This window comes from Brachyistius frenatus, unplaced genomic scaffold (assembly GCF_029030835.1).
Source record: "Brachyistius frenatus isolate BFR_SWC_R1_liver_20210118 unplaced genomic scaffold, ASM2903083v1 Contig_76, whole genome shotgun sequence".
NCBI lineage: Eukaryota > Metazoa > Chordata > Actinopteri > Embiotocidae > Brachyistius > Brachyistius frenatus.
In genome coordinates, this window is record NW_027210675.1 from 372 (window position 1) to 144,550 (window position 144,179).

The window sequence follows — 144,179 nt, forward strand, 5'->3', positions numbered from 1 at the left end:
TTTTCATATTTTGGACGACATGCTATAGTATGACTTTTTTTCATATTTTGGACGACATGCTATAGTATGACTTTTTTTCATATTTTGGACGACATGCTATAGTATGACTTTTTTTCATATTTTGACGACATGCTATAGTATGACTTTTTTTCATATTTTGGACGACATGCTATAGTATGACTTTTTTTTCATATTTTGGACGACATGCTATAGTATGACTTTTTTTCATATTTTGGACAACATGCTATAGTATGACTTTTTTTCATATTTTGGACGACATGCTATAGTATGACTTTTTTCATATTTTGGACGACATGCTATAGTATGACTTTTTTTTCATATTTTGGACGACATGCTATAGTATGACTTTTTTTCATATTTTGGACGACATGCTATAGTATGACTTTTTTTCATATTTTGGACGACATGCTATAGTATGACTTTTTTTCATATTTTGGACGACATGCTATAGTATGACTTTTTTCATATTTTGGACGACATGCTATAGTATGACTTTTTTTTCATATTTTGGACGACATGCTATAGTATGACTTTTTTTTCATATTTTGGACGACATGCTATAGTCTGACTTTTTTTCATATTTTGGACGACATGCTATAGTATGACTTTTTTTTCATATTTTGGACGACATGCTATAGTATGACTTTTTTTTCATATTTTGGACGACATGCTATAGTATGACTTTTTTTCATATTTTGGACGACATGCTATAGTATGACTTTTTTTTCATATTTTGGACGACATGCTATAGTATGACTTTTTTTTCATATTTTGGACGACATGCTATAGTATGACTTTTTTTTCATATTTTGGACGACATGCTATAGTATGACTTTTTTTTCATATTTTGGACGACATGCTATAGTATGACTTTTTTTTCATATTTTGGACGACATGCTATAGTATGACTTTTTTTCATATTTTGGACGACATGCTATAGTATGACTTTTTTTCATATTTTGGACGACATGCTATAGTATGACTTTTTTTTCATATTTTGGACGACATGCTATAGTATGAATTTTTTTCATATTTTGGACGACATGCTATAGTATGACTTTTTTTTCATATTTTGGACGGCATGCTATAGGAAGAAATTTTGTTCATATTTTGGACGATATAAGAAAGCCATACTATCACAGGTGCTGTGTGGTTATAGTGGTTAGCGCTCGTGTCTCTCAGTGAGAAGGTAATTAGTTTGATTCCCGCTGGAGAAATATGAAAAAAAAAGTTATACCATAACATGTCCGAAATATAATAGTTATACTTTAGCATGTCTTCCGAAATATGAAAAAAAAAAAGTCATACTATAGTATGTCATCCCAATTATGAAGATAATTTTAGATATAATTTATCTAACATAATTTTAAGACTAGCTGTGTAAACGCTAATCCCAGCAGGTTACCAGACTGCGTTCAAAGCTAAGAAAAGTGAAGCTGTGAGCGGGTGTTGGTGCAGCCAGCTACTATTATACAGCTGCCTCTTATCATTTCCTCCATTCAGTTTCTCATCCCATGAAAATGTCTTCCACTTGTTGCAGAAAGCTGCTGCCAATCCTGTTGAAACCCCTGAGAATGGAACAGAGAAAGCAGAGTGAGTGAAGTGAGATGAAAGCTAATTCTCATCACACAGAATGAAATCAACCGCAAATTAAAAACATGTATGGTTGATACAGCACAGAGAACCAGGAGAAGGAGGATAAGCCAAAGCAGGAGGAGGTGAAGGAGCCTGTGGTGGAGGAGAAGCCCAAGGCCAGATTGAGTCAGCCTAAAGAGCATGCACCTACCTTCATGTCCAACGTCTTTGCTGTCCTGGACGTCTATAAGAACAAGATGCTGGTGAGCCGTCAAAGTCACTCATTTAGTTACATAACGTCTTCACTTTACTGGTGTCCAACCCTGTGCTCAGGGCTGATGTCCTTATTTAATCACTTGGATGTGGTTATAAACAGTTATAAAGCACTGCTGATCAACCTTTTTCCTTCCAGAACTACCTGGCTCGTAACTTCTACAACCTCCGTTTCCTGGCTCTGTTCATGTGCTTCTCCATCAACTTCATTCTGCTCTTCTACAAGGTAACTCAAGTCGAGTTTCGCTGCACAAAATTTCCAGATAACGTGAAAGCAACGTCCATTTCCTTCCTTTGTCCTTTCCCCGCTGCTGGTGCCGGCTCGGCTCGACAACATTTTCTTTTAGCCACCAACGGAACAAAATATTCCTTCCCCACGTGGTTTATTCTGTACATTTTGCTCTTCAGGTCACTGGTGAAACCGATGAGGAAACCGACGCGGGTAACAGCTGGGACGGCGCCGAGGAGGACGAGGAGGACGAGGACACGTTCTTCGACATGGACGAGTTTGTGCTTCAGGAGAGCAGCGGCTACATGTTGCCGACCCTGAGGTTCTTGGCCATTTTCCACACCGTCATCTCCATGCTCTGCCTGGTCGGCTACTACTGCCTGAAGGTGGGGGTGGTTACTCAGCAGTCTGTCCTCGCCCGGCTGGGCGCGTCTTCGTCGCCTGTCTTAACGTTGTGCTTTTAGGTTCCTCTGGTGATTTTCAAGAGAGAGAAGGAGATCGCCAGGAAGCTTGAATTTGATGGCCTCTACATCACTGAGCAGCCGACTGACGAGGACATCAAAGGCCAGTGGGATCGACTCGTCATCAACACCCCGTGAGTCGCTGGTCTTGTTGACACTGTTAGCGTGGGTCTCAAATTTCGATTGTGCCTCAACGTGATTTATATGTTTCGTTTTTTTTTTTTTCCCTCAAACATAACTTTTGCTTAAGTGAAGGGATGAAAGCAGTGATGATGTGCTGAACCAGTTTTCTCCTGACTGAAATTTCTATACAAATTAAAACATACGTTGCCATAAAATGACAATAACAGTTTTTAAATCGAGGCTTTGTTAAAAACATAAAGATAAATTCACCGGTTGGAAACCTATTGAACCTGTTGAAAATGTCTATAATTTATAGTCCTGCTGCTGTCAGTGTGAAATTTAAATTTGAACAATTTACATTCATTCTTGAATGATGATCGTTACAGCTGCTCCATGTTATAGCAAGAAAACTCGATGCATGAATATTAGATATATTTCTATTTAACTCAATTTATTACCACAATTCTTCCCATTTTAGGTCCTTCCCAAACAACTACTGGGACAAGTTCATCAAGCGCAAGGTGAGCGTGAGAGGAGACACAAGTTTAACCTTTTATGATATAATTGCCACGATTAGATTGTTAGCCCTGTGCAGCGAATAAAAAATAAATAAATTAAAAAAATTAAATGAAAAAAAGTGAACCGTCTAATTTTTTTAAAAAAAGAAAAAAATGCCAAACACGATAAACTAAACATAAGGAAACATTGTATGTGTTCATCTCAGTTGATATTGTGTCCAGACGAGCTAATTTGATATTATCCCAGGAATCATTATTAGAGTTGTGGTAATCTCTTAATAATAATTAACGATGAACATGTGTACGTGTAGGTGATTAACAAATACGGTGACATGTACGGGGCTGAACGCATCGCTGAGCTGTTGGGCCTGGATAAGAGTGCTCTGGACTTTGACCCCACGGTGGAGACGGTCGAGAAGGAAGCGTCCCTGCTGTCCTGGTGAGAACTCAGTCCCTGTTTCCTCACTCCTCCTCTACTGCTGGGTTTACACCAAACACAGTTGTGTTTAAAAAAAAAAAAAAAAAATCATCATACTGTAGTACGACTTTTTGGACGAATACAAACATTGTTTCAGGCTGGAATCGAACCCATGGCCTTCTCACTGCCAGGCAACCGTACTAACCGCTGTGCCTGTGCTAGAATGTTTTTTGTTTTTTTTCTGTTTTATTTAACGACATGCCATAGTATAACGGACTTTTCAACGACAAAAAAGTCCTACTATAGTATTAGTTTGGATGACATACTGTGGTATGACCTTGTCTTCATGATTTAGACGACATACTATAGTCTTAAGTGTTTAAAAAAAAATTGGGATGAAAAAAAAATGTAACATTATGGCTTTTTAAGTTTTTTGGAGGGATTCAGGCTGGAATCGAACCCATGGCCTTCTCACTGCCGTACTATTGTGCCTGTGCTGGTATAAATGTTTTTTTTTCTGTTTTATTTAATGACATGCCATAGTATAACCAATTTTTCAACAACAAAAAAGTCCTACTATAGCATGACGTTTTGGACGGCATACTATGGTATGACCTTGTTTTCATATTTTAGACAACAAACTAGTCTTAAGTTTTCTAAAAAAAATTTGTTCGAAAAAAAAACCATGCTATATAGTATGACTTTTTTATGATTTTTTTGGAAAAAAAAAAAAAGTCATACTATGGTATGACTTAGTCTTCATATTTTAGACAACATACTATAGCCCGACGATTTCATGACGTTTGCGACAAAAAAATGGTCATACTATTTTTTGGACCAAAAAAAAAAAAAAAAGCCTTACTATAGTCTGCAGTTTTTTTTCCTATTTTTACGGACATGTCTGTTCTGTTAGGAGCAGACTCCTATTAATAATAATCAACATTACAAGCTTGTGCATTCATATACTTCGTACCGTTCCTGAAACTAAACATTTCATTTCCCCGTTGACAGGTTGAGCTCCATTGATACAAAGTACCACATCTGGAAACTGGGCGTGGTTTTGACTGACAACGTAAGCTCATTGCACGTTTACCAAAAGCGGTTTGTATTCACGTCACTGCGTGCGGGAAGCTGAAGGAAAAATGAAGAGTGGTTATAAAGAGTTGTCATCAGGATTTTGGTTAATAAATTACAATATTAAAAGCATAATTTGTCCATCCCCCCCCCCCCCCCCCCCTCCTCCAGTCCTTCCTGTATCTGATCTGGTACACCACCATGTCCATCTTTGGACACTTCAACAACTTCTTCTTCGCTGCTCATCTGCTCGACATCGCCATGTGCTTCAAGACCCTCCGCACCATCCTGTCGTCCGTCACTCACAACGGCAAGCAGGCAAGTCCTTCCACCAGCAGAGGGAGCCAGAGCACAAATCAGAAAAGCAACGACCATTCAACACTGATCGTCCGATAGCTTGCACTTCACCTCGTTGCACACCAGGGGTCGCCTTTTCCTTCCATTTTCGGCTTAGATTTTTGAGAGCCTTAAAACGATATGAATGTTTCTGCGGTCTTGAATCATTTACGAGTTATTACAAGTGTGGTGAATTATGGTCCTGCTGTCCGGAGACACTGTGATTCCAGACCCCCGTTTCACACGTAGATACTTGTTTCCGCAAATAATCTGCATCAACATGTGGTCTCTGATAGATAATAGAGGCCAAACAATAAGCATCGTGATTCCTATTTAACGCCAACATAATCAAATCAAGAAATTTAAATCTGGAAAAAAGAAAAGAAAAAAGGAAAGGAAATAGAATTAAACAAGACGTGGCTTGAACGATTCTCAGAAGTTATGGGGTCTCGAGGAAAAAAAACAGTCATGAGAAATGAATCTGTAGAATTGAATATAAACTTGTAGGGAGAAGAGGGTTTGGTGTTTAAATTTCTGGATGTTGCATCACTTGTTCAAGAGGATTTGTCATTATTACAGTCATTCCCACTGTCATGCCAGCCAGAGAAACTGAAGGGAAATCATTTTATGCGTGCATAAATAACTTCCACAGTCGAGGAGGTACTTGGAAAGATTGTGGAGTAGCTCGATGAAATTGAAAAAAAATAAAAAATAACACCATTTCGTTTGAGTAAAACAAATCCACATGTTATCCACATATCGAGTCAACACCTGAAACGCAAGGTGTAAAAACCGTCCGGCAAACAAGGAAAAGTTTTGCATAAAGGTCGTTCAAATAGTTGACTTAAAGCGACCGATGAATTGTTTGAATGGTTTCCTTCGAGTTGTAAATATGCGGTTAAAAATCACTAAAAGTAATATATAAACACTCGAGATAGAAAGTTTTAAGTTTGGAAGAAATGCGCAAAAAAAAAAAAAAAAAAGAGGTCAAAGTAGCAAATCAATTTTAAATTGATGTAAAAATACTGAAGTGGCTAAAAGAAACATGATAATTCGCTAAAATGTCCAGTTTTTCAGAGGCAGGCCTCGTAGTATGAATCAAGCCAGAACAAACCAATTTGTTTGTATAAAAAAAAAAAAAAATACAATGCCCACATTAATGTTGTGTTAATAACATCCAGTCTACTCAAGTGAACCCATTTGTAAATGGGGGGGGGGGTGTTTAGAGCATTTATAACAGCAAATGCAACATGTAGCATCCATGTAAAAACGCAGGATAACAAGGAAGTAAATTCCAGGGCTTTGTTAGAGAAGGAAGTGCTGCAATGGTGTGGATTTTTTTTTTTTTTTTAAATTTCCTGCACAGCTGAAGGTCTTAAAAAGTCTGAATACTGATGAAAAGCTGTCCTACAATCTTCAGTTCAGCTGGAGTGGCCTCCAAAGTACTGCAGTTCTTTGGTGCTCCGCTCTCCCTGGTAAAAAAAATAAATAAATAAATAAATGACACCGACATGTTGATCCAGTTCTGACAGAATCTACAACAAAAAAAAAAAATGACCCTGAGAATCTGCATTTAAAGAAGAAAAGGCACAAACGGCCGAGGAATCCGCCGTCTCCTCTTGTTCTCGGCTCGACTCGACACCGCGAATAAACAAAGGTCAAATCAAATGTTTCCGTGCGCTCGGTGATGAATTCTCTCTCCTTCCAGCTCGTGCTGACGGTGGGTCTGCTGGCCGTGGTCGTCTATCTCTACACCGTGGTGGCCTTCAACTTCTTCAGGAAGTTCTACAATAAGAGCGAGGACGAGGACGAGCCCGACATGAAGTGTGACGATATGATGACGGTACGTCCGGGGGGGGGGCGCCTTCGGCATCCGTTCGCGTCTGGAAAAAAAAAAAAAAAAAAATGACTGAACGCTGGGGAATCGTTTCCATTCGTCGAGCCGAAAACTATTCTCCGGTCCCCGGCGGAGGTTGAACGTTTCGGGCTGAAAAACATTCGGGACGCTTTTATTGCGAGCCGTTTACGTCCGTCCTCCCAGCCTTGATCGGCTGAGTGTGAAGTATTTTTCATTAGTGAGTTTTCTTCATATTTAACCTTTGTTAAAGTATCTATTGCTTCCGAATAGAGGACATTTTTGTTTAATTCCAAGGATCGGTTCAAATGATTTTCTCCCTTTTGAAGCGACAGCCTAACGTTTTCAAAGTAGTCATTTTTCTTCGCATTTTATACAACGCATATTTTTGCTTTTCTTTTTATTTCTTTTTTTTTTAAATGTTCTAACTCACAAAACCTGCAGCTCCAGTCACACTCCAGCTTTCAGCAGCATGGTGGACTGAATTACATTTTTAGTTTTAATGAGGCATGAAAGTGAAATTGAAATGATCAAGATCCAGCAGCCTTTAATACACTTCTCCCTTTCGGCTCCCGGCAGTGCTACCTGTTCCACATGTACGTGGGCGTGAGAGCCGGAGGAGGCATCGGAGACGAGCTGGAGGACCCAGCCGGAGATCCCTACGAGCTCTACCGCATCCTGTTTGACATCACCTTCTTCTTCTTCGTCATCGTCATCCTGCTGGCCATCATTCAGGGTACGCACGTCCTCGCGCCCGCCTTCCGTCTCCGAGCCCAAAACGCAGCGTGTCCTCCGCAGAAGCCCGTTTGGTGGCGTTGGGTACAGTATGCCGCGCTCAGTGCTCCTCTCGTCCTTCTCCCTTCAAAGGTTTGATCATCGACGCCTTCGGAGAGCTGAGAGACCAGCAGGAGCAGGTGAAGGAGGACATGGAGGTGAGGCTCAGCTGCCGCGAGCGTCCGGGAGATGTTTTAAAGCAAACCAGGAGAGACGTGGAGGGAAAAAAACAAACAAAAAAAAAACGCTAAAGAAACATAAACAGACTAATAACGGCCATCGATTCCTACTTGGCGTTTACGCCTGCAGAGACGAGGGAGCGATCTGTAAGAAAACTACAAAAGTTATCTCGTAACTTGAATCCGCTTTTTACAATTCATTATTTACTTCTTTTTTTTTTTTTTTAAACTCTTTTGGAAAAAATAAATAAATGCAGCAGCTTCTCAGACACGAGTTTTGTAAATTGTGCGGCCACGGGCCCCTAAATCCAAATAACTACTGAAGACTGTTTGATGACGACGTGAAGCAGGACGGGATCAGGGGGAGCTGTTTGGTTAAACAAGTTGGAAAATGGATCTTTAGGTTTGCAGTTCGACACAAACGTTTTGAGACAAAGTTGATGCGGCGCTTTCTCCTCAAGTCCGTGGAAAAGCCCTGAATGTGCGCATCGCCAGTGCTGAAAGACCCCCGGCGCGGGACCCCGTAGCGTTTGTGTTTTGGACCGCGCGTTCGGCGACGTTTCTCTCGTTGTTTTCAAAGAATTTACCGACCAAACGGACCAACAACAGTCAACAGTCGCTCATCAGTCAGTTGCGGCCCTCAATCCGCTCTCCTTCCTCTTTCAGACCAAATGCTTCATCTGTGGAATCGGGAACGACTACTTCGACCGGACGCCTCACGGGTTCGAAACCCACACCTTACAAGAACACAACCTCGCCAACTACCTGTGAGTGCAGCAACAGACGCCAGAAAGAAAGAAAACAAAACATTTCCAGACGTAACGAGTTTGAAGTATTTCTGATTTATGAGTGAACGTGTTTTTTTGTTTTTTTTTAACGTTCGTGTGCTCCTCAGGTTCTTCCTGATGTACCTGATCAACAAGGATGAGACTGAACACACGGGTCAGGTACGTGGCACGTCACAAATCTGACCTCCAGCTCACTTCTTTGTTGTATTAACTGCTCAATAGTCTTGAGACCGGTCACAGACAGCAAAGGAAAAACAAGGAAGGTTACAGACTTCAGTAGGTTTTACTTATGCAACATATCAAGTGGGTTGAAATGTTGCACAAGTGCGGCTTCGCAGGAGGAAGAAGCAACGCGTGGGTTTTCTTTTGACTTTTTTTTTTTTTTTTTTTTTTACATCGACCCGTTATCGTTGAGCACCTGCGATCCAAGTTTTTTTTATTTTTTTTTTATTTGATGCACATGTACAGTTATTATGTCACAAATTTAGCAAAAGATAAGTGAACTCACATCGTTGTTAGTTCCTGCGAGCTGCGGAGACATTCAGCTACTTCTAGAGAATAAGTCACCAAAAAAAAAAAAAGATACAAGCCGAGAAATGCCGCACGGGTGGGAAACGAGCGCAACATAAAACGCCAAGTCTGCAAAGTGAGTTTAGCGACAGCATCGTGTTATCTGCAGTCACGCTTCAAATTCTATTTCTGCATAAATATGATCTCAAATTTGATTTTCACACAACTCCTGTAAGTAGATAAAGACGTTTAAATTAAACAAATTAGATACCAAAAAAACCCCACTTGGTCATTAACCTATTGTGGAAAATGATCCAATTATTACATAATAACAATAATTTTTTTTAACTGCTCATTTGTTTAATTTAAAAAAAAAAATGTTTTATCTACTTTTAGCAAATAAAGAAAATCCTAAATGGTTGTTTTACATCATATTAATGCAGAATTATAGAAAATTCGAAAGGGTTCACAAACTCCCGAGCAGCACTGTGACGTCTAATTCCAATTGGTAGCTGGAAGAGTTCATGAGCAGCGTTGTTGTGTTTGTTAAATCTTTCGGGGTAGACTCCTCAAAAACTCGAGCAAACGAAAGAGAAAAAAAAAAAAAACTATTTGCAGGGGTTTCAACATCGAGGGGCTGAGGAATAAACCGTTTTGTCAGTTGGGTAAAAACGATCCTTTCGACCTTTCCCAGGAGTCCTTCGTGTGGAAGATGTACCAGGAGAGATGCTGGGACTTCTTCCCGACCGGAGACTGCTTCCGTAAGCAATACGAGGACCAGCTGGGTTAGAGCGGGCCGCCTCGTCCGGCGGGCCCCCCGAACGCCCCTCTCCGCTTTTTACTTTCCTTTTTCCCTGAAAGAAAACACTGAACTCGACTTCGCCCTGTTAACGGACCCAGAGCGCCCGCTGTCACTTTGAAATCTGATCAAAACAAAAACAACGATTCTTAAGGAGGTACGACTGACGATTGGACGTTTCGGTGTTTGTGAGTTCGAGTCTTCTCCCCCCCCCCCCCCCCCCCCCCCACACCGAAAACGGTCGCCCCCGCCACGACGCCTCTTTTTATGCAAATTCTTCCTTTCGATTCTGACTCACATTGCCTTTTTCACCCGCTTAACCCCAAACCTGCTGCACAGTTTTGTTGTGTGTAGACTGTCCGATAACGTGCGAAGGGTTACAGCATGACAACTGAATGTCTGAATATGCACAATTTCTAGATTAACGCCGGGGTTGTTAAGTGTCACTGAAGCAACCGAATGGACGGCGCGCCGCCGGTATTGATCCGGTTAACATCAGATGAAATGAGTCGAGACCCGATCTGCCTTTCAAAACCTGTCTTGACGAAATGAAGGTGGTTCTCCCAGGACCAGACACGACTTCGCTTTTAGGTGTTTATCAAGTGCCGACGTGCCTTACGACAATCTATGCAAAAAAAAAAAAAGAAGGAAAAAAAAAAAAGAATCAAAACAAAATACTACGAATCATTTTTGTCCCTCCTGACACAAGCAGTGCTCTAGTTCTGGATTAGTTACAAGCAGATTTAGGTGCGGCTAGTTTTGTGGCTTTTAAATTTGAAAAAAAAAAACAACAAAAAAAGAAGAAGAAAAAAAAACAAAAAAAACGAGAGTAACATTTGTTGTATAAACTCTAGACGATCTTTGTGTAAATGTTGCGTCGTTTTGGTTTTGTTCCTGAAACTGTGGTGTCCTGCCCACCTGCACTTCTCTCCACAGTCGAAGAACCCCACAACAAGGAGAATACAAACAAAATACAAAACAAAAAACTTGGTTCAAAGATTTATTGACGACAAAAACGGCTAACTGCTATTGTACGGCCGTTTGTTTGTTTGTTTGTTTGTTTGTTTGTTTGTATGTAGTAGCTTTGTTAAACCGCTTTTGTTTTGACGAGGGGGAAGAAATGAATAAAGTAATTGACGCAATAAACCAAACGTGTCGTGTGTGACCTGTCTCGGTGTCTGTCTCTCGGACGGCGGCGCGAAAACGTCCGGCCTCGCGAGGGACAGAGACTCACTTTCTCCGCAAAGTCACGCGCTGACGAAACACCCCCGGCACGTCCTCGGGTAATGTTTCGGGACGTACCGTCCCGTCTCCGCACCTCCGAGGCCGGCGCGAAACGAGGAAGCGTCAAACCGGGTTTTACGAGAAAAAAACAAACCCACAAAAAAAGTCTGCGCAGCACGTCGACGATTTCAAACTGGAAAAGTCCCGTTGTCCTTTTCGTACCTCTTTCCACGGTGGTCAGGAGATCATACTGTCCAGCCAGTCCTCCAGGTCGTCCTCCGTCATTTCCTGTTTGACGGACTTCGGAGGTGTGACATCTTTCACCTCCTCCTCCTCCTGCTCCTCCTCCTCTTCTATGGCCTCCTCCTCCTCCTCCTCCTCCTCCTTCACTTCCTCACGCGCTGGAGATGAAAAGAACACGTAACAATCACCAGACCGGAAACTCTCCTCCCGTCACGTTTCACCCCTGCCGACCGACGCCTCCCGACTCCGACGCGCTCGGACCTTCTGACGTCGGGAGGCGTCGTCCTGGAAACGCTCGTGGGCGCGCGGAGCGGACCGATCCCGAATGTACTCGCCTTCCTCTGGAGCGGCGCTCTCCTCGCCCGCGCCGCCGGCGGACCGGTTTCCCGAGGCCGGCTTCTGTAAACCGAGCAGCCGGTCCAGCTCGTCATCGGCGTCGCCGTCCGGCGGCTCGGCGGCACCGGGGGGAGCCCGAGGGTCCGAGCCCGGTTCGGCGGCGGCGGCCTCCCGGTCGAGGTTTTTAAAAGCTGCGGACGGAGGCGTGAATTTGGACGTTTTCGGCACTTCCTGTTTGGCTGCGAGGGTCGTGGCTGGCATCACCGCAGGCGTCGAGACCTGGAACATCAGCGCGGGGGAGGAGGGGGGAGGGGGGGGGGTCAAAGACTTGTTAGTGTTACAGATATCTGCAGGTTGTTTGTTTTTGTCTCATTTTCAGTTTTTCAGCTCTCGAGTGTGAAAACAGGACAGCAAAAATAACGATAAGGCCCAAATCTAAATTTCATGAGATTTTTGTTTCTACTTTCAGACTCGGCTTCCCCATCAGCGAATCTATTCTCTTTAACGATCCCTAGATTCTCCAACAGGGAAAAGCGTCACTTATTTATTGATATGAGAAATGTGTGAGACTTATTTAGCAGAGAAGAAATTCTCAGTTTACTTCTCTTGGTTTTTACCGGCCGCGACAAGAAGCTTGAACACACGGGGAAAGCCTGGAGCGCTTTCTCTGAAACCAAAACGAGAGCTGAAGACCGCTCGGGGTGGGTGGGGGGGGGGGGGGGAGGAGTGGTGGTGGGGGGGGGGTCGCACCTGAACAAGCTCCGCCTCCAGGTCGAGTCTCCGGCGAAGAGGCACCTGTTGAAGAATCTGAGCGAGAGCCGGGAGGTCCACAAACACCGCCGACATCTGGAGAGGAAACAGCGGAAACGGAGTCGAGAAGCGGCGGGGTTTTTTTTTTTTTCCGCAGATGTTCGCGTCCGCGGAGTTGATGACGAGCGAAAGAATCGTGCAGCGACGAAAGGAACCGAGGATTATAAAACACCAACGTTCAAAGTCCCCAGAGGAGTGGAAACCTCGGTTATAAATACTCTTCCGTGAGTGTAAAACCCACTCGAGCGGGTCAGATGTCCTCGGCGGCTCTTATGTAACGTCGGGTGCTTCATATCCACAGACGCCGCCGCGGGACGAGTGCCGGTCGACCCGATCCGGACGAATTCACACAAAAAAAAGTAACGGCGATATCACGACCTGCCGACCTCGAACCGTTACGCAGCGCGGCAGGTTGAGGGAAGCGATGTGAAACACTTCAGCGCGACAACAAGCGCGGCCGAAAGCGGCGCTCCGAGTTACTGTCGTCGTTATTGAACGAAAGAACTGAGATCTTTTTTTTTTTTTTTTTTTTTTTTGTCAAATCTTCTTTTTTTGTGTATTTAAAGTCCAAATTTTACATTTACGGTGACACATAAAAGTATACAAATGAATTTTGGTTGCAACCGTATGTTCTAGAAAATCATACCAGAACATTTTTCAGTATTTTTAATCACAAAAATACGGTGAAACATTCTGATATTACTTCATGGCTGTGACCCCCCAAAATGTCCTCCTGGGTGTACAGATACCGAGCGTGAGCAGAGATGTTGAGGCGGAGAACTAACTGAAGCCTGCACGAGGCTCAATGCTACGACCAGCTCGTCCGTGCCCCGTTCACCACGTTCACCACATTCACCCCGTTCATGTTCACCACGTTCACCCCATTCATGTTCACCCCGTTCACCCCGTTCATGTTCACCCCGTTCACCCCGTTCATGTTCACCACGTTCACCCCGTTCATGTTCACCACGTTCACCCCGTTCATGTTCACCACGTTCACCCCGTTCATGTTCACCACGTTCACCACGTTCACCCCGTTCATGTTCACCACGTTCACCCCATTCATGTTCACCCCGTTCACCCCGTTCATGTTCACCCCGTTCACCCCGTTCATGTTCACCACGTTCACCACGTTCACCCCGTTCATGTTCACCACGTTCACCCTGTTCATGTTCACCCCGTTCACCACGTTCACCCCGTTCATGTTCACCCCGTTCATGTTCACCACGTTCACCACGTTCACCCAGTTCATGTTCACCCCGTTCACCCCGTTCACCACGTTCACCACGTTCACCCCGTTCATGTTCACCCCGTTCACCACGTTCACCCCGTTCACCACGTTCACCCCGTTCACCACGTTCATGTTCACCCCGTTCACCACGTTCACCCCGTTCATGTTCACCCCGTTCACCACGTTCACCCCGTTCATGTTCACCCCGTTCACCCCGTTCATGTTCACCCCGTTCACCGCGTTCACCACGTTCACGTTCGTTCATGTTCACCACGTTCACCCCGTTCACCCCGTTCATGTTCACCACGTTCACCACGTTCACCACGTTCATGTTCGCCACGTTCACCCCGTTTACCTGACCGGCTGTGAGCGGGTCCGTCTCCCAGTCCTTCTCTTCTGAAAACCGGAACTGAGTGAACGAATCGCCTGAGACAGAAACACAGAAACACAGAGACGTTAAAGACGGTTGAGGGAGACGACAGCCGCGGTTCTATTTGAAACCGCGGCGCCGCTCGTCGCGCTCCACCTCCACACGGAAGGAGGCAGGCGGTAAGTTTGTGTGGACGGTCGATGAGTTTTGAGAACCGAAAGCGGCGCCGACGCGTGACGCCCGGGGCTCTCGCGCCAGCTGAAGATTCTTCAACGCTACAAAACGCCGAACCGACAGTTTTTCTTTTGAGGTAAAAGAAAGTGGAGACACCGAAAAGGGAATAATTGGACGTTTGAGAAAATGAAGCTAAAAAAAAAAAAAATGCATTCAACACAACTGGGACACGTTTGATAAGTGGAAGCAAAAGAGATCTAATGATAAAGTTTTAAAAACTCCCGAGGAGTGTAGGTTTGAAAGTTTATTCCATTTAAAAGTTGAACTGCACATAAAACCAGCTCACAAGAAACATCCGAGGCACGCAGCTGCTGGATCGTGTTCAGCGGTTACAAGGTTTAAATGCGTTCAGATGTCAGGAAGGAGCCGCATGATAATATAAAAGCCCGCCGACTCCACGAGGTCTTTTTGATATCTCATTCATTCAGAGAGGTGATCGAGGACACGCCGAGTGTGTGGAAGGCAGAAAATGGGTGTTTTTTTTTGTCCAATACCATTTTTCACATTTTCTGTCGTCTCGGACCGACGGACGAACTAATCAAAACAACCGAGCCTGGAGTCTGGAATTCGCGGAGAAATGTTATTGACTGAGGGATTTGATGAGAGACGTTGAACGGGAGAGTCCGCGGAGCCGGAGGTTTTTTTTGGAGCCGCCCTCTAGTGGCGCCCGGCGGCGTTACAGTTTAAGGCAGCTTCCGCGTCGGCCTCATTTTTCAGAAGCCGCTTTTACACACAGTCTGTTGTTCTGGGCTGCGGGAAGGTCGGCGAGGTTTTTGCTGCTTTTTTGACATTTCGTGGACAAAAAAAAACAAGAGAGAGAAAAAAAAAAAAAAAAAAAAGAACAAGTAGTTTTGGAAAATAGCCGTCAGCTGCAGACCTAAACGCCCCGATGTTAAACACGGATCAAAAGCGAGGCAGCTTTGACTTGTCGGGTCTGCCACGCACAGATGGACGGTCAGTGGGAGACCCGCGGTCGGTCGCCGCCTCTCGCTCTGGAGTACAATGCAGGCGGGGCCGAGGAACAGACCCTCTCGCTGCAGGCGCGACCGTCAGCATCAGCTGCAGTTGTCCTTGACCGCTCGGCCGTACGAGAAGTGAAGGATGGGGGGAGGGGGGTCGAAAAGGAGAAACCGCAGGAGGGATTTTTTTTGTTTTGTTTTGTTTTTGTCTCTGGGCCGAGTGCCCCGCTGTCAGACGGGCAGGAGAAGGATGATCTACGAATAGGAGCGTCATCGAGGTTACAGCGACTGCGAGGCGGACGGATCAGAGAGGGCAGTGGGACCGTCGGCTTTATTTGACAGCTGAGGGAGCGGATGCTTTTATGTCGGGCCACGCCGGGTTTCCGCCGTCGGTTTGATCGACTGATTTTTCGCCCCCCTCCGCCGCCGCCGGGAAAGATCCGAGCGTGCGGAAGCTCGGTTTGGCGGACGCGAAATCGACTCACGTCACCGCCGGTGTCTTAAGCGGATCAAACGTCATTCGCAAACAATATTGTGGGAAACCGGGGTTCCCGTCGACCGACCCAACATCCAGAAACGTGATCCATACCCGACCGCCAGAACTTCAGCAACAAGCCGAGGCCAGTTGGATGAAAAGAAACTCAAACGAGCTCCGTCATCGTTTGTCTATCCAGATGTTCAATTTCCGATCTCCCGAGTTCTTTCTACAGACATTTAATAAAAAAAAATAAAAAAATCCTGTCCTTGATGTAGGTATACAGTTAAAAACCTTTTTTTTGTCGACTCCTTTTCTCGGCTTCCGACTGGTAACTTTTCTCTTTTTTTTTTTTTTTTTCTAACCCTGATCTCAACGACCGCCCGTGCGGTCACTAAGCGAGATTACACGATAAATTTAAAGTTCGGTTTAAAACCAAAGATTTGTGCAGCTCCCCACAATTTGGCAGCCTGTAACATCCTGAAACGTGGCCGGATGTCGCTCGTCGCGTCGCGAGACACGAATGGGGGAAGTCATCGCGAGCTACTTGCAAAAACGGTCCCACGTCGATTGAGGTGTTCCTCTTTTTTCCTTCCACCCAAAACTCGCATATTTCAATCGTCCGACAGCCTGTGACCGACTTGACCGTCCGACGTGCACGAGGCAAACTTCTTTTAACACTGTAAAGTACTGGTAGATGCAGAGACGTGGTCAAATACAGCGGTAAATGTTTCACAGGCTGCTTTCCAGGAATATCCCCCCCCCCCCTGAGTTTTGTTTGTTTTTAAGAGTCGTAACATAAAATTGAAGTTGACATACTGTTTTCAGATTATTATTAAAAAAAAATTTTTTTTAAAAAGCGAGTGTGTAAACCACAGCCTAAAACAGATCCGGTGCTTTCCTCGACTCTGATGGGAACACAACGATGCACTAAAAACTCACTTTCTCATTTGGGCTGTAATTTGTGATTCATCATGAAGTGCAGGAACACCTGCGTTATTATGTCATTCAGATGTTATTATGTCCACTTCAGCGTTAATGGAACGGCTGCAGGAAGCGCCGAGTGCCTCCTCCCCCCCCCGGTGCTCCTCGCTTCATCGCTCTCACGGATCCAAATTACACGACTTTGCGTTGGAAGGTGAAGTCTGCGTCGAGGCGAAATTGACCCTGGAAAGTGGCTGCGGTGAAAACACTCTCACCCTCGCGTTCACTCCGTTTCCGGCTCCCGCTCCTCTCCGTTTAATATCTTCCCAAACCCTAATTCTCCTCTTCCTCTTCCTCCTCCTCCTCCTCCTCCTCCTCCTTCAGTCCAGCACGCAGAACTGCTGACGGCGGTGAACTGCTTCCCTCCTACACCTCGCAGCCCGGCGTTCTCCCGGTCGGCGTCCGTGCAAGTTCCATCGCAGGTAGTTCGGAGGTTGCCGACGCAACCATGGCAACGGCTGCCGGCGAGGACGAGAGGAACTTCTGTCGAACCTCCGGGAGACACGGGGCGAGAGAGAGAGCGAGAGAGAGAGAGAGAGAGAGAGAGAGCCCGGGGGAGGAGGAGGGGTGCACAGAGACAACGTCGAAGCGAGCGAGAGGGAGATGAAAGACGAAGTGAAGCGAACTCTTCGTTCGAGCTCTGAAACGCATCCGAGACTCGAATCCTCCGACGGCGTCTCGAGAGCGGAGTTTAACATCTCCAGAGGATCTTCGGCCTCAGATGTGTCACCCAGCAGCGTGAACAACACCCCTGAAATGGATTTTTTTAATAAATACTAGTTAGTTTATACAAGAGACCAGAATATCTTGGGCGGATTTGAAGATTAGAGCTGGTGCTAGAGCTCCCACAGTGAATCCATTCCTTTTAATAATCAATTCTTTCTTCTTTTTTTTTTTTTTAAGCAAAAACATCAAACCTGAACTTGCAGCCGATTCCATTTCTGGATGTTTGTAAGGCTGAGTCAGACACTACCGAGACGGCGACGGCCGGAAACACCCAGAACTGAGATTCAGAAGCACTCTTCTGTAAACTTACAGGCGACGTCGAGGTCACTTCCACGTTTCAGATCCAGCCTGGGATCTTTACACGCCGACGACCCCCCGCTGATTTTGAGTGAATAAATCTCTGATTTAGCCTTTCTGAAACTCTGGCGGAGGTTTTGGAGGTTTTCTGTCAAAGGATTTTTCATTTCCCTTCTAATGAAAAGGGAGGTTTTTCTTTCCCGGTTTCATGTTTTCTTCCGGTTAAAAAGAAAAACATTTCCTACCCACCGTCTGAGGTTTTCTTCCTGATGAAAGTCAGTTTTTCCTCCCAGTTACCGTCAGCTGAGTTTGGTCTCTATAATGTCCCCCCCCCCCACCATGTAAGGACTTCACCGTGTAAAGTGCACCGGGGGCGACGGAGGTTGCGATTTGGCGCAGCGGTACGTGAATAATATCGAAACACGTTAACGTCTGCTGCTGAGTACAGCTCCGGCAGGAGTCGCGACCCTTTCTGCAACCGGTTAAAAGATCAGTTTCACAGGTGAAACGATCGTCCCAGGCGGCGGTCGGGCCGGTGAACCGCCGCGAGCCGCTCCGCGGTGAATAAACACCGCGGAGCGGCTCGGCTGGCGTTGTATAACTCCTGCATATCGTGGCGCCGCGGTCTCTCGACATCTTGCGGCCTGAACCCCGTGTCGACAAACGAGGCTTTCTGCCGAGCTATCTGCGGCCCGCCGGTGCAGAGTCCCACTCTCGTCTATTAGATTCGGGACGCGTCGGCCGCTCTTCTCTGATTTCGCCGCCGCCTTTCCCCGCTCCACTCAGCTCCACTCTGCTTTTACCTCTCCTCCGTCCGCCTTCGCCCCTCTCCTCCGTCCTCCTTCGCCCCTCTCCTCCGTCCGCCTTCGCTCCTCTCCTCCGTCCACCTTCCCCCCTCTCCTCCTTCGCCCCTCTCCTCCTTCACCCCTCTCCTCCGTTCACCTTCACCCCTCTCCTCCTTCGCCCCTCTCCTCCTTCACCCCTCTCCTCCTTCACCCCTCTCCTCCTTCGCCCCTCTCCTCCGTCCATCTTCACCCCTCTCCTCCGTCCACCTTCGCCCCTCTCCATCTTCACCCCTCTCCTCCGTCCACCTTCGCCCCTCTCCTCCTTCACCCCTCTCCTCCGTCCGCCTTCACCCCTCTCCTCCTTCACCCCTCTCCTCCGTCCGCCTTCACCCCTCTCCTCCTTCACCCCTCTCCTCCGTCCGCCTTCACCCCTCTCCTCCTTCGCCCCTCTCCTCCTTCACCCCTCTCCTCCGTCCACCTTCACCCCTCTCCTCCGTCCGCCTTCACCCCTCTCCTCCTTCGCCCCTCTCCTCCTTCACCCCTCTCCTCCGTCCACCTTCACCCCTCTCCTCCTCCCTCTCCTCCTTCGCCCCTCTCCTCCTTCACCCCTCTCCTCCGTCCACCTTCACCCCTCTCCTCCTTCACCCCTCTCCTCCTTCACCCCTCTCCTCCGTCCTCCTTCGCCCCTCTCCTCCTCCTTCGCCCCTCTCCTCCGTCCACCTTCACCCCTCTCCTCCTTCGCCCCTCTCCTCCGTCCATCTTCACCCCTCTCCTCCGTCCACCCCTCTCCTCCGTCCATCTTCACCCCTCTCCTCCGTCCACCTTCACCCTCTCCTCCGTCCTCCTTCGCCCCTCTCCTCCATCCACCTTCGCCCCTCTCCTCCGTTGTATGAACTGTGAAACCTTTCCAACTTGTCTTCTTCTTAATGGCAAACACGGCCTAATGAGGCCGTGGAGTCTTTGTTTGGTCCCGGCTACGAGTCTGGTGTTACGCCTTAGTTGCGAGCTAAATGTCAAACATTTTCTGCTTCCGTCTTTCTCCCGTCGAGAGAATTTGTTTGTTTTTCCTCTCTTTGTGCCATTTTACGACGGAGTATCTTCGGGATTTGGACAGCCGGTCGCAACCAGCAATTTGAAAACATTTCTGTGACCTCTGTGAAACTGTAGTGTGAATTTTTTTTCGCAACTTTTTGACATTTTGCAGACAAAAATGAACCATTGGTTGCCACCCGAAGACATGGCTCAAACCTCAAACAAACCCTTCGACTCATTCGTTAAACTACACGCAAGAGCTTTCGGGGAAGTTTCAACCGCCAACCGTGATAACAAATACAGAAATGTGGAAATAAAAGAAAAAGCCTCAATAAAAGTTGATATGTAGAAATGTGAAACTAAATCAAAGAGATTTGTTTAATTTGTGTTAATTTCCATTATCAAAGCAGATGTATTTTTTCTATTATTTCTCCATTTATGTATTTATAATTAAGACATTTGTCATCCTCCACGGTCTTATCGTCCAAGTGATTAGTCATTTAGTGAAGAAAACAATCAGCAGATTAATCAAAAGAAAATAATGAAGCGAGAGCTCTTCTTTAATTTTTCTTTTGCCTCTGTGATTTGCGTGTACTCTTCCTGGGTTGTGTTGCTCTTAGGGAGCGTCCACCAATTTCCAATAGTTGTTCTAATTTAGAAAATCGATTAGTATACGCGACTACTGTCCTTTCTTATTTCCCCCGTTTGTACCGGCGGCACTCCCGTCAGACGGTGGCGGTAATGCGCCTGAATGCGAATATTCAATTAAAAAAAAAAATCGAGAAGTTCAGAGCAATTTTCCAAGAGTAGTTTGGCTCGAGCTCGCCCCGCCGCGGTCGCCGCGGTCGTTGCAGATGCTTTCTCCTGCGTTTCGTCACGGCCGCGAGCCGCCGCCGCCGGGCCGACACCTTCTGCGCGGGCTCCATCCGCGGGCCGCCTTAACCGTGATCAGCCGTCTTTCCTGGAGCGCTGACCGGCCGAACGGAAACGGGAGAAAACACAAGGCTTCAGGGGGGAAAAAAAAAAAAAAAAAACGCGCGGGAACGAGCGTTCAGAGAAACTTCCTGTCGCGATCCGTGGAGCTGATCGTCTTCGCGAGAGCCGCGGTGCTCCCTGTCACGCCTTTTTAACCAAACCAATTAGCCTAACGGGACATGGTGCCGAAACCCACCACGCGTCGATAAATCACTGTCTGCGCTAATTGCAATTAAAATCCCGAGCGAACCAGGCGAGACAATAAAGAGGGGCCGAAGCTATTTACTCTTAACTTTTAATGGTGATTGCGTGAGGCTGTGTTTATGTCAAACTCGTATCAGGAGAGCTCCAATCCACTCGAGGCCTGCATCTCGTTAGGCGCGGGTTTTTTGGGGCGTGCAGCTTGTTTGGAGGTAAGCGGCGGAGGCTCGGCCGCTTCCTGCCTCACAGCTCATCAATCATATTCAGCATCTTTGCTGGATGTTATCAGGTGACGACGGTAGGTGCTGTTCTCTAATGTTTAGAGGAAATAAAGGGCTGCGGGGTCAAAAAGAAATGTGTGGTGCACTTAATCATCCTGGTGGAGCACACACAGGATTATTCTAGTGTAATGTCCATTCACATCCTTATAACATGATAGAAAGGTTTTTTTTTGTTTTGGTCTGGGTATTGTTAAAAAAAAAAAAATGTGTACCAGTACTGTTCCTGAACAGTGAATCTTATAAAAAAAATAAAAAAATAAATGAATCTTATTTCAAGAAAACACAATTACATTTCACATTAAGGTACAAATCTTTAGTTTCCATGCGGTTTAGAGGGGGGAGAGTGTAACCTGGATTGTTTTCTGGAGCTACAATTAACATGTTTTCTATATGCAGCACATGTAAGTTATCGCTGGATGCTACAATTTACCGATGGTCCCTAAACGTCTCACACGGAAGCAGACGATAGATGCTACAATTTACAGATGATCCTTGAATGCCTCAAATGCTTACAGCAGATGCTCGCTGACTGCACACAAAGACTCCAGTTTCTGCAGAGCACACAATTCAGAAAGACATTCGGCCAAAAATGTGTTTGAAAAGAGTGAACTAAGGCGTTCGAATGTAAGATTTACTTAAAGAAGTTTAAACCAATTTTTTTCTTTGTGGGAAAGACGCCCAAGTAGAGGCTACGTATGGTAAATCCAGCAACCTGCTGACGTTCATGAGATTAACTCGAACATAACTGTAGCAAACGTTCTGCATTTTAAAACAAAAAAGTGTGTTAATGTTAACGTGGATGCAGCCTAAGTATAGAAATTTGGTACCAAATGGCAAAGAGATAGTGTTCGAGCAACGTGTTCGGTGCCATGAAGGTATCAAAGTTTAGCAACCAGACCTAATTGTAATTGAGGACGGAGTTATTTCAAAAAAAGGAAAACACAATATAATGAATTTTCTAAAAAAAAAAACAAAAAAAAACCCATCATAGACATATGGTGCAGAAGAAAATATCAACATAGAAATAGTTAATAGAAATAGTTACTACAATGTGAAGCTTCAGGCTGTGAAATGTTCGAGCCTTCTTTTAGTTCGTCAATTTTGTTTTTGTTTACACAGCTGAATAAGTGTTGACTTTCTTTTTTTTTTTAGTTGAGCGACTGAATCTCATGTTGCCACTTCGTTTGCTACATCTTTTACAGATGAACACAACAGTCCTGCAATAAAAGATCCTTCGTGACGGTTTAAAATGTTTCCGCTTTTCGGTCATTTTGGCAGATGTTTCTATCATTTTACTACCAGCAACGGCAGGTTTAAATAAAATAAACTCTCTGAATAATACAACACAATTTCGACACCTTCAAAAATCATCACGCCTCTCGAAACCTGCATCGTTCGACGGCATTAGTTGGAGCCGGGTGCTCTGATGCAACAGCTTCCCGAGGCTGACGTCAGGATCGGTCTGAGAGGGCGGTGACATCTGGGTCCTGAGACTAATAAAAAGCTCATGCCGATCAACACTGTGGTGAAATGGGTCAATAATGTTAAACAAGCACATGCAGGATGTTCAGCCGTCACGCCGCGATTCGACTTCAAAGTCGGAATAAAACTCGACAGAAATGTGAGAAATCCTCGTTTTACATGCACCAGTTTGTGAACCGGTGCATTTTCCTTGACAAGTGGACGGGAAGTGAAGATTTCTTTTTCTCACAGGCATCACTGGTGTTTGTTCTGTCTTTGCAAGAAGGCGCTCGAAAGGTCAGCGGAAGATAAGAACAACGCACCCACTGGCAGCTAAATAAAGAGCCGCGCATCGTCTTAAATAAGCACCAAACTGCCAGGGAGCAAGAATGTTTCAATCTTTTGAAAGCTCGAGAGGATGAAATGCGACAGCCACCGCAGCACTTGAATCCGAACAACATATCCGGAGCAGCCGCCCCCCCCCCGGCTCATCTGTTCACTTCGGGAGTCCCGAGTTCCTCCGTTCGTGCGGTAAAAGTCGTCAAAACGCGCTCAAAACTGTCCCGACTGAAACCGGGAGGCTGCGGTCTCACGGACACAAAGCGCACACCGCCACCCCGCACTCTGCAAAGATACGCTTGCCACAACAGCGTGGGATCAGTCGTCGAGCTCGTGCCTTCAATTTGAAAGTTGGGCCAGAAAAACGCAACAAAAATGTGAATATATGGGATTTATGGTCACATGAAACAGAAAATCAGCAAATCCCTGAAAAATCTGTAAAACTCAAACCTATTGATCATTTTTTTTCGGGGGCTTGAATATCTGCCAATTATTTATTATTATCAAATTTGCCACCTAATTTTTTTTTCTCTTGTCACTTCATTTTATTCCTCTACGAAGAAGAAATTCCAGATACGCGATAAAAACTTCTTTTTTTTTTTTTTTTGTCTAATGCTGATATTTCAAAGATCTGATTTTACTTAAATACACGAACAACTATTTCAAATAACTACTCATTTAACTTAAATTATTACAGGACGGCACTAAATTACCTTTTTGTTCCACCAGGACAAAAAAAAAAAAAGCATTTGTGCCCAATTTACTCGACGCTTCTAATCAACAATGCTGACAGACGTTTTAACTCATTTCATTAACATGCATATTTATGCACAATGACAGACCAAAATCAAATCAGATCATCTCCTCCACATGAAGTTTCAGAAAAGGCCAATTTGCTCAATGAGGTAATTATGTCATTAATTACCAAATATATTTTACACTAAAACGCTTGTCTTTGTATGCTATGTATTCAATTCAATGCAATTTTATGTTAAGAGTAGCATCGCGAGGAAAAAAATTTTGCATCAAACTTTTGAAAGAAAGTGAAAGAAGTCACAGGGAGCCACGTTGAGCGAACAGGGCTGGTGGGGAGCAAAGACTGCGTCGCGGGGTTTGAAACTCGTCCATTTTCAACGTGGCGGGCACACGGTCACGTCGGAGAATCCGATTGCCATCGCTCCAAAGTTCATGTCGTTTGCTTCGAATATTTCCTCTCAAACACTTTCAACACGTCGCAGTGGGACTTGGTGCAGACGTTTTGTTTTTTTTCCTCTACGCAGAGCGGGACGAGTGTGATGTCACCTCAGCGGCCTCGCTTGCTTCAACGCCGCAGGCTTTCTGAAAGCGCTTCAAAAGGTCCCCCGTTGCCGAATTTCCCCGAGTTTGACCCAAACTTTGGTGCGCGCTCTGGGCTCAAGTCCATGTCGAAATCACAAATATGCACGTACCGGTTGTCATGGTTGACGTCAATCCAGCAAACGTGACTTGGGATACGTACGAAGGCGGTGGCCTCCGTGTGCATCTCCGTGTTGTGCTCCGTTCGTGCGCGACAACAAGAGTCCCAAAAGGTTTTGATCACACCTCGTAGATTATCCCCATGAATAAACTGGAAGTAGTTACAGCTCATTCGATAAAGCTAATCTTGGTTTGCTGATGTCAGCGGTGGCTATTTACAGAGAATCGGGCGCTCACTGATGCTCGCTGGAGTAAAAGACCATTTGACTGATGACAAATGTTACGTTTGGTTAATCACAGCTAATTAGAAACCGGGGCTAAATAAAAAATAAATAAATAAAATGCTCAGGCAGAGATTGCTGACAACCAAACACTTTTGGAAACCATGCGTCTGGTGGAAAGCTTTATGTGCGATTATTATCAGCGCCGCTATTGTTATTTACCACAAGGCAAGCATCGCAGCGTGGGAGGTGTGAAGCACACAAAGCAATTATCTTTAATTGAGGCAGAGAATCACACCATTAAATGACTAATTTGTTTTTTCTTTCTAAACCACACTCTTTTTGAAATAACTGGCTCGGCTTTGGGGAATTTAAGGTTATTTCACAATGTTGCTCGGACACAATTATATAGCATCTGTGGGCAAAAATATATAGTCGACCCCGGTATCGATATTTTGACAGTCTTAGAGACTGTGCACAGATAACAAGGGTAACCTAGACTCCATCGATGCATTAGCTGACCGGCTTTTCTTCCTTTCGCCACAAATACTGCCATGTCAAGTGACATAAAATCTACTTCTCTAAAAAAAAAAACTCCAGCTTTCCTGGTGTGGTATTCCAAGTTCAACAGGCGTATTCTCCCACTTCCCAGTCTCATAGACACACCGTTTGGCAGATATTTCCAGTTTCCGGGGTACACTTTAGGCAGCCCGTAACTAGAACAAAGATACAACACCACACCCTCACATGGTTCCCGATTAGAAAGGCTCCTCGTCCCAGTCAACTCAATCCAAGGCCCCGCCCTGAAACGCCGAGAGAAAATTTAGGACCTCCTTTTTTTGGGAGAAAAACCCCGACAAAGAGAACCTCAGAAGGGGGACATGAAAAGCCATAAGAATTAAAAAAAAAAACAATTTTGCAATTAGAAGTGAACTAAAATCTCAAACCGGATCTGAACATGAGAGAATAAGGCGCTGAGACAAACGCTTGGCCAGTGCCAGTTTATCCAGACCAGTAAGCGCATCAAATTAACTTCACCTCTCAAATTCAATGTGCACGTAAAGGAATATGATCCCTGCATTGATGCAGTTACTGAAATCCAAATGATGCTTCTTAATAATCTCAACAAGGAACTAAGTATTTACTCTTCACGTAATGTCAATATACCAGCTCATAAGTCCATTAATCACTTAGGCCTTCAATAGGCTCCATTCGTGGTAATAGTGGTGGTTAACAGCACCATGTCACAGAGCTGGTGTCACAGCGACCAACTGTGTAGTTGGAAGCCTGCGATGCGTCCGGAAATCAAGCAATCACCAGGTATCCGTTGGGCCTCGTTACATGAACTCCCCAAAGGACAGAGTACTCAATGCCTCGTACTGAATTGTCTTGATAATCAGTAGCTTGGCGGTGGATAAGCGATCCACGGGAACATGCGTGATATATTCGTATGAAAGGAAAACTCGTTCAAAGAAAAGCTTGAAGCCGCTCTGGTCACGCAGTTCGATCACATGCAGGGAGTGAAAATGAATCGGCTGATGCCCTTTCGGATGTTCATGCGGGACGGGATTTCTGAGGGAGCCAAGACAAACGGTGGCCCTTCAGTGGGTGGCCGTGCAGGCCGATGGGGGGGCTGAGAGGGTGATGAACAATGGTAAAAAAAAACCAAAAAAAACAAACTCTTAAGTTTATTTTTTTAGGGAGTAAAAACACAAGGGCTGTATTTTTACCATTGATATATGTTTAATTTAATTTTCTACAAAGACTAGTGTCCATAAATGTTATTTAATTGAACTAGTATCATGCATACACTAAGTAAAAACACAAACCGGTGCATTTGTTCTGGCGGGACCAAGTGGCAACCCTTTGTGATGTCACCCGTTGGTGAGCTGACGAGGAGCGAGGGTAGATCTGACCGAGAGCCCCAACACATGATGCTCGCCCACCTATACGAGCAACCTGACTGATTAAAACCAAACACACCTCTGTCAGGCCTAGTATTTATTTAATTATCAATTATTTTCAGAAGGACCACCAGACCGCTGATCAGAAGGAGTGAATTTAGATAATAACACCATAAAGCCTTGCGAAAAGTTTTGTATCGACTTTCACGAGAGGATTTGATGCTTTTTGAGTCTATGGGAGCCGGATGTTTTTAGCTACCTTGAAGGGTATCGCACTTTAAGGCCCTTCCGCACCTGTTTGGGTTCAACATGCCACCCATATTTGAACAATCTACACTCCTAAAGTCAACAGCATAAACCCAAAAGCATTAAGCATTGCGATATTTTCCACGTCGTACATTGCCAGATTAAAATGAGCAGAAGGTTTCCACACGTGGGTTAAGAAACAACTCTTTACTGTATACCTCTGTCCAAAATGTGTGGGTTTTTAGTTTGAATCAAGTTTGATAAATATCCTTTCTACGTGCTCAATTTGGGGCTCCTCCACGCTGCTGAAAACACCATACAACAACAACTTACCAATGTTTTTATAACTGGGGTCAAGAGAATTCAGTGGCTTATTTTTCGATTTATACTGGACGCACTCTAGTGAAGAGTGGATACAGTTATCTAAGGTAACTGTTTTGTTGTTTCACAATCTGTTGTTTTCACTATCACTATCACTTCCACCATCACAAACAGCCCAAGCTGCAGAATTTTTTTTTTTTTTTTAGGCCACCGATTATTTTTCCGTTTCCGTTGCTCCCATATTCTGTGTACATATTTATTGTAGATGTGAGGCAACGCCTTCTCACAAAAGAAGAAATTCAGGTTCGGCAGGCAGATGATGAACCAGGAAATGCTTTAAAAAAAAATAATAATAATAATGCAAAGCTTGTGAGGTTTATAAATAACCGACACTGAATGAGAGGGGGAAAAAAATGACACCCGGTATCACAAACGTCTTCATCGCCGTTGCTCCCTCGGACGTTGCTTCTTCATGCCATGACGTGCACAGTGTGTGCTGACAGCGCGTTTCACAACGCGTGACAACGCGTTAGTTTCGTCGCGTCAACAGCAGTCACCGAGGTGTTCTCTGCTGGAGTGGACGCTGCTTGCTGACATAAGCAGCTGCTCATGACTCCAACGACGAGCACCAGACAGGTGCCGTAAGATCCTGTCACTCCGATCGGGAATGAAAGTCTTTGCCTGACGACACTAGCGGGTGCTTCTCAGGAACAAAACAAACAGCCAAAGGCATTGATTCAAAGCACAATGAGAATTTGTGGGGAATATTAGAGGGCAATTATCCTTGACTGGCCTCCTGTCAAGAGTGGATTAGTCGCTTGCTATTGACATGTTCCATTTTCCACCTCATCCTCATAATGACTCACAGTTCATGACTAATGCCACATGGCTCTAAGGAAGCTGAAGTCAAAGATGAACAGCATTTTGATCATTTGAGTAAGGCTTAGCAATTCATCATTATTCCTGTCTAATTGACCTATTTTTAATCAAATATTTAGTCAATTTATTCCTTTATGCAGATAGATAAAACAATATGAATGATATGAAACATGCAGCTTTTGGATGCAAACGAGAAGGAACTGGTACACAATACGTACGTCAAATCAAAGAAGTGCCATTCAGATCTATTTATAATACTCTTCGTTTTGATGCTGGCTGTTGCTTAAATGTGAAATATAGCATATTTTAGTTTTAGCAAGCACATACTTACTACGTGTTAAAATATTTGATAAACTAATATAAGTTTTAGTACAAGAATCTTTTTCGTCAGTGCAAATAGTCAATAAGAGCTCCATTGTAAAAACAGTCTGGGTGGATTTAAGAATAAATCCTTTATTAATCCTAACAGTTATGAATGTAAAGCTTGGTAACATGCCAAAGCATGTAATACACTGTACATGTTATTCAACGAGATGAAACTGTGTTAGTGTCACGTTTTGCCTCGCAAAGGCATAAAAAGTAATGTGCTTTCGTTTTGGACACCAAAGACCAGTTGGTTAGACTTTAAAAAAAAAAAGAAAAAAAGGTCATGGTTCGGCTTGAAATGAGTATTTTTACATAAATAACGTTATGTCCATCACGTAAATTACTTAACGTAAGTCAAATATGTTGTGTTGTCTAACTTAATTGTTATACTTAAAAGAAATCCACGTTGACTTTTTGCTTTCTCATGGGATTGAACGCTGCTCATCCGAGTGCGAACTTTATGGGTGTTTGTACTTCGTCACATGACCTCCTTCTTCAACCCTGGTCATGCATGCGTGCGCTTTTCACGCTTAGACGAGGCAAAACGTGACACTGAAACGCTGTCCTCTGGTGGAGCGACGAGTGTATTACACGCTAACGGGCTGAACTGTGTTGGTTGGCTCCTTTAATTGGAGCGGCTGTGGCTCAGATGGTAGAGTCGGTTGCCCACTAATCAGAAGGTTGGTGGTTATATGCAAATATATTCTATTTGTCAATGAAAGAGTTCGATAAAGGTCATTTTTCAACTGTTATTCTGAACATCTTACTTCCTATGAAACTTTGTCACGACAAAAATATTCCCAAAAAATCCACATCACGATTTTCTAGTCACTTTATCAGAAAATATATCGTTACCAGAGTATGTTTGTTTATTCAACAGCCCCATATTAATATCACCATCAGCCTCAAAAATCCAATATCTGTCAGGTTATGCCAAAGATACGCTCAAACTATTCTGACCTCGGTGTCTGTTTTCCACTGAATGAATTTTCCATTTCAGCGCTGAACGACTCCATGTTTTACCTCAGAAACCCTCATAATTTCTCACACTGAAGTTGTAACTCGAGCGAGAAGCTTATCTGCACAGCGAAGGTCATACCAGAAAAAAAAAGAAGAAAAAAAAAGACACAACGCACACACTGAGGAGGACTTACGGTGAGGCTGACAGAGGCAGCAGAGATCGTGTGGTAAAATGAAAGCGGTTTAAAAACTTGCCGCCACACTGACTGTCGACTCGCCCTGCTTTAGACGAGGGTGCACGGTCACATTCATTTGGGATGACCAACCCAGTTACCATGAAGTGGGACGTGTGTGCGTGTGTGTGTGTGTGTGTGTGTGTGTGTGTGTGTGTGTGTGTGTGTGTGTGCCCCAGACTGAGGAGCCAGCAGTTGTGTGAATGCACTTCCTCTCTGATGAAGACATACAGCTCTCATGCACTGCCATCGCAAAGGCAAACACTCAGCTGCTGCTGACATCCACATCAGCTCCTCCTCCGGCTCTCCCCCCCCTCCTCTGCCTCATCCTACTCCTCCGCCTCCTCCTCACCTCTTCCTCCCTCCTCTTACATGTTGCTCAGTGCTCGGATACAGCGTGTGGCTTCCACCTATGTGGGAATTTTCTCCTAACGGTGGCTCACGAGCGAATGTTGCTGAGGATGAAAGTGCGGCGCGCGTTTAAGCAGCTTTTCCGGCGGCAGCGGGCAGAAGCCTGGTAGGAGACAAAAAGTCTTTCAGCGTGTGCAGCCTTGAGGATCAACGAAGCTTTACCCTCCTTCCTTGCCAGTGGAGTTGCCCAAACTTTTGCACAAAGAGTGAGAAGCTGAGACTTTTTCTGCTGCTTTCTTTGATTTCTCAGAAGATTTTGAGCTCGCTGGTTCATCTTTGGCGACAAAGGGGGGAAAAAAAAAAAGCTTTGACGACGCCGTCAGTTGATCGTCGCTGCTGCGGAGAACGAGGAGCTCATTCCTAGAAATTCACCCTTCTGTGAAAAAAGGTCTGAACAGCATCATCGAGGCACCTCGGCCGCTTTGCCACGTGGACGTTGACACTGAACAGCTGTTGCGTTTACCATCTCGTCTCAGAAAGAAGCCGAAGCATTCAGGAGCTGCGGGTGTGCTGCACGACGATGCTGCCCAACTTGTTTGCCCTCAGAGTGCCTCGTACTTAGCAACTGGTGAGGATGAGCGACGGTGTGATGACCTACCTGTATTTGACAAGTGTGTTTTTCACCTCGTTGGAGAGGAAAAAAGTCAGCGAGAGGGAACAGGGGAGGGGAAGAGAGAGCCGGCGAGGGAAGGTGTGAAGTAGTGAGAGAGCCGGAGAAGACTTGCAGAGCTGGGAGAAGAAAACGGAGTTCAACACTGGGGGGAAGTAAAGGAAAAACAGTGTATCAAAGACTTGGCAGAGCGGCCGCCTACTACTGGAGCATCGCGTTTTGCCGTACAGGGTGAGTATGTATTCTGTTTGATGTGGCTATTATGGCAGGAAATTAAAGAATTCACGGGAGCAGCTGTCAGCTGACCCTACTTACCGTTCACCAACATCATATTAGATATTCTAACATGATAACATTTGTATTACTCTATAGTAAATCCAGCCGGAGTCGCATTATGAACTAATCATGGGACAAGTACTGGGGTTCATCAGCTGTCAGCAGAGCTTTTATAGTTCAGACTCCGAGCTCTGCGGTGTGCATGTCAAATCGTAGATTTTCTACACCACACAAGGGTTGTTGAACTGATCTTAAATAGGTTTCAGTGTGGGTTTGTAGCGCTGTTGTGTGTTTAATTAAAGTAGGACGTATGAAGAGGGAATTGATCTGATTTAAGGCATCATTAAAAACCATGATCAGTCACATTTCAAACGTTCACCTGTTCTAGCTTGTTAAATGTTAAGAATTGCTGCTTTTCTGCAATAAAAATTATTTTACTAGGCCACCAAATATTTAGTATTTATTGACAAAAAGTTCAAAATATTCCATTTAAAACGATGTTTTAACAGCAGCAGAATGCACGGTTGAGAACCTAAAATTGTCAACTGTTCTGCATTTCTGCTTGAAAATGACTCAAACAATGAATCAATAACAACAACAAAAATGCATTAATTCATTGTGAATTGTTAATGGGAAAAACTGGCAACTCGAGTGATCATTTTGATGACTGTGGCAGATCATTTCTTAAGCAAAAATGTAAAATATTAAATAGGTCCGTCTTCTTTAATGTGAAGATTTGCTGCTATCGTCTGAATGTGAATTGAAATTTTGCAGTTTTGGTCCGGAAAAAAAAAAAATGACTGGAGATTTTCTATTAACGTCAACATTTTATAAACTAATACGTCTAACAGACGATAATCCACTAAAATGAAACCACATGGTAACGTAGCGGCACATAAAAGATGGCTCAGGTATGCAAGGATGAAAGTGGGCAGACTGCTCAGTGGGATGATCTCGCTGAAGTGTCTATGATCCACCTGCGGCTTTATTTAGCCCCACGCCATCTTCCACTGGCCTGTACTCCATCAGCAGGAACAGGGAAACAAACCAACCACCTGTAATGCTTCAGTTTCCTATTTCTGCCACACAGACAGTACATGACTGGCTTCATTCCTCCGCTTTGACGCCAGTTTCCTCCACTCGACATGGCTAATCAAATATCCATAACGACACCGGAACATATAAATTAATGCCATGATTGGGACTATTCATCTCGGTTAGGAAAACGTCCTTGTGTTTGTCAATCTAGTTAGCCGAATCACCGAAGCGCTAATGTGATTTCCTTTTGTCTCATTATGATAGAGCCTTGATAGGTGCCCATTAGCGGCCTTGGTAAACTACGGCTGCGGGGGAGGAGGATTGATCCCCCCTTTAATGTGTACAGATAGATGACCGTGTTAGGATGTAAATAACTGGTCGGCAATTTCCACCGCCCCGTCATACAGGCACATGGACACGTGGAGACACACACACACACACAACACACACACTCAGAATAAGGGGATTGCACCATGTGTGCATTGGCCCCTAGCAACAGCACAATCAACCCCCAACAAAGACTAAGACGAACCTGACGGAAAGAAAAAAAAAAAGGAAAAAAAGGTAGAGAGCAATTTGTTTCTCGAGGCAAGAAGGCAACTTGATTGTGTTTTAATTCAATCAATACATCTGCTATTCAGCAAAACACCCCTCTGTTTCACGACAACTGAAACTCTCAAGGTTATGAAAACCTTCTCTGCACAATGGTGCTTTGAAAATGAACTGGTCGGGAAATATTTTTAATATCACAAAGTACCAAGGTTTCATCCTTGAAAAGCCTCCTGAGTCTGGAAGCCACAGTCGTGAAAAAAAAAAAGAGTTTGCTGCATCCTCACGCACTGAAACGTCAGAGGTCAACGAAGACACATGAATGCTAAGAGAACTTGGGATGCTTCAATCTAAATCAAACGGTTTGTTTATATAATTTTCCATTCTTCCTAATCACGCCGAGTACAGTCGAGATTTCAAAAGAGCCTTTGCGACACAAACTGAGACACTTTGTTCCCTAACAACTTAATTGTGTATTATTTGTTTTGACCAGATTGGCAACGAAAATCTACTGAAAAGCTTCAAGTCTTTGTGAATGCTGTGTCCATTCATCTATTCATAGATGAGGTGAAACTTTAAGGCTCTTTGGGGGGAAAAGTGTGTTGCTCACTGCAGCAGCAAATACATCTGGACACATTAAACGGAAGAAAGAGTCCAAATGAAATATAAACAGCCTGAAGTGAGATAAATGGGTGCTGTATAAACATCAGCAGTGACAAATTCTGCAGGAGAACACCTAATGCAGAATGTATAAGAGAAACAAGCGGGATGTTTGGACCTCAATTCTTCAGCTTAAATTCTACCCGTTTTAGATATATAGGATCATTTTGGGGTGAAAAACAGATTTTATATATATTTAAGGCTGCAAATAACGATTTCGTAATTTTCTAAATTAATCGATTGTCGACGAGTGTTTCCTGAAGCCGAAGGTGCAGTCTTAAATGTCTTGTTTTGTCCTGACCAACAATGAAAAGATATTCAGTTTGTTACCATCCAGGACTGAAGGAAACAGAAAATATTCACAGTAATCAAAAAATTAAATCATTGGCAATTAATTTTCTGTCAACTCACTAATCCATTCACTGACTATATGGGTGAAAATCCCCAAATGCTGAATACGTTTGTATCTACATTTCTCATTTTAAGATTATATAATTTTTTAATGGTGATTAAATAATCCTCAGAGTTCATTTCGTGACTCTTCTAGAGATTTTGATCATACTGCATGAAAACTTATGCACTCAATTTTTTTTTTAATTTTTTTTTTTTTTTTTTTTCAGAGGACTCCTCAGAGGCTCTGTAGGCAAAAATAAGTTTATTCGCATGTCTCATTTTGTCTGGAATCACATTCTTAATCGAGTTAAAATCCCGATTTAAGACGGAAGACGGCTCCTCGTGGAGCTCAGAGAACAAACACAGACTTTTCCTGACACTGAAGGCTTCGACAGCTGCACCTCAGGGAGGAATATAACTGCACAACTGGTTTCAAAGCTTCAGTAACCTTTGGAACCGTTGAGCCATTTTGATGAGACGGTCTCTGCATCTCTATCTAGAAGTGGAAGTCGCTCTCGACATTAAAAGCTTTTTACAAGTATTTGTAGGAGTTAAAGGTGCTGACGGGTGTATTTACACAACTCTAAGCTAATGACGGTACTTTTTTTTTTTTTTTTTTTTTTTACCTCAGACTTTTTTCTTTTACAAAAACTAGTAACCATCAAAACCAGTTCTACTAGAAAGCAGTTAAAGGAGTTGCTTTGCGGCGTCCAGGTACTTCATACTAAATCGGGCCCAGCTGACTCACGATGGATGTCGTCACAGTCGCATGACAAGCTCATCAGTTAGTCCTCTCTGAAATTGTCTCGCTGGACTTATGGTATTAATTAAAAGCAAACTCATTTATCTTTTGACAAATAGTGGCTGCACGTAATCATAAAGTCAACAAACTGACTCAGTAATATCCGTTTAGGGCTTCAACGAATGGTTACTTTCTCTGTAGATTCTTCTCTTAATTAACTGATTATATTTTTGATCAATAAATCATCAAAAAAGAGTCGCAAACTTGCATCCCAGCCTCCAAAAGTGCAACTTGAATTTGGACTTTCCTTGAGCGACAGTCCAAAATGCAAAGATATTCTGTTAAGGAGGTGAAGGAAGTGAATTCTAGGATCATTTTCTGTCATCTAATCAATTAATTAACTAACTGTTGCAGCTTTGAAGATCCTCTTTCCGGGGCTCCACAGCTTTTATTTTACAAAACCTCTGTGCTTTCTTCTCCTAAGTGTCAGGCAGGACAAAAACAATCCCCGCCCACTCAGGTATATATTTGTACTGTTTTGTTTTGTTGAAATGTGCTCAGCTCCGATAACAGTCGCTCGCAACATTATGGGATGAAATGCCCCTGTTATGACAGACTGCATCTCTGCAGCTCTCAGCGTGTGGAGTACGACAGACTGCTGTGCAGCAAAAGCAGAAAACACTGCATCTACTTGATTAAAATGTTGTAAAAATCATCAGCCTACAATCACGCTGCCGTCTAACGCCTCCGCCGCGCTGCAGGTGACGCTCGGCTCTCGACCTCGCCGCCCCGGCTGGGATTTTGAATCTCGGAAGAATTGCAAGATACGTTGCAAAAGGTTGAGAAGCACCGCTGTAGGCCATTTCTCTCCAGAAATACATTAAAATCTCCAAATGCTTTTGTCCAATCTTGCCGATAAAACGAGGAGCGCACTTCAACACCTTGGAAAGACAAAGTGAGGCTGCACAAGAAGTGTTTATGCACCAACTTCAACTGAGAAGGAAAAAGGGAGGTTTCTGCGGTGAATTTCTGATTTCACGGCTACGTTAATTGGCCAGAAAGAGAACAAAAAAAAAAAAAAACAGCTCTTAAAAGCATCACCTCCCACGTACAATTAAGTATACTCTGGAGAGCGGCAGCCTCTTGCTGTGCGGCATGACTAATCTGCCAATGTGGGCAAAACACAGAGACGAGAGATAGGACTCAAACAAATCACAACGAGCACCTTTTGGCATTTACACTACAAGAGAAGGAGAGAGAGCTAACTGAAAACACCAACTTTCTGATGGCGTGAGAAAAAAAAAAAAGACAGAAAAAAAACAGTTCGCTGCTGAAATCACTCATTGAGACTCATGACTTCCTCTAAAAACAAAAGCAAGTTCAAGTCCTGCACGGCTCGTCAGAGGCTGATCGAAGAAATATGCCTATGAAAAATGTGCTCTACTAGTAATGAACAGCAAGTAGGATTCAGCAGATTACAGGTCTGGATTCAAGCTTAAACAGTGCGATCGATGAAGGCTGTCAGGCGTGAGTGTCTAGTTTCTGGTCATCATTAAATTTGTCGATTTTCCTTCCAGAAATAGTGATAATTAGTGTTATTAGGTGTTATTATGCCTCGGTCCCCTGGAGACACCATTTTAAAGCTGCATTAATGGATTCTTTTTTTTTTTTTTTTTCAGGGTTTAACACAACACTGACATGTTATCGGATAGCACCGGCAAAACAGCTGCTTATTTATACATCCATACGCACAAGAGCAGAATTCATTTGAAGTCATGTTTCTGTTTGTGACCACCTGATGGATATAAGCTCGATGTTTACTCTCCTCCCAGCTTTGTCTTGGTTTAAATATCTGACTCAGCGGCTTAATGCTTCACTTTGTTCACCAGCGAGTCACTAACTCTGTCAGTGTGTTGTTTGGCGCTGGGCAGCGAGTGGACCGGGAGGTTTTGGAGCTTTTGTCCTGCTCCTGCTGACGCTGATAAAAAGAGTTGCGGGAAAAAACGCACGCCGTACAACCAAAACAAATGTCTGAAAGACACTAAAACGCTCCTTGGATCTGAGGGGAAACTGCAGAGTCAGGGAATTATTCTCTGATGGTTTGTCACTATGAGCAACCCCGTTCGCAGTAGACAGTCTTTTGACTTGTATTTTCATCCCAAAATATCAATAAGTGCAGCTTTACAGCGCTGTTAAACACTAAAACTTTTTTTCTCTCGTTTCTTGAAAAAGTGCAACCACCTGTTAAATATGTTAAACACCGTGAGATGCGAGAAGCTGTGAAATAATGAATTGAACAAGCACGAAGCATAAACGGGTAATTTGAGTGGGGGGGAAACATAAAATGTGCAAAGGAAGTAAAATCGAATTTAAATGCTTTCCAGTTCATTTATATGCCATTGTTGAAAAAAAAAAAAAAAAAAAAAAGGAAACTCAATCATCACAGCATGTAGGCTGGCTGACTTTAGTTAATTAAACCAAAGGCAATGAGTTGGTGTAACCCTACTTTGAATAATGGCATCTTAATACCCGAATCACATCCTAATGCTTTATAAAATTCAAATGATCTAACACTGGATAACACTTTTACACTTCCACACCAAAACACCTGTTTATCCATGAAAAACACTCAACTACCCGCTGCAGTACATTATGAGATCTACTCAGTCACGCTGACAAGAGGCTGAATGGAAGGGAAGCTATTTAACCCCCCCAAAATTTACTTTTATTATTAGTATTATTATATCAGTCACAACTCGGGCACCTGGAGCTTTCAGAAAATACAGAGATGCGAGGTTGTGAATACCAAAAAAATAGATGTTAGCAGGATGTATTGTTGATTCCCGAAATGCAGGAAGTACTCATGTTTGGATTCTAACATATAGGATGCCTAGAAAAGTAGCCAGAAAACATAAACCCATAAAAATCTAGCGGCTTAAAGTAATCACAGAGTTGAGCATTTAGAATTTACTTCTAATAGTGTTTATAATCTTCCAGCTCGTAGGAAGATTTGACTGGAAATGTTATTTTAGAGGAGGTTCATCAGCTCCATCATTCAGTACCTCTGGTGGAGACAGTAAAAATCCAGCTCGACAGTTAAGATACTGACAGAAAACAGTTTGAAACTTCTAACCAGAGGTGTGTGTCGCCTTAGAAAACAAGCAAGAAGAGCGGATGAAAAGGAGAAGCAGACATGTCATGTCGCGAGATGCTTCGGGTCAACATCGCTGCACTCACTCGCCATCGGTCCAGGAATAATCAGGATGTTGACAAGACGAGAGAAGCTGCTCGCTGGAACTGATCGTAAAAATTGACTGAGCTGCAGAAACGCGGCCGCGTTCAACTCAAACTCACGACGCTGCAAAATCATCACGAATTAATTGCTGGAGACGCGACAGCCACGGAGATTCAAAACAAGCAGGAGCTGTTTTGTGTTTCACGCTTGGTAGCAGCTAAAATGAGACTAAGCAACTAAAATTATAACCTGGCGACACTCCCGACAGATTTAGGGGCTGACCATCTGCCGTATTTACAGAAGCCCGGGACATTGGCTAAATTGGTGTCGAGAATCAGCCCGATGATGAAATCTGGAGCTCCGCTCTAATCAGACCGCACCGAGTTCTGTTACTTGTGATCCTTTGGGGGAAAGGATATCAACAGAATCAAAGAGTGTAAAGATCCCGGGAGCCCAAACACTGACCACTGAGGCTGAAATCAGCAAAGACAAACAAGGATCTGCCATGCAGCCATCTGACAGCAGTGTCCATACAGAGCAATTAAAGTCCCTTAAGGCAACAGGCATTTCCTTTTAACTAATTAGCATACAGAGACAACCTCAGAAAAATGCATCCAGACACAGCGGAGTATTTGACACAGAGTACTTCTACTAAAGGCTAATAAGCTTTTCCTTCAACACAGTGATAATTTGATCATCTTCGGTCAAACTGACCGTCTGCACTTTGCAGAGCAGCCAACGCAAGCGTCCCCTCTCTCTGAAATGATCTGCGATTGGTCTAAAGTCTCCGCCACAAGCTACATTTTCTGACTAAAAAGCCCAGAAAAGGTGCCGACGTCTCCTGTTCTCTCAGACTACTTGCTTGTAGCAAGGTTGGTGCTACCGGGGTCTCTCCTGGACACAGACGACACGCTCAGCCGTACGTTCAGGTGTAAAATGCTTTTATTTGCCCCGGCCCATACACCAATGTACTCGTGCAACCGCTTCCTCTTCCGCCTCCTTCTCCCTGCTCCCCTTTATAGGGGAGAGCTCATCAGTCCACATCCAGCTCAGCTGTGCTCATTACACCAGCCCGGCACCGTTCCCTGAACCACTCCTCCCACTCTCTACCCCCTGCAGCTGAGCTAACCACACCCCGCCACCACAATGCTTAAAGGTAATTATTATGAAGTTTTTCCCAAATGAAGCCACAAAAAAAAAAAAAAACTGCCTACCTCAGCTTTAAATCCTACATGGAATTACGGTACATTCATGAGCAACTGGGAAGTGCTCTTAATACACCTAAATACCAGGTGAACTGTGAGTTTCCTGCTCAGAAAGTAAAAGATTTTTGAGAGCTCTGTGAAGTATTTTTGACGTCGCTTGACACGGCAGCGTTTGTGGTGAAAAGGAGAAATGTAGCCGCTCCAAAATTAAGGTGAAATTACAAAACTCGGTTAACTTGGCCAACCTCGTTCACGTAGCTGCGTTGAACATTCAAAAACAGCAGTACATCAAACCATGTAGAAATGTAGTGTACAAATAATATTGACCTCTGTGACTCTCCACTTCACCTCTTGAGTTTTCTGTATTCTGACTGAACATTTTCTGGGTGCCGCCTGTTTTTGAATGAAGACCCCAAAACTTTTCCACTTCCCGGCTGCCTGAACACACGATTACACATCACCGTCACCAAAAACATCTCCCTGCCACGTTCGGTGTTTACATCTCACCTGCCGACTCCAGCAGCACGTGGTAGTCTGTTCCTCTCTGAGTGGGCGTGTCGTCCGCCGGCTGCTCCTTCTCAGACTCCTGGTAACGGTCCCAGTTGGACTCCAGCTTCCTCCTGGAGAACACCTCCGTCCTGTCATCTTCCTCCTGAACGTCGTCCCTTTCATCTTGATCCTACAGGAGAACATCGCATGGGACACAATGAGCAACATGACATCAAAGAAAATCAATGAGCAGAATCAGATCGCCCAGAGTTACGGCACACAGCACGTCATCAGACCTCGGCTAAAGGCTTCAGTGTTTATACTTATTTCAGATGGCTGAGCTGGAAGGTGGCAAAGAGAAAGACTGGGATACAACTATTAAAAAGCAATAATGGGGTTTCACTCTGTTGTGCACGCACAAAATTGAGCTCGAGGGAGACTTCGAAGCCCACTGTAGCTGAAATGTCTAAACATCTGGATAACTGCAGCATAAAGTGTGCAAAATTTTCAAATTCTCAGCTTCAAAAAGGTACAAACATGTTTAGATGCAGCTTGATTAATCACTTGGTCTGCAAAATGTAACATCTTCCCTCTAATCTTACCGTGACATGTGCATTTCAAATGGTGGATGAAGGGAAGACAAACTTTCAGAAATCTGTCATGGAATTGTTGGCTGGAAAATGTACACGAAGGGACGGTATTTTTATTTTCAATTTAAATCCTGGCTTTTGTTGTATAACTTAACAGGTGTACATTACGACAGAGATTCAGCACATGGTCTAAAAAAAAAAGTGATTTGTTTGTCTCATTTTTCTTCATTTTTAAAAACTCTATAAACTACATGCACTGGGGATTGTGACTAAGATTTTCCTAACCAAAAATACTTTTGCTGACTGTGCTTTTTTGGGTATAAGTCAAAGAGCATTTTGTAAAGCGGTGATTAACGCATAGTTCTTATTCATAATTTAGCAGCTAAGCCTACCAAAAGGGTCGAGCGTATGGCGTATGGCAAAGAATAGACGTCAGGGCCAAAACCAGAAGTCATTCAATTCGTCTGAGTCATACGCTTCTATTCTGTTCTGTCACATAGCTGCACAAATGTTTTGATAATGTTGCCATGGAAATGTGCAGCGCAAGATATGAGTCTGGCGAAGCTGTAGATTTGCTCAGTTTTTAATGTGCCTTAGAAAAAGTCAAACAAGTACCGTGCTCGTTTTTTTTCTCCACCAAAAATATCATTAAAGACCGGATGGTAGCTACAGATGCACAAAAGGAGATTTCTATGATTGCAATCACGGAGCCCCTATGCACCAAAAGGAGATTTCTGTGATTGCAATCACAGAGACCCCATTGTTTTCTCCTATAATTCTGCAGTTGCCATGGCAAGGTCATTAACTGACTGAACATCCCAGTGGAAATTAAGCTGAAGCCTCCAGTGTCGTACCCATGGCCCAGATTGCCCAATGAAAATGTTGAAGAAGAAGGAGATTTTTCAAGTGCTTCATCACAATGATGATTCACCTAAAAAAAAAAAAAAAAAAGGTTCATTCTGATCAATCTAACTCTATATACGTGGTGGTATGGTTTCATACCGTATGTGTACATCCTATGAACAGCAGAAGAGTGTGGATGAATTCATGATGACACTCTCTACTGCAAAGTAATCAGCATAGAAACTGTACTGAAGCCTGCAGCATACATATAAATTATCATTTAGGCAAACTTGGCATTTAGCGTGTCCATGATGCATAACTTTTTTCTCAACAAATTGTCAATGTTTAGAAGTTTTCACAATGCTGTGGACCAGCCTCTGCTGGCATTTTGGTTCAAATTAGCTTTAACCACCACACTGAAATGAGTGCCTGTTCGGCCGAATTGAAGAAGAAGCCCTGTTTGTATTTACATTATCAAGTAAATATGTGTGAGTTTGCTTGAATGGCGAAAGCTCCCAAAATCGCTAGATTTTCAATGAAGTTTGGCGGAGCAAAGGGAACCGGAGTGCCGACAGAACGCACATCCCCGTGCTCTCTCACCCGCTGATGGAAGTTCGCTTCCTGGGCGCCAACCCCGCGTCCACGACCCCGGTAGTGGTCTCGTTTCCCCCGGCCGCGGTGGTGGCCACCTCTCCCTCGACCTCGGTGATCACCGCTAAAGCTGTCGCTGTCGTTTCCACCCCGGCCGCCTCTTCTCCAACTGCCTCCCCGGACTCTGCTCACTCTTGCCTCCATTACTGTCAACAGTGGACGGACAACTAAGCATGCGACACCTTGTGACACCCGATAGAAATGGGTGTTACAAGGAAATGGGTCCCACGAAAAACTCGTATTCGATTTAATGGTTCCAAGGTTTCATTCGGACCAGCCGGGACCAACACGTTGAGAAAATCTTTCTGTACAGAAATGAAGAAAATGGCAACCGTAAAGTAATGAAACGAAACATGATATGAATTGTTTAACCATATTCTAACCGGAGTGTTTGTTCTCGTGGAATACAATTTATATAAGGTAGAAAAGATGTAGAAATGTTCAAATAAAATAAATATATACATACAATTAGAACAATAATTTTAAAATGCACAAGTCTGGATTTACACAACAATAACTATCAATGAAAAATACTTTTTTTTCTAAAACAAAAAAATATTAAATACTAAAATTTGGTATCTGTTAAAATAAATCACACTTCAGTCAAGCTTTCAGGATTTTTAATGAAGAAGATGCTTTGAGAGTATGTATAAAAAAAATGTATTGTTATTTCTATATGGCATGCAGTATTATATCACAAATTTAAGGTTCAAGAAAGCTATTATCAGTTTAATAATTCTGTAAAATGGGTAAATTGATTGGAAAAAAAAACACACCATTTGTGTATAGTTATTTGTAACTGCTCTTTTCTCTTCACTTCAGGAAAGCTGCTCAGTCTGCATGGGGCCACACAGGCACATCTTACAACTGTAACACAGACAGACATCGCTGCACCATGGATCTCCCCAACAGCACTTTTGGCAACACGTCACATGTCCCGGCTGCTCCTCACAGCCTTTGGGAGGTTATAGCCATCGCTACGGTGTCGGCCATCGTCAGCCTGATAACTATAGTTGGCAACGTCCTGGTGATGTTGTCCTTCAAAGTAAACAGCCAACTTAAGACTGTGAACAACTACTACCTGCTGAGCTTGGCCTTTGCCGACCTCATCATTGGAGTGCTGTCCATGAACTTGTACACCACGTATATACTAATGGGTTACTGGTCCTTGGGGAACCTTGCATGTGACCTCTGGCTGGCAGTGGATTATGTAGCCAGCAATGCTTCAGTTATGAACCTACTTGTTATCAGCTTTGACAGATACTTCTCCATTACGCGGCCGCTGACTTACAGGGCAAAGAGGACTCCGAAGAGAGCGGCCATCATGATCGGCCTGGCCTGGCTGGTGTCCTTCGTCCTCTGGGCGCCGCCTATTCTCTGCTGGCAGTACTTTATAGGAGAGAGAACAGTGCCTCTAAACCAATGCCAAATCCAGTTTTTAACAGAGCCTGTGATCACATTTGGGACAGCCATCGCTGCTTTCTACATCCCGGTCTCAGTTATGACCATCCTGTACTGCAGGATCTACAAGGAGACGCAAAAACGGACCAAAGATCTGGCAGAGCTGCAGGGGCTGACAACAGAGAACGCTCCAGAGGGGACTAAACCACAGAAAACCATCATTCATTCCTGTTTTCATTTCACCAGAGAGAGGAGGGACCGAAGTCAGGCCTCCTGGTCCTCATCCAATCAAAGTAATGCCACTAAAACCACCACCAGGTCAGATGAGGCTTGGGTGAAAGCAGACCAGATCACTTCTTTTAACAGCTACACGTCGTCAGAGGAGGAGGAGCATCACGTGTCAATAGACACCCCACAAGGATCTTTCAAAGAGCCAGGGAGTGGACAAAATAATAAGAACGGGCAGGTGACTGATTACACGGAGGATCAGTACTTTTCCACTCCGAAGAAGAAGAACAGTAAAAAGTGCATCTCTTATAAGTTCAAACCGGGCTCGAAGAGTAAAAACAGCAAACCGACAAGTGACACACCGGGTCCACCTGAAGGAGAGCCGCCCGCCAAAAACGCCTCCCCCTCCTCCTCCTCCACCTCCAAGCCCATGGACCCCGTCCTGAAGAACCAGATCACCAAGAGGAAGAGGATGGTGCTGGTGAAGGAGAAGAAGGCGGCCCAGACTCTCAGCGCCATCCTCCTGGCCTTCATCCTCACGTGGACGCCCTACAACATCATGGTGCTCATCTCCACCTTCTGCGCCACCTGCATCCCCGTGTCCCTCTGGCACCTGGGCTACTGGCTGTGCTACGTCAACAGCACCATCAACCCCATGTGCTACGCCCTCTGCAACAAGACCTTCCAGAAGACCTTCCGCATGCTGCTGCTCTGCCAGTGGAGGAGGAAGAGGAGAGGCGAGGACAAGCTCTACTGGGGAGGACAGAACCCAAACGTCAACAACAAGATGACTTGATGTGGCGCCGCAGGATCACAGCAGACGTTTTGTTTTGCCCACATGTTGGATTTACTTTTAAATACACTGTAGTCAGTGGTCAACTTCAGCATGAAGTGCTGCATGTGGTTTTTGTGTGAAGATACATGTTGGTGGAAAAATGCCATCAGCCTAATGCAGCACTTAAACAGCTGTTCCAGATTATTACAGGACACAAACCATGAAGGCGGCTGCACATTCTCACAGGATGAAAAGGTGAAAGAATAGTTTCAGATTTGATCCTAAAAAAGGAACGCCACAAATGTCAGTCCCAGTTTGTGTGTTTTCTGTCTCATTACATTTGCTCATTTCATTGCCAGACATGCTGATGCATTTAGGCTTGCTTTTTCTTTACATTCCCAAGTTGTCTAAATTTCCTCTCACAGAGGTGTGGAAGGATAATTATTTCCCAAAAAAGCCAAATTTGTGCTCAAAAGACTTTATTAAATTACCCACTTAATTTGGTAACTGTCTCTGGCTGAACTTAAAAAAATATATTTTTACACAGAAGCAGGATGTTGATTTTGTCAGTCTCTCTCACATCATAGCAAAGGTTTTTAGAGCATGATTTAGCATCTCCATGGAAACTAGATTGAAAGCCTCCTGTTTTAAAGCTTATATTTCTAAACATCTTGGATATTCTCATCATTAAAAGTATGCCGAACTGGGCTAATCCCGTTTGCAAAGCACTGATGTGGGTAAAGATAACTATCACTGGATTATTTCAAAAGGAGCGAAAAGTCAAAAACGTGCTGATTTACAGGCAGGTTCGGGTGTCATGAGGAGCAACTTTTTATATTTTCAAACAGATTTACAAATTTCACAGATAAAATTCTTGGGATATGTCAGTCTCTTTGAATATAAATCAGGGGGTTAGACTACAGTACAGTAACTTCCGCATCTCACACATCTATCTTTGCCTGATTAAAGGGTTACTAACAACCTGCTTCTAATCAACATGAGCATGAGAGTAAAAACTCTCAATTTATCCTTTAAACCTCATATAATCCTCCTTTATTCTATTGCTCTCTTGCACTGTATATAAAGAACATAATGTACTGTAATATTTCAAGTGATTATAGTATGAAGAACATATTTCACTGATTATGTTGGATTTTACACCCTACAAATGGAAAATGTAAATTGCTTTGTGTGTATCAGTGTTTAGTGAATGTTGTTTTTTCATCTTGGCTCTTGCCAATAATATTTGATCTTGTGTTTAAGGGCTAATCTGTACATTTCTGTGCATTTACAGCTAAATTAGTTTTAACAGTGGTGATATGATATGAGATTATTTATTGATCACACCTCTACACTCAACAATGTTCACATTACTGTAAAAAAAAAAAAAAAAAAAAAAAAAAAAAAGACTTTGTAAACATGGTATTTGAAGTCTCCCCCCCCCCCCCCTCCGCGTCTCTGACGGATGACTGATGCTGTTGTACATTTTAGCAGTTTTGATGTCATATGTATCTCCCTGAACTCTGTGCCTTTTGTGAGGCTCATAGTAGGAAAAGTGCTTCGTGAGTGAATCCGTGCTCTTCGTCTGTCTGTGCAGTTCTTGTGGAAGTGAGTCTGTGTGTACTGATCTGAACAGTGAAATACAAACTCAAAAGGCGGAACTATAATCACCATCAAACGTGTCGAATCTGATCTGGTGCGTCATTTCTTTTTGCACGTGCGCTGACAGCATGACTGTTGTTGCGTAGTGCAGAGCCGACTTCCCAGACGTCACCGGAGGTTTCCGAGACTTCATGTCGGAACAGTTGCTTTGCTCCGACTCAATAACAAATAAATAAAAAAGAAATGTATTGATCCCACTGACGAGAGCCTGCACAGTCACAGACTGTCCGTTGTTGTTCGAACATCAATAAAAACTGTTCCGCTGAACAACGTCCCTTAATTACAAAGAGAACGGGCCCCGTAGCTCCTTTTGAGTCCGTCCCAAGCACACTGTCCCGTTACTGTAAATACTCATTAGAGATGCAAATCCACAGCTGAGCAAAGAGACCGTTTGCCCTAATTTTGGATAATGGTAAATAAAAACTAGTCTCCAGTTTCTTAGTTTGAAATGATTGAATTTGTAACATTCATGTCTTCAGTGGGTATTAAAGTGCTTAGAGTGAGAGCCACAGGCATGCTGGGGATGTCAGAAAGTATTCAGAGAAATACTTGCATTGCGTATTTTAGTATTTTGATGGTATTTGACCTGAAGAAACCCACTTTGCCAGCTTTATATAACAGCTCATTTTTCACCTTGAAAATGGCAACTTGACAAAGCAATCCTAAGTGGAGGTCTACATTTGTCTGCGCTTTCAATCGCATCACACCGGCGTCATCAGCCAGTGGCGTTTGCTCGGTTGTCAAGGAGATGGATCGGATTACATGCGAGCTCAGTGGCGGTTTTCATCTGTAGGACTTTAAGGACTTCTTGTCCACGTTGGCACCCTGTGAAATTTCTTTATAAACAAAGTTAAATATTCATTCACTGCTTCTCACAAAAACACATTCTCCTTGAGGAACAACATATTTATTGAATTCATTCCCTTCCTCATAAAAGCCCTTTTTCAAAGGCTTCTGGTTATTTGTGTTAACAACATTCTTTAAGTTTCTCAGTGAGCCATCTTTTTTTTTTGGTCTATACCGTTGCTTTTCAAATACCACAAAAACTTTTGGAGTCATAAACTGTAAGCATCGTTACATGCATATTTGTGTAGATGCAAAAGATAAACAAACTTAGACCCACTGCTGAAGATCAGTGGTAAAAGAACAACAACACTTCAGTTAACTATGAAGCCAAAAATACAGCAGCTACTGAGCTTGTATGCTAACAGATCAATTTCCATAACAAACAAAATGCTGAAGAGGAACATGCGGTATAGATGAAAGCTCCAGAAAAGCCAGTAACTGGACCTTGAGGTGGGCTTGTTTTGTCAAACTCTATTATTAGAGCTATTCATTATTACTACATTTTTTATTTTGAGATTTCAGTCAAAATCTTGAGAATAAAGTCAACGTTTCAAAGCACTTCAACTTTAATCTCCACATTTTGACTCTAATCTCAAAATGCAGAATACAAAAAATGATCCTCTTAATTTTTTTCCTCAACGTGCCCCTAATACTAGCAATTAAGAGTGACAAAAGGAGGACTTTTTACCACAAACACATTTTAAAATGACTTTAATATGGACTTCACTGTCCGCTTTAATAAAAGTAAAACCTGTTACACTCTGTAGAGATCTTGAAAGCAACCACACAGCTCTTTCACTCTTTGAACTTCCAGTGATTACCATCTTAATTTATACACCTTAGGCACATAATGTACAGTATGAGAGTTCTCACCATACAGTACACCACAATAATTCAAAACTTGAGAAGGTCACGTGTTTACTCTCGAATAAGATGGTCGGAAATAAAAACACAGCTGTCATAAACCATTGCAGTTTATTTATCTAGGCTTTTAAATAAGAATTTATCCGTCTTAAAATTCAATTTATCTTCATTCACAGTCGTATTACCGAAATCGAAAAAGACAAGAAAATCTCTGAATATGTATATATGCTCTCTGTCAGGTAGTAGAATTAGCAGCAGTGGAAAAATGCACAATGCAGGGTTAGCACAGAAAAGATGAATGAGTAGTAAAGTCACATGGGGAAAGTATAGCAATCATCCAAAAAAAAAAAAAAAAAAAAACCTTTTGCAGAAATTTCTATCAGTGCAGTATGGGGAGGGGGGGGGGAAATTAATTTTAGCTCAGTCTCCAATAGCATATTAGAAATCCAGATGTGCTCAAAACATCCCATTCATGAAGAAATCTGTACAATAAACCCAGAGGACCAAAAAAAAAAAAAATTACACTTAAAAATCCTGCTTCCATGGCATTAGTCGAGCTTCTTTAGGCAGATTTTAGGAGACGTGTACAGTACTACCTCCTCTTGGCAGCTGGCCGGGTGCCCTTGCTGCTGCTGCCTGCCTTGCTGGAGCCCTTGGAGCCGGAGAAGAGCTTGGTCATCAGCTCAGAGACGTCTGGCAGCTCAGGGTTGGGGTTCAGCATGTTCATGGACTGCTCCATTTCCTACAAAGACGGGAGTGAATGATCAGCCAAATGTCCTGATTTTACAAATGCGTCACGTAAACGATTTAAGTGGCATTTGTCACAGTTACGATGAGCACATCAGCATAAGGCAAATAAATCCTCATTAAACTGATCAGAATATATCAAATACAATCCAGAGAGACAACATAATGAACTCCTATCGTACTATGTTCTATATAATTCAAATAATCCTTTAAGAGATGAATTACCTTTCTCATCTCGGGGTCGTTGGTGTTGACCACCTTGGGCAGCAACACAATGATCAGCAGGGGTAAAACCATCATCATAACCTGCGAAGGAAACAAAGACACAACATTTAAACAAGAAGTTCAGGTGTAATTAATTCATCTTTGACTCGAGCGAAGGATTAAAATGTCAACGACGACTTATTTCTCTTCATCAATGTAAAAGAACAAACTTGATTTAAAAGAACAAGCGCTGTTTGACTGGTTAGGAACTTGGACAAAATCTTGACGCAATGGAAATGTGATTTTCTGCACAAGAAAGGTTCACACCAATTATTATTATTATTATACATCGTGGTGTTCAGAGCATTTACATTTTTTTTTTTTTAAATAAAGTGTATTTCCTGGTTCTGATGACTCCATCAAACCTCAGCTTATGCTTTGTTTTTAACAAGCTGCACTTTTGTAGCATACCCATCTCTCCAACCCACTTATGATGTAGATGTAAGTCAATCATACAAGTTTGGTGCATTTTCCTACCATTGGGTTCATGAGGAAGTCCGTCCAGCCCCAGGTTTCTCTCTTCATGAAGTAGGTGTGAGGACCGTTGGCTCTGATTTGAAGAGGGTAAGGCTGGCGAATCACCTCTGAAGTCTTGATGTAGTTCACGAGACGCGCCCTGTGAAACGGCACATGGTTGAGTGGGTTAAGTTTGCGTCTAAAAAAAAAAGGTAGACCGAGCAGGATTCAAACGTGATCGTGAGACCTTACCTCATCTTCCCCTTTGATGTGATATCAACGCGCACCGGTTCGAACCTAAAGGTTGGGGTGACGACTTCCACAACGTAAGATCCCGACGGGACGTCATTCACAGCAAAACTCCCATCAGTTCTGTAACAAACGGGAGTCACGTTCCTGTCACGGCTGCACATATTCACAAATTATTAAGTACACATACAGCAGCTAAGCATAATGCAATATAATACAGCAGGCCCGCTGTAAATCTGAACCTCATGATGGACATAATGTTCTTGTTGAAACTATTTTAGAGATGCTGATTCAACTGTTTGGACATGTTTGTCTGCTGTGGTGCTTTAAATAAAGAAATGTTTCTTCTGACCACCTGTGGGTAAACTAAATATTTAAAAAATAACTTCTGAGTAGAACACAATGCAATTACACCAGGTTAAGCGAGGTGTAAATGATAAACTAAGAAGTGAGTGCTTTATCCAGGTCAAGTGTTAAATCATTGGCTCGGGAAAAAAATAAACAAATCTCCAGCGGGACATTGATATGATTACCCAAATAATGTCTGACAGCTCGACTACGATCAGCTTACAATATGAAGCACACACGACATCGTGGTAGATCTACACAAGGATGCAATTCAGTGCACAAATAACAGTTGAAAACCACAAATGATATGAAGATAATGAGACATGATGAAAAGATGCAACAAATCCTGCAATTATAGACGTTAACACGTGTGAATCGGTACATTTGATGACGTTATTTGTTTTTTCCTGAAATACGTCTGAAACGCTGGTATCAAATTAATTGCTGATTATATTTCTGTTGATAAAGAGAAAACATTTAAAAGGAAAAAAAAAACCTGCCCCCCCCCCTCCCTCCAATTAAATCCAGTTCACACTTTATTCCACAACTGTGGAAAACAAACCCACAGAGGATGCGCGTGTTGTTTAGTGGCGAGTATTTGATTAATAATAATAATAATAATAATAATAATAATAATATTAATAATAATAATGAGGACAAGGTCAGCGCCGGTTGGGAGACTTTCAGTAACAGGCGCGCGTCTCGTCGCCACCGTTTGGTTTGTTTTGGTTGCGGCTACAAGGCCGCAGGGGCCCGGCGGGGTTCACGATGTCATCGAACAAGTTCCGCGACGCCGTGACGGGAGTCCACGTCCACAACAACGTCCACAACAATGTCCACAACAATGTCCAGCCGTGAATTTCGCCGCGACGGCCGGGAGCCACCGTCCGCCCCGCCGCAGCTCCCGAGCGCGGTCACCGGCAGCGGTAAGCGCTAACGCTAACGCTCGGTAGCTCAAGAGGCCAGCCGGCACGTGTAGCCGTGGCTTGTTCCTCACCTCACAAACCCGACGTACTCTTCCCCTTCCACCAGGATCCTGGCCGCGGACACCCAGTCTTGCGTCTTCACCCCGGGAACGATCGCCCTTCCCTCGATTTTGAACCGATCTCCGTTCGGCTGCGTCGACGCGCCGGCGCCGGGCCCCGTCTCCAGGTCGGTGAAGCACCGCGCCGCCTGCACGAACACCCACAACAGCGCTATTCTTTCCCCGCGCAACATGTCGCCCGTCTTCACGGGAAAAAAAAAACAAACCCAAAAACGACTTCTAACCGTCTGCGCGTCGACACCGTACTGAAGAACAGTTTACCGACGACGCGGAAGACGGAGCTGGCTCTGCGGAAAATGACGTCACTTTAAAAAAAAAAAAAAAACACACACACACACACAAAAAAAACTTTATTGCTCACCCCGACGATGACACTTCACTGGTTCGTTGGTGTGTGTGTGTGTGTGTGTGTGCGTTTCATACATTATAAACAACTTTTAAAAGCTTCGGTTGAGGCTGTCAAGACTTTCTTGTGAATGTTGAATTAATTGATGGCAATTAGAAATCCACAAAACAACATTTGAACTGTTTTCATTCAAAATTCTAAATATAAATTGTGTAAAAGTTATGGTAAAAAAATAAAAAAATAAATGTGAACGTAGGATTTAATTGTGCCTTCAATTTGACTGTTTCGCACTAACATTTAGAAAACGTATGTTTGTAAAAGTTAATGAAAAAAAAATACTAGAGTACAAATCAACTCGAAAGGACGTTTGGCCCCTTTGGATCACCAAACATTTATGCATGTTTACTTTAGCAATTATTATTGCATAACTGCTTTATTTACCAAAATGTGAAGCACAAAGTACACTAATATTTAAAAAAAATAATAATAATAATCTGATTTTTCTGTTGGACTTTAAGAGGTCCGATTTGTATTTAGAACACACAAAAAAAAGAAAACAAAAGAAGAAAGTTTAGATTTTTAACAAATTTATTTAAAAGAAGATTAAAAGAATCACTTGTTTTTACATTTTACATTATACAGTCAAATGTCATGGAGAGAGGCAAAAAAAACCAACAACAACAAGAACACAAGCTCTAATAACTTAAAGACTGATGGAGATTCAAGTTCCTGATTCTGGAGAAGTCAGGCGCGAAGACATCAAGAGTGGATCATTCATTACATCCGCGGGCGAATTTGCATTCCATGGCGAAGAGCTGTGTAGTGAGAGACAACGAGCTTGGCACTTCATAGAGCGACATTACACCCAGTCTCATGGAGGTCCATTAAACGTGCCCCCTTCACAAGACGGTCCACTTCAATGTGAAGCAGTCATTTGCTGTGCAGGAAGGCTTCTCTCGGCCCTCCTTAAGAGTCTCCAGCTCCAACTGAGGGAGTCGTCTGAATTCTCAAGTTCAGTCCCAGTTAAGAGGTTTGAGTGTGAATAGCAGAGTGAACCAGTCCGTTTCTCTGGCGTCAATATCGGTTGGAAACACAGCCGTGATCGGCAGTAGTGGTCACATCCTCAAGAGTGCTACGTTGGCAACCGTCAGGGCAGCTGCGACAGATAAGCCTCGACGGCCTGCGACACAAAGCAGAGGCGGCACGTTTAGGTGCCGTCACAGTGAAACAGACCGCGTGCTTTACAATAATCTTTGCTTTACTATAGTGTTAACACAATAAATAAATCACATTTTAAACACGTATTTCAACCATTTCTTTTTACGATTTTACCATTCTGACATCACAAAATACTGAATATAAAAAGGGGGCTGTTGATCTGACTTCCTGCAACAACGGCACACTATTTTTTTTAGAACATCTAATGAAAAGGATCTTTTGTGGTTTCGATGTCTTTTCACCATGAAACAGGAAGTGAAGAGAGAAACAACCACAACCACAAAAGCCTATGACGGACCTAGAGTTTTTTTTTTTTTAAGGATGGGCGTGGTTGTCCGTGTCCACCCAAAATCAACAGACAACGGAAAGAACAGCAGGAGCACCTTATCAGACTCGTAAAACAGTTCTGTGATCATCATGTACGTGTCGTTTGCCTTGACCGAAGTGTTCCGTATTTAAAAGTACTTTTCATCTCGTTCCCTTTTAACCTGATACTTTTGAAGGTGCGCAAAATACCGTTTGACAAACATTTTCTGTTAACTTTTCCAACAACCCGCTGCTGCATTATGAAAGAAATTCCTCTGACCTCTGCCAGTTCTCCCGTAGATCCTGGAACCAAACATAATCGGGTTCCTTCCTTCCACAAGTCCTTCAGCCGCTGCTTCATGACCTCAACGTTTCTGTGATGAACATACAAACGTTAACAAAGCAACATGTGTAGGGTGCACCGCAGATGCAGAGGAAAAGGCTGAAGCTTTGGTGCGATTTTAGATTTCCCATTTGAGAACAGACAGCAATTGTGACTACAGGTAAGACTGTAGACTCTGTTCATGCATCTAACACGCAAGTGCACCTGGCGTAAGAGCCATAAACATAAATGTCGAGTAGTAATGGAAGCAGACAACAGGTCGTTTTATCTGTTAACATGCCTGCCGGGTACGTTATATCCAGCATACTGAATTAATAAAAGGATAACATAGGCATAAATAACCAAAAGGAATATTTTTCTAAATACATTTCAAAATTTGCGTGTTAAGCATTAATACAATATTGTGTCGGTGGATAACAGATATTTTTCATGCGAGCCATTTTTTTCTTTTAGTTTAGTCAACAGTCAAAGATTTGATTAGAATCACTCGCAACACAGCTGAAATTATGAAAGATATTCGGGGTTAACAATTTCCGTAACTACCCTTTAAATCTACGGGTCTGTTGGGTTGTATTGAAGTGTGCGCCGCTCACCTGTCTTCTGAACAACTGTCCCGCAGTCTTTTCTCATTTTTAGAAAGTTCTGGCCACCATTTCCTGATGATGGACTGAACCCAGTGTAAACCCACCATGATGTGTCTATTTAAAAAAAAAAACACACACACAAAAATAAACAGTTAAACCAGACCAGCCAGTCAAATTATAATCCATGAAAATGCTCTGTCATCTAGTTCATTCGATATTTACATGTCGAAAGCATCACGGCTCATCCAAGAGCCTTCAACAGTGCTCACTTCAGTTCATGAGTTATTTATTAAAGCAGCTGAAACTTCCTGGGTGACTGGAAGATCATCTTTCAGACTAAAACAGCAATTCCAGTCACTTTGAACTCAGCGCTTCGTAATATAATCTTTAAAATGACTTGTGCAGTTCTTCAGTATCACTTACTCTTCGTATTTACTGCCAAGAATCACTTTGACTTGGGGCAGGAGGTCAACGCAGCAGCCAAGTGACAAACATGGTGCTCCAGTTTGAAGGCTGATGGGGAAAAAGGGAACACAAGATGAAAAAGAAATGAGCTGATCGTCAGTCATGTGGGAGAAAGCAGGGAAAAATAAAAAGGCAAACGGGACTCAAACTGTCATAACTGTTGACTTCAGCCTCACACTTGCTGATTGAAGAACAGCAGCCGAGTCAAATATCAAAACATGCAGTTGGAGAGTCTCGGGGACGAGGACGCATCTGGTAAAAATGAGGTTTTCTACCAACTCAAAGTCTGTTTCCGCTTTTCAGAATTTGTATTAAGGAGAAACAGCTTTCAGTTATATAATCTTTTATTATGGGCAAGCCATGTCGTATTGTTCAGGATAATCCATTCATCATTTTTAATATAATAATAATAATAATAATAAAAAGTATCTTTTGATTGAAATCATGAGACATCATTCTGACTTTGTACAAAATTGATGCCATACTGTTACACTTAGGAACTAAAAGCATGTTTATAAAAGGGCTCCACAGTGGAGCAAGTAGTTCCAGAAAGGGGAGCGACTTCAACAGTGTGGAAGTGAAGATCAGATGTACAACAAACCACAGTAATATGTTCATTTTTTATGACTATTTAATGGAAAACTGTTATATTTATGCTGACATATAACATTATAGCACTTATTTTGCTGCAATTCTATATTCTTGAAGTTCATAATTCAATATTTTTCAGTATTTTGTCAAATTGTCAAGGATGTTGTCATTAGAGAAATATTGTGACATTAGTTTAGGGCCGTATCCCTTATCCCAATAAAAGGACTCCGATTGTATATTTCAGTAAAGTAGAGTTCAATTAATTACTTTACTTTATGTACTTTTCAATTGAATTTCATTTGGCCTACATGTATATTGAGGTATAACAGTGCTGTTTCTTTGTTTTAATGTGAAGATCTCCTGCATTTCATTGTTTGTTATAAGGTTACAAATTCTATATCTACAAGTTTGAGCCCTGGAAAACTACCCAGCTGCTTCTTTAAAAATCCTTTCTGACACTTTACAGACTTGTATTGACACCCTGTTTGTAAAATCTATCCGTTGCAGCCGTAATGATGCTACACGTTTGTTGTATTGTGCGGCTCGGTCACGTGACTCACCTGTTTGTTAAGACAGGTAAGCAGTCGAGCAGCACAGCTGTGTCCTGTATTCTGCAAAACCACAAACATGATTGAGAACGAAGCGCGTTGCGTGCTTGAGCAATAAAAACAAAGTACCGAACAGCAATCGCTGTCTTACCTGATTAGGTAGGCCACTAACTCACTGGCATTTTTTCGCCACAGCGTTTGGGCCACTTTAAGTCTGAGATTTCTTCCAAAAAGGACGTGACTCATAGCTTCGTGGTCCTTTGATAGCTAAACGGAGAGAAACGATGCACAAAAAGCAATTCAGCGTCGCCAGTGTTGCAATGAAAAAGCCTTGAAATTCACTTTCTTGAAATTCGCTGCGCTTCTCACCTCAGTGAAGTCACTGTACTTGGAGCCGGCCCCGGCCATCTTGGAGGCCTCTGCAGAGTTCACCGGGAGCCCACAGTTGTCATTGTAGTGAATGCCCCGCACGTCGTCGGAGCACGTCAGCTCATTTTCTTTGTTGGCCATGCCGGGGTCACGGGAACGGCCTACATTGGATGTTCTGCGGCGTAGCTTTATGCCCACCTCCGCCAACGCACAACCCTTCCTCTTGCAGGACGACAACCGCTTCGCTTTGCCCGTACTGTGTACACTGTAATGCACCTGAAATCTGACAGGAGGAAAGACAAGTTGGACCAGATGGAAAGCTGGAAAGAAAAAAAAGAAACAACACACAAAACAAAAACCCATTTCAAAGCCACAGACGTCGTGATAATGGTTATGGAAAGGTGGCGTGGCGGTCCAGCGACCGAGAGGGATGATCCGCGGGACACGAGAGGCAGCGAGTGAGTGATCACAATTAAATGAATCCCACAGATGTGGATCGGAGACTCACCTGTCTTTATCTAAATCTTCCTTATTAATAAAATCCACCTAAAACAAAAGGATAGGGGATGAGGCCACCGCTGCAGTCTGTACTTCACAGTCACCAGGATTTCACAGACAAATGGAAAAAAAAAAAAAAAAAAAAAAGTATTTACATAATAAAGTCACAGGTGCTCGCTGCTAAATCTTCATACCTGCTTCATGTTCTTTTCAGCAGCAACTCGCAGGCAGGATCACAGAAAGCCATCGGTGGTGGTGGTGGTGGTGGTGGGGGGGGGGTTGTTTGTTTTTGTTTATCCCGGTTGATCTGAAAGACTCTGCGTTGCCAAACATGCTCACCAGCTGCCATAATAAGGGACGCTGTTGGACAAAACAATCGGGACAGTCGTTTTGGTGATCTCCTCCCAAAGTGTCAAAAGAGTCACAATCACTTTTACGTGGCTTCACAGCTAACAGGTTGGCTCAAGTTTGCACAGCAGGGAGGAGGAGGGGGAGGGAGGGGGGGGGGCGATTTAACGGAACATTTAAATAAATAAACAAAAACACAAAATGCTGCATTTAAAAAAAAAAAAAAAAAGCTTTACGAAGGCGTTGGCTGCTTGTTGAGCTCGTTGGGCTGCAAGTAACAGTCACGAGATGTTGATTGAAAGTTACGTCTGTGTTTTATTTATTTATTTTAAATTATTATTATTATTATTATTCGTCTGCCTCGCTATAAAAGAAACGCGCCGATGTTTGCGTTTCGTCACGTCTCTCGGCTGAAAAGCGAACTCGTGTCGCTCCGCACGGTAACGTCGCCGTTAGCATGTAGCTCAGAAAACACCCGTCGAAAGTAACGCGCTTCGGGCCGCTAGCCCCGCTAGCCCCGCTAGCTCCGGCTCGTTAGCCTCCAAAAAAAAAACTTAAGGAGACACAATATGGCTTTCAGCTCCGGATGCTCTTATATTCACCGTTTTCACGCAGGAAAGTTGAATACCAACCGGCTCATGTTGGGAGGTGTCGGTGGAGGTGGAGGTTGCGGGTGGTGTAAATCCTCCCCCCCCTCCCCAAAAAAAACAACAAAACGTGAGAAGCGGGTTAAACACAAGCCCCGCTGTGAGGTTGGACTTTCAACCATTCAAATGAACGCACCGCCGGCGACCGAGGATTGTGGGATTGATTTTTTTTTTTTTTTTTTTTTTTTTGGGCACGAACGAGATTTGAGCGATTTAGCGCCGACTGCTGGACATTTACAAACAAAAATTAAAAAAAAATAAAATTGAAAACAAAACATCTAAAAACCCACTTTCAGTGCGCTGTGGCGCCATCCGGTGTCATCAAGTCTGTCGTGCAGGAAGGAAGTGAGAAGCGCGTTCACGTTGTTTAGTGCGGCTGCGCGGTGGCGGAAAGTAACGAAGTACATTTACGAAGTACTGTACTTGAGTATCATTTTGAAGTAGGCCTACTTGGATTTTACTTATTTCCGTTTTGATGCTACAGTGTCCCCCACATGTCAGAGGTCAATGGTGCTTTCTACTCCTACTTTTCAGATGAATATTGGAGCCTGTGGACATAAAACAAAATTACAACACATTTCTTTCCAACGTGTTTGTTCTTCCTCTGCCCAACAAAAATCAGTGTGTAGTCTGAGTCACATTTCAGGTGTCCAAATTGTTAACAGCTCCACCAAATAACTCAAATTGTATTTCAACAAATGTTAAAATGATCCAATATCAAAAAAAAAAAGAAAAAAAGATAAGACAAAAACTGAAAACAGGTTTGTTTATCAGAACCTGAATCAGAATTTTTTTTTTCCTTCTTTCTCTCCTAATCATCTAATGACCCTTCTGATTTTATCTATCTATCTATCTATCTATCCATCTATCTATCCATCCATCCATCTATCATCCTATCTATCTATCTATCTATCCATCCATCCATCCATCCATCCATCCATCCATCCATCCATCCATCTATCTATCCATCCATCCATCCATCCATCTATCTATCTATCTATCTATCTATCTATCTACCTACCTACCTACCTACCTACCTACCTACCTACCTACCTACCTAGCCACCCAGCCAGCCAGCCAGCCAGCCAGCCAGCCAGCCAGCCAGCCAGCCTTAATGCTCCACGTTTTATTTGAAGATTCCTTTCACAGTGTCTTTCATCTCACCAGGCTGAATGGTTCTGGCTGCTCTGTTACATTGCAGGAACATTTGCTGGCACGTCTGAGGTACACTGAAGCCCCTCAAAGGGCAGCGTGAACGCCAAAAAACACAAAGCAATTTGGAGTGATTGCTGTCATCACTTTATGGCGAAGAATTTGTGTCCTGATGGAGGTGGAAGTACATCGTCTTTACAGGCCGAGAGTGGTCATTGAAAGGGAGGCTGAAAATTAAAATAATGTGACTCATTCACTACGTCTGGCGCCGTCAACCACTCAACCTCCTCTCAACTCATCTTGCAGTGGAAACATCAAGCTCCATGGTTACAAGCAATATGAAAGACAGGATTTTCTCTTGAAGGTATAATGATGAATTGAGTTTGTGAAACGTGGAGAATAAACAGCAGGGCACGTTGAAAGAGCTCACACTGGTCCAAGAGCCCATTCAAAAAAAAAAAAAACTTTATGGTGTTTCCTGTATTCTTTGACCAAAATTCTATCTGTCTCTTTCCCCAGACAGACAGAAAAATGAAAATACCTGATGGCTGTTTCTGTTTATAATCTTCAGGAATACTATTCAGCTGCACGGACCAATTCAAACATAAATCTTGGACTTACTCGGGTTTATTTTCATTTATAAGAGAAATTGAAAAGAATGTTCTGTTGGTGCACATGAACAACATCCAAAGAAAATGTTCTAGTTATTTGACGGAGGCATTTGATTTTGGCAAATTTTTCGGTAGATTTTGTGTACAGAGGTCTAAAGAAGACATTTAGGCTGCAGATATTTAAAACAACACTCCTCTAACAGGTATGTTACAAAATATTTTGAATTCAACAACAAACTCTCATTTCAAAATTTGTTTAGTTATGCTGATTACTGGAGATAACTAAATCATGCATAACTAAACAGTGCTTTTGACAGTTTAAGCAGGTTACTGTTCTGCCTGATGGTGTTGGTCATCTTTTGCAAGCATCCTGTGACCCGCTGTGACCCTTCAATGCTTATAAGTTAAAAAAAAAAAAAAAAAAAGGAAGAGTATTTGGTCCATTGGCAAATCTTTTCGGGTGCTACCAGCCATGAAAAACAATTGAAATCACATAGTACAAGCACAGACACAGTTTCTGTTTGCATTCCTTATTTTTTATCAAGTCATCATAGAGTAAGCTTGAACATCTGTGAGTGCAGTGGACTGTTACTAATAACGTCGAGGAAATCTCACAGACTTAAAAGGGAACTGAAGCCATATTTCACATCAAAGTCTGTTGACAATGAAAAAAGTTGTTTAAAGCAATTTGCTACTCCAGAGGGAGCTCAGTGACATTTAATGAACGGCCTCAAGTGATCAATACATTTCATTCAAGAACTTTAAAGCAATGCAGGCATAAACTAATTACTGCAAGCGCCATAAATGATAATCAGGTGAAGTGAAACCTGAGTGGCGCCCATCAAAATGACAACAGATCAGCAAACACGCAACGATTTTAGGCTTTTAAGCTATTTTCCTGGTTCGCATTAGAATCACAGGTGTTTGTGATATTGTATCATGTATACTTCACAGAGATGGATCTGTGACAGACAGCAGCAGGGCAGTTTCCTAAGCACATGGTAGCCATTTAGGAGTGCATTGGTTTGATTTAAAACAAATTAGCATACAAATGCTTTAGCTCCAAATTTAAGGAGATTAAATTATTGTAACAGAGTAATGTAAGTAATGCAATTTAAGCCTCGGAAGGTTAGGAGGGCATTTGTTCTGTGTGTGAGGGGAACAATATGTGTATGTACAAGCACAAAACAGGGTTTAAAATCCATAGACTGCAGGTAAATCCTAATAAGCCACAGTCAAAACATTGGTCAGACCATTGAAATAGAATATTTATGCATCAATACCAGCTGTAAAGAATAATTCAATACTAAAATATTTACAGCGCCTCATCCTGCAACGGTTGTCTTTGTTGATCGCTACAGAATGTGTTCGTTTTAATACGATTTTTATAATACGCAGTGGGTTTGGTGAGTGGAAATGCATGAGCCCACACAGAGATTTGAGAAGGCACACGCTGTGTTCATTTCAGTCCTCCGGGGTTTATTGTAAATATTATTTCGAAAATAAAATCAAATAATGAGTTAAGAGATAAACATGGAGGTCTAAATCTGATTTTCTCAGACAAAAGCTACCACCCACAGAGGCAGTAAGAGTATTAGGAGATTTACATTAGCAAGGAAGGATTTATATGACAAGGTTTCCTCCACATAAAAACAAGAGTGCTTGTTAGAGTACGCGGGTGTTCGAAATTTAAGCTGGAATTTGGTCTGAGGTGCAAAAAAATGCCCTTCATATTCGTGAAAGGCTAAATCTCTCTTAGCAGGACGTGCTTATAGCTAAGAAGCAGACTTGTAACGGCGTACAATTTGCTCGCGGTGAATGGAGCTGCGTTATTCACGCAAAGCTAGTGGACACAATGAAACCAATCTCAGCCTGTCTAACTCGCAAGGGGTCTGGCATGAAAATCTAAAAGCTCTTGCGAACTGTTCGGCACACAACGTGCTTAATAATCATATAACATTGTCACAGAAGTGAGAAGATGGAAACTTGTTGCAGTGATTGTTCCTGATGCTTCTGAGCCATCCAGATTGTAAATAAACTCAACTGAAACTAGCTAAAAATGATAACTATTAGTTCATTCGCTTTCTAAGTTGGCTAAATTATGTGACAAAACCTGATCAAACTCAACAAAAAGAGAAGTTTATACCCCTTTAAAGTTTCTTGACTGTTTCCTTTCTATGTGGATTTTTGTGAAAATTAATCAAACCAGCTTTCAGGGTGAAGGCCCGGCTTAAATATCAAAGATTTAAAAAAAAAACAACCTTGAAATTGAGGATTTTAGCCACATTTCTGATGTAGCTCCAAGTGTGGCTGTATTGGTTTGTTTAACAGTTAGTCGGTGAGCTCACCATTTGGGCAGAGATTGAAATATTTCAAGAACTACCAAATGGATTTCCACCAAATTTGGTACAGATACAGATATATGTCGCTATGCCGATGAATCCTAATGGCTGACTTTCCCTCGAATAACCCCATGAGGACACAGTTTGAAAAGAACCTTCTGACAAGCTGTTTGGAAAATAAATACTCTACTGGCAGCTTAAATCCACACCTATAACCGCATCTTTGAGGACCTGAAGTCAACATGAAGGAAAGAACAAAGTGTGAAACAGTGGAACTCATTAACAAGTTAAAGCACAGCTCTGTTCCCGTGGGGCCGACAACAAACAAGCAAACTAATCCGTTATTTTCTTTTATCAGAAAACGGAGAGGACACGCTAGTGAATTTACTAAGGCCAATCAACTTTGGTCCGTAATCTGTCTTTTCCTGCCCGCGCTCCTTCAGACGAGCCCTCAGATCAGAGAGGGAAAAAGCTCTGGCCTGTTGCCCTTGAATTTACTCGTAGCCATCAGAGCTTAATGTCGGTAATTGGGCGGACGTTATGTAAGGCTGTTTTGAAAGGTGCTTCACACACAGCATCTCTGTCCTCGGAGCAGCTCACTGCGACGACGAAGGCTTCGGGGCTCCTCGTCTACCAAACCGCAAACTAAATATAATCAAAAGGATGGCAGAGGTCTCAGGAAGGGAGCAGTGGCAGTGATTTCAGCATAAAATTCAGGGACAGATGTCTAGGACAGAGTGGGTGAATCTCTTATATCTCACAGACACTGTGCTGAGATCATCAGTTTTGGACTGAAGTTCCCTGGAGAATCTACTAAACCCTTCCAACCAATAAAACTGAACCTCAGCTGACCCTCTGTACAAACCGTTAGATCTACATCGTACCTCTTCTCATGCGGCGGCACGGAGAGCCAGCAGGAGACATGCTGATGTAATTTTATTGTAAGTAATGATGTCTAACACGCATCAGCTGTATGGCTGAGTGTGGGAATGTTTCCAGTCTTCTTGAAATAGTCGGGAAATAACACAAAGTTTCTCCGATTCAGATTTTATCTCTCACATTTCAATGCTTTCTTTTGAGGTATTATTAAAAGTCATGGCGATGGAGTCCTGCTCGGGAAAAAGAAGACTGTGGCACACGCCAATGTACTTAAACATGTGTATGATTTAAGATTTGTATTTTGGTGGGCAAATTAACTTGGCATTTCTTTGTTTAAAACACTGTTGATCTCCTCACCACCTCAAATCAGCGGCTTCTTCTGCCAAACACACGCATCGAGTGTCTCAGTTTCCAAACATCCACAAAAGGGCAAAAAGCTCCAGCCGCATGTTTATTTCATGGTATAAGAGTGCGTCGTCATCCAGCCTCTCTGGTTCTGTTTTCTGCCAAGTGTGTTTGCAGTTTTCAGGCCGAAGTGCTGATTTATTTGAGCCTCCAGTCTGGCTGGGGAGGTCCGTTCAGATGAGTGGCAGATCTCTTTTGTTGTACTGAGTCAGGACATACAGATCTCCATGTAGGTGGCCCTTTACAGCAAACAGATGCTGAGGGTATGAACTCTGTCCTCCTCTGAGAGCTCCTTCCAGCACTAGATGGCAGTGCGTGTCTGCAGCTGCTGGACTTGTGGCTGGGTGTCTTGATGGTTTGCCACCAGCTGCTGTGAGATCCAGCAGTTCAGTCCACCTTGAATGGTCTCAAAGATTTGTGCACACAGGACTTCCAATGTCACGATCCCACAGAGGGAACCAATCGTATTGAGAAAGTCACAAAGTGTACAGAGTGAAAGTAGAAGCTGACTGCCTCACAAGACGGCAGGGAAAAGGTGGATCTGAAGATGCTTTATCAGGTTTTAACCGTTGACTGTATATAAAAGTGTTCGTAGCTTCTAGGTCTGAAAAATGAGGCCGATGCAGAAGTGGCTTAAGCTGCAATCCCACTCTATGCCACTAGAGGTTGGCTCCAAAAAGCCTCCGGCTCCATAGACTCCCATTCAACTAGTCCCATAAAATTCCAAGTCAAGAAAATTTCTGCATGAGTGGTCTCGCTTTTGTTAACTAAAGTTGCTCCTTTTTTTATTAGTTTTGTGGCGGTCCATCTGAAAATAATCCTGTCAATAATTAGAAAATAAGCCTCAAAAACTCGTATTTGTGGGGGCGTTTCTGTTTGATTGACAGGCCTGTGGTGCAGTCAGGTTATGGCTATCGGTGGTCGGGACGTCAATCAGATTGAATCAAATCCCCAACTTGCTCCTCCCAGGCTCATAAATTTTTTTTTTAAAAAAGGCGAACTGGAGGTTTCATAAAACCAAACCAATGGGTGACGTCACTGCTGGTTGCCACTTGATTTTAACATGTTTAAAACCCAAACCGGTAAAATATTTTCAATATGGAAAATTGTAGCTGCACACTTGCCTTATACTGTGTTCTTAGTGGATGCACATGGATAGACAGAGGTTAGTCAGCTGTCACACTTTTGAACTGTCTGGGTATAAAAACCTTGAACAGAGGAAAGTATTTATTCATGCATTTCACTCCGTATTAGCACCACAGATAGTAAATTACTGTATGTTTACTGTTCCATACAGACAGCACACTGTAATTATCTTGAGTAATTGTTGAATATGATGTCTTTCTTAAGGCGCTGTACAACCACATGTGTGTTGTTTTAGGCGGAGCTCAGTTTCAGGCTGACATTTACTGGAGCTATGTGAGGAATTTAATGATTTTACCAAACACTAATAAGAAGAGCTGTGTGCCATCTGGTATGTGCCACATGTTACAGAGATAAGAGCCGGGAAATCCACTCAGATGAAGAGCAGGTGGCACATGTGGTAGCAGGTATGCGGTTGAATCTTTATCAAATGATTTTCAAACAGCAGCAGATGGCTGTCTGCACCGTGTTCAGATGTGTTAACACTTTCTGTTGAGGATGAGTGTAATCCAATTTATCCTTAGAAAACCTGGACTGTACACCTCTTGGTCCCATCTATATTTTCATATTAACAAAGGAACATATGACTGCATGTAATGAATTGCTTGTAATGATGACACCGCAGATAATTATCACCTGACTTATCACCAGACTGCTTTAGTGTCTTTCAACTCACGTTTTAATTTTAATGGCCTGCAGCTTTACTGTGTTGGTTCACTGTCACTGCTCAGATCGGAGTCATCTCCAGCACCAAATGTAAGCTGATTTAGTGCACAGAAAAAAAAAATCTCTAAAAGCTGCACATAATCAGCTCAACACCAGACAGACCCAGTTTGAACATAGCAGAACATTTAGCTGCACTTATCATGATGTTGTCCTGAGCACTCAGTAGAAACCAAAACAAAGCTAAAAGGAGGGTAATTATTAGACTTAGAGTCATCAGGTGGACAGACACACATCTCCAAATCCTCTAAATCCCACCGCTCCAAATGATGTTTGCTGGATGTAGAAATAGGGAAATGTTTTCTAATATATTCGTCACAGTAATATCAATTAGTGCTGGTTCAAATATATTTTTCAGGTCAGAACAAAGCAGCCATTACGTTCTTGTAAAGCACCAAGTTGTTGTCAGATTTCTCATTTTCTTTTACCAAATGCATGCAAGTCAAACATTCTATATCAAAATCTCAAACGGCAGCAAATCCTCACAATAAGAGGACGAAATGGAGAATGTTTGGCATTAAACACGATTCGGCAGCTGATCAACTAATCGGCTAATTGACTAATCATTTCAGCTCCAGTTCTTTTGAAGACTTGCAAATGTTTGCAAAGACAGTCCAATATAATTCAATGTTGCCCAGTCACACAAAGGGTATATTTACTAGTGGCCCACTCTTTGCTACACTGTTGGATTCCCCATCACATTTTTTACATATTTGGTAATTTCATATGTCATATGTGGGCAAATTCCTGTTGATTTGAGTTGGCACAGTCACTGTGAGCTGTTTGTGGTGACAAGTTGAAACACGGAGAGATCATGACCATTTATCACCCAATAACAAAGATGGAAGACGTCCTGAGAAGAGGTCTAACCAGAGTGACTGGAGCTATAATGGCTTTGCAGCTGTGCAGTTTGTTCAGTTTATAATGATTTCTTCTTCAGTTCAAAGCAACAGAGCGGTGCGGATAGAAATGGGTGTGACTTCTCCGACGGCTACATTTGGTTTTCCCAGAATTTAGGAAGAATGAAAAGCCATTAATGAAGAATGCGTGAAATGTGCTGTAGGCTGCGAATGTCTTTCATTATCATTTACAACCGGGACAAAGGGCAGAGTTTTCAGTAATTCAACTACACCACAGCACAATATCAAAACACGACATGAGAGCCGCTCGAGACAGGCGATAACTCAGGGCCTAACGTCCGTCGGACCATCACAGGTGTGCTAAAGCTCAGCTGCCTCCTTCACATTTGACCTTTGACCCTGGGCTGTCACTCACAACTCTTCTACCTTAACATATTCCATAGTTTTACTTTAGTGTACGCCACTGTATCTGCTTATTGTTCCATGATAATACGTCTCCCTCGGAGCCGTTGCCTGAGTGCTACTGGGGAGTATAACACTGTTAAACGGCCACATTACTCACAATAAGCACTTTAAATTCAGGATGTGAAACTCAGGCCCGGCCAGCAAAAACACACTTGTGTACCTTCATGGCGTGTGCACAGACCAAATGAAGATAAAGTGCCCCCACACTTGAAGGCTGAAAACACATTTCATAGCATGCGTGGAACATATGGCCGCTCTGAGGTTCTCCTCATGTTTATATTTGTTCAGCCAAAGATTTATAGATTGAATTTGTTGGATGTGTGTCTTGGCGTGAGCTCTTCTTCTATACTTCGGTCATTCATAGCACAGAGCGTGAAATCGACAGGAATTAAATGTATCTATGTGCTGCACCTCTCAGAAGGGAAAGTTGAGCCTACATCATGGAAAATGGGCTCGGCAAGGGGATAACGTATATTTAGTATGCTGTATATGTATTCAGAATTAACTACTCTTTATTATTTATTTCCTGAGATGAGGTGCTCCAAAATCTCTAAAGATAGACCGTACAGAGTAAAAAAGCATGAATAGTTAGGTTAGCCCAGTTACAGTAGCTCAGAGAAAGGGAACGTGAACCGAGAAATTATTACCCAACCTGTCAGTTGTAAACATTCAACACAAACTCCAGGTGTGTACACTCAGACTTTCCTTGTGCAATGAAAGGTTATTATCAACATTTCAAGTGCATTCATTCCTGTTTTAACTCCACAGCAAAGTGCTAACTTTCCACAATTTCATCAACTTGTACTATTATTATAATCAATAGAATGAGAAACCAGTCTTACAAAAATATATGTTTTTAGATGCAAGACATCACTTATCTGTATACCTTTCAAATCGCAGTCAAAAAAAAATATATCCATCTTATGACGTGCATAGGTTTGATTAGGTTTGGATGCTCGGTGATTTTGGTGAGTTAAAACAACTTCTTCATCGAGGTTAGGGAACCTTCGCCACCATGGTTACAATAATAACCACGTGGTCAAGGTTATAGTATGATTATGGTCATGCTTTAAAAACAACTTTGGCTGTCGGTTGGAAACTGCCAGTAGTGTTTTTTGTTGAAGACTGATGTTTTGTCAACCCATCGAGAGCTTTGGGCTACTTTTCTGAAACGACTGATGCTTTCATTCATCTTAAGGGAGGACAATCTCAGCTTAGCTGTGAAATGAAACCCAAGTTGAAATAAACTGTATTTGTGTCTTCCTTTGAGAATAATATGGTTTGATTTTTGGTGTACTTCTTACATTCTAGCAATCTCAAAATACATTTTTGAATTTATGAAAGAACACTTTGAGGTTGCAGGCTTTTGCCAATATGCGGGGAAACTCGGTAAACCTTTAAAAGGATTGAAAAATGTCACAAAAGCATTATTATACATGCAAATAATGTGCCCTGCTGGGCGCTGCAGGGCATAAGTGCGTCACACTTCAGGCGGCTCCCAACCACAGGACTGAGACGTCACAGCGTTTAGGTACAGTCCAAGTTGTCAAAACTTCCAAACACAGATGTTGTTTGAGTCAGCAACTTTCTGTGAACTTTCTGTGAGGCTCTGTAATGACAGCAGTGCAGTTTCCATCTTGACCCCTTCCATCACGGCTCCCTCCTCAGCTGCCTGTTTTGGTAATCCCAGCATCCCGACACCTTCACCTACCGGCCAGAAGAAGACATGCAACAGTGGCCGCACACAGGAGGCTAGTTGTCCCATTCCCAGCGTTCAGAAATGAAGTCACTATTCCACAGCTATGTACAGCTGTACGGATGAATAAACATTACTACCATTGAATGACAGAGTTATTTGCACCACTGGCAACATAAAACAGACTTTAATTTTAAAATTAGGACAGGAACACTGTGTTGGTCTGTGTGACACTGGTGGTCATTGTTGCTTTACCAGAATTTTACTTTTTGAAAGTGGGTTTGGATGATAGCGGCACCCTTATATGTGCAATGTATGTATTCGTAGTCTTGCATGCCACTGGAAATATTGCAAATAATTACAGTAAAAGTTAGGAGCAAACCAACCAAAGAAACTTGAGGTATATACAATCAATAGTGTTTATTAATAAAGTTCATGCATAGCACTTGGCCTGCCGAACCCAAAATAAGATAATGTTGTTATCTAAATGTCTTGTTTTGTCTGACAATTAAAAAAAAAAAAAAATCATCAAATAATTATCAAATAATCATCAAATCCTCACATTGGAGAAGCTGGCGCAATATCATTGTTTTTTTTTTTTTTTAAATGACTTTAAAGATAAATCAACATTAAACACCGTTCCTGAGTCATTTCATGTTGATTGACGAATTGATTGATCAACCAAACATTTCAGCTAACAAAAAGATTTAAAAAAAAATACACCCACAGAATTTGTACCATCATTGATTAAAAAGAAAGAAAGAATTCATGTTCATGCATTTGTGTCATGTCTCACCATGTAGACTCATGACACACTGTATGAATTGCCAAAGTTAAACATGATCGTCTTGCACAGCTGGAAGATTTTCTCTGTGGGCCAGGTCTGCAAAAGCCATAAAGAGGATTCATGTTTGAGTGGCTTGAGATGTTTTAAGCGGAGACTGGTACCGAGGTCTCACCTCCATGCAACACTACCCATGAGGTCCATGAGTGCGTGTGTGTGTGTTTGCCTCCCAAAACACTCCAAGCCAGTTGAAGAAAGTTTCCATTTGGCTGTTTTCTGCATGCCTCCCCACTAGTTGTACGTGCCTTGCCTGACAGCTCCACCGGGTCTCTGGAGGGAGCTACCATCTGCACATTGGGGCTGGGTTTATCTTCCAACTGGACAGGTATTTAAAAGGCTGACGAAGAGCCGGGGAAGACTGATATACAGCTCTGTATGTCAGCAATCAATCTGTCAACTCTTCAAGCTGATGGAAAATCACGTCACAGCACAAGAAAAACACACATGCATATATCATATTCTATTCTTGCAGTCCTGATTAGTTTGCTTTGCTGCTAAAGGGGCAAAATCCTCTTCAGTGAATAATGTTTTATACTTTCAAGATGTGTTATGCAATTTTCTTGTGTAACATCTTTATCTAAGGTAAAGACCTATGTTTATGCTATGTTTACAGTGGATGCAGATTGATAGTCAGACATGAAGACATGAGAGAGAGGTCAAATGCATACACCCGATAGTTTCACCTGATATTGAGTGATGCTTATTATAAATTAATACAGTTCCCCTACCTGTATTTGTTTTATAGCAAAAAGGAAAAAAAATGAAAGACAAAAGCTAACAAGAATTTGCAATAAATGCTAATTGGCTAAGACTATTTTATCTAGTACTAGAAGAGACTAATACTGAGGTGCTACAACAAAATATATTTAAGACAGTAAACTACAGCATTTTTCCATAATTAATTAACTGATCACTTATTTTCATTACAGCAATGAATCAATTAAATAAACTAATCCTTTTTATCCTTGGTCTTACCTAAACAACCATCACAAAAAATAAAGCATTATAGATAAGTAGAAAAAAGTTGTTTGTGTTTTAAGAGGAACTGTCCCTTTAAATTTTCATGTAATACAGACAGTCATCTCATAAAAAAAACGACCACGTAGGTCTCAAAAGTAGCATGTTATGACCATCAATTACGAACTGTAAATGCCCCAAAACAACATATAGTTACGTTGAAGGGACGGTGCCTTCTAGTGGACGCTGTAATTATGACGGGAGCAAAACAGGAAGTCAAGCGATGTTACAGAGCCACAAAGTCCATGAAAGGTGAAGGATGGGTCAACAAAATAATGAATAGAAACCACCTTTCATATCTAGTTTTAAAGTTTTAAACCTTTCGTCAGCATTGTCTCTTTTGTTCCATGAATTATAAATATGGCCACATTTATTATTGTCACCGTGACAACAAAGGTCAACTAACAATAATAAAATACTTTTACCGGAAACCACGATTCTTCAAGACATCTAACCAAGATGTTTTTGGGTTTAAACTTAATCAATCTTTACCATAAGCCACATCATCAAAGGTGTAGTTATTTATTATTTCAATTGTAATTTTGACACCGTATCTGCTGCCACCGGTACATCACTGAGTCGTACCAGCAGGTAAGGACAAACAAAGCCCTTTAGGTTGAAGGACTTGTTGCGCCAATAACTTATTCTGTCATTGAACTGAAGTTAACCTGCTGCACATTATCTGTGTGTCATTAGAGGCTACAAATTAACCTGATGGATGACAGCCCACAAACATTCCCTCCGTCGTGCCTCCTCCTCGTCGTTGGTGCTGTGCTCTCAGCTCCGTACCATCCAGCCACAGCTGGACTGTAACAAGATTTCCACTGCTCTCTCACTCACCCTTCAATTCTCAACGAGGAGTAATTGGACACACCTGCAGAAAGCATGAATCACAGACCACTTCACCAGAAAAAAAAAATCTGACTATAATTTGAAGCAAAAGGCAAAGATAAAGTGGAGTAAACAGCTGAGGGGAGAGGGGGCACACTCAGCAAATACAACTATCCGAGCACGCTACAACTTTCCATGCAGAACTAAACAGCTCTGTCAATGAGCCACGAGGAAATATCAGGAACAGGCTGTAGCCCCTTCTGTCAGATGGCGTGTCGAGCCATCAGAGTGTGTGGATGCAAAGTGTTTTCATGTGTGGGCCGACAAGGCCGTCCTCCTCAGCTGACCTGTGTCGCTGTTGCACTGGTCTATCTCCGAGCGCTGTCACCACCAGCTACTGGTCAGACGACGGCCCACCCTCCGACTGGAACCCAACACACAACAACGTGCTGAACACATGCGAGAAACCTGCCCGCGGCTCTCTGTGCTGCTGGAATAACACTCTGCACATCAACACATGCCCATGTGGAGGAGAGGCAAAAAAAACACTGGCCGATCACGTTCTCTTCAGCATGCCGGGCCGTCGGCCCACAGGGCGGAAAGGTCAGCCGAGACAAAGTACGAAGGTGGTGAAGGTATCTGGCTGCTCCTTTAGACTCGGGTGCTTTTTATGCTGGATGCCAAGTTTCTGTTTGGCTGTCCTCTTCGTCAAATGATAGACCTCCTGGACAGTAAAGTGGGTGACAGTCGGATCCATTCACATTTCACACACTGTTGACTCAGAATGTAACTGATGAACATTGTTTATATGTACATTGTTAAAATGACACCGGGCCCCAGTCTACACGAGCCTAAATTATGGTTTGTGGCAAATATTGGAAGTGTTGTGCATCTATGTTATGCTTCGGCTGAGTTTCATGTTGATTTAAACAGGTGTTTCATAAAAGTAGCCACCATAAGAAATAATTGTTTTGACGAAGATGAAAAGACGAGAGGAATAAAACAAAACTCTGTTATAGAGGGTGCGCCTCTCTTTTGCTACCAGCTGGAGGTTTACAGGTGTGTAAGAGGACATCCAAAATGTTTTCAAATCTTTTTATGTTTTCACTTTTGTAATATTTCTTTTGATTGCTTTTAAAAGTACTGTACTTCACCAACTTAGATGTTTTAATTTTTTTTGATTGAACATGACCCATAAATATGGAAGTATTATGAAGCACATTGCTTCATAATGAGGGACCATGAGTCAAAAAAAGGTTGGGAGCCGTTGCTGGCAATGTAAAAATTAAGAAGCATGTATTGAAGCTGATTACTTTCATCGGTTAGTAAATACTGGGCACATACATGTCATACAGAATCCCTGATGGGATGTCATGTTACCTGTGTTTTCACAAATATTGGTCTCTCCAGTGCTCTCGCAAAAATGATCATACGATCAAATGATCGTAGTGCAGCTACCAAGGCCGACACATCAAGTGGATGCATATTCAAATTGGAGTTGCAATAATGGACTGCCGCATTATCAACAGAAAGAAAAAAAAAAATCATACTGATAATGCTGAAGCTAGGAAATTGCTCCCCAAAAAATAGCCATGTTTCCAGAGGAAATGAATGTGCCGGCTAAAAAACACAAACATCAAAATCTCTATTGCTGCAAAAAGTTTCTTTCCTGATGGAAAAAACTCTCTTTGATGATGGCTAAAGACTCTGTCATGTTTCAGTGACTGAGACATGTTTTCACACTGCGAGTGACCGAGTATAGAATAACAAACATCCGACTCTTTTAACTGTAGCAGAAGTTAATCCCTCAGCACCAGAAACCCGAGGAGGAAAACAGAACGCCAGTGTGTGTGTTTGTCAGTGTGTGTGTGGAGGGTTATCTTCGCTGGTTAGTGAGAATATGAAAATGTCAAGATAGTATCATAAACCCTGCCTCAATGCAGTTAGTCTTAACTAGTTCAATTGTGACTGTAGTTAGTTGAGATAACAAAATATGGACTTTTGTAATAATACAACACAGAGTGGAACATTTTTAAGCTGCACTAAGTAATGCGGAAGGGGTCGTGTCTAGTGACAAACCATAACCTATATATAAAAATGGAGGTAGTCTATAGGTCTGAAAAGTGAAGCCAATATTGAGAGGTCTTACAGAGGGCCACTAGGCGACTGGCGCCAAAACATTCTGACTCCCATTCAAAAGCTTCAACTTCTCAAGTCAATAAAAAAAAATTCCACAACTTTTTAAAGTGTTATTAGTTAAATTCACTACTTCTGATGAGTATTCTGGTAGTCCATCTGAAAGTACCTCCATAATTAATTAGATATTAGGGCTAAAAGAGAGGTATGTTTGACCACACGGCTGGTTTGATTGACGAAAAGTCGAGTTTCATCCAGCACTAACAATTACTCTCCCCCTGGTTGTACTGGTGGCTGTGTGTAGTTTCTTGGGGTTCTCAGTCAGATCCATGTTTTGTAATTGTTTTGATTTAATAACCTGCAACTTTTACCATTTTTGATTCATTAAAAAAAAGTAATGCTTTTAGAAAAATGTATAAATTTAAACAGTTGCACGGTCACAAAGAATTTTCTTTTTAATATAATATTGCATTTATTCCAAATGGAAAATAGTGCTTCCTGCTTGTGATGTGTGTAAAAGTCAAATTTCAGCATTAATAAAACATGGTCGTAATACTCGATCTTTGATTTGGATGATGCAAAGAATTGGTTGATACTGTATATCCTCTACATCACCTCTTCCTCCACCTTGAAGTAAAACACATTCAGCTCTTCTCGTATGTGATCGGGCCTGCCCTCCATCTCCCCTTATCTTCACACTATTACATGTAGCTGTCCTACATTCCTGCTGGCCCTGATTAGTCACTAAGCCTTTCACTCTGTTATTATTGCAAGAGTATCTCAGGTCATGAGACTTAAACAGCAGCAAATTCCTGCCCTCTGGACCCTCGGTTCCCCTCATAGGGCTCTGTCCATTAATACTTTGAATTACCAAGCTCTCCCAGGCATGAAAAGAATGGACATCCAAACGTGGGCTTGTTCAAAAGCTACAGTTGCTGTCATGAAATCATGAATAGGTTACAACTTAATGAAGCCCGGTCGGTCGCTTCTGAGAATACATTTTCTTGAACTTACTTGATTTATTTGTGGATCCGCTGAATGTTTTTTACAGTTTTCCTAGCACGTAATAGATGGTTTCTATTTACTTGTCAATCATTTGATTTCAATTTCCCTCGTAGTAAAATGAAAAATTTGGATCAAAGACGGATCTTTTCCAGCAATCATACACCTGCATCAGGTTATTTTTGTCTCTTGAGTCACAAGTAAACAAGTTCAAGAGCTTGTTTACAGGCTTCAAATTCCTCCATGTCTCCTTGTTAGTCCCTTAATTAAAATAATTTGAAGTTTTTTTCCTTAACTGGCCTAATATTTACTGACAGTACAATTGTGAACTCTGACAGCTGCTTATTGTTGCTTCAGCCAGATGTTACAGTCTTGCACACATGCATACGAAAAACACGTGTTTGTGCACACACACTGCAAGGCCTCAGTTGTCACTTAGTAAGTCAGACATGCAGCATTAATAATTACTTTCCTGCTCGTAAAAGATGAGAATGCTCCAACTGATAAACTCCTTAAATACTGGGGAATGGGCTGAGAGTGACTTATCGTAGCACTAATCAAAGAGGCGGATCTCCTGTTACCCCCACCCCCACCCCTCCTTCATGGGTCTCTGGGCTGAAAACACACATGACTTAATCAGTGACATTCATGGAGCTGGGATCTCCAGAGTCCAAGGATCACATTACCCAGGTAAGGCCCGGAGGAATGCAGCGTGGACTGTACATGTTATCAACTCATGACCAGGAGCTGATGAAAGGTTGACCTTTTTGATGATTAAACATGATGTAACTGACAACGGTGGCGCTGCGGAGGCCGCGTGATGCTGGAAATGTGAAGGTGGCAGTCGGAGCCACCGGGAGGCTGAAGCCAGGGATCGGTCAGACGGCTGAGGTCGGCACACTAACAGGAAACCAGACTTCTACCTGACCTCTGCATGGCTGCCTGCATCTCGTGATTCAAACATGTCTGAAATGAACAGTCAGAGATTAGCAGGTAGGATTTAAGGTGCTTTTCTACATCACTACCAAGCAAAAGACATTTATAAAAGTGAAAGAAAAGGCAACAAGCATGACTGAGATCAGTACAGGTGTAAATGTAGCTGCAAGTGAGAACAAACAATCCTTGGGTCAACACGTCTTTTTCATCATTATTAAAGAGGTGTTTCATTTAACTGCAGCAGCAGCTTGAGTTTTGACAGGTGAATAAATCAGACGCTACTGGTCAGAATAAAATAAAACAAAATAAACACAACGCCTGACTACAAATCTGCTGCCATGAATAATATGTCAGGCACTGAATGAAATACACATTTCAGTCTGATTGTGAATCTAACTGGAAGCCAGTTACATGGAGGATTTAGCAAAGCATCACACTTTTCACAGAGCTAATGTCACGAAGTGCTTCAAAATAATAAAAATGTATATAAACAGAGAATAATAATAATAAGATGATATGACAGTAATAAAAACCACAAAAACAAACACACTATGAAACATAAGCAAAAGTCATGCACTTTCAAAATAAATAACTGCATATCCACAGTGCCAAACAGCACAAAAGAATAGAGACACTTTACTTGTACATCACTGGGCCTTTTTTGTTTGTGTTCACGCATCCTCCATAATTTTTCCTCAAAAGAAATGTGGTGTTTTTCTTTCTCTGTGTATGGAGACCATGCTAAATGCTGCTACACTCAAAATAAAATAAATTGAAGATCTTAAAATCACACAAAAAAAACCAAACAATAATAGACAGCATGGAACAAGGCAAAGGCCAATTTGAATAAATCAGTCTTCAGCTGCTTTTAAACACATTAGTCAGAGACCAAAGACTATACATTATATAATTATATAGTAATGATGTAGAAATATAAAAATGGAACAAAACAAAACAAAACAAAAAAAAAAAATCAGTTTTAATATGTGTGTTTATCTTTCTAATTACTTCTAAATTCTCTATATCTTGTTGAACTCAGCCATCAGTCAAATGTTTGCTAGCTTTTGAAAAACATCATCAAGATGCTGAAGACTTTAATTAGGGCTGTTTTTAGTAGAGTTTATCTTCCACACAGCGGCACATTCTGCACTAAAGCCCACCACTAACATTGTGGCTCACTTTGTTTAAAAGTAGCAGGTTACCCACTGAGCCAAAACACAGACTGATCCATACCACTGAGGAGGCCTTTGACAGGACACCTCCCCTCATCTTGTCTGCAGGTCTAATCTTCTCTGTCTGTACCCGAATCAGCTCAAAGCTTTTGCTTATTTGCCAGTTCGGGCTGTTTACCTTCCATCAGATATTCAACCTGCGTTGGCAAAAGTTTGCTCATCAAAGAGTCACTTAAAACTCACAGGATGATCACACAGACATGATGCTTTGAAAGAGTTTTCCCTGAGTAAACATTCTTGTTTGGTGGTTTGCGTAACTCTACAGTGACTGTACCCATTCATAAGGTTAAAAAAGCACGTACAGACGTCAACAAGACTAAAATATTAAAACATTAAAACCACTGCAGGTGAAGCATAAAGTATAATATCACCTCAGCAAAAAAATCCTCCCTTCATATGAATTATAATGTTCTGTTGTTTTTCAATCAGATTTAGAGGTGTTGATTTATTTTAATGTTGTTGTTTTTTTCTCTTTTTTTTTGGAGACTGTAATCACTATTGCTGCTGAATTGCAGGTGTTCCTAATATTTTACCCCTCCAATTTAAATGAATTGGGCTGACAAAATATTAGGAATGCTTCTCAGTATAACATAGTGTAATTCAACAGCACCACAAACTAAAGTCTCTAAAATTACCATTAAAAGGAAGCTTGGTGAATTTTGCTCTACAACATAGATCTTATGGCGATTGGTTAAACGCTGCTGCAACAGTTTCAAAAGTATCCCATGTTTTATGCCCATTCAAATGAAATGACTGGAAACACATGAAGTGAATTTGCATTTGACATAATAGGGCTAAATGTCCCTGATTGATTGATGTTTTTCTTAGTAATGTTTTCGATGTAAACTTGCAGCCTATGAAAAGCTTTGCGTGCTCACTACATGCTATTGCAGATGTTAATCTAACTATTCTACAATAATATCACGGTATACTGTCAATAAAATCTATTGTTGACGCAGGGAAGAGTATCCCCGTATAAAACGACACTTTGACCTCAGATAGAAAGCTTTGTGAGAGACTGTGAACTAAATATAAACTTACAACAGGATAAATCTGTCTAATAAACTCAACACAAGAATCAAATGGGAAGAAGCAGCAAAACGCTCCGTTAACTTAATGATGTTATTTCTGACCAACTGGAATTATAAGCAGCATTCAGCAACAATGATTTTCTTGTTATTCTGCAGCAACATGATTTATTTAAACACATCAATAAAAATTAAAAAAAATCCATCACACCTGCAGTTATTTTTCTTTGCAACCTCATGACCACACATTACATAACCTCCTGCTAAACTGAATTAATGAAAGTGACTTCCTAAAGCCAAGCGCTGTGATAAATTAACAGTGTTGTCGTTGAACGGCCATTCATGCTGAATTAGCATGCATCATTCATATGCTTCAACTGATATTCAAATATTGTTTTATGTAAATTATAAGGGATCAGAGAGACTGCTGGGAAGAACTTGGCATTCCTCCTCACCAGCCTGCTTCAGTCCAGCAGGTTGCCACCCTGAAAACAGCCCAAGGACACACCAGAGTAAACTGTGACAGGGAATATTGTGTAAAATCTGACATATTTTCACCTCTTCTTCTTCACCCAGTTTACAGAAGATGTTCACAGTTTGTCTTTTTATGAGGAAATATGCGCGGTGACTGTCTGTGCTGAGTCATGGTGGTCAGGCCACAGTGTTTAACTCGATAGAAACACCCAACAAGGACCAATATAGATCAGTAGTTGTATGTACAGCCATTCATGTTGGATTATATAACCATTTTATATATTTTGTTGAATTATTTTTCTTTATTTTTTATTTTTATTTCAGATGGTCAACTAAAATTGTTTTTGGATTCTCTCAATCGATGTGGATTTTGCAATCTCACCGCACTAATTATTATTTTTCATGCTCAGAGTTACACCAAACTGAAGACAGACGACCAACACAGACAAGACTTCATCTGTCTCCAAGATTCCTGACTTGAAGATCAAATGTGGTTTCGATCATTTATGTTTTTTGGCAAACTAGATAATGAAACAAAACTAAATAAAAGCAATGTGCGGATTAACGTGTTTGTGTGTGAGAAATAAAAAACATTTTAATTAGATGAAATGAGACTCGAAAAAGGTCATTCAATGGCCTCGGTTGCTGTTGATTCAGATGCATCATGATAAACAAGTCGTCTAATCAATCCTGTCCATCAGAAGCTCACCACGTTTTGGCAGGTTGGAAAATATTTGTCATTTGCATTGGAATGAAAGGAAAAATAAAAAAAATAAAAAAATAAAAAAAATCAACCTTTGTAACTCTGCGCAGATGGTTTATTTATTATTACCGTTTTGTTTTGGATTTTTCTACCCAGACTTCCAGGAGCAAGTGCTTTGTGGAAAACAGACATCAATGGCCAAGTTGATGTGATAATTTAAATACTGGTCAAATTAAACGAGTAATACCAGGAAAGCCGAACTCATGGCTCAGAGCTTTGCAATGAGATTTTAAATAGCCGCTCTTTGAGTCCCTCAGCATCACGAGCTGGTCCGCAGAGTGCCAGGCAATGTGATGTAATCCCTTCGGGAGCCGCCAGACAGTTTTGTCGCTGGCTTGCGGTCACCATCTTGCATCATCTGGCAGGAGAGCTTCAGTATAAATCTGCAGGCAGCGCGCGCTCCATCCAAGTGTTGTAAAGGGCTGCGTAAATTCACAATATTGAATTTCCAAGGATCAAAGTTTAACTGGTCAAATTCAATGATGGCTCCCTGATGGAAATGAACAAATAGGTAAAGTGCTTGGTTCTCTTCCACCGGCTGAGGAGTCTGTCTGAACTGTCGGCCGCTCTCTCATCACACAGGTGCTCCAAAACAGTAGAGGACATTTTTCCAAAACCAATAAAAGTGATTGGTTATAGTTAAATAACAGTGTCACCCACTCCGGTCAGAGGACTAGTTAAATATCTGTTTATCTAAATGGAGGAAAAACGTACAAGTGATATGGACTCAGTGAAGTAGATATGGGTAAAGTTAAAGACCGAATGCTGCCGAGTTTGTCAAAGAGAGAGTTGAATTTGAAGGAAAATCAAGAAGGAAGGTCCTCATTTCCAAGTTTATTTAAAGCTGAATTAATGTTATCTTGGTTAATAAAGAGTAGCCAGACGTTGAGGTGCAGGACGAGGGGGAGCAGGAGGTGTCGGATGGTGTGGGTTTGTGTGAGTCCACTCGGAGCACCTCATACAATGCCCCTCTCTGTCTGGACTGCTCAGCCAGCTATGGTCCGATACTCGCTCGCACACCCCGTCACCACCCCCCTTCACCACCAGATATGCTGCGGGGCTGCAGAAACATGGGGGGGGGGCCCGGGGCCTCTGCATATTTCATTTTTCAGGCTGGACTTGGTCTCCTCAGAGAAAAGGGCTGTCTGGTGACCTTGTGGTCAAATCTACCTTTCCTGCTCTGGAAAACACAGCGTTGTCCTTCCAAGAATGAACATTATCCACCTTTACGGTACTTTGCGCAGGGAATCACAGGCGGTGGTGCAGTGAACTGATCGAGGAGGACTAACTCAACAACACAAAAATATTCATATTACACACTAAATTCACAGACTGAAGATATATGTTACACTTCTCGCCATCATCTTGGAGGCAGAAAACCAAAACTTTTACAAAGGGAAGAAGGCTGAGTGGACATGAGGTGCAATGTGTAATCATTCACTCTGAGTCAGGATCGATAGCCCCGATCCAGGAGGGTCATACAATGAATCACAATCATCACTATCAGAGGGAATCAGAACATATCAGTCTCAGGTATTCATAAAATTTGTTCCAGGAGGAACATTAGATCACAAACTCACAGAAGGAAAATATATTCTCTGACTCAGACAGATCGGGGTAAAGAAACGGAAACATGTCTTACTGCGATGAAAGGAGAAGATTTCAGATCAATATTTTGAATTTGTCAAACATCCTAAATTTCAAATCTCGAAAGGATCCATGACTCAAATGTAAATGTAATCAAATGTAAACAATCAACTTGGCTGACTGTGAGAAACTTGTCTTCTTATATGAATATTTGCAACGTTAGCAGAGGTTATTGGAATATTGGATATGAAGATGTACAATATTTATTTATATATCAATTTATTTAGAGATTAGTCAGGATTTGTACCGGTCTCTCCGGTACAGCCTGTCCTCCTGCCTCCCACTTCCTCTCCTTCACCCACTGCATGTGCTTGTAGCTTCTCTTGTGCCTCTTTACGTGATCCCCTTTTTCTCATTCTCTGTCTTGCTCATCTTGCACTCCAAAATATTCAAAATAAATCATGCTAAACTTATATACCTGAGGCAAAGTCCCTTCCAGTTGAAGTAAAATAAACCAATACCTTGCTTTCAATATTGGGCTTTTTGGAAGAACAGCAGCTTCCACGTTGACTTTTTGACCTCAGCGGAGGTCGAAAGTTGCAGCTTTATCAAATCAGCTGTAGAAAGTGTTTAGGATATCCGAAAAATATTTTGGTTTTGATTTAACAAATGAAGAACCTTCACATTTATTCTAGTTCTGTATTCACACAGGGTTTAAATGATGGTGCTGTGTCAACATCTATTCACCGTTTTTGTGCTTACTAGCCACATTTACAGGTGTCCGAACCTGAAACTAAGTTAACTCCATCCCACCCCACCTGAAGCTGCTGACAGGGATTTTATCTGCAGCTTCAATGGTTAAAAGGCTAATTTCCCTGAATCTGACAGGCAGGAAGACACACCTCTGCTTAGCTCAGTATCAGGTATCTTTTACATCAAGGCTGGACACAGGTGATGCACAACGTTTGGGTGAAATCCCTACATGTGGTTGATCGTGAGAGGATCATGTGATCCAGCTGTTCCAGGGACATCCATCAGTGTCTGTTAGCGAGGCAGCACATGTCGGTCAGAGGACCGTCACAGGGAGCATCTGTTGAGCTGTTATGTAACTTTTAATGAAACTGTGGTTTTGAGAGTTTGGCTTCTGACATAGCAGTGCTGTGCTGAGGATGGAGGAGGAGGAGGAGGATGAAGGGGAGGACGAGTCTGTCACACCAGCCTGAGTGTGTGGAGCTCTGTGTGAGAGATGAGCACAGACACTCACAGCCTGGAGGTGCTGGCTCATTGTCCCGCTGAGAAAACCAATGGTGGTCCCACCGAGCTCAAACCAGATGGGATGGCGTGTCACTGCAGAATTGTTGTGGTGGCCATGCATCTGAATACATCAACAATTTTATCACCAGCAAAGAACCCCCCCCCCCCCCCACACACACACACACACACACACACACTTCCCCCAACACCATCACATCCTTCGTCCATTTACAGCAGGAACCACACATCCTGTCACCTTTTCAAATTCCTGCTGGTTTAATGTCAATTCTTTATGTTTCTCTTCCCATGCAGACCTTTTCCATTTGTCTCCTTCAGTCGTGAGTCTGGGAGGCATTGATGCGGGCTCTAATCTGACGTATGTCAGATGGACAACTCAAAAATATGACTTTAATTTTTCTCTGCTTAATTACATAGTTCTTCCCAAAATATGGATTACTACAGCAGTTGACTAAAGATATTTTCTGTATACTAACACTACCTCACCACAACATGATGATATTCTAAAGCACATCAGGCACATTAGATACTGCCAATAGAGTGCAAAGCTGTCATCCATGCAAGCAGTTGCACCTTTATCTAAAATCTAAAACACATTTTAATTTTATTACTCCTTTTCTTTCACTACATGACATCATGTGTGTTATTTTATGCTCATGACAGCCTCAGTTCTTTTCTACTCTTTCATTAAAAAAAAAATAAAAAAAAATCCTTGAATGAGTAGTTATGTCCAAACTTTTGACTGGTACTGTAAATCAGATGGATGGATTTGTTTTTTCTTTGCTGCTCTCACTGTTTTATTGCCGTTTAATCTTCCTGTGCTCCAGGTTTCTCTTCCTCTCTGAGTGTTGACTGAGCTCCTGTTTGTTTGAGGATGGCTTTATTCAAGTAAAACAGATAACAGTGTGTCTGTCTGGTCCAGCTTTCTGTTTCCTTGGGTGTACTGAGGAAAAGCCTCACATTTAATGGACACCATGACGTGGCTATTAAAGTTGAGTTTTTTGCACAGTGCAGGTTTGGATGTGAGGAACATAATACAGTCAGGGAAAACCATATTGATGGCGTGATTGATATTTTTTTGGCTTGGAAGACAACCAGAAGGGGATGCTTTTAAGTTTGGCTAAAGGTGGAAGTTCTTGCATGTTTCCTGTTATTTTCCTGCAGAAATCATGTGTCCAGCACTGCAACAAGGATAACAGCACATCTCATTGTGTGACGACGGCACAGCTCTCACTGCCATGTGAAATGTAACAGACTTGTAAACAGCTTTGGGCAGCGACATGCCACGCTCAGCACTGTGGTGTGTGCATGAACTTTGTAAACAGAGTGTGTGTGTGTGGTGTATTGACGTGCACATTACTGCGTATGTTCCCGGTAAAAGTCGGAGTAGACGTCTTTACACCGGGGTGCAGGGAGCTGCTGAATAATGTTGAGAAAGGAGAAATGCCCGCTGGTCCCAAACAGACACGCCAAACACCGCTCACCTAATTTACACCTCCAGAAACACACACCCCTCCAGTGTGTGTAAATGTCGCACGTTCGCTTGACCCCTGGGTCTCTGAAAACAGACCCGGGAGGGGGTCAGTTTGGAGGCCGTCTGAGAGTAGAAAAACAAACGTGACAGACCCAAACACGGGACTGGATACAAAGGAGGAGCAGAGCCGGGAAAAGTGAGAAAGTCACAGTCGAATAAAACTGACAGCCCAGAAGTTAGTCTACACTACTTCTTCTCATGTTGAATCCAGGGCATACTGGAAGCTACAGTGACTCACTGTCGCCTGCAGGGGCAAGGGGTGGTACTACATAATAGTACAGGCCTGTGCTATTTGGCTACAATGCTAACTTCAGCAGAAATCTGCACAACATTAGTATTTCCCCTTCCATTATTTCGGGAGAGCGGGCCGCCCCGCCTACGGGACCTCCTGCCCCCCGAAAGAAAAAAAAAAAAAAGAAGAAAAACATACTCGTAGAACTGCAGTTACGTCCAGTAACTACTATTTATTTACTTCATTCCTGCGCACCAGTTTTATTTAGCTCAGTGTGAGAGTCGTTCATGCATTTTACAAATTGCACCTTCAAATAAATATGAGCATCCAGGTTAGGAGGCCTGTTTTGATGGGACAGAGACATCTGGTCGTGCATGTCCCTGTATACATGATAAATACTCATAAATACTTATTATTGAATGTTATTTGCATATGTGATATTTACAACCTCACAATTTTTGTATTTGACATTCCTGTAACCCTTAACCCTTGAATGAATTTGACTGTGATTATCAAACTGACTTGCTTACTTTATATTCAACACAACATACCTAAACAGGTCAACATTTTGATGTTTTCTTCTATCTAAAATATCAAATATTTTTTAACTCTTTGATTACAAAAAGACACAATTCAGTTAATAAATTGCTCCAAAAGTGAGACGCTTTCAATGCCACTATTGGTACGGTTTCTGTCTATCAGTTAAAGCAGCTTTAATAAATTGTGTGTAATGTCACTTTTAAATTTGTACATGAATTAGATTACATTATTTATGCCCCACAACTTTACTGTCACTCACATCAAACCAGTTTCCAGCCACAGTAGGTGTCTGTTTTCAAAGTAGGAGCTCTCATAACACTATTTTTCATTCAGTATCAATCTGCAGACAAAGTTAGCAATTAGCTGGTGAACATATTGATCAATTTTACAGGGAAAGAGCGGCATTTCTCCATCAGGGGCTGGTGGAGAACAAACAAGAGCTAAAAGCCGAATGAAGATTTGGTCTTAGATTCCTTATAGACAGAATTATGACTCCTAATGAGCCGTAGTATTGCTCCATGCTCGTTGAATGTGTACATAAGCCACTGTTTGCTAACACATTCACCATATCAACTTTATAAGGTGCTAATATGTCAAAGTTATGCTTACAGCTTGTTACACTGCAGCAAAGTGGACAAAGAGGATCAGTGAATGCAGGTTTAGCTTGTGAATCGCTGATGAAAAAGCTGCTCTGTTGCAGTCACGGCGTTTGTGTCTGTCACTGGAAAGTCAAATGAACATTTTTTTCCATTAAATTCCTTCTCTTCTCTTTTATCAACTGTCCCTCAGTAGCCTTCCTGTGAGCGGGAGGGTTCGGGGGAACAGAGGCCGGCCTTCAGCCCGCCTCACTGAGGCCGTTGGCTGGGTCTTGCCACTCTCTCAGGAGGCCCCCCCGCCCGCCCCGCTGCTCCCTTATCCTCCTTTCCAAACGAAGTGGGTAAAGTCAACACGTTCGGAGGCGGCGGCTGCTGGGGAGTGCTGCGAGACAGGCCTGCGGTTGTCAGCAGGCACGGAGGTGTTTGCCAAACAGTTGCAGGGTGTGAGTGAGCGAATGAACGAGTCGCTGAATGTATCTGTGTCGACCAGCGAGGGTGTTGTAGCTTCCAGCAGACACAGACGCTGCAGTGATTTGCTGCACCGCTTCGTCCGCTGTGATAATAATAAGACTCACAAATATTTGCGGCGGATGTTTGGAATATAACAAATATCATTTGGTGTAAGCATTGACCCACTGAACCCTAAAAATCATATGTAATATTCAACATGTAGCATATACCTTGGTGATCTTACTACCTTGCTCCACATTTGAGGCTGCAGCACCAGACTCACAGACATGGCTATCAGGACGTCACACTGGCCCGGGCAGAGGCTGAAGGAGAGCATTATGGGTGAATGTTTAAATTCGTGCCCTGGCACTGTACCAGTCAGTAAATACGGCAGGGTTGATATGAGCCACAGTAACGGCGCTGCTGACCCAAATCTGAAACAGAAGTCCTCACAAGTGCAGAATCGAATTCATATTCCATTCACAGCGTCCACAGGAAGTAGACGTGGAGGACTGGGTCGGTGCCACGCCGCAAGGATGAGATCGTCTGCTCTGAACCCGACCAAAATCAAATCAAATGAGTCTCTTCATTTTGGCTCAAGAGGTAAAACAGTGATTGAATTTCACTAATTGCAACAAAAATAAATTCACTTTGATCGAGGAACTTTCTGGGTCAGACTGATACAGATGTTTCCTGGAATACGGTGCTGATTTTCATTTCAGTGGTCTTGGCGTGTTCTGGCCATCTATCAGTGCAATTCACCTCGGGTATGATTGAAATTCCTTTCAGAGTAATGTAATGAAAAGTTCTGGAAAATAAAATTATACTTTTGTTGCACATTTTATTCATTTGATTGTTTATTAATTGTATTAGTTTATATTTGCTGCCTCAGAATGACCCAAGAAAAGAATTTAATGAACATTCGCCTTATTGAAGCTTCTTTTGGAGGCTGTTTTATTCTGAGGAGGTTTTCCAGCAACATTTTGGTAGAAAAACTAGTAAATATTGTCATTCAGTAATATTAACCATGACCATGACCAACCGTGACCATGAAACCCTCTGGAAATTATCAGCAACAAATAATTTAATCTGTCGGCATAACAATTGCTGGTAAAATAGAAGGAGTCCAAAGTAGTTAAATAAACCAAAACAAAATAAATAAGAACAACAGTTTACATTACACAGTATTCCACCAAGAATGTGCACTTACACATTATCAAAAGAGTTGTAGGATAAATTAGATGTAAACATTTGTATTACTCAAACTTTTTGCTTCGCTATTCATTTTTACTTCCTTCCTTTTAAGGGGTTAAAATGAAAATCATAATGCAGGAATGATGGTCCAAAAACGTACTATGAAATACAAATTATATTTGATTGACAGTTATGTAAAATAATTTACAGTCACTTTACGACAGGGTTTCCTTTTTGGAGTTGGTTGTTTCTACTTTTAAGTGTCAATCTGGTTGAAATGTAAAAATGTCAGCACTTCACAGAGTCCACGAGGTGACCAGGAGTCGTTGGTCACCAGCCTATAAACACCTCCACAACGAGACACCTTAACACGTACAAGTAACCAATCAGTACACACTTAGAAAACAAATGAGGGTTGCTAAAAAGGTATGTTTTAAATGTTTACTTCTGTGTAAATTGTGTTGTGTGTCTGTCCTTTAATGCATTTCATTTCAAATATTGTCAAATAAGAACATTGAAATAAACTCATACAGTATTTGTGTGTGTGATTTGGATTTTGGATCGTAACAAACGATCGCCAAAGACATTTATAAGATTCACTAACAGGAGGCGTGCTAATGAGAACAATAAAACAATTACATTCTTAGGGAATGTGATAATTACCTTCCATGTGATGCAGCTATTGTGGATAATGATGTGGCTCCTGTTAACACTAACTAAAATAGTAAACACGGTGATCATGCCCGAACACTCTCCCCTGTGTGAATCCGTAAAGATGTGTGTGAGATGACATCATGAAGCTAAGAGGCCACAACCTGTATGATTCAGCAGTCATTAGCGTCTGGTAGCACTTAGCTGATAATTGCACTGCGAATGGAGGCTGAAGAGTTCAAGTTCTTTAACTGAGGTTAGTGTCAGCTGCATTATGCAACTCTGTGGTGAAGACAGAGGCCTGCGACATGTCAGACCTAAACTTAACTGTAAACTCACTACATGTCAAACAGAGGACTCCTCACGCTCCTCCTCCTCCTCCTCCTCCTTCTCTCTAAGTCGTGTGTGCCCCCCCCACACACCCCTCCTTCTGGGACTCGGCCTCAGCTGACGCTGACATGTCGTGCTGCAAGCAGCTGCTGCTGTTCGACAATTGCTCAGCTTGTCCGGAGGCACTTTGACCTTTCACAGACAGCAGTGAAGTGCTGCGCTACCACACGTCACGCCACCAGCACCTAAACATCTACCTGCAGGCGGCTCCAAAGGAAATAGGCCAAATTTAAATGGCTGGTCTACAAAGCTGCCGTTGATGCACGAGGGACAAACATCACTGGAGAAGACGGATGTTTGGCCTGAAGAGAAAACCAGACTTCTGTCTTCTCCAACACATTGATTGATTTCTAGATTACACTTCCCTGTAGAGGCTGCAGGTGTAAATATACTGCATGTACTCTCCTTTTGCAGCCATCCACAAAGATATCCCGCAGTTTTAAATAAAAGTTCTTTGTATTCATATTACACAGTCCAGGCCTGCCCTCTATCATTTGCATTAATGTGGAAAGTCTTCCTTCAAAGTAATTGCTTGCAATGCATGACTACTTTCCCATTTCCCTGCTGGGTACTGTGAAGGGATTTGCTCTTAAATTATATCGTCTGTTAAAAGCAATTCTGCCCCTCCAGCACATGAATGAATATTGGTGATTATGATGACATAGTAGAAGTATTTTGGCAACATTGGTGTTTTTGGCGCTTTCTCTGGTCTGTGTCTGAACTTGGAGACACAGCAGATCACGCTCCCTCCGTCCTCTGCCTTGTTTAATCTGTGAAGTGAACGTGAGAGCTTTAAACCGCAGCTCCAAACGAGGAGCAGGCCAATTGGTCTCGACACCAGACAAGAGTTATTCGCGATATTAGCTTTATATTAGATATTAACGAAAAATAAATTTGCCATTTCCATAAATGTCTGCCAACGTGTCACAACTCGAGGCTTATAGAAAACTTGGGAGTTCCAACGTCGTGAATAACACAAGAGGAGGCCGTTCATAACACTTTACTTGTGTACACAGTAAATACGAACCCATTTGAAAGCAGCATTTTTTCCAAGTAACACTGGTGCTCATATGTCGGGGGTTTTGGGAAGTCTAAAATTGCTTCTGGCTACTTGCTCGGAGGTTGGAGAGGTTTTCGTTAGCAGTTAGCATTTTGAACCAACTCATTGACACTAGTGTTAGTTTATAGTTAGCTATGCCAGCGAGAGTTACTTCTAAGAAATATCCCGGAAGTAACCGATTTCCAAAACTTTGGAGATTGAAGTCAAACAGACACATGTTGCTGGTCATTCGGGGCCCAACTCAGTTTCAAAGAAGCTAAATTTGTTCATATTTTACTGCAAATTTGAATACTTGGACAAACAGACAAAGTCATTGCAGTCATGGAATAAAATCCAAGGTGAAATTGATTTGTGGTAAGACTTTGCCGATGCAAATTTCACATCCATTCGGCACCGTTTCACCAAATAGGAACGGACTGTTTCAGGTCAGTGTGAGGCTTTCTAGAAATATCACAAGCATCTGTATTTGCTGTCTAAAAAAATAAAACAATAACACTTCCTTTGACGTGAAATAACTCCCCAGCGATCAAAACCCTTCCCATGCAAGTAAGTTCATCTTTACACACATTGAACACAAAGAGTGACTTTATATGTAGAGGCGTTTTAGGCTTATTAGTTGGCAAAATTAATAAACCACCTGAGACAGGTTTTCAGCAGGTCTTATGTGTGGTATTTAAGGATTTCTACCAGCTGGAGCTTAAAAGCATACCTTCTAAAATCCTCAACAGCTAGTTCCTAAATGTTTTTAACTGGGGAACAGAGTCAAAGTTTTTGAGGTACAGAAAAACTCTTGACCTTCATCTCCTTCACCTGCAGAAAGGCTGTTGGAGAGCTAGATTCATGTCTTTTCTGTTGGGCACTTTGTTGTTGAAGTCCACAAAGAAAAAACATCTATATTTTTGTAAAAGGAAAAAAAAAAGTCTGTCTTCACATTAGGTTTTTCAGAGAGTTCTAACAACTCAAACCTCACAGAGTGTACAATTCCTGGCTGAGTTTGGATTAAAGAGCAACAAAATCTGGGTGCAAGATTCAGCATGTTGGTATTTAGTTTTTTTCCCCCAGAACCGTCTGCCTTTTGCTTTAAATCAGTTTATGATGTTTCATGATGCATTTGGTGTTTTTGGAAACAGTTCGTTTAACCATTTATTATCTTTTTTTCCCCTTTGTTTTTTGTTTTGTTTTAGGTCAACACTCACTGTATGAAGTTGTTTCTGTCTCTTTTCCCAAAAAAGACCGAAACCAGCAAAACTGTGAGGGATCATTTGTTTGAATTCCAAGATCATGTGTTTTTACTTACAAAATTACTCTTAAAATTGCTCTTGCTTTGATGATGGCATTCAAAAGACAAAAAAATAACTTCACATGCAGTAAAGTTTCTCCAAATATTTCCTAGTTTAAGCCCCTTAAACATAATAATTTGATGCTCTTCTCTCTTTTTATATATTTTAAGACTGAATATTTTTGGCTGTTAGACTGAAAAAGCAGTTTTCAGATGTTACTTTTGGTTGTCAGAACTTATGATGGTTATTTTTCATTATTTTTACTATTATTTACAGACTAAATGATGAATTGATAATAAAAAAGAATCATTACTTTCGGATCTAATCAAAAGTTATTATTCTTGTGCTTCAATGCACTGTGAAAAAAAAGAGAAATTCATGAATGATCACACGCATGAGGAAGGATACAGATCTGAAAACAGCTAAGCTGAACCTACTTACCAGTGCTGGTCACAGTACCAGGCTCCAGCCACAGACTCGGCGTCTGGATTGCAGAATCACTTGCCTGAGGTTGAACCACAAGCTCGGTGTAAATGATGATGATCGATTTTGACATCCGTGACTCTTTGTTTTAATCGTGGCATGTGCTGGACAAAGAAATAGAAGGAGCGTCTTCGTGTTTGTGGCTGCACTCACATACAGAGGACAAATGGTTGAGGAATGGAACGAATGTCGCTGCCTTTTGGCACTGATATTTACATTCATTTTGTTACGGAATCATAGAATTTCCAGTAAATGTTATGGAAAAAAAAACACCAATTTGCATGGCAATTATCTCACTTTGGATTGTAACTGTTAAACAACACTTTTTTCTAGCAATCTCGCCTGCACACATATTCTGTCGTTGGGTAGTGTGATAGTGTTTGCTGGGAGAATTGAAGGGTAGTCTGCGCTATCTCTGCTCATAGAGAAGAAATGGGGACTAAAAGAGGAGAAAATGAAGACAGAAACAAAGAGGAAACAGAGAGGAGGTGAAGAAGTGGGGCAGAATTGCGACGGCAGGAGCTCCAGTGCAGTACAGTATCAGTCTGTTCTATGTATATGGCTATCACAAAGATACCACTATGCAGACTGTAAAGTCTTGGACCCGTGGGAGACGGGGAGGCCAGACAGCAGACATGGCGTGAACCCGCTGATCCAGACAGCGGAAGAGTCCGGCCGCTGTGCAGACAAGAGTTTACCAGTAATATGGAGATCAGTGTCCGAGTTCAGGTGGTTCTTTATCCTGGAATGTGTTGCATCTGATCGCTAACATAATATTTTTTGAACACATATGAAGGGAAATTGAAATACTGTGGAGTGTGCGGCCACCAGTAATGACACTTTCTGACATTTTCATAGAAATGTTCCCCTTTATTACATAATAGTAATGATACCCAGCAGCTTGTCATTTTTTTACATTTGTTATTTTTAACTTTCAGTGTCTGGTGGTTAAATAATCTGGCACATTAATGAATTACATATGGCAGTTGGCGACTTAAAGGAACAGAGAAGAATCAAGCAGACATGTCAGCATGGAGAGGTTTTATTATTCTAATAAATTGGATTAATTTTTGAAATTGTCCAAGTTGGCTTTATATGTTAACTAATCAGTGGCGGTATTTTCTTTGGCCTTCTCTCCATTCTTAAGAGTTTCAAACAGTAGCATACTAATCATGTCTCCTTATGTTTTTGTTTATATTTGCAACAGCAAAAGTATTTTGGAGAAAGATTATTTCAACCGAAATCATCGACATGGAAGGCAATGTTTCGAATAACATCCTGACAACAGGTCTGACAATGCATTGACTTTTCTGTGATGGAATTTCTATATATTTAAAAGAGAAATTGTTTAAGACAGACAGTGAGACAAGTTGGGATGACTCGTGATTTTTGAATGTTCAAATAGAAAACCCCCCCCCAAAAAACTGTCATGGTTTACGCAACTATCGTTTATTCTTATTTCCCTTGTTCTTACCAGCATCAGGTAGTAATGCGTTACAACCACCAGAAGGTGGCAGTAATGCGCATTAAAGCTGTTTGCCAAAGCTAATACAGATCAAAAGGAGGAGAAGAAGAAGATATTACAAACAGGCTCAAGTAAAACGTGTGTGGAAGACACGGAACAAAAAGGAGAATCATACAAACTATAGTCGTAAAAACATCTGCGTGGAACTCCTTAAAATTTTTTATTAAAATGAGGTGCAGTGCAAACTTTGCCAGGTAAAGCCAGCATATTACAAACCTACCACTGCTATGCACGATCACCGATGCATCCACGGATTGCAATCAATGTCTAGCAACAAACTTGATTTCAAATATGAAGATAAAGGCATGCCTCCCGTTACTTTCTTCAGTCACAAAGTCAAACCACATTGAGAGAAACTCTACAACAATCGACATCATTGTGCTGTTTGACTGACCGGCGGTGAAAAAAAGAAGACGCTATTTCTCTAACAAGCAATACTGAAAACAAAAGTGTAAATCAAGAGCTCTCATACATACTGCTGTACATTAATCAAAGTTGAAGTAACGTTAAACTCCTGCTGCTGATATGAATACAAAGAGCATCCTGATGTGTGATAGTGCTGACAACATAGAACAATTAATCTCCCACAATATTAGCTTTAGTGTTTCCTGTGTGCCTGGAGAGGAGGACTAGCCGGACTCAAGGCCAGATCAGCCTCTTTAGGTTTATCCTGATCCTCCGATGGATCAATCAAATCCCAGCATTCCAGTGGGAGCCGTTTCCCCAGCGCTCAGCAGGAATCCTTGTTCGGGTCCTGGAGGAGGGGGCCCGCCACTCAGGAATGTCCTGGGACATCTTATCTGATGGGCACTGGGTATATAGTACTGGTGCATGGTAGACTGACCTAAGTTGGCCCTGGTCTGAGGGACATTTTGTACCCGCTGAAGGCCCCTGAAGACTCAGCGACTCTGAGGCCCCAGGCCCCGGCATCAGTCAGAGTTTGATTGCTATCTGAGGATCTCGACAACTTTAACGATTCACACAGTGAAATCCCACCTGTGGGTCTCCTCGTTGTGTAACTTGGTGTTTCTCTCCCGGTTTCCACAATTAATAATTATTTTCACCAATAAATGACCAGGATTGTCTCGCTTTTTTGGACTTATGGACCTACAAAGAAATGCCAAGTGTTTCAGCATCTTTCATGTTATTGGTTTGGTTTTACAGTTTTCTAGCTTTCTAGCTTTTAAATTTTTTTTTATTATTATTAATGTTTTTGTTTGTTAATGTTTTAGAACAAATCTCATCGTCTGATGGTTGCTCAATGTCTGCCCCTCATCCTTCCTGCTTTCTTTGCAGTACTGCATCTAAGACAAAATGTATCCCAATATGCTCTGAAAGGAAACCCAAACAGAGCATGGTTATAAGAAACCTCATGACCTCTGCTAAAAGCCCAAAGCAGAAACACTACACAGGGTGAAAATAGATGTAAAACAAAAACATTGCTAAATTTACATTTGTTTTACATTTATATATACCATTTCCAAGAACTGGAAGCAGAACAGAGATGAGAATGGACCCAAAGTGAACCACAGAGCAGTGCAGCCAAAGGCTTGTGACAAAAATACTAAACCCCCTCTGGAACTGCTTGTAACTTCAACCCAATGGATATGATGTGGAAACTATTTTGGCAATGATACATCCTTTTTCCATTTCTAACTATATTTTCACTCCTTCATGTCTTTTAATTATGTAACACGTGAAAGCTGCTCCTGTAAAAAGAAACACCCTGCTTAGTGGGGGCCAAAGCAAATCCGCTCTGAGTGGCTCGAGCAGGTAAATGCAATCGAAATGCACTTCCTCATAATTGAACACAAAAAAAACACACATGAGTGAGGAAGGGGGGGATTAGCATGATTTAAAAACATATTTCCTAAAGGTTTAGGCAAAAATAATTACAGGGATGATTATCAGTGTGGACTTTTGGGGGCCCAGGTGAGAACCATTCCTCTCGTGCCGAGATATGATGAAGCATTTGCTTGAAAGACCGGCCGAGGGGCCAGGAAGGTGCTCCGAGTGCTGAACTCTCACTCACAAAGGCACCATTCTGCAGGCGCTGACAGAGCAACAGCAACACCCAAAGAAAGTATGACACTGGATGTCCAGGTAAACATTTCCACAGCAGCTAAAGTTTACAATTGTATGTAGGCTGCTGTGCACTCTTCCTCGCCTCTCCTATTCATCCCTAATACCTTAAAGCGCGCTATAAATGAGGGAGATTTGAGTGTCGGGCGTTGGTATATGGCGGTTTATTTTCCCTGTGTATAAAAACATTCCAGGCGAGGGCGAAGGCGGACGAAAGATTGGGAATGAGGGAGAATTAAAGGAATTGTAGGGCTGTGGGGAGGCGTGAGAGACAAAAAAAAGAGTGAATGTGCAGTTAGTGGTATGTATAAGGGGGTTGCAAAAGGGGGAGCGCACGGACACGGGGCAACAAGCCAGGCCGGGCGGACCGCGAGCACTCCCTTCGCAAACAGATAGCTGTGTGTTCGACAGGAACTGCGGCGGGGGCCCCCTCGCTCATGAAAGCTGCTTCATAAATTGGTAAACCTAGAAGGCTGGCCGCTTTTTTTCCCCCCACGGCGCTTATTTTCTCATCCCCGATACCTTAATGATGAAACGGGCAGAGGGCAAACATGACGCACACAGACATCTCTTTATGAGGCCGATGCACACCTGCAGAGGAGACGTACTGTCCATCAGGGGAAGTAGGCGGAGGACACCGGGGTCAACATCCCGCCACACTGGACCTGTATTCCCCTCACTGCAGGACACAGGGGCACCTACTGTATGTTTCGTGGCCAGGTGCTGTTCAGGGATGGACAACAGTCAGTCAGTTCACCAGGTAAATTGACTAAAATCCTCGATCGAACGATTGTCCCATCAAGCTTCGATTCTTCCAGATGTTGGAGCAGTGTGAATGTGGCGAATGTAAAAGGATACTCTACATCTAAACAGACTGATTGATGGTACCTCTTTTAACTTTTCCGAAAATAAGTAAAAAGGGCTGTGAAAACTCTGCTGCAGTATTTTGAATAATGTAAAAATAACAAAGCCTTACGATTCAAACTATGTCAAATATTTTCAGATAATTCCACAGCAACAATAGCAGCAGCAGCAGAAATAGTTCCTTTATAATATAAGCGCATAGACAACAAAGCATTCGTTTCTCACCTTTTCTACCATCTGCAGGCGACCGTACTTGTTAAATCACTATTTGCTGCAAACTATTTTCAAGAGTTCAACAAACAAAATTCTCCTTATTTTTCACTCTTTTTTCGATAAAAAAAAAAAATGGGCTGAATGTTAAGAGCTTAAGCTTTTAACCTTTTCAACATTAAGTTAGAAAATACAATGGGGGGGGGGGGGGGGGGGGGGGGGGGGGGGGGGGGGGGGGGGGGGGGGGGGGGGGGGGGGGGGGGGGGGGGGGGGGGGGGGGGGGGTACGTCAGCTAAGCTGTCAGTGCAATGTTAGAATAAAACAGTCTGATCATTTTTCCTTACAATACTTATGATAAAAAGACAAACTAACGCTGCACTGTAGTACAAGAGTGCTCGTTATTTCTTTGTTTTATTTAGAAAACAATCAGTCATCGACTGAAGATGACTAATAACTTTTTGTCTGCCACATTCAACTTTAATCTTTTAGATGGAGTTTGGTACTTGAACAACAAAAATATCTTCTAATGAATATCAATACTGCTAATTAAACACCTGAACACTGTAAAATATGGGATCTTTAAGATAAATTTACAGGCTTCCCACTTCAAAACGAGTCATCTGGAAACATTAACAACAAATGACCACCAACCAACTAATGAACCTTAGCTTCATAAACTACCTTAATAATATAGCTCTTCTGAAACTCTTCTGTCTCAAGGATTTTTCTTTTTTCAAAAGTTGCTATTCGAATTTCAAGTGACACATCTGCCAAAGTTATCGTTATAAGCTACATATGTGCTATGTGAAAAGTGAAAGATTGACAGGTATAGCGACAGTAGCAAATTAACAGTTTGCTTAATCACTAAATGTTCCTCCCCTCCCCCCGCTTTATATTTTTATTTTCATATCGTCAATCTTGGAGAGTGGATGACAAATTCTTATTTGCTGGATCAACTGATGACTCAGGGCTTGTGTTAGCGGCGATGGGACCTGAAGTCGGTCTGAGACTGAGGGAAAGCAGAGCAGTCTGTTGGCTGGGTGAACTCTGATTCTGTCTGCCAGAATGTCATTTATCACTCAAGATGACGAATCTCCCTCCTCCTCTCCAGAATCATTCCCTCTAGAGGTCAATACATCATCATCAGAGCAGCTTCGAATACAGATACTGAAATATTTAGGACTTATTTTCAGCTGGCGAAGTCACACTTGCATGAAGTCATTTTGGTCTGAGCTGTAAATCCTCTTGACTTTGACAGAAAATGAATTTAGTACACACATCTCACAAACATATGGTAATTTGGTTATGATTCAAACTGCTCCTCAGACATGACTTTCAGTGTGTGTGATGACACTGGTTTGTATCAGTTATGGATTATTCTAAGGATAAATAACTCTCACTGCCCCATAACTCAAAACATTTCTGTGAATGTTTATGGGGTTGCTGATCTCAATATCAGGGGCTCAACAAGTACTTTACCAAGTCAGAAGATTTCTGGCTTTCTAAGTGGATTTTCCAGGCTATAGCGGAACAAAAACCTCTGACCCAAGGTGGGTGGGCTTTGAGACTGCGAAATCTTGCTCCAATACTTTGATTCAACAGTTGCGATTGCTCTGCTTCCAACAGAGATGGAGAAATTCCAGGTTCAAACAGAAACTAGAAAGATAAATTCACTGCTGAAATGTGGAGGAGATGGTGGCTTAAGTTGTCAGTATCTCTCATTGTCCTGGCAGCAGTTGTCAGTTTAGTCTTTTTATTTGCAATACAAATGATTCATTTACAGCTGAAGTTACATTGTGATAAGAAAGAAGCGGCTGAAAATCATCAGCAATCAGCCAATCATGTCGTCGCTTGCAAACTTGAAATCTGTTCTTCCCTCTGTGGGAGCTGTCATTTCAGCACGATTAGCTGCGTCCTCCTCCACCCCAGGTCGTTCATTGGAGTCCTCATCACATCCAGATCTTTGCCGTTCATCCCATCACCACCGCTAACAATTCTGCGACCCCAGGCACAACTTCAACCTCTTCAAATATGGTGACATTATGTGTTCTAACCATCGACTGCATAAAAAAGCAGACGTAGCTTCCGGGTTCCGAAAAATTAAGCCAATGCGGAAGTGCTATAAACTGCAATACCACCGGGTGCCACTAGGGGCTGGCTCCAAAAAGGCTCTGGCTCCATAGACTCCTGTTTAACTTCTCTCATGAAATACAGTCAATCAATTTTAAATGTCGTTCAGGAACCGGTATTGAATTCGAGGTATCTGGTACTGAACATTTCTGAACGATGCCCGGCCCAACTCATCAACAAGGCGTTTCTGTCTGCTGAATAAGATGTTTTTTTGCAGCATTAAGAGTAAACTCCTGAAACTGTTATGCATTAAAATCCAACACACAACATAATCAAAGCGTGAGCATTTACTGAAGACCTGTCTCTGCAGGATTGAATTCATTGCACGGCTGCCACATGATTGGCTGCTTGGACAGCTGCATGAATAAGCAGGTGTACAGATGTTCCTCATAAAGTTTGTTTCAATTGAACTGTTTAAGGAAAAGAAAAAAAAAAAAAAAGATACTACAGTACATTAAACGTGTCACAAAACGTGACTCGCTCTTTTTCAGCCCACAGGATCAAATGGTTGCATTGCGCAGCATCATAATATCATCATCTTTTATCCATTTTCCCAACAGGAAAAATACTCAAGTCAATAGCTTCAGCATGCCCCAGCTGTGAAGACAGACCACATCACTTATCTGCGAGCTGACTGCTTCCTTCACAGTAGTGAGAAGTAAATACAAAACAGTAGCCAAAAAAAGGACGGCTGTCCTTGGGGAAAAACAAGGCCTCTATGGGAGACAGGAAATGAAGAGCAAAAAGGTAGAGAGAAAATCCTGCAGCCTCTGAACATGACGGACAGCAACTAGATCTCAGCCCGTGAAAATGCAGGAGAGCTACGATCAGATGAGTTGGAGCCAGTTTGTATTAAATATGTGGGGATGATAACGGGAGGAGACAGGAGAAGAAACACATCTTGTTTACCGCAGCTCGACCTCATGTGGGGCTCAGAAACAGTGAATAAGACGTCCTGTGAGGCCATCACAGGAACCTCACCTCACATATCCATATGGAAATTCAATTTATCCGCTACTTCCGCAGGCAACACCTAGGAAGACCTCCCACAGGTAACTCTGTGGACTCTACCATTACGGGTTCTGACCCGGTTCTGGAGGGAAAATTTAGATTTTTGGCCAAGTTAGAGTTGACGGACGCAGGGCGATTTTTTAGGCCCGAGCCGGAGGTCCGGACCTACAGTACGTTCATGTCTCTGGCTGTTGGCAGATTGTACAGGAACTGCTGCTGGATGTGGGCGCAGAGTTGATGCTGCGAAGCCAAAGAAACCTGAACACAGGAAGGTTGTGTTTAGTTTGGTGTGCTGTAACAGAAAAAAAAAAAAAATGCACACTCACTGTACCTGGAGAGGGAAACAGCCCTGATGTATCATAACAGCGTGAATGTGAAAGAGCATGGAAGATTTATTAGCTGTAGAGAAAAATCTCCGCAAAGTCCGACATACTTTGGTTGGCGGAGGTAAAACTCAGCTAAAAGCTGGATTGACAGATAACAAAAAAAAAAATGTTTTTCTTGGATCTTCCGACACCTCTCTCTGTCTTTCTCATTTTTCTTTTTGGCAAAGCTGACTTCCAGCTCACATTTCTCTCTCTGGCTGCTTCTTTCACTCCTTTTCCACCAAAAGTGACAAAACAGCAGCCTGTGATTGTGCGAGAGGATAAACCCCCCAAAAAACCTTCACTTGTGGTGAGAGGCACTTAGGAGTGTACGTTTCCCCAGGTTCCCTGAACACACACTTATGGTCGATTTCCATGTCAGAACTGTTTCAGGATCTCAAGGACTTTTATCTGAGTTTCTGCCTCTTAATATTTGTGCAAATCTTCTTTCTGAGATGAAGCTAGTTGCTGGTATCAATATTAGAACATGGTACGGATATTTATTGTATTGTTTTCCGATGTTAAAACAAAGCTGTATTGTCAACTTTCTGACTAATCTAAGAAGACCAAGAAGAAGAGAGTGTCCTGCTGTTGCTTGAGGAAATTAGATACAAGTGAATTAGAGGAGAAAATATGATTTTTTTTTTTTTTTATGCACGTGATGGTTTTCAGTCTCATTTTACACCTCTCCGATCCCTCCTGTGCCGTCTACTTATTACGTCCAAACAAACATCAGTCTTACCACAATAAATGCTAAGAACAAATTCAATTTCAAACATCCCAGTCAAAAGTTCATCGCACCGGGATCTGTTGTCAAAAAAGGCTTTTATTAAATACACAAATACAGCGATTGCTGACTCTCCATCTTTGTTCTGACTTTATTGGTTTCTGGGGATTATTATTGTCTCTTGGTCCTGCTGCTCTCCCTCACTGTCCTTTTGCCCTTTTCCCAAAAGCGACAGAACAGCAGCTTATGATTCGGGGAAAGAACAAACCCAGAACCATAAGTACTCTCTACCTTTCCCCCAGGCTGCCCAAACAAAGTTTCCTTTTTCTGCTGATCTGTTAAGTGAAAAGATGCCAAAACGATCCGTATGTCATAGGTAGCTCCTTTGCACTGGTTGATGACGGGGATTAACCAAACAAATACTGTTCAAATGTAAAGCCATGCATGCCATGTACAGTATATGTCCAGTGGATTGAGCTTGATTCTGACTCGCTGGAGGGCATTCATTATTTTCAGATTACTGTTGTAAATTAATACTCATAGTTGGAAGGTTCCTCTTTTCTGCTCCTATTAGGTTTTTGAGTAAATAAATACATGTTTACCGTATGTAAAAAAGACAAGATTTCAATTTAAAGAGCCCAAAAATACAAACAAAATATATAATGTGCACTTATGTTTGATTGCTGGCAGGTGGCCATCTCATATGAGGGATAATCAGGCTGTATTAAATAATGTACTCTCCACAGACAAACTTTGCTCTTGGCCTCCATGTCATGCATTACTTTTCAATAACTGAACGGCTCTTTGTGTATTATCCCCGACATGCAGACATCAGAAGCATCTATGGACAACCTGAGAGCCAGATAAAGGAGGCAGGATTTAATCATTTCTGGATGTTTTTATCTCAAATTAAAAAGCTAATTTTACTCATTGTCCAAAGTTAATTAGTGTATGCAGGAATGTATATAAAAGCCTCATTATTTAAATGGATCCAAGACTGGATGGAGATGTCTGTAAGATGTTATTCAGCAGTAACCTCATTCACACACTGTCATCTCTGTCCTGCACAGGCCTGATGTTGGGCAGGTAAATCCACTCTCACAGACTCCATGTCCGAGTCACAGGCCTCCCTCTTTGCTGCTCACAGAGAGTATTTTTCTAACCTTCAGCAAAATCTTTTAAGTCAACATTTATTTCCAGTCAAGAATCCCAAAACGGGGTTTACACATTTTACAACGATGGTTCTGTCCTTATCGACAGGATGCTAAATACAAAAAAAGCCACATTTCAGACCGCGTAAATTTCACTCAGGTGGTTGGACTGGTAAACTGTAAGTGAGTGAGTCAGCAGAGGAGATACATACATCAAGCGCTCACTGTAAAGCCCCCTGTTTCATTCATAGCCGACTGTAAATATACTGTCTAGGACTGTGATTTATGTCAGTGGTCCCCAATCTTTTTTTAGGATGGCTTTTGGCTTGTGATCCTTAGAGGAAGGCATTACAAACAGCAACTTTGATAATCAATTAGTTGTTTAAGTCATTTTAAAGCAGAAATGAATACAAATTACATATTTTTAGTATCTCAATTGTGAGTATTCACACATTTTCTCAGAATATCTCTGGGTTTAGGACAATACAAATAAAGACGACATCAATCTAATTAAACTGACTGTAAGCGGCCATGACATAACTGATCGACATTAATAACTAAATGTCTTCAGGTTCTTCATTAATCATTATAAAATAAAAACACCATCTGAGTCATTAAAAATGTAGCACTTCATTCAGTTACAGCACATGCCACAGCAATCCCTGTCTTCATGCTGCTTTATACAATATAGGCTACATGCAAATCAGGCTGAACCACAAACATATAAGGGTGTAAGCAAGTAGGAGTGTGCATCTTGAGTCAGTGACAATCTATGTGGGTAACCTTGGCGACAGGAGAGTGTAGAGGGGGTGGGTCAGGGAAACCTTGTGTTAGCGACAGCATGTGCTGTAACTCACTGCAACAGGATTACACCTGCTTTGTATTTAATGTTTACTCAGTCACGCCTCTCGCTGCACTCTGGGCTGCCGGGCCACAGAAAAACTCAACGAGCTTCAAAATGTGTCTTTCAAAGCAAAGAATAGACATAAAGTTGATTGTGATAATCGTCATTTCTAGAACGAACATACCGGTATATATTTACTTTGCCAGCTGCAACAAGTAATAAACTTATGTAATGGCTGCTGTCTGGAATTAATTATACAGATACCATTAAAATGACAGAAAAGAGGGGAATGTGACTGGTTTATTCCATGTTGTAATATATCTATTAACATGATACTATCGGATTTATTTGCAGTCATTACTTGACAAAGTATTCAGTGTGGCTCACTATAACTCAGGGATTTTTCGTTTTGACTCACTTGCTATCAAATTGCAGGAAAATTTGGGAGAAAGAGATCGGTGGCTTTGGATCAGTTCTTCATATCTACAGATTTAAGGTATTCGAATTGGGAGAGAAAAAGGTGGATCGGTGCATCCATCTTCTGACATATTTTGTTATGCTGTTTCCAACTAAGATTAGCTGGAACAGTGTCTATGATTCTTGTACTTTTTTCCTATCTTGTTGATCAGCTCAGATTTAACTTGCGAAATGTCGGAAAGTCCAACTCCGAGGTCGGGAGCCACCTATTTGACTAATTTAGGCTTCATGAGATCCAACCAAAAACCCAAACAATGCAACTGTTTCAGTGTTAAGCCACTTAGTTCAGCCAGTGTGAGATAGCCTGCTGATGTAATGTGCCACTTTTTCACGACAGTTAAAGACATTGCAGCTCACAGCATGATGGTGTTTAACAATGACAACTGGAGATGCCTGCTGTTTCAGCGAACAACTCTCGCAAGGACTCCGCTGTCTTGGACAATCGCACAGAAAATAACAGAGCATGACAGTAAATGCTGCGTTACACTATTAGCCGAGAAAGGTGCGAGCCAGGTGGGAAGATTAACATTTCTCTTCCCTCATCTTCTGCCTCCACCGAGGCAACAAAAAGTTCAATGTGTTGATGTCACCTAATTTCAGCCTCCATGTGTTATTGGTTGAGCTCATGCGGCATCATCTGATCCTCTGTTATGACTAAGCAGGAGCACAGCGGTCCCAGCGGGGAGGAGACGGTGAACAGGGATGACAATGAGAGGCTGCTAAATGGCAAATCCTGCATGTGAATCAAGCACCAAAGGAAGGCTGGGAATGTTTAATTCAACATCTGGAGTCTATTCATCAATTTCTTATGGATGGTAATTATTGCTGTGGGAGGAACAATGGATAACTTCTATCACATGCAGCCAGACTCACAAAGCAGAGCCTTCTTTCACCATTTGTTTTCACTCTCACACTCAGAAGTGTTTCTGGGTGAGCTGAGTTCGATTGTCCTGAAGGCTTTTTTTCTTTTGGAAAACAATTTCAGTCTGTCCTTCGGGGACTTTGTTAACTCAAGATGCATATTACACCGTCCAAATAAAGGGGGAATTTTTTTTCTCTCTCATTTTTCTCTCTCCTGCAAGGGTCCAAGGTGACACTTGAAACTTGAACACAGTTGAGAGGCTGTTTAGAGGCTTTAAGGAGAGAATGCGTTTCAGAAAAGACAAAAAGATTTTCTTTAGCGGCAGATCTACAGAACGTTTTAATTGTGGTTGAACAACTGTCTGAAACTCCAATATGTCATTCAGCATTATTCCACAATTAATAATGACAGAAATACAGCTGTGCCATTAAAATGCATAATTCTGTACTTATAAATTGTTTTTATGTTTTTCCCTCATTTAGCGAATTGTTTTGGTTTTCACCTAATTCTCCTCAACATTGTTTGTTGATAAAACTGTACACAAGCTGCCCAGCACGAAACAGCAGAAAGACAAACTTAGTGACTAGCGGGTAAACATAGTGGAATATTTTAAAATTCTAGATGTTGGTGGAGGCCAAAACAGAGTTAAAAAGTAGAGTGAGGATCAACTCCAAATGAATGTTGCTTGTTGTGTCTGCTGGCGGCGTATTATGAGACAATACCAAGTGGTAACCCACCGAGACATCACCCATCGGTATGTGAACCGCCTTGCTGGCATTTTGGCTGCCGCCTTTTTGGGTTTTTTTGGACACAGAAGTTTCCATATTTGGGCGAACTGGGGAGAATAGAGGGGTGGATCTGACTGAGAATCCGAAGACAAGACGCCCGCCCACCTATACCGGAAACCTGATTGCACCCCAGACCTATCAATCAAACCAGGCATGTCCCCAAACATACAAGGAATTATTTTATGAACAGAACAGCAGACCACCAGAATATTGATAAAAGTATGAATTTAGCTAACAACTAGCAGTTTATGCTTTTTATAAAAAATGGGAGTCTGTTAGAGCCAGTGGTTATTAATGGTGACAGCCTCTAGTGGTATTGCACTTTGAGGCCCTTCCAAAGTAGCTTCCCTTTTCAGACCTGGAGTGTTAAGCTAAGCCAAACAGGCAGTTGCTTCCTATTTACTGTACAAACATTCAAGTGGTATTGATCTTTTTATCTAACTCTATATGTATTTCCCAAAATGTCAAGTTATTTCTTTCAGGTTATGAACAGTAAAACACAATTAAAATGGATTGCATGTATCTCTAATTCGACAGCCTCGGGGCTTGTGAATTGAAATTGGTTTTACACTCACATGTTCTAAGTGTATCTTTTACATGTTTCCTGAAATGTCCACTCACGAGATCCTCCTCAACGGTAATAAGCAATCTGCAGAGATCCTTCCTCTATCTCATAAATTCTTGCCATCCTTTCCCCCACGTCACAGCTCAAACATCTTTAGTCCTGAGGATTTCCATGCATCTGTTCTGTCTCTGCATCTCCTAAATTATACCCCGCTACTCTTTGTCCTCATCTTAAAACAATAGGATGAGGAGCAGGCCCCCTAAAAGTTAAGGGGCTCATCCCCCAACAGTTGATTCCCCCCCAAGTCTTCCTAATGAGAACCCGCTGCACGTTCAAAGACGAGGACAGAGAGCCCCGCTGGGGCGGATTCCTCAGAAAAGCCCAGACTTTACTATCAAACGACAGCAGCAGGGCGGGTAGGTGTCATCACTATTGTCTCATCAACATTGGATCAGGCTGCAGCCACTGAAAAACAAGGAGGAAGGAAGGTCTTAAGCATCCGACTAAAGCATCTTCCTCTCAGGTTTATGAGGCCGGAGGCGAGACATCGGAGGGGAGTGAGAGTCATGTGCCCGCCCACCCGCTTTGATCGCCCTCGCCACCCCCGGCTTTGAAATGTTAACACACGGAAAACACCATTCCTCCCTTGAAATAGGGCTTCAAAGGGTGAGAGAACACAGGAGGCAATGTAGGTGACCCTGCCCTGGCGGAGAGGAAAAAGGCTGACGGAGAGGAGAGGAGCCGGGTGGGGCCAAGTGGGCAAGCTTGCACAGCATAGAGTGCCCCTTTATAACCAAATATACTGACTTTGATTTATAAATGAGCTGAAGGATCACTTAGCAGGGTTGAGGTGCACTTCCCGATGAAGTTGAGAAGGCCAGTTTCAAGTCATGTGAGGACTGTGCACAGAAATGTGGCTCCAAAAATCTCCCCAATAAAATGTACTCAAAAGTTGCCATTAAGTCATTAGGTTGGCGTTCAATTTAACAAATCTGTTGGTTCTTCAGAGCATTTGTCAAATAAAATGGCCTGGCTATTTCTCACACGGTGTTAACTGATGCTCATGGCACCGCAAAACCACTTTTTAAATACGTTTTATTTGAGCTTTTCTCATAAATCATACAAAAGTGGGCCACATACTGAAGATGACATGAACACAATTTCAACTCACAGGCGTATATTATATCTGTATACTGTGGCATGTGCTACCGCGTGTCGCAGCCAACCAGACACACCGACGAACTGTTTGACCTCACAGAAAATCCACAGCAGCATCATCAGGATCACGCTGCAGATCTTCTTGATCTGAATAGACTGGAGGATCTGCTAGAGCAGAGCTCTGTCTGGGGTAACTGTTAAAAGGCTTTGCTGCTAATAAAAAACAATACGGAGCTCATATAGACTCCTGGTTCCTGGAATTTACTTGCATTAGATGGACCTCCGGGCAGCCAGAGATGAGACTGGTGATAACCACAGGGAGGCTGTAAATCAAGCACGTTTTCCCTACACGTACAGTCTGGGAGGAGACGAGCAGCTCATGTGGCTTCCGAACGTGTTTCTTTTCATCCTGTTTTCAACTGCTGACCTTAAACAAAAACCCGTCCTGAAGTCAGTCTGGTGAGGAGTGTACTCTGGACTTCAAGGTCCTTTGTGCTGTTCGTTTTTGTATTTTCTTTTTTTCTGAGCAGACAAAGACAAAGTGATGTCATGCTGAGGTCTATTAACAAAGTGAATTTGGGTCTGTGATTGACCGTTAAGGCTGAAAACGTTGTCAGCAGATTGCTCTCTCTCTCTGACGCTGAGGTGCACTAGGATTTTGTAACAATCATGAACAAGTTTCGCACTTTTTATTTCTTTGAATATGTGGAAAGGTTTTGACATCACAGATGGTCATTAAAACGTACTTCTTTTAGGTAAAATATCAGACTAATGCAAGCTGTTGAACTGTTAGTGCGGCAGGGCTGTGCTTGAACTGCAACTGAGGCGAAGACGACTGAAGAAAAACCATCAGTAATTGTGTTTATGAAAACAAAGATATATCTATAGCTAAGAAAATGAACCACAAGCACAATACAAATCAAAAAGCTAAAGGAACCGAATGGATTGCAAATTTAGATGCAGTTGTAATTTTAATTTCACTCTACTTCAAAGACTCTTAAGTGATTCCTGAGTATTTTATTAATTGAATTTATTTGGACGTGATGTGATGTTTGTATATGACAGAGTGCCTCTTCCCAGAAATGTATAAACATACTATTCCAGGAAACCAATGAATTAATTTGGATTTAGTTCTGATCTAAGTCCAACAATCTCAATATTACAAGAAAATAAAATGATTTAAGTAATTATGTGGACTTGAATATCAAGCTCTCAGATTTATTTTGGATTTGGCCGCACGTTGAATGAGTCTATTCAACCGAGCATGTAAACAAGTAGGCAGATTGTGATACAATCGTTCGTATGAATCATTTGGTTTACAGACCTCCAAAGGCAAATGATTCATTCAGTGTACAACAGCAATAAAAAAGAGACTTCCAGACAGCCATCAGTGTAATCATTTCCAAAGAGTTAAGCTGGTTATATGCCTGAGGTAGCATTGTTTGACTGCTGTCTCCCCGGGAAAATAACGCTCATGCCAAGCATGACATGCTGCATGCCAGTGTCAGAATCAATGTTTTACTATGAGTTTCTGTGTTTGAATCAGCTGCTGGGAATGAGAACCCCTGCTGCCACGGAAAAGGTGACAAGATGGGTGAAAACCGCGTTGTTGTTTTTTTATTACCTGCGATGACGTTTTGTCATTTTTGTCAAACTTTATCTCGGCCGTGTGTTTGCTCATGCCGTCAACACAAACCCACTGACCTGAGCGCATGCTGCCAAATAAGGCACGTAACATTTAATGGGTTTCTAGAGAAGCCGGTTGGTGATTAATATGATTAAACACACTTAGCAACCGGCAGGCAGCTTTCATTTTTTATTCCTGCTGAGTTTGACGTTAATGTGAATATATATGTCCAATATGGCAGAGTAGAGCCTGAACAGTAAATCCATGGGGATTTGTGTTACATCGAATTGGCTCCTGTATGTTTTATGGGCCGAATCATTGGAAAGGGAGAAAAAGTTAAACTGTAACGGAGCTGCAGCGCTCAAGCTTTGGACTAGAAGCTTGATTGAAAGGCTGAAAATGGAAGAAGAGAATAACTTTAAAGAGGAAAAAGGCAGCTGCAGTGGCAAAGGACAGTATTCATCTGGAACACATAAATTAAAGACCCTGTCAGTGATACCAGACAATTTTTTTCAGTGATGATGTTTTTTTTTTTTTTTAAAGTTAAATACCAATGTTTAAAGTAATAATAAAGTCATTTGTTTAACATTACTTTTTAAAAACACTTGGTTTAGTTTAGAGTAAAAAGTTAACACTAATTCCAGGTCTTTCAAATTATGAGCTGCAGCTTTGTGATTTAAATGGTCCAAAAACCAGACCTGACTCATTGGTAAAGTGATTTTTGTTTTTATAACATGGTTAAATTAAGAAGTATACACCTGTCTTTGAAATTACTAGAATTGTACGACTAATGATGTACAGAAATAGGATGAGGACTATTACCGCAGAGTATGAAGAGGATGCAGGAATTATGCCCGAAAATGTGCAAAATTATCATGTAGATTATTTTCTTAACCTTCAGGATTTTAGCTTGTTTTTTCTCTGTTCGTACTTTTAAGAAATAGGTGAGGCTATAACAAACAATTAACTCTTTTTCAAAACCATGACATCCAGCCAGACTGCTGTTAGACAAATTCTCTGCTGGCTGACTAATTCAGAACCAACCGGCTATCACACCAAAGCATGTAATACACCCATCAGTCCAACAGACGAGACCGTGTCAGTGTCACGTTTTGCCTTGCTTAGGCGTGAAAAGTAAGGTTCCTTTGTTTAAGCCAACAAAAAACACATCATTAGGTGAGAAAAAAAAATGATGGTTGTGGTTAAACATAACGGACGTAATTTGGTTGGCTGAAGCTTAACTACTTGGTTACATTTAAGAAATAAACAATACACTGGAGACCAATGCCAAAGTCTTCTCTTTCATCTCTGTCCTTGTCCTTAATCTCTCTCCGAAATTCGAAATGTACTTCACCTGTGAAAGAGGAGGGCAAACAAAATTGTACAGCACAATCATCCTTCCTCTCTGGACAAAGAGGAGATCAGTCTCTGGGTAAATACCGTCTCAGCTGAGCGACTTCCATGGGAAAACGGACTGATCCTTTTTTTGGCGGCCGCCTCTGCCCTTATTTGGACGAGACAGTTTCCCAAACATTCAGTGAGCAGTTCTGAGGAATGACTGAGAGCAGTGTCCTGTGTCATCAAACAAGATGGCAGACTGAGCTGAGAGGAAGACATCAATTCATGTCACAGCTCGGTGAGAGACACGCAGCACAGTGTGATCTGCTTTAAGACGGATGTGCAGTGTCAGGCTGATATTGACCATGTAATTACATGAATCATATCAGTCTCCCTGTCAGATATGATGGACTTCCTGTCTAGCCACAGCTTCATAAAGACAGTATTGTACGAAAATACCATCAGGGGCTCAAAAGCAGCCATATTGCTAGTCCCATAAAGATGACAGAGGTTGTTTAAATGCCTTTTGGTAATTTTGTGGCTCTAATTGAATCCCATCGTGTCACACTGGTTCAGACTTCAGATTTCATCACAAATGCAAGTCAATCAAACAGACTTTCAGTGATATTTTTATCGACAGAAACTTCAGTAGTAACATTATTATTTCAAAAGTGTGAGGTAACATTTGAACTGAACTGCAAAACTGTTCCTGCAAAATGTGTCTTTCCCGTGTTTTATAACTGTGCACTGCATGTAAACACACACACACACATATATATATAAATATGCTATGGTTTTGATGCAGCAAAAAACAACTTTCCCATTCAGTATGCAGAGTGAAACTTATCATTGTAGTCCCCTCAATTCTCTTATGTTTCTTAGCTTGCAAGATGCTTGATTTGCTTTATCAGCAGATTGTTACTTTGAGCTTTCTGCCATTTCACTCTGAGCAGGTAGCAAAACAGAAACTAAAAGCTGCAGACAGCTGCGGAGTGAAGTATTGATTCTCAGTGGGATCAGCAGTGCAGGCAACCACTTCAAATCACTGGAAGAGATTTGATTCAATGCATAAAATGAACCCCAAAAAATCTTGCTTACCTTCTTAACTTGGAGTCACCTTTATTATTGGCAACTGGATGTTTCAAATAAAAGACGATTTCAGGATTATTTTTGTTTTCTCAACTTTATAAGGTTAAATTCAACGTTAAAATAACAAAAATCAATCGACCAAGCTTTTGTGTAATACCAATTTTCTACCAAGTCAATTGCAGACTTGTGGTATGCCAGGAATGCCCACAGACAAGAGCTCCAGGAGGTGACCATAGGGACCCAATGAGGCCGAGCCAGGCTAAACCAGGAACACAAAGTGACTATTGTTCCCCCTGGCAGCCATCCTAGCTGCTGCCGTCCACACTCCCCATGTTGTTTTGGAACAGACTGTTTTTGTTTTGAAGTGAGAGCACCCCGAGTGATGATCCCAATTATTATTAATTATCATGTCAGCACTAATCACCGACATGGCAGAAGACATACAAAATTACCATACGAAAACCGACAATTTACATACATTGTTGGGCACAGAACTTCATGCCGAGTCACAACAAACACGAAGAATCCGCCCGACCTTACCGCACTTTCTTCACCTGTGTCCCCTGTATTCTATTACCGTTATTGTTTGACTGACTTTATTCAAAACCTCAAAAGACACAAAATGTACATTCTCAAAACTGACTGCTGAGCAACAACTCAAACTATTTTAGAAACTTCATTGATATGGAATGTCTTTATTTTATCATTCCTATGCTGATGTCCACAGATTCAATCCTAAACAAAGACAAAAGCATTATATTCCACATGGGATCAACAGAAAACCTCAAACTCAAAGTGTGTGGGAAATTGTTTTGAAAAGGCCCGAAACTAAATACAGGAATTAAACTCTCCGAGTGATACACTCGGGCAGATGGAAAACGCTCATGAGCCATGAATTCAGTCTAATTAACGTTTGCTCGAGCTTGCCTACGTCAGGGACTTTCTCATCTGAAAGCGTTTAGACAAAAACGTGGTGGAAACCTTCGTTTTCCCATCGCTGCTGATGTGCTGGACCTGGTAGCTGCCGTGAGCTGGTTTCACCGGGTCTGATTAGAAGCTGGCGGCGGGTATTCACAGGTCGGTGGGCTTGGAATCCAGCCTTTCCTAATGCCAAAGTAAACAATTATCCTACACCCTTGTTTACTACTAGACAGATTTCGACATTCCTTGACTTGTTTTTGTTTGTACTGTATGTAGCTGCTGGTTTATATACAGCGAGAGTGGTAGATGGGCCACTTCGAGGGCCACACTACAAGACTAAATTGGTATGTGGTTCAAATCAAGCATCTTCTGGCCTACTATCATAACCTGGGACTCATACAGAAAAAGCAAAAAGCAAGAATATGATCACTGAAATAAGGTGCAGGTGACTGTAATAGACAGGTCATGTACACCACATCAAGGTAAAGACTCAAAAGTTGGGCTAAGATTAGGGCTCAGTACCGAACTTCAATTTCGTATTGGAACCGACCAAATTGGTTTGGTAGTGACTGGAATCGAAAATGTCATTCGGTACCAAATTTTTATACCTACGCTACATCCACACTAACACATTTTTGTTTTGAAACACAGCAATTCTGCTCCCTTCAGACATTACTAAATCTCATTGATGTCAGTGAGCAACACCAGTACAGAACCTTTACATCTTTACTAAAGACAACATCCTCGTTATTCTTTATTGGGACTCTCCAATACAAAATGGAACACAACAACTTCCAACGTGGGCGAATCAAGATACATTTATGGGTTCATGAGTCAATTAACTTGATAAGAATGAAGAAAGTAACATACTTCAGCAGGGTAAAAAGATCAGATTTTCTTTTTATCGAACAGTTTTACGTTTGCCTAGATTACCTGTTCAGTCCAGTAAAAATATTCAAACTACAGTAACTGATATAGGAAGCAGGCACCTTTGTAATGTCTTTACCACCTACTGCAAAACAGACACGAGAAACAATAGTGTTCATAATGCATAATAATATAATTTGATATATATAATTACGAGAAACATAAAGCTGAACATCTGCACAGTGGTTCCTGTACAAGCAGTCTGAATTACCAACATATCAGACCCGGTTCTATGAGACGGCACACACCACACTACTGGTTATTATATAGTTGATGACATTTTGAATGTACCATAAGGGGAAAGTATCAGTGTCACTTTTAATTTTGTGTAACAGGGGAGTCAGATTTGTTGATTCGGCAAATGAGCATGTAATAAATGTAGTTGGCTTCCAGTCGGTTCCAATGCCTTCGACAGAGCGGACACATTTTACAGGCTCGTCCACAAAGTCCTCGTTCAGACCTTGCGGTTCCTGTGGCTTTATATTCTCATGATCCCTGACGGGACGCCCGTTAATGTGTTCTCCAAACACCCTGATGTCTCCCTTCATCTCTGTTCTGGTCAGTGGCTGTCACTAAAACAACTGTGTTGGTTTAACACATCAGTGGAGGACGTTCACGCAGGGTTTTACATTGGATTTTTCATTTTGTGTTTAAATTAAAAGAAAAAAAAATCATAATATTGAATTAAGTATACATATATATAAATGAATAAGTCATTTATCAAGCAAAACCAGCCAAACATGTGTTGTTCCACCCCTTCAAATGTGAGAATTTACTCGATTATGTAATATTAGCTGACCAAAACAAGTAATTTGAAGTTGAGCTCAACCAGTCACTTGAAATTTAAATTGCAACTTGTAAACACAGTTTTTTGTGCTCGTCTATAATATTACACACAATATCTGTGCATTTTGGCCTCAGACAAGTAATTTGAAGATGGTCACTTGGACTTTAAAGAGTCAATTAAAATAATATATCCGACAGACTAATCAATACAATAGAATAATAAGAAACCAACCAAATTTTGCTTCTTTGTGTTTCCACATCAGGGATTCGAAGAAAAGTATGAATGACGAAAAAACATGACGCTCCAATCAGCGATATAAACGTCTCGGCCTTGGAAAACCTCACGGGAGGATCAAATGGTCTAAACACAGACTAATCAGACTAATCAGTGACATCACTGCATCTGGGGAATGTTGAGCAGTGCCAGCCATACATACCAGGAAATACTCAGGGGATTTTGGGAATAGACACAACTTCTGTGTTTGGAGGAGCTGGTCGAAACACTAAGTAAACATGGCATTTAAAAAAATAAAAAGAAGCCAAAGATCAATCTGCAAGCACACGCACGAGTATTATATGAGCTTTTATGATTTCCGTGATCTTTAACTAAGCTCATATGACGTATATCTCAGAAGCATCAGTGTTTTATTGTGCCATCCACAACACAAAAGCTTGGCTTCGCAGCCCAGATCTTTGGAAGGTGAACAGAAGGAAACACACATTATAAAAGAGGAAAAAAATGCCATTAGTACCCGAGTCAAATGAAATGACATTTAAACATAACGTAATTAGATTAGAAGTCTTGGAAAAAGATTCCCATTTGACGTATTTGTCTTCACTCATGACAATTTATACAACTTAACCACATAAGTTTAAGAAACACAATTGCATTAGTATTTAGTGCGACATAGAGTATAAAAGAAAAATCCACGTCTTTCTCCAGATCTGACAATAAGTACTGTGGAGCACCACATTTCCAGACAGAACCTCCACGTGCAGCCGCCCTCGTGTAAAACAAATTCCAAGGTCGTCCTTAAAAGGAAAACAACAGATGAGTTCGTCATGATAAATGCAGGCAAAGCTCGTTTTACATTTGGCAGAAGTGTGAATGGTAATCAAATTAATGATGAGACCAAACAAAGCCAGTGAGTTAAATACTCCAGAAAATTACATGATGTCAACTGGTGTATCTTTACTGTTCAGAGAGGAAAAACCTTCAACAATACACTTGTCTTTCTAAATCCTTCTTACTCACAAACTACTCACACATTGTTAGACATTTGGATGATAAATTAATACAGATTATTTTAGTCTAAATGGTATTTCATGAGCATGTGGCAGTTTTTCACTTTACCTGTATCTAATTAAGTGGCCTGAGATGCCACATGGTTTGTTACACAGAATCATCTGAGAAGTCGTACTTGAAAAGCTGTTTGGAAAAAGGTACTTTCACAAAGATACTTGGTAGGTGATTGTATTCATCCTCTGTCTATAACTGTCCATCACAGGCTAACTTCAACTAATCACATTGTTGTTGTTTTCAAACAGAGAGTTGCTTCTCGCTGGTCTCACAGTTAAACCACATTTGTATCCGCCACACAAACTGCCAGTCATAAAAAAAATAAGTTCTACTTTTGTAAGAAACAAATAAACAGTGACAAAACAGCTGTAATAAAGGGTATTAATAGAGAAGATAAAAGATTTATGACAATACTTGGTGGATGTGACAATGTCAGTGAAACTGTAAATGGTTGAAGTGTTTGCTATTTCAACACAGGGTTCAACCAAACTCCGCCGACTTACCATTGACTGTATAAAAAAGTGGACGTAGCTTCCAGGTCTTAAAAATTAGGCCAATGGGAAGGCTGCAATATCACCGAGTGCCATTAGGGGCCGGCTCCCAAAAGGTTCTGGCTCCATACACTCCCATTTAACTTCTTTAATGAAATACAGCAATAAGTCAGAAATTTATTTCCAAGAGTCGTTTTGGTGTCATTTGGTCAAGTCACTTAGTTTTCTGGTGGTGCGTCTAAAAATAATCCCGTCGTTAATTTGATATTAGGCCTCAAAAAGCCATATTTTTGGGGGGTGTTTGTTTGATTGACAGGCCTGTGGGGCAGACAGGTTTCTGGCGGGATGAAGTATTGTTGGGTTTCCAATCAGATTCAGTCAGATACACAGTACACTCCTCCTTATCTTGTCCAAATATTCTGGCTCCAAACCACTCCGAGATACCAAGATGGCGTAAAACTCCAGGCTTCATAATGGCAGTTCACAAACCAATCGGTGATTTCACTGTTGGTTGCTGCTTGGGTTAAACTGAAATCAGCTGCCAGTAACAGAATACAGTGTGTTGATTACTGTCAGCTCTTTCTTTGTTGTTGAGTTTCTATTGCTGATGACTGCACAGTTTTCTTTGTTTAACCACAGCAGCCATCAGTGTTTAATGATAATTAATGAGTTCCTTTCTGTATTTCAAACAAGCGAGAATTGCCAATTACATCCTAATTTGCTGATCAAAACAAAACACTCTATTGTACACAGAGAAATTAATCAAGTGTTAAGCTCAACTATCACAACCACTGCATGAGCTTTACTCGCTTTTTGATTTGTATGTACTGTATTTTGAGCATTTTTCACCTGCACTGCATGGAATCAGTTGTTTGAAACTGTCATGAAAGGGTGATTCTGCCAAAATGTATGCAATAAAGTACAGAAAAGAAACCGCAACACGTGCAGAGGCTTCAGTTCTTGTTCTGATTCTGGTTGTGGCCTGTTGGCTGCACCACTGGCATTTTTATTCACAATGTTTTGTCTCTAACTGAGCATTTAAAAGCTGTATATCTACAAACAGTAAGGAGCTCCTGTCAGATTATGAAGGAGGACTTCCTCTGCCAATCATGTCCATGTGGCAGGAAACCAACATTTCCTGTTTATGCAGTTTTACACTGAAACGTGCCACAAGCACACGTCAAACCTCTAACCTGACTGTCAGGAGATAAAGTCGAGACGATGACTGACAGTTCTGCAGAAGCATTTAGAGGGCAACATGAATGTTTTGGCTTTGCTGGACGGCTGGTGCCAAATTGTTTTCCGGTTCTGACCTAAAATGAAGTTGTATTTTGAGTTATGTACTCAGCAGTAAAATATTGATTGTTGTGGCAGAGTTTGCTGGAAAAGCAGAAGAGGTGATAAATTTTGTTTGATCAACAGCTTTCCCGGATAAACGAGCTGAATTACTGATCTGAATCATATTCCCGGATCTTATTTGATCTTAACAAATGCCCACGCCTGCACAAACATAAACACACACAGAAAGTATTCACACTCATAAAACTAAGCCATAAAAACCGAAGCAAACCATGCAACAACCGTCTGTTTCTTTAAAGCCATCTGATCCTAAGAAGTAAATGTGCAGTGAATGTGCTTCATGCCGTCCAGCAGATATTGTCATGGTGAGTGAAATCACCAAATCTTCTTTCTAAAAAAAAAAAAGATAGACAACTAATTTAGTTAAAAACATTTTTTTATTTCAGCACATAAACGTCTTGAAGAGATTAAAAACTCATGCCAAATTCTCATAATCTTTATACATTATAAACTGGCTCCCACAACTCAGCACTTCATCTTTCTTATTGTCATGCATCATGTTGCTGTTTTTGGTGCTTTTGTTAAACACTCTTTATTTTTATTCTAAGTTTTATGTATAGTACACCTTGATTGGTTTCCAAACTATCTTCTGACAACTTCTGCTTGTACGTTCATTTGCTGAGCTCTGATTTAAAATGAACAGGAGTAAACTTCCCAACTTCAGCAGATGAGTTTGAGAACAGCCTTCCACTGAACTCTGAACATACCGTAAATCATTCTGCAGAGTGATGGTCAAACACTCGAGCCAACAACCGTGGAGTTCAACAAACTGCTTTACGCCTACAACATCTCGATTGTTAAACCCTCAGAAAACCCAACTGATCTCACAAAAACACTTCGGTCTGCAGAGGAGATTCCACACAGGTCGCTATGGTAACCTGTGTTTACTCAGATGACGAGTGCACAATCTAATCGTCCCTTCAGCGAGATAGCGCTCCCTGCATTTACTCAGCGAGCAGGAGGGAAGTGTGCTCCTTCTCTCTGCTCGTGTCTTTGATCTTCCTCTTCCCTGGGTGAGGAAAACTGTTTTGGTAACAGCAGTCAGACGTCCTCCTCTGCCCCTGCGAGTGAATCGACCGGTCCACCTTGATTTCTTCACGTGCGGTGTGGAAATTCTCCTGACAGTAAGTGGAGCCACATTTGGTGCCGGAGACGCATAAAACAGCACTTGTTTCCTTTCTCTTCGACAGTCTCTGACGATGTCAAGGAGTTTGCCAGCGCGGACCTTTCCATCGCCTCGTCACTGAGGGGCAGCCAAGTGCAGTGAGTGGGAACCGGACCAAAAAGGAGAAAGAATTACGGGCCTTGGCAATTACTGCGAGGCTTTGCCGGACATTCGCAAAGAGAAAACAGTCCTCTGCGTTGTCACGCAGCGGAAACGAGGCACTGGACTTCAGCATTGGAGGAGGGAAACCGTTGGAAATCCAGTTTCAGGACACACAGTACAGAGTGCGAAACAGGATAGGAATGTACTGAGAAAATGTAACAGCAGAATAAAAATGAATTTACACGAGCACACGTACAATACGTGTAGAAATATGAGCATACAAAGACACTGTTACCTCATCAATAGCTATGACACAGTATTCATGTTTTTTTGTTTTTTTATGAAAACAATACAAAAGAAAGTACTCTAACATTGAATTAGTTATTTTAACTAAATACAAAATAAAAACTGAACAACCAAAAATCAGGAACTACCAGCCTGAAAAGTGTATTTTGTAGAAGCAAAACGATGTACCAACTTGAAACTAATGTAAATCCAACCTGACTACAAGTGGAAGAAGCCACAAGGTTTTCTGAGGCATCTTTCAGATCTAAAAAGACGCCACTCCTTTCGTCACTGTCACAGAGTTTTCAGTCCCAACTGAGTTTGGTTGAAGGCCCCCCGGACAGATTGCCAGTCCATCACCGGGCCAACACATAGACACAGACAACATGCACGCTCACATTCACAGCTACGGCCAATTAAGAAGCACCAATTAACCGAGCATGTCTCTAGACTGGAGGAGGAAGCCGGAGCACCCGGAGAAAACCCAAGCAGGCATAATGCAACACCTCGCTTGAAGAAATCCCAACATTTTGAAAGACATGTTGTCAGCTGCTTGCTTTTGACTTCCTCATGCTGTTGTTACAAGTGTTATGGCTGCCGGACATAGCATTATACCCACAGCTGACTATGTCACCAAACCAAGCAGATATCTAATATTAATTAAAACCAAAGCACAGACAAAGAAGTTTGATTAAAGTACAGAATGAACACAACGTCAAACACTGATAAACTATAATGTGCCCGAAAAGTTGTATTTTCAGGTTCAGGACGGTCTTTGATTGAACATGCACTCTTCTCTCCAGCCTGTTGGTGCTCTCGTCCACAGACACACACACACACACACACACACACACACACACACACACACACACACACACACACACACACACACACACACACACACACACACACACACACACACATGCTCCAGAAGCTCCGCCCACTCTGCCCGGCCACCCACTGCACCGCCAAACAAACTCCAGTCTGTCAGATGTTGGTAGCAGATGTTGCTTCACACAGAAAACCCACAGCCAATTATCTCAGCATGGGGAAATAGACGTGTTTGCCTGGTTTGGAAAAGTAATGAAGACTTTGTTCTCACAGGATGTAAAAGATACAATGCACCTGAAATACACACAAGTTTACTTTTGGATCAAAATGAAAGAAAAAAAAAACCACAGACAGATTGCAATGATGTTTTTTGAGTTTGATCTATTGTACAGTATCTTTATTTATCTGTCGCACGACCTGTTCCTTTAGAGTCTTTCCGTCATCAGCATTCACATGTATATTTGTGGGATTTACAGCCAAAATTATAATCTAAAAGAGGCTAAAAAGTCTCAATTGAGCTCAGACTACTGCGGAGTTGGGTGATAATAAAGAACATGGTGATTAGTGGAGCTTTTAATGTCCAAACAATTTGATACAACAGGATTCTTTCTCTACATTTCTGCACATAATTAAATTAACATCGACGTTTAACGACTGCAACATTTCTAAGCCATAAATATCAAAGCTTTTAAAGTTGTATTTCATTCATATTTGATCTCAAGCCAGAGATGTTTAATATGACAGAGAATTTATGATGTTTCCTTCATATACCCTCCTCCCCTCCAACCCTCACCCCCTCCTTACCCCCCCCCCCCTTCCTCCCTGCGCTCAGTCCAGATCAGACACTCCCCACTTCCACACAGCAGCTGCCTGTAATCCAAGGCATCCTCGTCTAGCACATGAGCTGTGAGCCATTTCACCTGAGGCTGTCTTTCAGAAGCGGGAAGCCACCAGATGGAGGGCGATGGCATGGAGTGATACTGGACAGCTGTGGAAGACTGGGAGCACTGGGAGTACTGGGAGCACTGGTACCAAGGTCCCAGTCCCAATCCACTCAGCGGGCTTTGACGGGGAAGACACGCAGTGACGTGGCCGATTGTGTATTTTCTCTTCCCAACAGACGTAAATCCGTAATCCTGTTTTGAATTTATGTGTTTCTTCTGGAATGTTTTCTTCTTTTGAACTTAATTTGTCAGCTGTTGCTCTAGATTGTAAAAGACTACCCACTACAACATATCGTTTACATTTAGGTCTGTCATCATGATGTTGGTTGGATTTGTAGGTAACACTTCACTTTAATCCACCTACCACCACCCTGGCGTCGCTCCGCCAAAACTATTGGTCAAAGCTTCAGTCTTCTCTGTGATTATAGTCTGCCAACTGTTCAAACTGAGGTTTGCTCAGTTGATCTGCAGGGCAGACCAATCAGGGACCAGTGAGAGTGGCTAACGATGTCGAAGTAGTTCCAACAGTGGCGGCTGTGGTAGAGTTTGGACGCACAACATGCAGTTTGTGGTGGTCAATGTCGATTGGTTAAAGGCTGTTCCAATAGTCTCAAAATGAAATACATCTATTAGGATGTAACGGCCCCCAATGACTGTCTCCATTCTCCAGAACACTAACCCCACATTTCTCATTTATAGGTTATAAATATAATAGTTTTGAGACACACTATAATGTAATTTATACTGATAGGAACATTCAGGAGTTTTTTTTATGTACATAATTAATAACAAAACACAGTCATAACTTGTCCTATGAAAACATATTTTATGTTATTAAAACTGTGTTTTACTATGTTGTCATTATCTGGTTACATAGCAGCTTCCACTTATGTGTGCCCACAGGAGGAGTTATAGTTGTTCACAAATAAACATGTAATTCCGCGACATTAAACTTTACATGATTTAATTAATATCAAATAATGTAGATAAGTGGGGGTTAATTAGGTGTCACTAATTGTTGCAATCAGTATAATTATGGAGGAAATGAACCCCCATCTCAAAATATTTAACCATCTCATTATCACTTCATAAATGTATAATGGGAAAACTACAGAGCATGCTGGTTGTGGTCATAAAGCAAAAGCTTCAGTCATGCGACCTTCACTGAGCAGAATGACGACATAGATCAGAGCCAGATGTGCAGGCACATCGCATAGGACCAACTCAAACAACAAACAACAAACAAAATACAAATAACACGGTATATGAATCTCAAAATAAAATAAGATTGTTCCTCTTTCCTGAGACTGTTTACGGCATCTTTAAAGGGATATTTCCACACGACAGCTGTTACTGGAGAGAAAATGCGAAAATATTTATATTGTGATATTGAATAATAGATGTAAAAACGTGCGTTTAATAGAGTCATGTCATCCCCGGGCTATTTACAGCAATGGCATGGCAACAATAAACACATAAATCTATTTTAGTACAACTTAATTCCATTCGACAAAACATCCTTCAAGCCTCAATCTAGGTACAACTTTTGCACTTTGCTTTTGAATACCGAGAGTTAAACAAGCAATTTCATATTTTAAACAATAATGTCATGCCTTCCTCTCCGGGGGGGTTTTCTCCAAAGTCCAAAGAAAAGTGTCTTTAACCATACATCGTTAAACATTGCATTGAGAGGGAACAGTTGCTAGAAACTATCAAATTAGGAGCAAATGGTCCAGAACTTTACGAAGGAAAATCACATTAAAGCCATCCAACCTTTGGATCCAGTGGGAAGTGGATTTTTTTTTGTTTTTTGTAAAAAAGGACAAAAAAGCTGATGAACTGCAAATTTGCCAGAAATAAGTTTCCGTATAGAAAAAAAAAAATACATAACATGTCCACCTCACTTCTTTTTTCTATGAAAACAAGAGGAGCCAAGTGTTGCTTCAGGGGCCCGCACGTCCCCTTGTCTGGTCCGACACAAAAAAATGAATAGTCGAAGTGTGAGATCTGACCAGACTCTGACCAAGCTAGAACAGTCAGGAACAATCTACCAGAGAGTCAGATCTCCCTCTTTTACTTCTTCTCTCCAGAGACACATTGGCCTCCAAATCTCCATCAGGCTAAAATCAAATTGATAGACAATGCAATATGAAAAAATGGGAGATGTACCGAAACAGCGAAAAGCAAAGCTGTTGCTTCAGACAGATGAAATGGAAAGAATTACCGCCAGTCCAGATCTTATCTGCTGATGGAGTGAAGACCATAAAAAGGTCTGACTATATTTCCAAAGTAAAACCTTATGGAAACCTGCCTGCTGAATATCATTCAAGGGAATGTGCTGGTCAGAGGGAAACAATCATATGGACGATCATATTGTACATTAACCTACGACATCAGTAGTGACATATGTATACTTTACAGTAATTAAGAACAGAGTACAATTATGGTATAAGTACGTAAAGGATTTTCTATAATTCTGCAGAAATATGACCTATAACATCATCAGATTTTCACATAAGTCCTAAATGTAGATAAAGAGAACACAATTACACAAATGAAATTCTTTATTGAGTAGAATTATCCAATATTATAAATATGTGAGTGGCAGAAGTAGGTGAACCTTTGCTTTCAGTATGTGGTGTGACTCCTTTCTGAACTGCTCGCTTCAGGTCCCTCCACAACATTTCTATTAAATTAAGGTCGAGACTTTGACTTCCAAAATGTTAACTTTACCATGATACTACCACCACCATGCTTCACTGATGAGAAAAGGTTCTCATGCTCAACTGCAGAGTTTTCCTGTTTCTAAACATACCCGATTGACCTCCTAATCCTTTATATACTCAAAGATATGTAATACTGGATCATTTTCCTCAATAAATCAATGACCAATTCTCATTTTATTGTCACATTTGTTTCACTGGGTTCACATCTACTGTAAAACCCGTGATAAAATCTGATAGTTTTAGGGGATATTTATGAAGAAATTCTGAAAGGTTTAAAAACCTTTTAGCACCATTGATGTATAAACATCTGGTTCTTTTCCTGCTTTGACAAGTCATGCTGTTTCCCGTGAATAAGGACTATTTTCCTTCAAGATTCGATCGGTTTATGCATTTCATTTCATTTTAAAAAACAGATAACACAGTGAATGTTTTGATTGAGATAATCTGTGACAGACTAACTTTCCTAAACATGCTGCAAAACATTAAAGATGCTGTAAAGCAAATTCCATGATTTGCTTCTCAGTACATTATACACGTGTGAAATGAGTTGCTGAAAGCATGTGCAAAGCCAGCAAACTTTGTCGCACTGAAATGTGGAGTGAGACCGTTAAACAGTTTCTCACCCGTTTTCAGCTCAGGTTTTTTAAGGCGGAGCTAAAACCTAACCTATCTACGTCACAACAACCTATCTACGTCAGATCACAGCCGGTTTATTTAACCTCCTGCATGGCTCCACCTCTCACACTGTGAAACGCTATAAAAGCCTGGAGCTCATTTGCATAGGAGGTCACCCCACTGGACTTCAGTTCTACTCCTGCCGTAGTCAGATTGTTATTGTACATCAGCTGGCTGCTACAGGACGTCTCCCTCCACCCGCAAGTGCATCTTTCCTGGATGCAAGAACCTCCGCTGCATCGCTATTTAAATTTCCTACTGAGGAGGAAAGGAAAAAGAGGTAGATTGATTTTGTCAAGAGCCACACTGATGGAGAGCTTCGCATCAACAACAACAGCCACCTGTGCATTTCACGGCGGATTGTTTCACCAACTTCCACCGGAGACGAACGGAGTTCACGGACACACAGCTCCTCCCGTAGCGCGGAGCCGAACTGAGCTTCACCCTCACGGCCGTTCATCTCTCGGTCGCACCGGCACCGTCCGCTGCCGCCGCCGACCTTGTCCGCCGCCGCCGGCGACCTTGTCCACCGCCGCCGTCGGCAGAGTCCCCCACTGCCCCCAGCAGTTCACCACTCAGCGTAAGTTCTGTGTGCTTGTTATAATTATACTAGATAACTTTTCCACAGTAACTCTGCTACATTTAGTCCGCGGTGCAAATCCCTAATGTGATTTTACTCGGTGTAGAATAACTTTATTTTCATGAAATGGGAGCTAATGTGCTAATTATCTTCTATTGAGCTCGTAGCAGAGTTCAGAGAAAAATGCTCCAATAACTGCGGATTGTTTTATGCGTCTCAATATAGTTACGATAAGGAACTATAATATATGTAACTCTGTATTTTACATGTCGGGGTGATGGTAAACATGGACCAGAGGAGATCTAGTCCTCCCGATTAATGAGGGTTGTTGTTTTTGTACTCCGGTGTAACGTTACAATCAGCGACCCTCTCGGTTACATGTACCGGTACCGGTCCGGATAAACGAGCCCGACTACATGTGCAGGAGGCTGCAGAGAGGAGGAAGAGGAGGTGGAGGAGGAGGTGGAAGCGGAGGTGGAGGGACATCAAGTGAAAGAGAAAGACTGTCGGCTCAACCTGAGCAGGTTCAAAGTTTGAATTGATGTGATGTAATGAATTGACGTGATGTAGTGCAGCGTTGTTCATGTTGCAGTCGTTACAGAACTAAATCAACTCCTCCGCTCTTATTATCTCCACTATTGAAATGCAGGTGCGTTAGAAGTAGTTGGAGACTCACTGTCTGCTGTCTCTGGTGTCCAGTTTTACTCCTGTGTTACAGCTCAGGGGGTACAAGCTTCATTTATATGCAGCTGTATGTTTCACTCATTGGACAAATAAATTATAATTCTATTTTGTTTTCCTAAAGCAGGCTGCTCCGTCCACCAGAGAGACAGAGTGCCAGTGGGACATCATGTTTTAAGTCACAGAGAGGTTGGATGTCAGACGGACTGCTTAGTGGGGAAAAGAACTGCAGCCACAGGACTGTCCAACAGAACACTGGACATATTCCAGCGAGTGGGCGGAGCTTCAGGCGACACGCCCCCCCCAGTCTCAGCGCAGAGAAGACTGAGGATTTACTCACTATTTTAAAGCCTAATTTAACATACTTGTCTGTGTTATTTTTCATTCAAATGTGGATGGGTAAAACTCATTTTCATTTCTACTTTACAGCATCTTTAAAGTCACTTCATGTGCCACAATTAAGAGTCCATAAATCAGACATAAAAAATCTGAAGCAGATCCAGAGGTCAGGTCATGATCTCTGACCCCCCAGGTTAAAACGCAGATCGATAATCTATCAAAGCAGCCGTCTATCTGCTGGCAGGCTTTCCTGGACCTGTGTTTCATGGTTTCAACAGATGTTAACTGTTGGCTCTGGCTGTCCAGAGAATAAACTGAACACAAAATGATGTTTCCACAGGCTCACGTTGGCCTCTACAAGGTCAGCTATGTGACGAGGAGACACTTTGACACGCGTGGCCTCCCGTCGCAAAGCATGGTGACCCTGACATTTTGGGGCCATGTGGGTTGGGAAAGGATTACATCATCTGAACATAGACACACGTGAGGGAGTGTTTTATTATTGGATAATGAGCTATAGTAAATGAAAGTCCATATCTTGCATGTTGGCTTAAATTGTATGTCTACATATAAAGTAATGTCTGAGTTATTCAATTGATCCACATACAAACAAATTTAAGCTAATTTGAATGCATTATGAGTAATGCTTTGCATCATGCTAAATGCAATTACTATGCTAACAACCCTTTAAACTCCCTGCTGCTATGATCATTAGGAAAAGATGTACAACCTTTTAAAGGCTTGTTTCAATCAAATTTCAATGTATTAGTTATCTTTAACAAGCTAAAAAATATACGGCCCAAAACAAAAACACGTATTTTCAACAAAGTACTGAAAAAGTATATTAAATTAAGTATCAGTTAGACATTTGCAAAAAAATAAAATAGTAATGAAATAATAAACTGCAAGAAACACAGATGTTATCGATAGAAAACAAAACCATAAAAAACATACTGCTGTCTTTGTGTGTGCACGGCTTTAGCGTTTTTGTTTAAACAAGCTTTACGTAACCAGGTACGACTTCGATGTGCTTCCAAATCTCATTTACAAGAGAGACCTGGCCAGCAGGACAGCTGTATCAGGTTTACTTCTCCCTTCCTTCTGTTCTGTGCAGGGAGAAAAAGCAAGTACCACAACAGCTCAGTCTTATACTGCAGGCTTTCTGTCAGCCAGTGCACACGTATGATCTGTGTTTGAGGTCAGTGATGAGGCAGGAAAGAAAAGTATGGTGATTTAGGACAGTGTGTCCACTCCAGTCATCCTGCTGTAACGTGATACACTGTGTCCGGTTTCTGGAGCCAACATCACTTGGTTGAAATTTGAGTTTTTTTCAAGATACCATTTTTCCAAGCACAAATCAGTATTAATTTTGGTTATTTCGTCTGCACATCTGGTTCAAAGCCTTTGTCAACATCTATTTTTGTTCTTTTTTTTTCTGCTTGCCAAACAGCGAGCAAAACATTCCCAAGCTGGAACGCTCTGAAGATTCACTGTCTGAATGCTTAGTTGATCATAGGGATAGCAATTTCAAGCAAAAACAGTTCTCGATAAAGGCTCTAAACCAGGGGTGTCAAACTCATTTTTAGTTAAGGGGCCACATACTGCCCACTTTGATCTCAAGTGGGCCAGACCAGTAAAATCATAGCATAATAACGCATACATAACGACAATATTTCTCTATGTTTAAATCATTGGTGAAGGTTTTTGGATGATAAACCCTGTTTTAAGGTCTTTCTACAATAAACTAGGAACATAAAGACCAAAAACTCAGACATCAGCCCACTGTTTATCTGCCCCGGCTCTCCTCTGCAGATTCCCTCGCTTTGTGACGCGTTTGACGTCAAACACGTCACAAAGCGAGCAGCGAGCGCGGCTGCCTGGGGCAACGAGCGCTTCTTCCTCCGGAGCAGACGTCGCATTTACGCTGTTTTTGAAGCAATTACTGGATCGGTTAAAAAAAAAAAAAAAAAAAAAAAAACGTTTGTACTCATAAACCTCCATATTCTCATAGAAATGCAATTTATGTCTTTCTGTAATTTTCACACTTAGCAAAGTCATCCGGCGGGCCGAGCTGGACCCCCTGGCGGGCCGGATCCGGCCTGCGGGCCGTATGTTTGACACCCCTGCTCTAAACTAATTGATTATTTATCGACTATTCGTCTTGTGCATTGATCGCTGTCTGCTCGGTGCTTCACTCTTATGAATGTACTTAGCTGTGGAACACAGTGGCATTTAATCTCACAGTGCCACACAGGTTCAACTGCAAAGCTTTGGAGCCTGGTAGCAACGTGTTTTTCTTCTTATGTTGTTTAAAGGCAGTCGGCAGTCAGCAGACAGCTTTTAGATGCATTACCGCCACCTTCTGACAAGAGTAATGCTTTACAACTAGGCACAGGTAAAAACAGGGTAAATAAGGAAAGACGAGTCACACACACAAAGCGGTTTTTTTTAATGACTATTCGAATATTCGAAAATCATGACCCATCTCTAGTCGATGAATTCAATTGTTGGCTAACTGGCAGTAATCGATAGATTGTGTAGTACTGAAATAATTTTTGAAGCAAAACTGCCACTAGTATCAGTTCTCAAACGTGAGGATTTTCTTCTCCTTTGTTTACTTTGTCCTTCTTTGATTTAAGAGGCTGAATATCTTTGGCGTTTGAATGGTTTTTGGACAAAGAAATGTAAAATCCAGTTTTTCACTCTTTACAGTTCAAATGCACAATCGAGAAAAAAAACTAGATTGACATGCTAATCAGGTAAATGCACATTCATTTTTTTTAATTTTAATATGAACACTGCCAATGTTGTTTTTAATGAATCAAACAGACCACCTGCACTGACTGCCACGCTACCAAGAAAAAAAGAATGTAAAGGCTCAATTAAAATATAAGAAGGATTTCCAATGGTTTCAATTCCCAGCCTTTAGGTTTACAGGTCAAGACATAATTTATGGTTCTATAGATCACAAAAGCTAAATCCCTTGAGAACAAAAGTAGACTGTTTCAGGATTAATGTTGCACGGCTCTTATTGCTGGGTCACTTCAGAGTTCTCCTCTTGTTACATAATCAAAAAAATGCATTTTTTTTCTTTAAACTGATATCATATTGAGCAGTGCAATCAAATGAATATTACTATTGAAAAGGTACATTCATATCTTAAGTGTTTTGTAATCATGTCCTTTAATTTTCTGACTGTACCTGGAGCCACTGTTTTCCTCAGATGTAGTCTCCCCGGATCAAAGGCGTACTTTTCCAATCTGGGCAGCAACAAAGTGATTTTCTCCAGCCGCTGTGATGCATTAGGTCCATTATGTAATAACACTTTAGACTGTTTTAAGGGAATTTCAGCCGCGGCGTCCTTACTTCCTTGGGAATAGTTTTCCAGCCCATTTTAATCAAAACTGACAGAAGCAGGCTAAGGTGGATTTGGACATCTTAAAGAGCAAATATTACAACCACAGAGGAGATATTCAGGAAGACAAATATGAATTGTAGCATTTTTTTTATGATAGCCAGACATGGAAATTGTACTTCCACTCCTTAAAAACATAAAATAGAGCATACAAATTCACAATTCAAGTATATTTGGCTAATTTTCTTTCACGTCATTGTGCCGTTTGACGTCATTATAGTTTAGCGACAAAAATAAGCAAATAATCTGGGGCAAAGCTGCTCATGTAAATCAGCGACAGTCTTGACAAAGCAGTTGTGCCCTAGACACGATAATAACCACTGGGCAATTAGGCTACATCTGATAGTGAGCAAGTACGTCTTATCAGTCTCTTAAGACTTCTGTACTCTGGCAATGATCAAGAACGAGTGCCTTCGTCTCGACTAAACAGCAGAACTGCCGGACTAAACACCCTGTGGCCTGTGGAAAAAAATGCAAGGAAGCCAGACTCCTCCAGTGTGTATCTAAGATAACAGGTCACCTACACGACCCCTTTTCCTGCCACTGACCCTGACATTGTTGGTACAAGGCTGTGATTGACAGCTTGTAACCCAATGCACAAAATTGCTCAGAAGCACGTGTGTTGGCTGGTGAAAGTTTACTGATGATGTTTACATGCCATCATAACAAAAATGTGCCTTTACAGAATTCTATATGTAGTTTATTCATAGCACACAATATGTAGAAATCATAACTTTCAGGCCTTCTTAAAGGTCAATTTCCAACTTTAGCGTCCTGAAAGCATAGCTCAGCCCTATTTCACCGGCACAGAGTGTATTGACAATAAAGGTGTAAAGTTTGTAGGATTTATGGGGATGTATTAGCAGAGATAGAACATAACATTCATAATTATGTTTTAATAAGTTTACACTCACCTGAATCTAAGAATTATTGTGTTTTTGTGACCTAAGATTGAGCTTTTTATATCATTTATATCCTCTTCCACAGCGTCCCCCATGTTTCTACAGTAGCCCAGAACGGACAAACCAAACAGGAGTTTCATGGCCACCGTAGATTCTCTTACACACTTGGAAGAGGAGATTGAGGTGAGTGGTGTTCGGTTTCAAGCTCACACCGAGATGCCACTAAATTCTACACACTGCTCCTTTAAAGAGGTGGAGCTTAAGTAGCTCAATGCACACATCAGCAATGTGCTCTCAGACTCTGACTCAAAATTCACCATGATCACCAGTCTGTTCCTTTTATTTTATGGGCAACACTGGAGGACTATAAACAGTTTGAATGGCTCTCCTGGTTAGCACGCCTAAATGTAAGCGAGGACATAGAATAGGAGAGCATGTGACCACAATTTTTTTTTTTAATCTTTGGTCCTTTACGATCGTAACTGATATTTGTTTTCATCTCCTTTTCACAGTGTCTTTAACGCAACCCCACTTTCTCTAAAATCTGCAACACCTTCAGTTTGAACACACCTTTAATTTGAAGTGAAATGATCAGCTCCAGGTTCGTCTGCCGTGACCCAACATTCCTGCATTCTTCTGAAGGAGACTTTCTTTTCAAACATCAGATGAATGTGTGAAGCAAGTTTATATAAGTGCGAAAACAAAATCCGTTAATGTTCGGTCTTTCTGATCAATAAAAGCCACCACGAAAATGAAATGCAGGAACAGCAGGAAATACCATTCGATTTTTCATTTCATGGTTTAAAAGGTTGCACTCAATGTAAATATTTAACAATGTGGTCTGATTGATTCTCATTTTACAAAAATAGATTTATTGTCTGTTGTTGATTGACTGAAAGAAGAACTCTGTACCCTTGAAAACAGAAGACAAACTGTGGTCACATGTTCTTCTCCTCGATGTCCTGACTGGGTTCATTGCTTGTGCCAACCTGAAGACATATTTTACACTATGTTCAGTTCTCCAGTGTCCCCGTTTGGAAGGCGGACATCCGACTAGCAATGAGAACTGGCAACTCCACCTTCATATACTTCACACTGCTATGAGGTGAAGAATAAAAAAAATAAAAAAAAATGGGGGAAAAGAAGAAGAAACCCAGACACCCAGCAGAGGAGCGGCCAGATTATAATTCACTTAATTGTAACCAGAGAGGAGACGATCCTTCTGCAACAGCATCGCTGCTTTTCCACTGCAGCTTGACGCGCCGGCAGCTAGTTCCACTTCCAAACAGTATATGGTGGGATGATGGAGGGGAGCTGCGTCAGAATGAAGAGTCTTCATGGAAAAATGTAAGCAAGATTACACTAAGATTTCCATAAACCGTGACATGGCAGATTATACACTGTCTCACGCTCCGTGTTTCCTCTGGATTTCACGGGGTTTGAAAACAGACGCGTTAAAAAAATAAAAGCCACTGAATGTTTTGCATCGTGTTTCAGTTTGAGAGAAAAGTTTTGGCGTCATCTACAAAACTTTTGACCATGTTTTTAGTTTGTTTATTGGCTCTGGTAGTGGGAAAGCGTTTGAGAACTGTTAACTGGAAGTCGGCACATTGATTCCTTCACATTTTACTTTGGCGAGTGGTGACAACCCGGATGCAGGCGAACGCAACTACGGTTTTGCTGTCCTGGGCTCCAGACAGAAGCTTGGAGGAGGGACTGAGGATCAGGGAGAGCTCGATGACTGAGATGACAGTGAGTCAGACGGACAAAGACAGAGTCAGACAGTCTGAGCATCGCAACGGGGGCCAACAAGCTTTTCATCTGCTGAAGATTTCCCATGAGTATCAGTCTCACAGGGGATGAGGCAGAAATTCAAGCAGTCACAAAGACAAGATGAGGAAACAAATAATTTAGAAAAGAATCTCTGAATATTGCACACAGATTGATGCAAAAGATTGAATCATATAATATTCAAGAGGCTTTTCTGACAACACAGAGAATTCAAAGCTGAACAGGTGTTGGTCTGCTTTGTTTTATTTTTCACTGTTATTCATAAAACGAAGCTGCATGATGTGCGCACATGTGGATTAGGCTCAAAACAACACCAGAAAACAGGGAGGGCACGTCAGGACATCTGTCGTTAGCTTGTTCGCAGAGAATGTCTAGTGTCCAAACAAATATGCAAAAATGGCACGCAAATTTTACATTTAAAATGTGTCAATTTAAATCATTTTAAGAGGAATGCGAAGTTATGTAACAGTGTTTTCTGTCTTCTGTTGGCATGTTTTCAAAGCTGCTCATTCATGGACCTCCTCCTTCAGCAGCTGGAAACGTCTGAGGACTGCCAAGGACATTCTAGTGATAAAAGTGAACCAGGCTGGAACAGCTCCTTTAACTTCTAAGAATCGATGATCTGACGTAAAATCAATCAATCTTCAGATGACATGGCTGTAAAACCATTGGGTGACCTTCGGCAGTGGGTGGACTTTGTTTGAGATATTTTTTCATCTGCGAAGTGAGCTACTGTAGAGAAATGCATACAGATTTGATTTTTTACAACAGCAGAGAAAAATAAAGTTTAGCAGAGCATAATGATAGTGAGAGATAGTCCTTCAGTTAGCATTATCAACAGAGGGAAACGTTTTACGCCAATCGCATCAACCTCATGTCGTGATCATGAAATTTTAGCTGATGATTAATTGTCATAAAAATAACTGCGATTAATGATTTCATTGTATTTTTCTGTTGATTTTATGCCACTATGGTGCTAACGATTAATGAATAATAAACTTGGACCTTATGAAGAAGAAAAGCCATATATTAGAAGAGGTGTTTGACTTTGCAACTAAATCTATGATGTTAATGTCAAGAGATGTTCATTGTGGTGCAGTCAGTTTTCCAGATGAACAGTTGGTGGCACTACCTGTCCACTTGTGCCATTATACCGTAGAAGAAGAACTGACGAGTCACATATTTTTCACCGGAGGTGGTGGAGACCACAAACAGAGCTAAAAGAACAATAAATGCTGGCTTTACATAAATTAGGTGGACTTAAACCCAACTCAAAATGACTGACAGTGCTGCTCATATTCACCAGAGGCCAATAAAGTCAATGTTGTGTTTACAGGATGTTCCCCTGCCCTAAAGTGCCCAAAATTCATTCAGTCACAATCAGACCACTGAAACCAATTTTTCAGGAGAAACAATTAAATTGCAATAAAGGTTGATAGGTACCAGGTGTCATTGCATAACATGCCTCAGTGTTCCCATGAATGCTAATTTGTATGTTCAACGACAGCCAAAATTCGATGCCCTGAGCAACAAACAGCGTGCAAAAAGATGGTGTTAGAGATTATCTTCCAGCTGTATCACCCTTCATTATAGTCTTTTATCTCCCAGATGCTGGGAGAGATATTAAATCTCAGAGGTATGTTGACCCTCGAGGCGTAGATCCTTCTCTACTCTTTTTCTCTAGCGAGGAACCTCGTAGTTTGACAAGCTTTACAAACGCCCAAATCAAGAAGAAACTCAAGACAAGCAAAGACAGAGAACGTCTGCTAATGATTTTTGGGTGAAAACTATTCTGAGGACATGTTTGTTATGGTGTACTTTATCTGAGTACGATCCAAGCTGTGAATGGACATGAGCTGACAAGCCTGAATCTGTATCCTGGAACTGATCGAGCACAGACATGGATTTGTCAGCCTACACTGCTCTTTCACCTTTTATCTTCCCGACGAATGATTTTCTTTTTTTGCTGCTACAAGCCAATGCTTTATTGCAATGTTTTGAGAGTTCTGAGTAATAAAGAGATAATAACGTGCTAACAGCTCTAATGACTATCAAAATAAAAGACAATATGTTTGTATCTTGTATTTTGGATACCAACCTACCACAATTACACAGCGTTAAGTAATTTACGCATGCATAGCAATTACAGCTGTTTCAATGTTGTCTGACTCATAGCCAAACAGCCAAATCAGCCAAAATATGACATTTTAATATGATACATGTATTTTCTAGTCTTTATAATAAATATTGATATATTGCAGTGATATTATTGATATACGTTTTACATAAAAATAGGCCTTTTATCATAAAAAAAAAGTTTTGTCTTAGTGATGAGATTTGTACAATTGAAAGGCTGTGGAGGGGAGTCAGTTTCAGTGGAGAACATTGATTTATATTGTAGTCATGTGACTCATAACCACAATATAAAACTCTACACTATATTAAAGATTTAAAATCAACAGGTCTACTTGTAGTGAACACATCAAGGTAACTATCATCAATACTTTTACAATGACCTATCAAATAGCCGCATGAAAAATGTTTTATATTTCCTTCATGAGTTGTTGGAGACCAAAAGTGGAGCCTGTGAGTTTTAAAGTGTTGATGTTTTTGTGAGTTTGCAACTTTGCAATCGGACTTCATTTTAAGGACACGTTTTTTTTTAACCTCCATCAATCTATCGAAAGTGACAGTATAAATATTTGTGTGGGGCCACTGTTTTTTCCCAAGATAATTTACTGCAAAGCTTGGGTAAAAAATAATCTTGTACATGGTTCTGTAATTTTTTCTTTAATTGTTTTTTCCCTGTTAGACACACCCGAAAGGGAAATACTTTTGGCACTTACTTCACTGCTGTGCATCATCATCATTATGCCAGCTTTCTGGAAATGCTGCTTTCACCACGATAATGGCAACACTTAAGTTAAGTGTCTTTAAATTCGTCTATTAAAATAATCAGATCACTTTATGTTTATGTTATGTAATTCCCAGTGTTGCTTACATGATTTACTTGTTAAGACTACAACAAAAATGTTTTTATTTCTGAATTTAATAAACTACGTTTTTTTAAAAAATATATTTCTAACACCCAATTTAATTTATATGTGATTTTTTTTTAAACGATATCTCGCTGTGTTGGCACATCCACAAATGATTGCGTGGGGGAAACACTGGGGTTTAGGAGCACCATTAGCCTCTACAAACAAGCAGAGTGCGGGCATTGTTTGATTTGCTGCTGTGTTAACAAGGTTCTGCAATTTGTGAGGCAAGGTTGAAGATATTAAAAGGGTGTAAAAAAAAAAATCCCACATGATGCAAATGGGATTTCCTGCCTGGTAAATTGCACTTACATAACACTAAATGACAGCGAGAACATATCAGTACAAGCAGATGTGTTGTTACGTAAAATATGCAGGGAAATTTCATGTTTAAATGTCACCTATTCACGGAGTAATAACGAGGCCTATTCGCATTTCTTTCAAAATGGTTGATGAGTAAACAGTAATGTTAATATTGGTTTTGCACAAGCACACAAAGCACCTAAGGTAACATAAACTGTACAGAAAAGATGCCAGCAGCCCTTTTCTCTCATTACACACTCAAAACACTGTTTTGTGTCTCAGGAGTGAGACAGGAATGCAGTCGTGGTCTATTTTGGGTTTTTAAAGGAGCACCAGGGTTTTGTGAGGTCTGACCCCGAGAAAATCTGATGTTACACTTTGTCAATATTTGGAGCCAAACTGCTCTGCCTTCACAGCGCTCGGCATGAGAGGATCCCATCGCACACATAAACACGCTCTGCACACATGCAGTAAAGCACGCAACACACATATTTTATGACCATGCTTGTGACTCAATGGATGCTCTCACTTCCTAATCTAAACCTAAACTGTAAGCAATAAACAGTATTTTCCCACACAAAGTTTACCGAAAGACTTAGAAAAAAGATAAAACAGTGGTGAAAAAAAGGAGAATTCATCGGCGCAAATAATCAAAAAACGTTCCCAAATGAAAAAAAAAAAACTAACAAGAGGGCAAATTGTACTAAGAAGTCCTCATTCATTCATTTCACAGCCACCTGGAGAAGAAAGTCACTCTGGCTGTCCTTCGTATCATGTCACTCTTTGGCTTAAAAGCTTTGTTTCATCAGAACATCCAGTGTAGTTATTTTATCAAATGTTCTATAATAAATCCCAACAGTCACTGGAAAATAATCACTAATGAGCTACCATGGGACACTGGAGGGTGTGGACCACCCAGCTTCTCATTACCCTGGCACACTGCATTCATCATCATGGTGTCAAAAACTTCTCCACACTCATCACTCATAAAATTTAAAGAAAGATCAGAGAAAATGGCACCTTATACGCATGCTTTTAGTTTTTAGCTCCTGTGACTCTCTGGAGGAAATCAGTTGATTTATGCTGGCAAAACCACCATAATGACGTGTTGTTGTAGAATTTATTATAATTGGAATTCAGTTTGAACCGACAAATACTGACCTCTGGCCTCTTAAAGTTCAAGTCAGGAATGGAGAGGTGGAAGCAGCCAATTGTTGGAGTCTCAAACACTTTCATCCCTTCAGCTGCCTAAACAAAAGGCTCCGGCAGGACAGGAAGTTGTTGAGTATAAACAATTGAAAAACATTTCCAAATCTGTGCATCTTCACCACATTTTCAAATGTTTATCCATTGTTTACCCAAATTTGACCATGAGGGATGTTTTTCTCAACATGCATATGCCCAAAGTACTTGCTTCCTTCAAGTTGTGCACCACAGCTGCTCTGAGATTCGGGGACATTTGCAGGCACACAAAGGTGAAAAATGTGCTGTTTGACTATTACATAATAAGAAAATCACCCTCAAATTGCATCATATCATATCTCATTCCTTACGTAGCCTCTATAGCTATAGTGTGGGACTTTTACATATACAGTAAATGAACATCTGCTTCATTCAAGCAAACGAGTTCACACAGTGCTGATTAGGTCTATCACTGCCAGATAAATCTCATTGTATTTCACAGTATACTGAGTTTTTACATGTGGTGAGACTTCCGCCGGCCGAATCGGCTAACTTCCTGTTTAGCCTCATGCTAACTTGAGTGGGGATTAAATAAGTAAACTTTGCGGCTCCTCTAGACTTTCCAAATGTCATCTGACAAAATGGATCAAATTTTGATCGCGAAAGGAGTCGTTTCACGGGGTTCATAACGCCTTTTATTCCATTTACAGCGGCAGCAGTAGCGATGGAGTAGGCTACTGTGAAACCTATGACGTAAGCATGTGTTGACAAGGTTTCCGTTATTACACTGACTGGCAGACGGGGAAGACAAAAGGCCTGCCCCTTACCTTATCTCAAACCTTTTTTCTATACGAAGCTCTTGGAATTGAGAATATTTTGTAACCACAACATCTGTTTTAGAACTAGACATACATTTCTTTTTCCAGGTGTGATTTCAATAATGTTGTCACATTTGTCCGTCCTGGTTATCTAGTTGATACTAATGATGACGTATGATACCAATAAGCCAGGTTGTAAATTAGTGGCAGATTCTTTTGGTTGTGCAACGATGAAAGTGACGTAATTTTCCCTGCATCCTTTTAAGATCTCACTCCCTGCTCGTAAAACAGCTGCACTTTGAATCTGAACGACGAAGCGTAGTACCAGATCACAGTCTTGTGTAAGACATACTGAAAAACAAGATTGCCGTAGAGTACACATGAAGGATGAGACCTCGGATCGTCCTTTGGTTTGGTTTGCTTCTGGTTCGACTGAGCCACCGAGGCGGCTGGATGGTGAATGAATTAGAGGTTTAATAATGACTTCACTGCTCTCAGCTTTCTGGGTCCAGATCACAGAGTCACTGAAAGCCCGGTGGCTTATCACAACAGGCCATAAAAAATACTGCAAAATGAAAAATGAGGCACGTCTATTTATCATTATATCTGTGATTGAATTTACTCATTGCAAGGCATGTCGTCTTACTGTAGGTGTCTGTGGATACATGCAGGTTGATCGATTTTATTTAATGGAATATTTGAGTCAGCCCTTAAAGTGTGTCAATCTCAGCAGGAACACTATTGTGTAACATTTTGGCTGGTGAGGCAGGAAAAACTCCAGATGAGCAGCAGATTTAAGTGTATCTAATCTAAAATGCTTGAAAAACACACGGACATACAAATATTTGGATAGCTGCGTTTCAGCCGAAAACACTCCAGGAGTGACTTCTCACAAAACAACACGAAAATGAACTGACCTGTTCCCTAATTTTCTGAAAACTCCAGTAGATAAAACAAACTCTCCAAAAACCTCTGTTTAAAATATCACATCAGTTTGACATACCCAGAAGTCCCCATTACATCAGTCAGCTGCATCCTATCAGGCTCGGGTGGTGTACAATGTGACTTGTGTGAAAGCCAGTGGCGTGAAACACAGACATAAGTGAAAGTCACAGAGGTATGCCGACAATGCAAATACAAACATGGTTCATGTTACCTGAGGTGGCTTACAAAGACTCTTTCACTGCTGCAAGTTTTTTTTTTTTTTTTTTTTTTTTTTAGAAAAACAATTTTGAAGACTGGACGGTCTGCTAAGTGTATTAACCGTAACTGGTCAAATTTCAGCAACTTCGGGTAAGATAAGTATTTTTTTTATAATGGTAGTCTGTGGGGAAAATACTGTACTGCTGTGACTCGCTCCTGGATGTGCGTCCACACTGCCAACGTGTCTGTTGCGGCGCTGCTACTGCAAGCTCTGTCTTTCTACAATGAGTTTCCTCCAGATAATATCCACCAGCGTCCAAGAGTTGTAACCGAAAAGGAGTTACGATATTTTTGTTCACCCTCAATTTAGAGAAAGATACGTACACACAGGACACAAAGAGTGGAACTCTGCAAAAAGATACTTCATTAGGTTTCTGCTATGACTTTATAGTGCAAATGTGATCACAGATCTTTATATACTCCACCAACAAGTAAGAAAAACATCTTCCAGTAAGTACAGTGCACTGCATTTACTGTCCACAATTTTAATTTTAATGTGTAAATTTATCTGCAAAAATTCTACGATGGAATTTAAAGTGCACTACTTTCTGCAAACAATCACACAATGCAATGTGACACATCTTGCGCAACTCAACAGCTGACTGTGACAATAATTATTAAGTGTCCAAAATCTCAATTTACTGCTCACCCTTGAGTGCCTGAGTCAAAAATGTATTTCAGATATAGTTTTGGTGTTTAGCTCGCTTGCTAGTTGTTAATTTTGTCTGTCTGCTGTTGGGTGAGGAGCAGATAGTGGAACTTAGTGGCACTTGATGTAAGTTGCGCAATAAAAGTGGCACCAAGGATGTGAAATTGTCAAAAGAAACTGCATCATGCTGGGTAGCAAAAGTGATTATTTGTCTAATGTCATTCACAATTTCATGACATATACAGGAGCTTACTATACAGTAACACTGATATTAAAGAGTCAAGACAAGGCTTAGCAAATTATATAACTATATTTAACTTTCTTGCACAACAATTTACTTTTGTTCTCAATTACTGTACTAACACAAGCAGCTCAGGGTCTGTTTCTCCACGTTAGCCATCACTATCAGCCGACATGTGTTTATACCTGTATTTAACTCTTCTCATGGGCCACCTGCCCTGCATGTGAATCAAAGGCTTCTGGGTAACCACCTGGGAGCTGCTGGGGTGATATTACCTCCTTAAATAAAAAATAAAACACTAGCTCTCCAGAGGTGGAAAGTAGGAAGCAAGTACAATTTTAAGGTACTTATACTTTACATGCTACTTTATAATCTAATACATACCACATCTCAAAGGGAAGCTTTGTACTTTGTACTCCACATCGATTTGACATGTTTTCATGGAGTTGTTTTTCAGATCAAGATTTTCACATTAGGATTTTGTAATGTTAAAAAAAAAAAAAAAAACATGATAAGCTCTAAAAATACATTGTATTGTTAAATATTTTGTTACAAAAAACTGATTATTTGGGGTTGTTTGTGCCTGGATATGTTGCACGGGAAGGAGTTTTTCCATTTACGCAATAATGATTACATGATTCTCAAACACATCCTGACGAAATAATCATAGAAATCCACACAACAAAGTGGACTCAGTTGGTAAATTTGAGGAATTTCTGTGGCACTCTGTGGATATGTAAGTGATAGAAAAACACACTCACACACACACACACACACACACACACACACACACACACACACACACACACACACACACACACACACACACACACACACACACACACACACACACACACACACACACACACACACACACACACACACACACAGGTTATGTGGAACCTCCTCACTACTCAATGACTCCAGTGTGTTCCTAAAACTAAATGGGCCAACATCTGGTTCATCTCAGAAGTGTATCCACCAAACCTCGACCAATTCCTCGTTATGTAATATTTACACACTCAAACAGATTACATAACAATCACCTCCATGCCATTGATGAATGGAAGTGATATTTTGCCCACAGTTTGTTTATTGTTAGGCTTGTGTGATGTTATATACTGTGTACGTTCAGAAGCATGTGGACACCTGATACCATTATTTAAAATCACCCAATTTATGCAACTGTTTAAACCCTTTGGATTATTGGCAGAGGATTAAATGAAACTGCTTTTAATGGATGAATTGGCTTTGCTGGTACACCTGGCTTTGGGTCATTTCTTATAGATGTTGGATACATCGATCTTCCTCATGAAAGTGTTTTTTAAGCTGTAGGCACAGTTTATCTTATGAATGGATGCACAGTAGATTCTCCACATTAGCGTTTATGGGATTTGCAGTTCAGTTTGGAAACGACTTAGAAGGTATTTAATGATGTTATAAAATGGCACTTGTGTGAGACGTGTGCGTCTCTTTAAGCTGTAGACAGTTCAAGGATCTCAGTTACTCCAGGAGGATGATATAATATGGACTAAGTTATGCAAGTCTTTCATTTAAAATTCTGATTGTTTTTTTTACCTATTTACTTAATCAGTGGAATAGCAGAAGCATGAAAAGTTATTATTGGATTGGATTTCTGCAGTTATCCACAGAAGAGCGAGAAAATTGGTGTTGAAGGGCCAACAGTTCCTTCCCACTGCAGCTTTCCTGTGATGCCAACTGCTGCAATAATGAAACTAATTATCTGATGGTAACTCTCGAATGCAATGCCTATGGAAACTCTGAGAGTGGAAAAACAAATGTGCCAACTAATTTACAGAGGAAGGTTTCCGACGGGGAATCTTTAAAGCTAGTTCATGAACTTGGGTTTACGTAACAAACTTTAAGGGGGTATAAACGGCAAGATGTACTTAGAAGATGCAAAACTAATACTCATGAAGGCAGACAGCGGAAAACTCTTCAACGTTTAGAGTCGACTTTTAGAGACACAAAGTGACACCGAATGTTGTTGCTGAATTGGCTATCGGCTGAAAATGTTTTTTGTTTGAAATGGCTGTTGCAAAGCCATAAATGGTTAGATACTAATGTTTATGGTTGATTTTTGTTGATTGTCAGTTAAGGTTAATTTTGGTTACACAGTTAACTACAAATAAAACAGGTTCTACCAACATTTTTAAATGTTTGCATTGAAAAATTATTTTTTTTTTTTACAAAAGACATAGGAAAAACATAAATAAACAGTAAAAAAAAAAAAAAAAAAAAAGTTCTTTTTTGCTTTTTTAAACATGCATTCAGAACAACAAAATCTGACTCTTCAATTCTCCCAGTCAAAATCATATTAAACCATAGATTGTGTATTAAAATGGACGTAGTCCAAAAAAAAGTGAAATCAATGCTGAAGTGCCTTAAAGTGTACTACCACTGAGGGCCACTAGTGGTTGGCCCTAAATAACCTTTGGCTTCATAGATTCCAATATAAACAGGGTCAACTTATCCTATAAATTAAAAAGTCAATAAATTTGTTTGACATCATTACGATGTCATTATTTATTCATTTCTTCTGTTCTGTGTTCTGGTGGGCCGTAAAACTAAATTCCATCGTTAATTAGATATTAGGCCTCAAAGAAAGGTATGTTTGGGGGCATGCCAGTATATGTGGGTGGGCCTTGTGTCTTCAGATTCTGGGTCAGATCCACCCTTCGCTTCACCCCAGCTTGTTCAACTATGGCCACTTCTGGCACCAAAATAACAGGATAGCAACGGCCAAAATTCCAGAGTCAAGGCTCCAAAATGTCAGTTCACAAACCAATAGGTGACATCACGGTGGGTTGGGACTCATATTAAACTGGGTTTAATGGAGCTCTCACCTCACAAAATGAATAACACAAAAATATGAAGAAAAAAAACCCCGATTACATGAATTAAAGAATGAAAATATATGAACAAATAAAATATACAGCAAATACAGAATAAGTGAGTTTTGAATTGAATAAGTAGTTTAATGTTGTTTTTCCGCCAACCAACACAACTATTGACAACTAAAGTAGCTAGCTAATTTATACATTATTAGATAGAGTTCTGGAAGGGAAATTGCTGAACAAAACAGGATTAAATCTCTTATAGAAGTCGCAATGTATCTCTCTTTTAAGACCAGATGAATCCTCAGTCACACCACACAAGGCAATTAAGAGACTTGATTCAACTTTTATAGGCTTGAATGTTTCTGACTGGCTGTACTGCTTCAGGCACAACAGTGGTGCTGTGTTGGTCCACACAGTCACCACCGCACTGAGGTTTGTCTCGGGTAATCCTCCTGTTAAATTCATGAACTTTGCTGCAGTCAAAACAGGAGCAGGGTGGAGGCCTTTTTAACCATACAGCGTTTGGACATTAATAGAAAGTCAAATAAATTTAGCTCTGGAAAGTAGAAGTCATCAACCTAAGTCTAAACCAGATATTATTCTGTCTATAATATTGTTTTTGGATGCATCAGGATCCTGAAATGAAAACTGAGTAGTTTAATTGTAACTTTCAATTGTATGGTGAAAATTGAAGTTTAAAATATGTCTTCCTGTCTAACCCCGCAGAGAAACTAAATGGAGATACAAATAGCTGGATTTAGAGGAGTTGGAAGAATAAACTATTCAAATATAATTTTGCTTGAAGTCAGACCTCAACGACTGCCGCAACACGTTTGATGATTTGACCAAAGTATATCACAAGCCCCAATATCTGTCACTATTTTTCTGGCACATTCGGCTTTTCATTTGTTTTGCTCAAACATACAATAAAATGACTTACTTGAACTTGGCATGATGGTAAAAATGCTTTTGCTCCTGAGTGTAAATCTCTCAGGAGTGTGAGCAGGACCAGCTGCAATAAAGCAGATTGAGAAGTGAAGGCCAGTTGATTTAAAGCTTCACAGGTCTCTTTTTTTTTTTTTAAATGCATATTTGAATTTTTTTTTTTTTTGTTAAACTTATAAGCAGCTGCCAGTTTTCATCACAGCACCCCTTTGATGGTGTTTGTGAGGATTCTTGAAAGTCTTGCCATTCCTTGTTGTTTGAGGCCATCATCATCTGATCTAAATTAATCATCAGATATTTAAAATCAGTGCCGTGAACTGAAGACGAGCGAGCGAACGCTGGTCAGTTAACGGCTCCAACACTGGTAGCTGTTTTGGTTTTGATGGGATCACACTGCGAGTGTTGAAAAGCACACATTCCATCACATTTCCTCGTCTGCAGCCTAATCGAGGGCTGCTGTGATTTGTTCTGTGCCTGGTGTTATTAGCTTTATCTGCACCAGGCCTGCCACTGAAATATGCTGCTCCGCCGAGCTTCCGAGACCTCATTTGTAAATATGACCCAGAACAGTGATTCCAAAACTGTGGTGGTACGCAAGACTCCACATACAAGAGCTCTGCTTTAAGGCCTAACAACTGGACTCCAAAGGGCCCAAATCCAAAAACAGTCATTCCATACACAAATTACATTTAAATTATATACAAATTTGTTGGTAATCCTTTTATTGTTGTAGAAACAAGATTTGCCTGTGCTTAGCCGCTTAGGGGGGCGTCATGTCTCGTCCAACATACCATTCAAAGTTGGATTCAGACTCCTCATCCATTGATTGTAACACACTTTACCAGGGACATTTTTAAATGGCTACAAGGTCCAAAAAACAGAAAGTTGACAGCACTGGGCCAGACAAGGAAGACAACCCCTTCAATGCTGGCGCGGAGTCGTGATGCCACTTCGAGCAAGACATGTAAATTGTATTCTTAGATTTTGAAACATCAGCCTTTTTGTCGTTGTTAGTATCAGCAGTGGTACTTCGGAAATTTGGTTTGGTCCATAGTGTGGAAAGTTGGGTAACCTCTGACCTGGACTACCTAAACCCTGCGTCCACAGCCTGAGCATTGTACCAACAGCAGGGCATCTGAGGCTAATACTTGGCTAGCCGTAGGTAGGGTCATTTTCACTGCTGGACAATTACATAATAGCAGACTGGCTGTAATAAAGGCTTTTATAAGATGCTGTGGATTTCTTTGACAGCATTTTGGTGTGAAATGAAGGACTATGAATACTTTTATAGTGCAATGAGGTTACAGGTGGTTTATTTAAATTGTCCAACAGCTGGTTTGCTTGGTGGCCTGCTCTCCATCTCCGGCCGATTTATCCCAACACACACACAACTAGCAACCCTAGAGGCCTTTAGAGCCAGTAGAGAAGCCATTTAGGCCAAAGAGAGTGTTGCACAACAAACCTCCAGCAGAACTTTAACCTCACAATCCTGGATAATCTTTTCAAGCTACTTCGCTGTGGATTAAGTGAAACTCGCAGCATTTGTCTGGTTAACAGATGTTTGTTTTGGCAAAATGTTTTAATCATCTTGTGCTTTTGTTTTTCACACCATGAATCACATTTTGTGCTGCATGCAAACCTCAGACCTCAGCTCGATAGTATGTTCTGTTTGCTGCCTTTGCTGTCTTTGATGAGCCGTTGTTAAAAGAAAGATAAAAGAGTGATGTGGTTTGAAATATTTGTGTTCTGTGTTGGTGCGACAGCCCGAGAATCGCAGGAGGTCGATGAAGTTAAGTGCTTCCAATTAGAGTCAAAATGTGCAGCAGAAAAGATCGCGTGAACGAGAAAGTCAGTGTGGTTTAATGTAGCTTTTTGGGATGTTAGCCTTAATTTAGTCAACCTTGAAAGCAGAATTTTGTTTTGTAGTTTGTATGTAATAACTTGTACCTGAGCAAACACAGTAGTTTACGTAGCAGACTTTCTCACATATATCCTTATAGGTGCAACATTAATGTCAACATAGGCACCACAAGAATTTCAACTCTGATGAATTTTCTCTTCACTTGGTTCCACTTGGCATGTTCTTCATTAGTGCTGCAACGATGATGAGTCATATTTTGAAATGCACGCAAGACAAAAAATAATCTGGTTGATATTTTAGTGAGAACAAAAAAATGAGAAAACAAACGAGCCTTTGCTCAGCCGTTGTGGAATTTATTAAGTGTGGGCAATGATAGTAAAGCTTGGATTATAGGAAACTAAAATGTGATATTGAGAGACAGCAAGTGTACTCCAGCAGAGCAATCTACTGTACAAGGTCTGTTCATCTTGTTGTGAGTAATTTGGTCGTATAATCACAGGACTGTAACTGCACACCGAACGAGCCTGAACAGAATCTGTACTTGACTGCTTGTTTACATTCATAAATAATCTGTACCTGCTTATGTTATGTATCAGTAAAATTAAGTAGAGCCTTTCAAAATAAGTTATTTCTCTGGTTTGGCATGTTCCCTTCCCAAACTGCTTGCAAATGAAATATGTTGTTTAAGACCAACATATCAAATCAATCAGCCAATTGACAATGCTGTGGGCTCATTTTCTACATATGTTGTACCACTGCTTTACAGGAAATCTGCAAGACTGCTAAGCAATAATGAATAAATTAAATTGCTTTTAATCACAAAACAGAAGGTCAGTGTTGTCTGGTACTAACAAGTAGCAGCCCCCCCCTTCATAACTAGAAACAGTACAAAGAAACAATAGGGTTCGAAACAGACCTAAGTCGTGACAAATATTACACAGAGACATCTGTAGCTCAGAGGTAAAGCAGGGATTTGAGTAAAATTGAAACATCAACATAATGTGGCGACAGCAAAAATGCTACATTTCATATTTTTTTTATTTCAGTTAAGAAGTCATGAATCCAGCTGCTTGGAGTCACAATGAACCTCCTGCAATTGGAAAAATGCAACACTAAACTGTTTTGCAGATGAAGACAAACACCCTTTTGAGCGCCCATCATGTTTTGGCCTTTTGGAACAACGTGTATGCTATTCCTGTGAATGCTATTCTTCATTCAGAGTTGTGTCACCTGTCAAATGTTTTCTCTTCTCGCCAAGAAGGTCATGCTCGGTCTGCCGGCCTTCTGCATGCCTCGGTCCCTTCACCTAAAACATGATTATGGTTTTCTTCTTTGCCTTCTTTCCTCATTTGATGACTGAGCGACGTGTACGAATGAATAAAGTTGTTGGACTGAGGGCAGACTGGATGCTACATTGACTCTCTATTGCCTTTTGAGGTGCCGGGTGGTATTTCAAGACGGGACAGGCCAAGGCTAGCACGTTAGCATGCTTCACTTAACTTCTGCTTAACTTCACTAGATGTCTCTGCAACACATTAAGTAGACTTCTTTGACTAAACATTAACCTGTTATTTATTTTACTTTTTTTTTTTTTTTTCATGTCTTAAACTAAAAATCTTACATATTGCATCTTCAAGCATTGGGATTCTTTATTTTACAAGACGACTTGTATTGCCCGATGATATTCCTAATGACAGATTTTTGCATGAGCATTGCTTTAAGACGGAGCCAGAGGGTTTATGGGAATGGTGCTGTTGAAAGAAAACTCAGATTCACTGACATGTGAAGTGCACTGCTTTTGGAAATATGACTCACGATATACAGAGTCTCTAAAATATTTAATTTCTTCCTATGGCCTGGAGTAAAAAGTAAACAAAAAGTCCAATAAATTGAATAACAACACTTCAACAGTGTTAAAAAAAAATTGCAATACTTATTGGATCACACCCAAGTATCGTCTGATAAGCATATCGTAATAAGTATGTTGTTTGGGCACATTCAAAACTAACTCCACATTTATCTCTTTATAAGACAATACCATAAAACATTTAATTTAATTTAATAGTGAAATAAATGTAAAACTGGCCAACTGTATACATTTCAATCTTGAGTAAAAGGCAGCCACTTACTTTTGGGAATGTCATTAATTTCCTGTCAGTGTTGTTGGACTTGGTCAGATTTCTGTTCTGCTGTGTATAGTTTGGCTGGAATGATGGAGGGCAGCTGCTCACCTCAAAGTCTCTTATATCTCATCAGAAGGCGGCAGCAGCAGCAGGAGGATGACAGGTACTCTCACATGGCTAATAAAACCACTGGAAAGCACTTGATTTCCTGCTACCGATTCTTGTAAATGGAGCGATCCTACTGAGGCGTTGGCCTGTTTGGTCTGTGGTGAATTGTGCCTCATGCTGATATCTCAGTCAACAATCAAAGAACATATTTCTCAGTCTGTGTGAGTGTGTACAGTCTGTCTGTGCAGCATATGCACATGTAGTTAAGTGCAATATGTGTGGACACTTTGACGGAAATAATATTGGATTGTGCTTATTCTTAAGATCGCCTAACCACTTCTTGCTGGCAGAGAGGATCTCACACCTCCTCCTAATGTATTTCTGAAGAGCAAGGAGAATATAAAGAGCTACTATCCTGTGATTTACCAGTATTGTAGTGGAACTATTAGAAAAAATAACAGTGCAATAATTATCAAAGCATTGTGTCACGAATTGGTACCTTGGGATATTAACGTATTCAAAATCAAAGTACGAAAGTTTAACTCATCATTTTCACAGTTTTACAATGGTGCAATAGACCAAAATATGACTACAACTGTGTCACTATATCATTATTTTCTTACAAATTCTAAACAAGCTGTGAACACGACATTTATAAAGTTGTTATGGCAAACATTTACTTATTAATAGATCCAGGGCACACTAACAACCATTAGCATTAAGAGTTGTGTTTGTGGACAAGTCCAACAGTACACTTCTTTTATCTCCCACAAACTCCACTATAATCCCGAGGTAGTTGCTAATTTCGTCAGTTTCTGTTTAGTGCTTGGCAAATCGCGTGCTGTGGAGCTATTTTGACGAAAACAGTATCTCCTACAGCAAAAACCAGGCTGATTGCAGTCTTGAGAATGATCCAAAACAGTAAACGTTCTGAGTTGTAAACATAGACTTCACATAAAAATTTATGTAGTCTGAAAAGTGATACCAATGTGGAAGAAGGTTAAACTGCAAAATCACACGGGGCTGGCTCCAAAAAAAACCTCTGGGTCCCATAGACTACCATCCAAAAAGAGTCTATGTCTCTCATGAAATACAAAGTCAATACATTTTTTTACACCTCATTATGGTTTCATTAGTTAAGTTCATTCCTTGTGATCAGTTTTCTGGTGGTCCTTCTGAAAACATCTGTAATTAATTAGATATTAGGGCCTAAAAAAAAGGAATGTTTGGAGGCGTGCCTGGTATGATTGACATACCTGGGGAGCAGTCAGGTAAGGTTGCTTGTATAGGTGGGCGGGGCATAATGTCCTCAGGTTCTCAGTCAGATCCACCTCCGGCTCCTCCAACTCGGCCAAATATGGTCGCTTCTGGCTCCAAGACAAGCAAGATGGCGACTCAAGGCTTCAAAACATAAGTTCACAAACAAGTGGGTGACGTCACGATGGCTCCCCACTTGGTTAGAATACACAATGCAGTTTGAGAGGTGTGAACCTTATCAATTTAGGGAGGAAACATGTCTCAAAAAACATCTCAACACAGTCACACACACTGAAACTGAGCTGTAACACCACTGTTCTCTACTCTTTGCAGTGCAAAGCTCCTCTACCAAACCCTCCTCTACAGCATGTATTACTCAATTACTAAATGGAACCATGCAGACACAAACATGGCGCGCACACAGACGC

General features: G+C 41.5%; 5 protein-coding genes across 6 annotated transcripts; 2 read left to right on the forward strand and 3 right to left on the reverse strand.

Moving 5' to 3' along the window:
- Nucleotides 1–1,405: 1,405 nt before the first annotated feature.
- On the forward strand, nt 1,406–10,112 carry LOC138626704 (ryanodine receptor 3-like; the record flags this gene model as incomplete). Its single annotated transcript, XM_069708558.1, has 15 exons — nt 1,406–1,614; nt 1,697–1,859; nt 2,009–2,095; nt 2,278–2,484; nt 2,563–2,693; nt 3,161–3,203; nt 3,512–3,639; nt 4,630–4,690; nt 4,864–5,010; nt 6,737–6,871; nt 7,463–7,619; nt 7,751–7,815; nt 8,503–8,603; nt 8,732–8,783; nt 9,829–10,112. Coding segments are annotated over 15 exons (1,782 nt in total), but the record flags the coding sequence as incomplete, so codon positions are not given.
- Nucleotides 10,113–10,972: 860 nt separating this feature from the next.
- On the reverse strand, nt 10,973–41,367 carry aven (apoptosis, caspase activation inhibitor). The gene is made up of 6 exons (XM_069708469.1): nt 41,123–41,367; nt 39,108–39,279; nt 14,133–14,203; nt 12,487–12,582; nt 11,736–12,015; nt 10,973–11,558 (listed from the first exon to the last, which is right to left on the reverse strand). Exons 1-6 carry the CDS (start codon nt 41,315–41,317, stop codon nt 11,395–11,397), a joined length of 978 nt encoding a protein of 325 aa, XP_069564570.1. The 5' UTR covers nt 41,318–41,367; the 3' UTR covers nt 10,973–11,394.
- Nucleotides 29,630–47,468, forward strand: chrm5b (cholinergic receptor, muscarinic 5b). Its single transcript, XM_069708468.1, has 2 exons — nt 29,630–30,733; nt 41,996–47,468. Exon 2 carries the CDS (start codon nt 42,069–42,071, stop codon nt 43,596–43,598), a length of 1,530 nt encoding a protein of 509 aa, XP_069564569.1. The 5' UTR covers nt 29,630–30,733; nt 41,996–42,068; the 3' UTR covers nt 43,599–47,468.
- emc7b (ER membrane protein complex subunit 7b) lies at nt 46,780–50,356 on the reverse strand. Its single transcript, XM_069708470.1, has 5 exons — nt 50,011–50,356; nt 48,669–48,788; nt 48,438–48,576; nt 47,922–48,002; nt 46,780–47,691 (listed from the first exon to the last, which is right to left on the reverse strand). Exons 1-5 carry the CDS (start codon nt 50,229–50,231, stop codon nt 47,542–47,544), a joined length of 711 nt encoding a protein of 236 aa, XP_069564571.1. The 5' UTR covers nt 50,232–50,356; the 3' UTR covers nt 46,780–47,541.
- A 624-nt stretch (nt 50,357–50,980) lies between these two features.
- katnbl1 (katanin p80 subunit B-like 1) lies at nt 50,981–55,597 on the reverse strand. Of its 2 annotated transcripts, XM_069708565.1 has the most exons (9): nt 55,521–55,597; nt 55,337–55,374; nt 54,829–55,111; nt 54,611–54,726; nt 54,472–54,522; nt 53,279–53,368; nt 52,865–52,969; nt 52,209–52,302; nt 50,981–51,584 (listed from the first exon to the last, which is right to left on the reverse strand). In XM_069708565.1, the coding sequence occupies exons 1-9, from the start codon at nt 55,527–55,529 to the stop codon at nt 51,552–51,554; spliced, it is 819 nt and encodes a 272-aa protein (XP_069564666.1). In that variant the 5' UTR covers nt 55,530–55,597; the 3' UTR covers nt 50,981–51,551. The 2 variants fall into 2 exon arrangements, with proteins under 2 accessions (XP_069564666.1, XP_069564664.1); XM_069708563.1 differs by lacking the exons at nt 55,337–55,374; nt 55,521–55,597 and having other exon boundaries at nt 54,829–55,329.
- Between the last annotated feature and the right edge of the window lie 88,582 nt (nt 55,598–144,179).

Coding starts and splice junctions, on each gene's coding strand:
- emc7b (XM_069708470.1), bottom strand. CDS start 50,231: ATGTTGCGCGGGGAAAGAATAGCGCTGTTGTGGGTGTTCGTGCAGGCG. Junction 48,789..50,010: donor GAGTACGTCGGGTTTGTGAG/GTGAGGAACAAG, acceptor CGTTTGTTACAG/AACTGATGGGAGTTTTGCTG. Junction 48,577..48,668: donor ACATCAAAGGGGAAGATGAG/GTAAGGTCTCAC, acceptor GCCGTTTCACAG/GGCGCGTCTCGTGAACTACA.
- aven (XM_069708469.1), bottom strand. CDS start 41,317: ATGGAGGCAAGAGTGAGCAGAGTCCGGGGAGGCAGTTGGAGAAGAGGC. Junction 39,280..41,122: donor AAGCGAACTTCCATCAGCGG/GTGAGAGAGCAC, acceptor GTTCTCCTGTAG/GATCAAGATGAAAGGGACGA. Junction 11,559..11,735: donor GAGCGCCGCTCCAGAGGAAG/GCGAGTACATTC, acceptor TTTCATCTCCAG/CGCGTGAGGAAGTGAAGGAG.
- katnbl1 (XM_069708563.1), bottom strand. CDS start 55,191: ATGGGTTTTTGTTTTGTGTGTTGTTTCTTTTTTTTCTTTCCAGCTTTC. Junction 54,727..54,828: donor AGTACAGTGACTTCACTGAG/GTGAGAAGCGCA, acceptor CTCTCCGTTTAG/CTATCAAAGGACCACGAAGC. Junction 52,303..52,864: donor GACAGTTGTTCAGAAGACAG/GTGAGCGGCGCA, acceptor TGTTCATCACAG/AAACGTTGAGGTCATGAAGC.
- chrm5b (XM_069708468.1), top strand. CDS start 42,069: ATGGATCTCCCCAACAGCACTTTTGGCAACACGTCACATGTCCCGGCT.